Source organism: Canis aureus, chromosome 28, assembly GCF_053574225.1.
Source record: "Canis aureus isolate CA01 chromosome 28, VMU_Caureus_v.1.0, whole genome shotgun sequence".
NCBI classification, from domain to species: Eukaryota; Metazoa; Chordata; class Mammalia; order Carnivora; family Canidae; genus Canis; species Canis aureus.
Window position 1 is genome coordinate 22,092,267 of NC_135638.1, and position 139,294 is coordinate 22,231,560.

At 38.1% G+C, this 139,294-nt stretch overlaps 3 protein-coding genes, 1 long non-coding RNA gene and 2 pseudogenes across 20 annotated transcripts; 4 read left to right on the forward strand and 2 right to left on the reverse strand.

Moving 5' to 3' along the window:
* Nucleotides 1-11,744: 11,744 nt before the first annotated feature.
* Nucleotides 11,745-97,968, reverse strand: XKR9 (XK related 9). Of its 14 annotated transcripts, XM_077876626.1 has the most exons (9): nt 97,771-97,968; nt 94,945-95,129; nt 93,042-93,172; nt 53,173-53,257; nt 52,238-52,313; nt 41,347-41,390; nt 40,612-41,155; nt 20,254-20,471; nt 11,745-12,437 (listed from the first exon to the last, which is right to left on the reverse strand). In XM_077876626.1, the coding sequence occupies exons 7-9, from the start codon at nt 40,881-40,883 to the stop codon at nt 11,809-11,811; spliced, it is 1,119 nt and encodes a 372-aa protein (XP_077732752.1). In that variant the 5' UTR covers nt 40,884-41,155; nt 41,347-41,390; nt 52,238-52,313; nt 53,173-53,257; nt 93,042-93,172; nt 94,945-95,129; nt 97,771-97,968; the 3' UTR covers nt 11,745-11,808. The 14 variants fall into 14 exon arrangements, with proteins under 14 accessions (XP_077732752.1, XP_077732753.1, XP_077732754.1 ...); XM_077876627.1 differs by lacking the exon at nt 94,945-95,129; XM_077876628.1 differs by lacking the exons at nt 94,945-95,129; nt 97,771-97,968 and having other exon boundaries at nt 93,042-93,180.
* On the forward strand, nt 42,022-49,395 carry LOC144300147 (mitochondrial import inner membrane translocase subunit TIM14 pseudogene; annotated as a pseudogene).
* Nucleotides 57,379-83,582, forward strand: LACTB2 (lactamase beta 2). 2 transcript variants are annotated; one of them, XM_077876639.1, is made up of 7 exons: nt 57,379-57,564; nt 64,330-64,493; nt 69,397-69,523; nt 76,839-77,017; nt 79,354-79,502; nt 82,221-82,302; nt 82,978-83,582. In XM_077876639.1, exons 1-7 carry the CDS (start codon nt 57,443-57,445, stop codon nt 83,019-83,021), a joined length of 867 nt encoding a protein of 288 aa, XP_077732765.1. In that variant the 5' UTR covers nt 57,379-57,442; the 3' UTR covers nt 83,022-83,582. The 2 variants fall into 2 exon arrangements, with proteins under 2 accessions (XP_077732765.1, XP_077732766.1); XM_077876640.1 differs by lacking the exon at nt 57,379-57,564 and adding an exon at nt 57,854-57,876.
* LOC144300527 (uncharacterized) lies at nt 70,495-75,530 on the forward strand. The gene is made up of 2 exons (XR_013367193.1): nt 70,495-73,808; nt 73,997-75,530. It is a non-coding gene; the product is annotated as an uncharacterized LOC144300527 (long non-coding RNA).
* A 6,019-nt stretch (nt 97,969-103,987) lies between the features above and the next one.
* TRAM1 (translocation associated membrane protein 1) lies at nt 103,988-138,672 on the forward strand. 3 transcript variants are annotated; one of them, XM_077876601.1, is made up of 12 exons: nt 103,988-104,280; nt 113,172-113,235; nt 115,488-115,609; nt 115,734-115,850; nt 117,213-117,271; nt 118,834-118,918; nt 119,718-119,789; nt 126,771-126,841; nt 126,948-127,052; nt 129,125-129,268; nt 129,610-129,770; nt 137,093-138,672. In XM_077876601.1, the coding sequence occupies exons 1-12, from the start codon at nt 104,158-104,160 to the stop codon at nt 137,164-137,166; spliced, it is 1,197 nt and encodes a 398-aa protein (XP_077732727.1). In that variant the 5' UTR covers nt 103,988-104,157; the 3' UTR covers nt 137,167-138,672. The 3 variants fall into 3 exon arrangements, with proteins under 3 accessions (XP_077732727.1, XP_077732729.1, XP_077732728.1); XM_077876603.1 differs by lacking the exon at nt 115,488-115,609 and having other exon boundaries at nt 103,989-104,280; XM_077876602.1 differs by lacking the exon at nt 119,718-119,789 and having other exon boundaries at nt 103,990-104,280.
* Nucleotides 134,920-135,462, reverse strand: LOC144300118 (small ribosomal subunit protein eS8 pseudogene; annotated as a pseudogene).
* Nucleotides 138,673-139,294: the final 622 nt, after the last annotated feature.

Consider the following 139,294-nt stretch of genomic DNA (forward strand, 5'->3'; position numbering starts at 1 on the left):
AAAATCTTAAAAAAAAAAAGAAGGGGATTTCTTCAGCTTGATAAAGAGCATCTACAAAAAACCCACAGCTAACATAATTTATGGTAAGACTGAAAGTTTTCCCCCTAAGATGAGGAACAAGACAAAGATGTCTGTTCTCATGAGTTCTTTTAATTCAACATTGTACTGCAAGTTATAGCCAAGGGGATTAAATATGAAAAAGAAATAAAAGACATCCAAATTGAAAGGGAATGAGGAAAACCATCTCTACTTGCATGTGATTTGCCCTTATATATAGAAAATCCTAAGGTACCACTAAAAACTATTAGAACTAATAAATGAGTTTAACAAGTTTACAGGATACAAGGTCAATACACAAAAATCAATTATATTTCTATACAATCTGAAAATGAAATCAAAACAATGTTATTCACAATAGCATCAAGAAGAATAAAATACTTAGGAATAAATTTAACAAAAGCAGCGTAAAATTTAGCTATAAAACTTATTGAAAGAAATTAAAGATCTAAATAAATGGGAAAATATCCTACATTTCATGCACTGAAAGACTTAACACTGTTAAGGTACTATTACGCCCCAAACTAATTCATAGAGTCAACACAATTCGTATCAGAATCCCAGCCAATTTCTTTGTATAAATTAACAACTTGATTGGAAAATTTATATGAAATTGCTAAGGACCCAGAATAGTCAAATCAATCCTGAAAAAGAAGAAAAAGCTAAAAGGACTCACACATCCCAATTTCAAAACTTATTCCCAATTTCAGTTTACTACAAAGCAACCATAATCACCACAGTGTGGTCCTGGCACAAGGCTAGACATATAGACCAATAGAATAGAATTGACAGTCCAGAAATAACCCCATACCTCTGTGGCCAGCTGATTTTTAACAAGAATGCCAAGACAAGTCAATGGGGAAAGAACAGTCTTTTCAACAAATAATGCTGAGACAATTGAACAGCCGTATGCAAAAGAATGAAGTTTAATTCTTCCCACCATTCACAAAAATTAATTCAAAATGGGTTAAAGACCTAAATGTAAGAAAAAAACTATGAAACTCTTGGGAGAAAACATATGGACAAATATTCATGATCTTGGATTTGGCAAAATATTTTTAGATATGTCTGAAATATGAATAGCAAAAGAAAAATTGATAAATTATGCTTCATCAAAATAAAACTTTTTTGCTTCAAAGGACATCATCAAGAAAGTGAGAAAAACAACCCATATAATGGGAACATATATTTGTAAATCATATATTTGATAAGAGATTTGAATTTAGAATGTATAAAGAACACTCACAAGTCAGTAACAAAAAAGACAAATAATCCAACTAAAAAAATGAGCAAAGGTTCTGAATAGACATTTCTCAAAAAATATATACAAATGGCCAATAACAAGTTTATGAAAAGATGACTGACATCATTAGTCATCAGGGAAATACAAATCAAAACCATAAGGTACCATTTCTTACCCACTAGGTGGCTAGAATCTAAAACTCTGACAATAAGTGTTGGTGAAGATGAAAATTGGAACCCTAAACACTACTGATAGGAATATAAAACAGTACAACCACTTTGGTGAAGAATGGCAGTTCTTCAAACAATTAAACATAGGATTACCATAGGACCCAGCAATTCCATCTGTAGGTAGATATTCAAGGGAAATGAAAACATCTATCTACACAGGAACCTGTAAAACTATTTACAACAGCATTATTTATACTAGCCAAATAGTAGAAACAACACAAATGCTCATTAATGAACAGCCAGATAAAATATGATATATTCATACAATGGAATATTATTCTGCAATAAAATAAATGAAGTACTAATATATGCAACAAAAAAACTTTGAAAACAATATTAAGTGAAAGAAGACAGTCACAAAAGGCCAGATAATATAATTCCACTCATATATAAATATCCAGAATAGGGAAATCTATAGACAGAAAGTAGATTAGTGGTTGCCTAGGGCTGAGAGCAATACAAGAGAAGATGGGAGTGGACGGTTGTATTAGTGTACTCCAGAGAAACAAAATCAATAGAATAGAATATGTGTATATATAAAGAGATTTGTTTTAAGAAATTGACTCATGCAGAGACGCCTGAGTGGCTCAGTGGTCGGTCGAGTGTCCACCTTAAGCTTGGGTTGTGATCCCAGGATCCTAGGATAGAGTCCCACATTGAGCTCCCCACAGGGAGACTGCTTCTCCCTCTGCTGTGTCGCTATTTCTCTCTGTGTGTCTCTCTTGAGTGAATAAATAAAATCTTTAAAAAATAAATTAAATAAATAAAATATTTTCTTAAAAAAGGAAGGAAGAAAGGAAAAAAAGAAAGAAAAGAGAAAAAAAGAAAAGAAAAGAAATTGACTCATGCAATTGTGGAGGCTGTTGAGTCCAAAATCTGCGCTGTGGCTAACAGGCTGAAGATCCAGGATAAACCGATGATGTAGTTCAAATCTGAAGACCAGAAGTCCCCCCCTGCTTAGAGGAAATCAGTGTTTTGTTGTATTCAGGCCTTGAAACTGATTGGATAAGGCCCACCCATGTTATAGAGGACTATCTACTTTACTCAAAGTCCATATATTTAAATATTAATCTCATCCAAAAACATCTTCATAGAAACATCCATAATTGTGTTTCACTACATTTCTGGGCCCTGTGACCCAGCCAAGTCTTCACACAAACTAACCATCACAGGATTGATATATAAAGGTATAGGGTATCTTTTTGAAGTGAGGAAATGTTCTAAAACTGATTGTGGTGACGGTTGAACATGTCTGTGAATACACTAAAAAAACACTGAACTTTATATACTTTAATAGGTTAGTTATATGTGAATTATCCCTACATAAAGCTATTTTTTTTTCAAAAGACAGACTATCACAATAATCTTTATATCCTTGGAAAATGCAAACAAGTTATTTTATCCACAATTTTTTGAAAAGCACTTTTCATCCATAGACTACTACAAAAACACAAATCACTCTCTGGAGGTGATCAATCAATTAAGCAATAGGTATTTACCAAGCACAGTGCTGAACACATAGACAACCCTCAGAAGTAAACCCTGACAGATTGATTCACTGCTTCCAAAAGGAATCAGGTGATTTTCCTAGTACTCTGCGGAAGGAAATATATTCTATTCATTTTTCCAGGGAATCAGAAAAAGTAACATACTATGCTGCTATTGGAAACACTATGCAAATTCTCTGAGGGTCACAGAAATAGAATCCCTGACCTATGTAAGCTTATAGTCTACTTGGCAAGATATACTACTAAACAAGAAACAAAAACTATAAGTAAAACTAGTGTTTAATCTTAAAGCAACTATAGCTAAGAGATTCTGTGGCCCAGAAAAAAATAAGAGAAATCATACTTAACAACAATTATTTAATAAAGTCTTGCCATTCATATAAATGCACTGTGATAGGCATGATGGCTTCAAGGTTACTTTGTAGAGTTGGAGTGCTGGCCACAGGGGCCCTCAGGGCCAGTGGTCCCAATGCAGTCCCTGTGGTGCACCCTGTGGCATCTGGAGGTGGTGTTCCTACTGATGACGAGTAGGTGAATGGGCTGGAGAGAAAGGTCACAATGGCTGCACAGAAGGGACTAGACCCATATAATATGGTAGTCCCGAAGGCAGTTTCAGGCACCAAGGAAGTCCCTAATTTAGTCCCATCTATCACCAAAAGCAATAGTGGGCAGCTTCTGTGAAGAGGAGACAGTGCCATCACCTGGTCGTGGCTGCACAAAAGTGAGACCTAGCAATGCCCTAGCTGCGGAACCCATTACAAGCTGATGCCCTGCCAGTTAGCCAACTGAACATTTGCACTAACTTACTCAAACTGTGCTTTAAAGTTTCTTCTTTCCAATAAAGACCACTGACTCCTTCTCCCATTAAAAAAAAAAATACATGTACATATATACACACTACATGCACATATTCATTCATATTTCCAAAAGCCAGAAAGTGATTTGCAAATTAAGCCTTAATCCCAATCTCATTAATAACTAGTTTGGTATTTAGCAGTTTCTATAGACTATATTATCTACATATCAGGAACAGTACACGCAAGAAAAAAATAACGAAAAACTAAGATGTTATATGCAAAAAGGTTAAACTTCTTTGTGATATAATACCAGGTTTTTTATGTAAGTATTCCTATTTTATACATGCGGAAGCAATTTTACAAAGGTATAATGACCTCAAAATCAAGTTCAAAATACTGCATACTGGTAGAAGAACGTCAAAAACAGAAAATTTCAGCAACGGTCACAATCTATAAAACACTAACATATATGGTATTTCACTGATTTTTCACAATAGCCCAGGAAGACAGTTGTCATTGCATAATTCTCATTCTACATATACAGAAACAGACCTCGACTAAATGATTCATCGTGGTCACACAGGTAATAAGTGTTACGGCAGGGAATCAAACTCAGGTCTTTGGGCTTTCAAATCAAAATTTCTGCAACACAATGAAAACAATTGCTGGTAAAGCCAAGAAATAGGCCTACTCAGAAAGAGATCTATGACTCTACAGCTATTACCTATCAGAATTAATTTTTTAAAAGTAATAGCAGCCACAGTAAAGGCAATTTTCAAATTCTGTGCTAGGTCAGGCTAACAAAATATAACAACTCTGCAAACTACATCTTTTGATTTTTCTCTAATCCTGGTCTACCATCAAAGCAAAATAATCTAGGAGAAAAAAATTACAAACTCCCTACACCATGTGGATCTTTATGTTCTATAAATTGATGTTTAGTATAAACTTAATCTACTAAACTCATATTCTTAAAAGGTACTTAGGTCTCACTTTCATAAAATAAAAGGTGTGTCTTAGAACAATAAATAACACTTAAGAATAGAATTCTCTCCGTAACAAACTAAACCTATTATCAAAATGTAGTCACTTTGGGAAACCACAAATGGTTCCTGTTAACCTCAAAGACTACTAGGTATATGTGCAAATGTCCACTGAGAAAAGTTTAACTTTTAATTTATTGTGATCAAGAAATGGGTTTCATCCACAGTTAGAGTCGCATTATACACCTCTGACTCCCGCAATCACAAGGACAAGCTTTGATTTATATTACGATTGAGAATGAGCCTCAAGATATTGTACAGGAAATTAATGTTTGGCTTTGGTATTCTCATGGCTTGTACAAATACTGTAGTTGATAAACCAGTAGCCCATCCAATTTGTCCGTGGTTCCATTGCCCTCTAGTGGCTACTTTGAAACTATTTATTAACAGCATTACTTGCCTTTGAAAGTCAGCAAGGGATCTCAAAGCCTATAGCCTGACTAAACACCATCAGCAACATCTGGAAACTTCTTAGTCATAAAAATTTCAAGCCCCACCTAAGATCTAGTAAAAAAGAAACTCTGTGGATGGTGCCTAGCAATCCATTTTAATGTATCCTCCAGGTGATTCTAGATGCACAGGAACTTTGAGAACCACTAGTTTAAGGGAAGCATTTTATTCATATTTGAAGTAAATGTGAATGCAGAAAGGTACGTATGTGATGGTTAATTTTGCATGTTAACTTGACTGGACTAAGGAATGTCCAGATAGCTATTAAAACATTATTTCTTGATGTGTCTGTAAGGACGTTTCTTGAAGAGATTAACATTTGAATTGGTGAACGAGTAAGGCAAATGCCCTCCCTAACATGGGTATCATCCAATCTATTGGGCCTAAATAGAATAAAATGGCAGAGAGGGCAAATTTGCTCTTTCTCTACTTAAGCTAAGACATCCATCTTTTCCTGCCCTCAGACATTGGCACCTCTGGCTTTATACTTTCAGATTCAGATGAGTAATTACACCATTAGCCCCAAAATTCTCAACCGTCAGACTTGGACTGAATTACACCACTGACTTTCATGGTTATCCAGTTTGCAGAAAGCAGATCATGGGCCTTTTCAACCCTCATAACCAACCATGTGAGCCAATTCTTGTAATAAATCTCCTCTTACAGTTATCCTATTCTATTGTTCTGCTGGTTTTTTCCTCTGAAGAACCTTAACACAGTATATGTGAGTGTTCTAAGTATTGTTCATAATTTTATGTATCTATATCTATATCTTCTTGGAGTCTAAGAAGAGAGGTAAAATGATATAGATAGAGATATAATCTATTGGTTCTTTCCCTGAAGAACCTTAATACAGTATATGTGAATGTTCTTTTATGAGTATTACTCATAATTATTCCTATGCTTTTTCTGAACTTCAAAAGGCCTTTTTTTTCCTTAAAGATTTTATTTATGAGAGAGAGAGAGAGAGAGAGAGAGAGAGGCAGAGACACAGGCAGAGGGAGAAGCAGGCTCCATGCAGGGAGCCTGACATGGGACTCGATCCCGGGGCTCCAGGATCACGCCCTGAGCCCAAGGCAGGCATTAAACCACTGAGCCACTCAGGGATCTCCCTCAAAAGGCCTTTTATATGCACGCACAGGACACCCTAGAAAAAACTTATATTTACTTGGGAATATTTTAAAGTGCTATAAAGCCATGACTCAATGATACAGAAAACCACAGGATAAAATGAATAAAAGTAAATTCATTAGATATTAAAAGTTCATTCTAAGAGCTTGCTATCTAAATTCATTAGATATCACAAGTTCATTTTAAGAGCCTGCTGATCAGGATCTATTTTTTTCTTGTCTATAAAATCAGTGGTAGGGCAGCCTGGGTGGCTCAGCAGTTTAGCACTGCCTTCGGCCCAGGGCCTGTTCCTAAAGACCTGGGATCGAGTCCCACATCTGGCTCCCTGCATGGAGTCTGCTTCTCCCTCTGCCTGTCTCTGTCTCTCTCTCTCTCTCTCTCTCTCTCTCTCTCTCTCTCTCCCCCTCTCTGTGTCTCTCATAAATAAATGAAATCTTTAAAAAAATAAAAACTAAAATCAGTGGTAAACCGTTTGTTCACCAAACTAAGTATTCCATCCAGGTTTGTGTGAAGAATTCAATATTCAAGCTTTTAAATGGATGTATATTATTTTCTATCCATTTTTCCATTAAATTGCTACTTCCCACTACATGTATTATTAACTGAATTATCCAAACTATCAGCAACAGAACCTTAGTCACATCCTGAATTAAGGCCAAAAACTATTTAAGCCAGACTTTTTAAAAATTATGTTTTGGGTATTTCATAGTAATTTTTAAATCGTGTATAACTTTGTGTCAGCTCTAGGCTGCTGATGGTCACTTAATCTGTCCATCAGATAAAGACAGAATAGTTCTACAGAAAGTAAACTAGACTTGAGGCCAGAAAATATGAGATCTGATCTTTTGGCAAGTAACTTGCCAAAGTCTTGTTTTCCCAGCTAAAGAGTAGTATAAAAAAAAGTATCTGTATTACCAGGATTTTGTGAGGGTCAAGTAAGTAAGAATAATGGAAGATTAAATGTTAATTTAAAGGAATTTACATATCGTGTTTAAGCAATTACCCAGAAAGAATGGCATGTATTACAGAGTACTGAAATTGCTATTGATTAATAAAAAGATAGGTACATCTCCTACCACACAAAGCCTTTACAAATAACCACTATAAACTCTGGACAAATGAAAGCACTCGAGAGAAAAAACAGGCAGATATTGAAGATGTCCCTCAATATTTGTGAGAAAGAATGGTACTAAGTGAAGATAGACTCCAGTCAACATACTGAGTACAAAAACACAGAAAACTTACAGTTTTACTGGGTAAGGCCTAGAAGATAAAGCATGGAGTGACCACAGCAGCTGAAAAGTAAGGGTGAAAATCCTAGAAAAGAGAGCCAATAGAGTAGCCTTTCTTCCATATATATTAAATCTTCCTAATTCTCTGAATGGCCCTGAACTATATTTTTATATGAGGCAGAATCCAAGCAGCACACTGAAGGCTAAGCAAATAGACTTTTTTACAGTCAAAGCTCAAGTTAACTGTCTGCTAAAAGAAAAATATCTATATATTCTTCTCAAAAACAAACAGGATCAAGAGAAGTCTAAAATATACCATTCATAGAATCCAGGAAACAACAGAAAATCAGTACACATATGAAGAAATAGGAAAATGTGACCTGCACTCAAAAGATAAGGCAATCAGTAAAGACCAAACCTGAGATGACTCAGATAGTGAAATTAACACACAAGGATTTTAAAGCATCTATTATAGTTATTGTCAAGGATATATTGGAAAATATGCTCAAAATGAATAAAAAGCCTACAAGATCTTAACAGAAAAACAGAAACCATAAAAAAAACTAATGCAAATTCTGGAACATAAAAATAAAACCTCTGAAATTTTTAAAAGTCATTAGATAAGCTTAACAGTAGACTGAAGATAAAGGAAAAAGTAAATGTACATGAAGACAAATCCACTAAGAACAGAAAACAACTAAATTGGAAAAAAAAATGAACAGGCCCCTCAGAGATCTATGGGATAACATCAGTACACCTAACATATATGTAAATGGAGTCCAAGAAGAGAGGTAAAATGATAGTAAGAATATGTGAAGAAAAATGGCTGGAAACTCTCTAAATACAATGATGAGAGACTAACATTTACAGGTTCAAGAAGTCCAGAGATTCTCAATTAGGGGAAAAAAAAAAAAAAAACAGAAACAAAGAAAAACTACACCCATAAACAAAGAAGGCAAACTACTGCAAACAAAACACTAAAGGATTGTTGGTAAATTGAACACCAATAAAAAATTAATTTATTTAAAAAAAAAAACCACTAAAGGTAAAATCTAAAAACAACCAAAAAAGCAAATTATGCACAGGGTATGATGATTTCAATGATCACTAACGTCTCATCAGAAACAATGGAGGCCAGGGAAACGTAGGTGGCTCAGCAGTTGAGCATCTGCCTTTGGCTGAGGTCATGGTCCCGGTGTCCTGGGATTGAGTCGCATATCGGGCTCCCTGCATGGAGCCTGCTTCTCCCTCAGCCTATGTCTCTGCCTCTCTCTGTCTCTCTCATGAATAAATAAATAAAATCTTTTAAAAAAATCGAGGCCAGAAATTAGTGGAATGATCTTTAAAATGCATAAAGGGGGGAGAAAACAGTCAACCCAGAACTCTATATTCAGCAAAAATATCTTACAAGAATGAAGGAAAAATAAAGACATGTTCAGAAAAAAGAAAAAAAACACATTAACAAACCAAAACTATACAAAATGCTAAACATTCTCTATGCTGAAGGGAAATGATAACACATAAACATTTAAATCTTCAAAAAAGAATGAAGAGCACTTTCATTTCATGACTTAGTTTTTATCCTTTGAGACTCAAAGATTCTGATTAAAGTGCTAAGTGAGCCTAACTTCTTTTCTCATCTTCACTCTCTCAAACATATACACATACATACAGATAGGAAATATGCAATAAGTGGGGTTCATACATATGAGGATCTGATGCCCAAAGTAAACTATAGATTCCCTAGTTCCTGCAAGGTTTTTCCACACTGCCTAACTTTCTCAAAGTGTAGCACAGGAGGGACACAGGAGGGATCTTATTAAGTTTATATACTCTATAACCACTTCTGTTATTCAATACTTTTTTTTTAAAAGATTTTAGTTCCTTATTCACGAGAGACACAAAGAGAGAGGCAGAGACACAGGCAGAGGGAGAAGCAAGCTCCGTGCAGGAAGCCCAACATGGGACTCAATCCCAGGACCCTGGGATCATGCCCTGAGACACACTCAACCACTGAGCCACCCAGGCATCCCTCAATATTTTATTTACTATAAAATGAAAATCACAAACATAAAACATTTTGAAAGACAGCTTGTCAGTTTCGATAAATGCTTCCGTATGTAACCTTTTCAAGAAACAGAACTCTATTATACACTTGTTTTGTACCCACAACAGTACCTAGCAGATTGCTGTGCAGTTAGTGCTTAACATTTAGCTTTCAAATAGCTTTGATAGTTGCAATGTGTTGTATCCAGTAAGTTTACCCCTCATCCTGAAAGCTATATAGCAGTTTTACATTAAGTTATGACTAAATGTGGAATTGGAAATTTTTTCTCCTGGTATTAGAAAAGGCTATTGTTTGAGGACTCATTCATTAAGAGCCAATCAAAGAAAAGAAAGGGTAAGAAACTGAAAAAAGAAAGGAGAATTTGATGGAAGAAGCTTCATTATTTCCAGGAGTTCAGCCTAATCCGTTTGTCCTCCCTATTTACTCCTAGACCCAAAATTTACTGCTTAGTATAAGGAATAATGCAGAAAACTATTCATATATGATTTGGCTACTTAAAGTCCTTTCCCTATTTTTTAAATCAGGTTATTTTAGTTTTGTTATTTTTGAGCTATAGTTCTTTCTACATTCTGGATAATAATCTCTTATCAGATACAGACACTTCCCCAAAGAAGATATACAAATGGCTAACACCATTAGCATCATCGGTGATGCTTACCATCACTAGTAGAGAAATGCAAATCAAAACTATAATATCACCTCACACCCGTTAGCATAGCCACTATCAAAAATACAAAAAAAAAAAAAAAACTTTAAAATACAAAAAATTGCAAGTGTTGGTGAAGATGTGGAGAAACTGGAACCCTTGTGGGTGGAATTGTATTGGAATTGTAGTGTAGTGGAATTGTAAAATGGTGCAGCCACAGTCAAAAACAGTATGGAATTTTCTCAAAAGATTAACAGAGGGCAGCCCAGGTGGCTCAGTGGTTTAGTGCCACCTTCAGCCCAGGGCGTGATCCTGGAGACCCTGGATCAAGTCCCAATCCCTGCATGGAGCCTGCTTCTCCCTCTGCCTGTGTCTCTGCCTCTCTCTCTGTCTCTCTGTCTCTCATTAATAAATAAATAAAATCTTTTAAAAAAAAGATTAATAGAGTTTACTATATGATCCAGTAATCCTACTTTTGAGTATACAACCAAAAGAGATGAAAGCAAGACCTCAGAGAAATAATTGTAAACTCTTGTTCACAGTGGCATTATTCACAATAGCCAAGAGGCAGAGGTTTATCCAGTGATGGATAAACAGAAAAAAAGTGGCATATACCTACAAAGGAGTATTGCTCAGCCTTTTAAAAAGAACGAAACACTACCACATGTCACAAATGGATAAACCTAAAGGTAATATACTAAGTGAAATGAGCCAGTCACAAAAAGACAAATTCCCCTTATTTGAGGTATGTAAAGTAGTCAAATTTATAGAAACCCAAAACAGAAGTGTGGTTCCCAGAGGCTGGAGAGAGAGAAATGGGAAGTTGTTAAATGGGAAAAGAGTCTCAGTGTTGCAGGATGAAAAAGCTATAGAGATGCATAACAAGGTGAATGCTAGCTAATGCTATTAAACCGTACACTTAAAAATGGTAAACTTGATGTTTTGCTTTCTTCCTCTTTCCTTCTTTTTCCTTTTCCTCTACCAATCTTCCCCCAACTCAAAATATATGCACTGAAACAATAGAGGAAAGAAAAATGGGTGTTCTGCTCTTCTCCCTTTACAGTTCTCTACAACAAGCATTAGTTTTAGTTCAGAAACAATGAGGGAAGAATTGAAGGGAAGCTTGATTTCAGGCTTCTAATTTTGGAGAATCAGAACATTTCTTCCAGTTCAAGCTCAGGCTGACAAACTTACCAGGCTATAGGGAAATATATTGAAGTACCCAAGATCTTTAAAACCAATTTAGAAATTAATTTCAATAATAAAATATTACTATGCTCTCTCACATTCACAGTTAATGAAAACTGATCTGAAATTAAAGGCAAAAATAAGAAACACATCCACATAACATTTTCTTTAATAACCAATAAAACAAAAAATAAAACACATCTCACAAATGATAGCTATTCCATTAGAAAATACTTCATTCTACAATCTCTTTTAGTTGTTTTTCCATCAATTTCATCAGGTTTTGTTTCTTCGTTTCTGTTTGGGTGGAAAGTCCCATAATAAACAATAAGAAAAATAATTCCAAGGACAAGAGTAAGAGCTATAGTGATACTGATGGACATAAAATAGTCTGAATTAAAAATAGAGACTGGGGAAACCCAGAACACAACCAATATCCCCACTGTGGCCAGTACCCTTACAATATAGTAACAAAACATTGGACATTTGGTATTCTGTCCCTTAATATTAAAAAATGTAAAGGTAAGAATGAATCCAACAACAACCCTGTATAAGAATTCCATACTTATAGAAGCGCAAAACTGAGTTTGCTTTTTAAATGCCCACAATATCCCTAAAAACCAAAGAAATAACAACAGAAATAATGCAATCTTAACATCTAAGAATAGAAGAAGTACAATACTCAGCTTCCAAGATAATAATGTAAACAACTTATAAAAGAGGTATGTGAATTTGGGACAGAATCCATTAAGGAGATTTTTATCAGGCAAGGATTTTCTTAAAGCTACTTGATAAGCAACAGTCGACCAAGAAATAGCACAGCAAGAGACCAAGATGGCTGCATCTATAAAACAAAAAATAAAAAATAGATATATTATTATAGGAAACAGCAATGTTAAATTACTATATGTCATACATGCTTTAACTGTATATATATAAATGCCCACAAACATATCAGGTACTTTATATACTCATCTAATCCTTTGAAATAGATATTAATATTCCCATATTACATATAAAAGAATTGATGCTTAAAAAATATACAAATGACTTAAATCACATGGCTAGCAAGTTGCAGAAAGGTGAGATTTGAAGCTAAATCTGCCTGATTCCAAAGCTGGTGTAATTACATGCTATATCAGACTGCTTTATAAGATTTTAAATAAATTCGCTACATAAATTTTATTGACCAACTGTTATAATGGAATCTGCACACTCTGGAAGTTCTCTAAAAGACTATAGCTACAGTCCTAGTTTCTTCAGGTTTTTTGGCTTTGACCTTGAACATATACTTAAATCACCAAGAGATACCATAATGGGGGGTGGCAGTAGGAAGGGAGGGAAGGAGAGAGGGAGGTTAAACAGAAAACTTAATGTAAGTATAAGATATCAACAAGCTCAATTTCCCATTTAAGATGATGAATGAAATGAACAAATATATTCTAAAACTTATAAATTTCTATAGGCTTGATTTTTTTTTAATATTTTCTTTATTTGAGAGAGAGGAAGTACACACATTAGTGAAAGAGAGACCAGGGGCAGAGGGAGAAGGAAAAGCAGACCCCCTGCCGAGCAGGGAAACCCGGGCTCCATCCCAAAGGCAGCCACTTAACCTACTGAGCCACCCAGGCATGCCAGGCTTGACATCTTTAATCTTCACCCGATTTTTCCCCAACAAATAACGTAAGTTCATTACAACTTTGAAAAGGCATGCCATTAGCCCCATCAAAGCTGAGAACTTTTAACTTTTATAAAACTGAAAGTAAAGACATTAGAGAATTAGAAAGAATTTAAAGCAGAATACAAAATGCTATTCCTTCCCATTTAGCTTCACTGGAGATCTATATATTATGATGAAAAGGCAGACTTAAAATATGTTGATGTGTTGAAGAAGATTATGATGATTTTAAATGCCTTTGTCTACTTTACTGGTAATAGCATATTCCTTCTGAACCACACTGGACTTTTTTCTTTCTTCTTTGATTCAAATATTTTAATGAAAGCATTGCTGTCCCCTAATTGTCCTATGATACATTTTTTTCTAATTAGTTTTAACATCTACCAAACTACTGCATACACACAATTGAACACAAAACAAATTAAGAAATATATATAATTTTTTAAGATTTTATTTAGTTATTCATGAGAGAGAGAGACAGACAGAGAGAGAGAGAGAGAGGCAGACACAGGCAGAGGGAGAAGCAGGCTCCATGCAGGAAGCCTGATGCGGGACTCGATCCTGGGACTGTGGGATCACCCACTCAGCCAAAGGTAGATGCTCAACCACTGAGCCACCCAGGTGTCCCAAATATATATAATTTAAAAGTCAGTAAGCTCTACCCCTCCTCTCAGTCATAACCCCCAGAAGAAATCACTATCAACTCTACTAGCTTTTCTTCTGACATTTTATTTGTAAATAAAAAAATACACCTGTTCTATTTCTTACTTTATCTGCTTTAGACAGAGCTTATTGATTTTCTATTTGGAAAGAGGAAAATTTAGCATATACACACATAAATATACACCTTCTTTGCATTTTCCTCTCCTTCCATCTGCCCAACAGAGTAACATCACAATTTTTTATAAAAGTTAGTATTGGGTGTTTATCTTATAATTACATAAATATAGCTTTTTTTTTCCTGCCCAGCCAAGTATTACACTAATATACTTCCTTTCTTTTAAAACTGTTCACTGTTCCTTTGCTTGCTTAGTTTTTCATAACTCTATCAATATTTCTTGGGAAAATCTTCAAATTAATTAATTAGTAAAACACCCCTAGGGGGGATCCCTGGGTGGCTCAGCAGTTTAGCGCCTGCCTTTGGCCCAGGGTGCGATCCTGGAGTCCCAGGATCGAGTCCCGCGTCGGGTTCCGGGCATGGAGCCTGCTTCTCCCTCTGCCTGTGTCTCTGCCTCTCTCTCTCTCTCTCTCTCTCTCTCTATCATGAATAAATAAATGAAATCTTTAAAAAAAAAAAAACACCCCTATATACACATCTATTAGTTCTTTTTTTTTTTTTCTTTTTTTTTTAAGAATAGAACCCTACTAGTCTAAGGTGGCTGTTCTCAAGGTTTGCTTCCTGCCTTCCTAGAATGTCCCTTCAAGTCTCTTTGGTGTTGACTTCCTGTTTCCTGTTTTCATGTGTTTCTTGCTTTATTCTCATGTTTTGACCACGCATTCTCCAGATATTCCTGAGAGAAGTTGTACCTAAGCAAAAATGTTTGAGATCATGTCTGTTTCAAAATGTTTTTATTTACCCTCACATTGGATATACAGTTTTGTTAGAAATAGAACTGAAAGTTTAAAAACATGGGATGCCTGGGTGGCTCAGCCAGTTAAACATCTGACTTGATTTTGGTTCAGGTCATGATCTTAGGGTCCTAAAATCAAGCCTCTGTGCTCAGTGTGGCATCTGCTTGTCTTTCTCCCTCTGCTCCTCCCCCATATGCTCACTCTCTCAAATAAAGAAATAAAATTCTTTTAAAAATGGTAAAAATGTTTTCAGGGCACCTGGGTGGCTTGTTTAGTTGAGTGTCTGCCCTCCACTCAGGTCAGGGATCCTGGGATTGAGCCCTGTCTCTACTCCTACTTACTCTCTATTTTCCTTTGGTATATTGAAGTGGCTGTAGTCCTTCTGGAGATCTAGCTAAGCAGAAACTGAGTTGAGAATACACTTAGTTTAGGTTTAAGGAATATGTTCATAAGATCGGTTTGAATAGTTAAGATTAATAAATAACAAAGTTAGGATTCTCAGACAGTTTGCCTGATATTAACACTTCATTATATTGCCATCAACAGGCCTATGATTACTTAACATTAAGGGACAATGATCTAGCCTTATCCAGTTGACATTAGTTTGACACTATTTCCCATTTCTTACTAATCTACCTGCTCTAACATATTTGTCTGATCACTTAGCTAGCCTAAAATTACACTCTATCCAAAATGAATTTCTTGTCTTTAACAAACCACATCTTTACATATTTCTCTCAGTCTGTAATGACCTCATCAAAGTATGCATATAGATGATTTCTTTGAGTTGACATTACTGACACCAGTGAAGAAAACCGAACACTCCCAATATTTACTAATGAAACATCAAAAATAAACTAGTACTGTCAATTCAAATAGTATCTAAAAATAGTTACTTCATCCCAAAAAAATGTGATATACTCTGATCTTATAGCACATTACTAAAGAAACTGCCAGTGTTTTTCCCAAATTTAATAACAATCCAAAAAATAAACATGATATTAATAACTTGTGAAGTTGAAAGGAACTTTTCTAAGTTAAAATGATAAAAAACAAATTTCAAGCAACTATGCTAAAAAACAGATTGAGGAGCACCTGGGTGGCTTCGTCAAATTAAGTGTCTGACTTTGGCTCAGGTCATGATCTCAGGGTCCTGTGATTGGGCTCCACATTCAGTGCAGAGTCTGCTTGTCCCTCTCCTTCTGCTTCTCGCCTAACCCATGCTTTCTCTCTCAAATATTTTTTAATAAATAATAAAATTAAAATTAAAAACAGATTGAATTTTTCTATTCTCTCCACAAAATTATATAATAAAATTATCAAAAGTCAATTAAAGACTAAAAGTCACATGCAGCCAAAAAATTGAGGTATTAAAATAATAAAAGTATATTACTTTTCTTCCTCTTGTGAAATTTGTGGTATTTGTCAGCTTTATATCTGTAATTGACTGTGATTTATTTTATTTAAATGGTTACTTTCATACCTTTTATGAACTGAACTGTGTGTCCCCAAAATTCATATGATGAAGCTCTAACCCCCAATGTGACTGTTTTAAAATAGTGTCTTAAGGAGGTAATTAAGGTCAAATAAGGTCATAAGGGCAGAGCCCATGTCTGATAGGACTGGTATCCTTATAAAAACAGTAAGAGGCAAGAGATCTTTCTCCATACACAGAAGAAAGGCCATGTGAGGACACAGCAAGAAGGTGGCCATCTGCAACCCAAAGAGAGACCAACTCTGCTGGCACCTTGATCTTAGACTTCCAGTCTACAGAACTGTAAGAAAATCTATTTCTGACTGTTAAGCTGTATAAGCTGTATAATTCTATTACAGTACCCTATACAGACAAACAATATCTAATTTGTTTTCATATTATATTATTTTTCTTAAATGGGCCTGAGTGTTTTAGTTTTATACTTCAAAAAATCCAGATCCACCTTTGCTTTACCTTTTTTCTAGACTATACAAGGAATTTAAAAACACTTTAACTCCACTATCTTCTGCCTGACTAACATGTTATTGCTCTTATACTTTCCTTCTTTTTCTTAACCACATAGCATTACTTTTATTTTACACAATCTTCATTTAGATTTACTCACATATTTACTATTTTCTCTTTATTCCTTCTTGCATCTCAGAACACCTCTATTCTGTATGAAGTACAATCTTTGGAATTTCCTTTAGTAGTGATATGCTAAGGCATGGATTTCTATTTAGTTCTTGTGAGATGAAAGGCTTCCTGAATCTGTAGGTAGGTGACTCTCATCATATCTGAAATTTTTTTCAGCCATTAATTTTTTAAATATTACCTCTGTTCCATTTGTTCTCTCTTCTCCTTTACAGACTCTGCTCAGATGTATATTAGACCTTCTCATCCCACCTTCCGTGTCTCTTGATATCTCTTTCATATTTCCCATCTCTTTGTTCCTATAATCTGAATAATTTCTTCTGATCTAGCATTGAATCACTAATTGTCTATATAGTTATGTCTTATCTAAGTTTTTAATTCCAATTCTTGAATTTTTTTATTCTCATAAATTCTACTTTTCCTTTTCAAATACACAATTCATTTTTTATAGCTTCCTATTCCACATTTTCAAGTTTATCACTTACCTCTCTCAACACAATAAGAAACATATATTTTGCAACTGTTAATTTCCATTATCTAAGGCTTAAGCTAAAGACTTAAATTTTTTTCTATTTCTGCTGATTCTTACTCATGATGCTTTATATCTTTTGATGATATAAATTACTGTAAACCATGTTTCTTGGAAAACTATTTGTGAAGATTATTTGAGGCCTAAGAGAAAGTGAATTCCTCTAGGGAGAATTTATATTTGTGCCAGACGGCTAGGCTCACTATCACATATAGTTAAAGTGACCACTCTATATTCATAGCTTGGCTTTTATTAGTTTTGGGGGTTTTTGTTTTGTTTTGTTTTGGACTAGCCAAAGATGAGAATTTTGATTGCAAAATTGTTATATTGTTATGTTTCCCTGCTCTACTTAGCAGCAAGGCAATATTCCTTGCTGTCTATTCAAAGTAGATAATAAGGTACAGTAACTTCACACTTTTCCCTGAGGAGGGTACCTTTTGGCATACCAGTTTTACAGATCAAAATTTTCTACTAGATGTCCCTCCTTTATGAGGACTCTGAGTTTTGTCTTCAGTCCTCCACACACTGGAAGCTATCAAAATTTAACCTGCTATTAATTGGTTTGGTTTAAAAAAAAAAAAAAAAAAACCCTCCTGGTATAAATGTCTTCAGAGTCTTAACCCTGCTGTGTTACCATTTTCATATATTTTGGCCTACTGTATCAGACTGTTTTATGGTTTTATGAAGACTTTTGAAAATATCCAATTATTTTACATATTTTCAGAGGGTTAATTCAAGTAATTTAGCCTTTCAGTGGTAGAGTTTATTTGAATAATCTAAGTATCAGATACATAATCTGATTTTTTTTACATTTTGATTATTCTTCCTGATTGTCAAAACAATATGTGAGTACCGTAGAAAATCTAAAGTCAGAAAAGTGTAAAGATGAAATAAAATCATTCATAATCCTACTGCCCAGAAGCAGCCAAAGTTGACATTTTTGCATGTTTTGTTCCAGACATTCTTTAATTTCTCTGTATCTTTAAAAGAATGATAGAAAATTTCATAACCTTTTTTGACTAAATTTTATTTTAGAATTACTTTCCTGTATCATTAAAAGTAATCTATAGGGATGTCTGGGTGGCTCATTCCAGTAAGGGTCTGCCTTCAGCTAAGGTCATGATCCCAGAGTCCTAATATCAAGCCCCACCTCGGGCTCCCTGCTTCTCCCTCTTCCTCTGCTGCTCCCCCTGCTTGTGCTCACTCTCTCTTTGTGTCAAATAAATAAATAAAATCATTTTTAAAAAGTTATCGATAAATACTATTTCTAGTGGCTATATAATTTTTATATTACTAGTCTACAACTAGATTTATCATTTTTTGCTATTTTTAACTAACACCTCAACTTCTTACTTCAAGAAGAAACTGAAGGATGAGAACAGAACTATAAAATAACGATAGCTGTTACTGGATCCCATTGCTGGTCTGGATGCTGTATAGTACTTGGAGTCATTCAAAGATTTACCATAATATAGGCTGTAAGCTCTAAATGTTGAACTTCTAGCTTCAGGAATGTATGATATAGAACTTTTAAGTCCAAACCCACAAATTCTTTGCAACAAGGAAAAAAAGGTCTCATAAGTAGGTCCTCTTTGGTGTCTTACAAAGTAAAGGTAAAAATACTAGAAGGGCCTCAGTCTAGAGGTTTATAGGAAATTGGAAACAAGAAGACTGTTTGAGGGAATGAACTGATCTCACAGGTGACTCTAACATAAAGGGAACTCCAGGGAAGATGATAATCTGCTCCTCTGAGATGAATTCAAGTCTACAGAGAACCAGAGTCGTTAATAAAAACTGGGCTATTACTTGGCAAATAGTTTTTTTTAACATCTCAAATTAAATACCTAAAAACTTTTTTTTAATAGAAATACTAATTGTCCTTTAAAAATGAACATTTTACCCTAATGAGGAAATCTATAAAAGAGCAATTATTGGCCAACCTAAAAAATTTCCATTATTTTGTGGCATTTGCATTTTGACTTAATGATTCCAATTCTGGGAATTTACCCTATGGATATATTTCACAAATGCAAAATGATTCCTGCATAAGATTACTCATTGCAGCATTTTTTTAATAGTAAAATATTAGAAACAACCTAAATTAACAAATATGGGACTTGTTAAATAAATCATGGTATATCCATAATTTGCATGGTATATCCATAATTTGCAATTTTACTATGCAGATAATAAAAATGAATGAGGAAGCTCATTCTGTACTGATATGGATAGATCTCCGAGACATACCAATAAGTGCAAAAACAAAGATAGTTTTTATGTTACCATTTCTATAAAAAAGAGGAAAAAAATATAGGCTTTAAAATTTTTTTTCTGAAAGAATCCTTAAAAATTTGACAATAATAGTTTTCTTTCTGGACAAAGGAGGAATAGGAAGAAGAGAGAGGGAGACAAAACGTCTTCGTATACTTTTTGATATTTCCACAACGTACTTCTCAAAAAAAGAATTCTAAAAAGAAAAAGTATAAGAAATATTCTAAAATATGCCAGAGTTAAGTAGTTGATGGGTGCCTGGGTGGCTCAGTCAGTTAAGCATCCAACTCTTGATTTTAGCTCAGGTCATGATCAGGGTTGTGAGATCAAGTCCCCCATTGGGCTCTGCACTGGGCGTGGAATGTGCTTAAAGATTCTCTTTCTCCCTCTCCCTGTGCCCCTCCTCCCCACACACAAAAAAATTTTTAAACCAAAAAGATCTCAGTGCCTCCACTTAACATAGGGTGTTAGGAAAGACTTACACTGACTGAAATTTGCTTGACCAAGTTCCAGAAAGGTGTAGAGCTGCAAAACCAGTTGTGGGCAGCCTTCCAGGTAGGTCTCAAATAGCCTGAGCATACTCAAATCAGTCATTCTGTCTATAACTTCTTTATGTGAATCAATTTGTTCTTCTGTGAAGTTAGCAGTTTTGCTATTTTTGAAAGCGACATGATAACCATTTTTCAAGGCAAACCAATACCTGTAAACACAAACATTTATCTTCAGTAAACTATTCTCTGTAACATGTACATTAATATATATAATAATTTTGGGAAACGTAATGTGTTTAAGTACAGAATTTTCTGAGGTGTCTGGGTGGCTCAGTCAGTTAAACATCTGCCTTTGGCTCAGGTAATGATCCCAGGGTCCTGGGACTGAGCCCTGAATCAGGCACCCTGTTCAGTAGGGAGTCTGCTTCTTCCTCTGCCTCTGACCCTCCCCCCTGCTCGTGTTCTCACTCACTCGCACATGTTCTTTTTTATTCATTCTCAAATGAATTTTTAAAAAGCATAAAAAATAACTTTATAAACTTTAATTGGATGTTTAATAGCCAGTGTATGCTAGCACTGTTAAGTATATATGATCTCAATTCCTCTTCACATAATTATGTGAGATGAGTATGTATTGTTCCAATTTCATAGATGAGAAAACTAAGGATAAGAATGATAGAGGATTCACTAAAAGTAAAGGGCAGACCTAGACTCCAAACCTAGATTTTACAATTCCTAGTTTTAACCACTACTTTCTGAGAAACAAACTGCAATTTTAAATTCATGCAATTTATCTTAACTACAAGACAGATAACATGTTCTTACAATGTCAAAGTTGAAGATGAGACTGAATCTAGCAAACAACTGCTCAGTATCTACAAGGTGCTAGGCTCTTTGACTATCCATCCTAGAAAGTATGTAATTTCTCAAAGGCTTTTAAAACACCCTTGCTCAGGCTCTTATTTTAAAGAATTTTAAAATGAACATGAGTTACTGTCATACAAGTAAAACTAATAATAAACCATACTGAGACACTTATTTAGTAGAAATTTGGGGCAAGCAACAAGGCAACCAGGATCCTGGTCCAAAGATGATCAAAACTCTATATTCCTCAGTTTTCTCACATATAAAATAAGGGCAGTGATATATATCTTGTTTCAATCTGCCCCATCTGTCAATGTTTCCCATTTCAGTAAATGGTACTAACATTTACCATATTGCTCAGACCAAAAACATGGAAATAATTTCCAACTCCTTTTTTTCCTCCATACCCTAAAAATTTCCTCAGCAGGTTCTCTTGGTTCCTGGTTCTATCTTCAAATAGATCCAAATCTAAAAACATCACACATCGTCACTTCCACTGCCTCAATCCTAGTTTAAGCAGCCAACATCTCTGGTCTAGATTACTTCAATAGCCTCCTAACTGGTCTCCCATTTCTAATTCTGTTCCCTATGCATCCTATTCTGTGCATAGCATCCAGACTGAACCTGTTCAATGTAATTCAGATGTCACTCTGCTCAAAATGTTCTACTGATTTCCATCAAACTTAGCATAAAACCCAAAGTTCTTAACATATTTTACAAGGCTCTTCATAATCTGCCTCACATACACACTACCCCTACTACCTTTTCATCTTCTCATTTTTCTCACACTTCCAGAATACCAGAATATTCTTCTTGATGTTTCTCCCAACTTAAAAGGCCTTTGTCATTGCTACCCCTCTGCCTGGAACTCTTGTGAGTCTGATGTGGGAGATGCTGATCCAGGAAGTTCTATACATGCATAGCACCATCTCCCATGAACACCCACCCATGAGAAGTCATGCCTGATCTCTACTTCTATAGAGATCACGAAGAGACTGAAAAAAATAGTAGGCTGCTGCTAAAAAGGGGGTGACTAAGGAAGAATTTCAGGGGGAATAGACTGCTCCAGCTGCTGAGTTTACTACTACTCAACCTGAAGTAGTAGACTGGACTCTTGTGAAGGCATGTAGCTGCCCTCTGTGCCTACTCAGCCGTTAGCTGCTGAAGACTGGAGCACTTAGCCTGCCACTGAAGACTGATCTTCAGCTCCCACTGCTCAGGCCACTGAATGGGTAGGAACAACCACTGAGTTGTCTTAAGTGGCTCTTCCACAAACTTTTTTTTTTTTTAAGATTTCATTTATTATTTTGAGAGAAGGAAAGAGAGAGTGACCACGAGCAGGGGGAAGGGGGGCAGGGAGCTTGATGCAGGACTTGATCCCAGGACCCTAGGATCATGACCTGAGATGAAGGCAGACATTTAACCAATTGAACCACCCAGGCACCCTCTTCCACAAACTCTTAAACAAAATGGAAATAAGCTGACAGAAATTTAAGAGTTTCTTTAAAAATGAAAATTTAAGGGGTGTCTGGGTGGCTCAGTTGGTTGAGCATCTAACTCTTGATTTCAGCTTGGATCATAATCTCAGGGTCCTGGGATCAAGCCTCTGGACTCCGACTCAGCACAGTGTCTACTTGTCCCTCTTCCTCCCTCTGTGCGCACACTCTCTCGCTCTCTCTCTCTCTCTCCTTCCCTCTAATCTTAAAAAAAAAAATAGAAAATTTAAAAAGAAACAAAATTTACAAATTTACTCCTTAATTCAAGTCTCTATTCAAATGCCACTTCCTCATAGAAGTCTTCCCAGATCACATCATCTAAAGTAGTACTACTGCATATTCTCTTTATCCTGTGTTTTTTTCATCGCCACTTGACATATTACTTACATCTTTACCTCCTGACAAAAATGAAATCTACATGAAAGCAGGGACTTTATTCTGTGCATTGCTATATCCTAATCAACTAGAACAGCTGGTACATAGTAGGTTCTCAGAAAATATTTACTGAATGATAAATAAATAAAAGCTTATGTTTTTTTCCATAAAGATAAAAAGAGAGTACATAGGAAAGAGCTTTGAAAAGTTGGAAGTAAATCACAAATATAAGATATTCCTATTGTAAACAAGATGTAGACATATATGGGTATACAAAGATTCATTATGTGGCAAATAGCAGTATATATTTCAGGAAGTGAGTGGGGGGATGGGGTAATTTGGATGATGTGATGAGCATTGGGTGTTACATGCAACCGATGAATCACTAAGTTCTACCCCTGAAACTAATAATATAGTAAATGTTAACTACGTTGAATTTAAATTTAAAAACATTTTAAGTAGTATATTTTTATCACAGTTTTAAATAACATGGTCTATTATATTCAGTGTGGGCTAGACGCCAAGGCAAAAAGTCTACAAAAATGACAAAGGTGTGATCTCCGCCTTTAATGATCTTATGACTTATTAGGAAGGTCAAGACTGTAAACTAGTAGCCGCAATATGAGGCAAAAGAAATAACTACTCAATAGGAGTGTAATTACTGTGTTGTAAAAGTACAGAAGAAAAAAATAATTATCACTCCTAGGATTTATAGGTGAGATTTACAAGGAAAGTTGTGTTTCAGTCTTTTCTATTTGGCAAAACAGGAAGTTCCCATACATATATTATATAATACTATTATGTAACAGATGTGGTTCCTGTTCTTAAAGTAGATTATAAATCGATAGGATAGATACTATCCTATTGAATAGGATTGAAAAACTTGAAATTTTCACAAACATTAACAGGTGCATACCCACAGGATAGAGTGGGAGAGGTAGGAAAGCACAGTGACTAAGAGTATAGATTCTAATAAAGCCAGAATGCCTGAGTTCAAAGCCCAGCTCCATTCACTTCCTCAGTTAATCATCTCTGTTCCTGAGTTTCCCCATCTGAAAAATGGAAGCATTCATCATACCAACCTCACTGAATTGTGGTGAGGATTAAAAAGTTAATACATGTAAAATGCTTAGGGCAGCCCAGGTGGCTCAGCGGTTTAGTGCCGCCTTCAGTCCAGGGCATGATCCTGGAGACCCGGGATCGAGTCCCACGTCAGGCTCCCTGCATGGAGTCTGCTTCTCCTTCTACCTGTGTCTCTGCCCCCCTCTCTCTCTCTCTCTCTCTCTCTCTCTCTCTGTCTCAATCTCTCTCTCTGTCTCTATGAATAAATTTTTAAAATCTTTAAAAAAAAATATGCTTAGACCGGCACCTGGCACATTAATTAATGTGACTGTTAAACAAGAACAACAACAAAAAAAGAGCTGCTGGGGATCCCTGGGTGGCTCAGCAGTTTAGCACCTGCCTTTGGCCCAGGGCATGATCCTGGAGACCCGGAATCAAGTCCCACATCAGGCTCCCTGCATGGAGCCTGCTTCTCCCTCTATCTCTGCTTCTGTGTGTGTGTCTCTCTCATGAATAAATAAATAAAATCTTAATAAATAAATAAATAAAACCGAGCTGTTTATAGACATGCACATTAACATTTCCAGTGACTTCTGTGGAGCAATTTTCCCAATTCTGTAGCAATTAATGGAAAATCTACACAAAGTCATGCTTATCTAAGGATGATTTCATTGAAAAGGGGAGTATGAGTACAATTTTTTTAGTCAGTAAGATATTGTTTCAGTTTTATGGGACAAATGATGAAGAAGCGAAAGGGGGGGGAAGGGAACTTTTTTGTCATATTTTGTCACAAAATATTCTTTTATTTGAGATAAAAAGGCACCAGCTTCCACTATTGGTGCATTACTTTATATCAGGCTAATCCTCCTACTGATAACAGTGAAAAATTCTAGACAAAATATAAAAGAAAGCAAAACACAGAAGAGAAACCAAAAGTAGGAAGAAACAAAAGGGCATTCAATTTCCATTTCCTGGAAGAAAGGGCATCATACTGTATGAGATACACATTTATCTGGCTTTTCCTCTTGAAGACATTCCATAGCCCAAAGGTCACAAAACAGATACAGCTCAAGCAGAAAATCAAAATATTACTAGCCCAAAGAATCAAAGGACTGAGTTTGAATCTGCCAGAACAGTCAGAAATTAAGGGGAAAGAATCCCAGAAAAGAAGCCACAAAGAACCCCAAAATCTACATATACTCTCCTCAGATCCATGGTTGACTCTACTAAGTCTGGGTGGGATGAGACTCTAAGGAACTGAGGAAAAATGGCCAAAAAGAACCTGAGCAAAGATTTCAGCAGCTAACACAAGTAGGAGTCTAGACTTTGACAAGTTAGAGGGGCTTGGTAGATACTTCAAGCATTCCACCGAAACCCCAAAAGTTTTGGAGTTTGTTCGTTTGTTTTTTTTTTTTACTCTTTAGAAGTAAAGACCGTATTTCAGGTCTAAGAGATTTTTCCTTGAACTAAGGACAAAATCAAAATACACCTTCCCTAACAAAACCTAAACCAAGCCTCTGTGACACAACAAGGTAATCTGTCAATAATGTAATATCTGCTTTCTCCTTCAGTGGAAGATGTAAGAAACCAGTCTCTACAAAGTGTCAATCACAATGTCCACTACACAATAAAAAATAATTTGACATGCAAATAAACAGGGAAATGTGACTTATACAGAGGAAAATAGTTAACAGAGAATATCATTTAATAGAAACATACCCACAAATGGATAGAGGACATCTTAGATAACTAAGATGTTGAAATCAGCAAACTAAAGCACAGAATGAAAAAATTGGGAGAAAATTTAACAGAATCTCGATCACACAGGTATACACAGGTCCCAAAAGAAAAAGAGAGAGATGATGGGGCAGAAAAAAAACTTACTTGACAAAATACTAGCAAAAAATATTTCTAAATTTGATCAAAAACAACATACAGATACAAGACGTTCGAAGAACCCAAAAAGTAAAACAAAAACAAAACCATACATAGGCCCATCATACTCAAATTGCTGAAAATCAAGAATAAAAAGAAAATCTCAAAAACAGAGAAAAAGGATACATTCCATCCTGGGAAACAATTAAGAATGTTAACTGACTTCTCATCAGAAACAACAAAAACCAGAATACAACTCTATCAGTAGTCATACAAAATGTAAATAGATTATTAAACACTTCAACTGAATGATACTGTCCAACTGTTTTTAAAAAATCAAGATTCACCTTTGGTGATTTGCAAGAGACTCTCTTTAAACTGTTTTTGATAAGATAAGAGATAAGAAGGGTCATATCGGGATCCCTGGATGGCTCAGAGGTTTAGCGTCTGCCTAAAACAGACGCGGTGTGATCCCAGGGCATGATCCTGCAGTTCCAGGATCGAGTCCCACATTGGGCTCCCTGCATGGAGCCTGCTTCTCTCTCTGCCTATGTCTCTGCCTCTCTCTGTGTCTCTCATGAATAAATAAATAAAATCTTTAAACACACACACATACAGAAACACAAAAAAGAAGGGTCATATCATGATGATAAGAATCAATTCTTTATGAAAACATCTCTATGTACCTAATAATGAAGCTTTAAGATACCTAAAGCAAAAACTGTCAAAAAATAAAAGAAAAAAGGCAAATCCATAAACTTAGTTGAGGATTTTAACACTCGTCTCTCAGTAATTGAAAGAAAAAGGTGGCCAAAAAATATATACATATCAGTAAGGATATAGAAAATTTTAATAACATTATCAACTTATTTGTCCTAATTTACAGGTATAGAGCACTCCATTCAACAATGGCAAATTATAAATTCTTTTACCAACGCACATGGCATGTTCACCAAGTTAAGACTATATGCTGCACCTTAGAACAACCTCAATAGATTTAAGAAGACTGTAATCATACAAAGTATGTTCCCTGACCAAAACAAAATTAAATGAGAGATCACCAACAATAAGATATCTAGGAAAATCCCCCAAATACTTAGAGTTTGCAATAAAAGGTCCAGACCCTAAAGTTTCATAAATATTGCAACCTAGGAAATTTGAACATTACTAAAGGACCTCTCTCTAAAGAGTTTCAGATAGAAAATAAATAAGAAAAAGGGTTCAACTGTTTAATGCCCATTTAAGAAACTCTAAGAAGAAGGAAGTAGGGATCAGTTGGAGGAGACTCACCTCCCATTTTACTGTTCTATATAATTTGAACATTTTTTACAATGTATTTAAAAGGAGGAAAAATAACATCCATATTTTAAATAATTCAAATGTCTTTCATATATCCATCAAAAGGAAAGTCTCCTTTGGCAAAAAAAAAAAAAAAAAGGTTTTATCACAAGCCATACATAAAATGGAAATGCAAAAGTGTCATCTAATTTATATTCTGGAAAATGAAATGTTCTTCTCTACAGACCTCTGAGCAGTAACAGCATACTTAGTAACAACAGGCACTTATATCTAATAAATAATTCATGTTGATACTACTTGTCTTTCATCTACCAATACAAACTCAATTTAGCTATCCTATAGGGAAATAAATCCATAATTTAGTATATCTCAAGTTTTTCTTGGTTTTGCACAATCCCTAAGATAATTTGGCCCATTTTTACTGTCTTAAGTTTTGCTTATTTCTTGCTATTTCAGTATTCTGACACTTCCTACACTAAAATACAAAATAAAGAAAGACAAAAAGAAGGAAGCATCTCTGTTTATCTAGCTAGCATTTTTTATTTTATTTATTTATTCATAGAGACAGAGAGAGAGAGAGAAAGGCAGAGACACAGGAAGAGGGAGAAGCAGGCTCCTTGCAGGGAGCCCGATGTGGTACTCAATCCCGGGTCTCCAGGATCACGCCCTGGACTGAAGGTGGCGCTAAACCACTGAGCCACCCGGGCTGCCATAGCTAGCATTTTTCACTAATAGCCATCCTAATTCAATTTTTCCTTTTTCCTTTTAATTATTTGAACAGACAAAATATTCACATAACACAAAAATCAAAAAGTTCTTTACTGAAAAAACTTCATCCCACTCCTACGACCCAAATCCCCAGTTTTCACCCTCCTCTATGACAGGAATTCACTGTTACTAGTTTCATGTATATCCTTCTAGGGCTTGTGCATACGCAAGCAAATGCAAGTATATAAGCCTTTCACCACCTTCTTTTTTTTTTTAATTTTTATTTATTTATGATAGTCACACAGAGAGAGAGAGAGAGAGAGGCAGACACAGGCAGAGGGAGAAGCAGGCTCCAGGCACTGGGAGCCCGACGTGGGATTCGATCCCGGGTCTCCAGGATCGCGCCCCGGGCCAAAGGCAGGCGCTAAACTGCTGCGCCACCCAGGGATCCCTCACCACCTTCTTTTACACAGATTGTAGTATATCATACCTGATGTCTGCACCTTTCTTTTCACTTAAAAATACATCTTAGTCTCCTCAACAAATGATGTGGAGAAAACTGAACAGCAACATGCAAAAGAACAAACTTTCTCACACCATATGCAAAAATAAATTTTAAATGGATTAAAGACATAAACATGAGACAGGAATCCAACAAATTTCTAGAGGAAAACACAGGCAGTAAACTCTTTGACATCAGCCAAAGCAACTTCTTTCTAGATAGGTCTCCAGAGGCAAGGGAAACAAAAACAAACTACTGGATAGGTCTCCAGAGGCAAGGGAAACAAAAACAAACTACTAGCAAATCAAAACAAAAAGATTCAAAAAAACAAAAAAACAAACAAACAAAAAAAGCTTCTGCACAATGAAGGAAACAAAACAAAAAGGTAGCCTATGAAATGGGAGAAGATATTTGCAAATAACATATCCAATAAAGGGTTAGTACCAAAAATATATAAAGAACTTATCAAACTCAACACCCCAAAAACAAATAATCCAGTTAAAAAATGGGCAGAAGACACGAATAGACATTTTCACAAAGACGACATCCAGATGCCTAAGAGACACATGAAAGATGCTCTATATCCCTTAAAATCAGGGAAATCAAAGCTACCATAAGATATCACCTCACTCCAGTCAGAATGGCTAAAATTAATATGACAGGAATCAGGTGTTGGTGAGGATTTGGAGAAAGGGAAACCCTCTTACGCTGTTGGTGGGAATGCAAACAGGTGCAGCCACTCTGGAAAACAGTATGGAAGTTCCCCAAAAAGCTAAAAATGGAACTACCCTACAACCCAGCAATTCCACTACTAAGTATTTACCCAAAGGTTATAAAAATACTGATTCGAAGGGACACATGCACCCTGTTTATATCAGCATTATCGACAATAGCCAAATTATGAAAAGAACCCAAACGTCCATCAACTGATGAACGGATAAAGAAGATGTGGTGGCTGTGGATATATATATATATGTATGTATGTATTACTATATAATATATACGAAAACTCATATATATGAACATTACTCAGTCATAAGAATGAAATCTTGCCATTTGCAACAACATGGATAGAGCTAGAGAGTATTATGCTAAATGAAGTAAGTCAGAGGAAGACGAATACCATATGATTTCACTCATATGTGGAATTTAATAAATAAAACACATGAACATAGGGAGGGGGGAAAAAAGCAAACTAAGAAGTAGACTTTTTTAAGATTTTTTTTATTTGAGACAGAGAGAGAACAAGCAAGAGGAAAGACAGAGAAACAGACTCCCCGCAGGGAGCCTGACATGGGGCACATGGTCCCAGGACCCTGAGATCATGACCTGAGCTGAAGGCAGCCACTTAACCAACTAAGCCACCCAAGCACCCCATATTAGATTCTTAAGTATAGAGAACAAACTGATGGTTACTGAAGGGAGGTGGGCAAGAAAGATGGGTTAAACTAGTGATGAGTATTAAGGAAAGCATTGGTGATGAGCACCAGGAGTTGTATGTGAGTGATGAATCACTAAATTCTACACCTGAAACTAATATTATACTGTATGTTAACTGGCTGAAATTTAAATAAAAACTTGGACAGAAAAGAAAATACATCTTGGAGATCTATTTCAGTACATAAAGTATTTAAAATTCCTTATAATAGCTATGCAGTAGACCATTGCCTTAGATATACCCTAAACTCTACCAGCAGACATTTAAACTGTTTCCATTGGGATCTCTGGGTGGCTCAGCGGTTTAGTGCCTGCCTGGAGTCCCGGGATCGAGTCCCATATCAGGTTCCCTGCATGGAGCCTGCTTCTCCCTCTGCCTGTGTCTCTGCCTCTCTCTCTCTCTGTGTCTCTCAGGAATAAATAAATAAAATCTTTTTAAAAAATTCCCCTATTCTTTAAAAAAATAAATAAATAAATAAATTGTTTCCATTTTTTCACTTTTACAAAAAAATACTATGACTGAAAAATTGTATGCATATGTCATTTTACATGTATGCAAGTGTGGTAAATTCCCAAAGAGGAACCTCTGGCCTGAAGGTATATGCATTTGAAATATAATCAAACTGCACTCCATAGAGATTGTACCAATCCATATTCCCATCAACAAAGTATGAGAGTAGCTGATTTCCCATGCCTTCCCAGAGCGTATATTATCACTTGGATTTTTGCCAATCTGATAAATGACAACATATCAATGAATTTTTAATCAGCATTTTCTAAAATTATGAAGGTTTACCTTCTTTCACACAATTTGAGCCACGTGCATTTCAATTTTTATGCACTATCTTACTCTTTTCCCATTTTTCTATTGAAAATTCCCATTTTTTATTCTATTTCTAATACATGTTTCTTTTACTGTTGACTTCAGAGGCTCTTTAAATATTAGAAGACTATAGGGATGCCTGGGTGGCTCAGTGGTTGAGCATCTGCCTCTGGCTCAGGTCGTGATCCCGGGGTCCTGGAATCGAGTGCCGCATCAGGCTCCCCGGAGGGAGCCTGCCTTTCCCTCTGCCTGTGTCTCTGCCTCTCTCTCTGTGCCTCTCATGAATAAATAAAATCTGTAAAAATAAAAAAAAAATTAGAAGACTAGCCCTTTGTCTGTTATAAGTTGCAAATGTTTTTCCGTTAATATTGCTTTGCTTTTGTTTTTACTTGGGGAATTTCTGCTTTTGTTTACTGACATGCATTTTTATACATGTATTTATTGACAAACCTATAATTTTTATAGTTTGTGGGTTTTGAATTATGGTTGGAAAGTCTTTCCTGATTCCAAGGTTATAAAGGAATCCTCTCATGTTTTCTTATAGTACTTTTTTTTTTGTTTTTTACATTAAATATTTGATTCAATTGGAATTTATCCTGATGTTTAATATCTTACCTAGAAGTATAATCCATAACATGCAATCTTAAATTATCCCCAACTCTAAAGTTAATCAAAACTTTATTGTTCTTATGTTGTATATACTTGGTATTACATATTTTTTTAAGATTTTTATTTATTTACTCATAGAGACAGAGAGAGAGAGAGAGGCAGAGACACAGGCAGAGGGAGAAGCAGGCATCATACAGAGAGCCTGACAGGGGACTCGATCCAGGGTCTCCAGGATCACACCCTGGGCTGCAGGCAGCGCTAAACCGCTGCGCCACTGGGGCTGCCCACTTGGTATTACATATTGTTTTACAATATCACTTCTATCATACATTGTTTTACAACATTACTTCTATTCTGGTGCATTTCTACAATCTGTGGTCTTTATATGGCATATAGACAAAAAATTCTTTCATCATTGTAGTTTGGATTTAGAGGGGATGGGTAGGGCTACTCTGGAAACAAAACTCTTCCAATTTATCCTTTCAGATATTCTGTCTAGGGGGAATTAGAACACATATTTTGTCACATTAAAGACTGGAAGGCTGAAGACATAAACCACAACATTTTTAAGTTTTCTCAATACCCAACTCTGTTTCTATCATGCTACTTTTTTTTTTAAAGACTTTATTTATTTATTCATGAGAGGCACACAGAGAAGGGGGGTGGCAGAGACACAGGTAGAGGGAGAAGCAGGCTCCATGCAGGGAGCCTAACATGGGACTCGATCTCGGTTCTCCAGGATCACACCCTGGGCTGAAGGCAGCACTAAACCGCTGAGCCACCCGGGCTGCCCTCTATCAAGCTACTTCTAAAGATTTCACCATCACAGAATAGGCTAAACCCTTTTCAAGATTATGTGCCACGCCAGAGTATGGGCTAATAAGCCTGACTTCCATATGAAGGTCCAATTAAAATTTACATTGGCATTTTCCCCCCCTGAATTGCTACCCAGTTGTTCCAAGCAAAAAATTAGTAAGAATGTAGAATCTCTATATGACACTATCAATTATGTTTACTAAATTTTTTTTAATTTTTATTTATTTGTGATAGTCACAGAGAGAGAGAGAGGCAGAGACACAGGCAGAGGGAGAAGCAGGCTCCATGCACCGGAAGCCCGACGTGGGATTCGATCCCGGGTCTCCAGGATCGCGACCTGGGCCAAAGGCAGGTGCCAAACCACTGCGCCACCCAGGGATCCCTGTTTACTAAATTTCATTTATAGAATACTATAACCAACAACCACAAAGCACATATATTTCAATTACACATAAAATTATAAAAATGGAGCATATGCTGGACAATAAAACAAACCAAAATATATTACAAAAGACTGAAATGTTAAAAGTACATTAACTGATCATAAAAGAATTAATTAGAAATCAATATTAAAATATCTACAAAATGGGACGCCTGGGTGGCTCAGCAGTTAAGCGTCTGCCTTCGGCTCAGCATGTGATCCTGGAATCCTGGGATCAAGTCCCACATCTGGCTCCCTGCTTCTCCCTCTGCCTATGTCTGTCTGTCTGTCTGTCTGTCTGTCTGTCTCTGTGCCTCTAAGGAATGAATAAGTAAGATCTTTTTAAAAATTAAATTTAAAAAAAATCTACAAAAGACCTGAATACCTGAAAAATTTTTTAAATACAGCCTAATATTTGGGTATAGAATTAAATCACAAGGAAAGCAAAGCAAAAAACAAAAACAAAAGAAAAGAAAAAATTTTTGAAATGATTAATAATAAAAACACAACATACCAAAATGTCTGGAATATAGCTAATTCAAGAGTTTGGAAAATTTTTATAGATTAAATGCTTTTATTAGAAAATGAAGGATTAATAGTAATAATACAGGTTTCCACAGAAATGAACTAAAAAAAGAAAACCAAAGCCCTAAGTATACAGAAAGAAGAAAATTATAAAGATAAAAGCAAATTCAATGAAAAAATAAAGGACAAGGAATAGAAAAAAATTAACAAACACAGAATTTGGTTCTTTGAAAAGACATAAGAAATTGATAAACCTCAAACAAGACTGCTTAAGAGTGGGTAGGAGAAAGAGGGTTAGAGAACACAGAATATATAGATAGCAAGCAAGCATATAAAAAGATGTTCTACATTATATGTCATTAGGGAAATGTAAATTAAAATGAGATACCACTACACACCTGTACAAGTGATCAAAATCCAGAATACTAACATCAAATGCTGACAAGGATGTGGAGCAATAGGAACTTTCAATCACTGCTGGTGGGAGTATAAAATGATATGCCACTTTGGGAGACAGTTGGGCATTTTCTTGTCAAATTAAACACACTCTGACATGATCCAGCAATCATGCTCCTTGGTATTTATCAAATTAGTGAAGACTTATGTCCACATAAAACCTATACATGGGTATTCACAGTGACTTTATCCAAAATTACAAACCTTGGAAACAAGGTATCTTTCAGTAGGTTGTGAATGGATAAATAACTTGTGATACATCCACACAAAGGAATATCATTTAGTGCTAAAAGAAATGAACTATCATCCCATGAAAAGACACAGAAGAATGTAAAGGCTTATTACTGAGAGAAGCCAATATGAAAAAGCTACAATATTCTGATTCTAACTGTAAAATGTTTTGGGAAAGACAAGAATGCAGAGACAGTAAAAAGATCAATAGTTGCCAAGGGTTAGGGAGGCAGTAGGGAAATAGAAAAAGCCCAGATTTTTAGGACAGTGAAACTATTACATATGATACTATACAGCAGATATATGTCATTACACATTTGTCAAAACCCTCAAAACATACAACCCCAAGAATAAACTCTGATGTAAACTATGTACTTTGGGTGATAATAATGTGTCGATATAAGTTCATCAATTTTAACAAATCTACCATTCCAGTGAAAAATGTTGCTAGTATAGAAAGCTGTTGTGGTGAGGGAACAGTTAGGGATATATGAGAACTATACTTTCTGCTCAATTTTTCTGTGAACCTAAAACTGCTCTAAAAAATAAAGTCTACCTAAAAGGGGGAGAAAGCATATATGACTTCAAGAAGTATTATAAAACTATAGCAATCAAAACAGTATGGTTTTTCTTTCCAAATGACATGCTTATCTATGTAAAAAAAAAAAATCCTAAGGAGTTTACAAAAAAAGCTACTGGAACTAGCACATTTCTACAAAAAAGCTACTAGAATTAAGCAAGCCTATCAAAGTCATAGGATAAAAGATCAATAAAAAAACAAGTACAAATGAAGAATAAAAATCATGATCATCTCAAAAGATGCAGAAAAAGCATTTGACAAAGTACAACATCCATTCATGATAAAAACTCTAACAAATAGGGCATAGAGGGAACATATCTAAACATAATGAAAAATAAATGTAACAAACCCAAAGCTAACATCGTATTCAATGGTGAAAACTGAGAGCTTTTCCTCTAAAATCAAGAATACAAGATGTCCACTCTCATCACTTTTATCCAATAAATTATTAGAAGTCCTAGCCACAGAAATCAGACAAGAAATAAAGAGCACCTAGATTGGTAAGAAAAAAGTAAAACTGTAACTATTTGCAGATGACATGATGCTGTATATAAAAACCCTAAAGACCACCAAAAAACTGTTAGAACCAACACTAATGAATTCAATTGTATCTTGCAATAAAGTTGCAAGATACGAAACCAACATACAGAAATGTGTTGCATTTCTACACACTAACAACAAACTAGCCAAAAGAGTATTAAAAAACAATCCCATTTATGATTGTATCAAAAAGAATAAAATACCTAGGAATAAATTTAGCCAAGGAGGTGAATCTAACCTGTACTCTATAAACTGTAAGACACTGAATAAAGCACAACTAAATGGAAAGACAGTCCATGCTTGTGGACTGGAAAAACAAATACTCTTAAAATGTCCATATTACCCAAGCAATCTAAAGATTCAATGCAAGTCCTATCAAAATATCCACATAAATAATCCTAAAATTTATATGAAATTTTGAAGAGCCAAAGCAACCTTAAGAAAGAACAAAGCTGGAGGTACACAATCCCAGGTTTTGAAAAAAAAGTAGAACAGATCAGTGAAACTAGGAGCTGATTCTTTGAAAGAATTAACAAAATTGATAAATGCCTAGCCAGACTTATCAAAATAAAAGATAAAGTAACAAAATAAATAAAATTACAAATGAAAGAGGAGAGATCACAACTAACACCACAGAAATACAATTATAAGAGAATTTTATGAGAAATTATATGCCAACAAATTGGGCAATCTGGAAAAATGGATAAATTCCTAGAAACATATAAACTACCAAAACTAAAACAGGAAGAAATAGAAAATTTAAACAGACCCATAACCAGTAAAGAAATCAAAATCTTCCAACAAACAAGAGTCTAGGGCTGGATGAGACTTCCCAGGGGAATTCTACCAAACATATAAAGAAAAATTAATACCTATTCTTCTCAAACTGTCCCAAAAGATAGAAATGGAAGGAAAACTTCCAAACTCATTCTCTGAGGCCAGCATTACTTTGATTCCAAGACCAAAGACCCCACTAAAAAGGAGAATTACGGGCCAATATCCCTGATGAACATGGATTCAAAAATTCTCAACAAGATACAGCTAATTGAATCCAACACTACATTAAAAGGATTTTCACCACAATTAAGGGGGATTTATTCCTGGGCTGCAAGGGTAGTTCAAAATTCACAAATCAATGTGACACACCACATTGATAAAAGAAAGGATAAGAACCATATGACCCCTCTCTCAATAGATGCAGAAAAAAACATCTGACAAAATACAGCATCCTTTCTCAAAAAAAAAAAAAAAAAACCCTCAAGAAAGTAGGGATAGAAGAAATATACCTCAATAGCATAAAAGCCATATATGAAAGACCCACACCTAGTATCATCCTCAATGGGGAAAAACAGAGCTTTTCCCCTAAGGTCAGGAACATGACAGGGATGTCCAATCTCACCACTTGTTGTTCAACATTGTACTAGAAGTCCTAGCCTCAGTCACCAGACAGTAAAAAGAAATAAAAGGCACTCAAGTCAGCAAGAAGTAAAACTTTCACTCTTTACAGATGACATGATACTCTATGTAGAAAACCCAAAAGACTCCACCAAAAAGTTGCTAGAACGGATAGAAGAATTCAGCAAAGTTGCAGGATATAAAACCAATGCAAAGAAGTCTGTTGCATTTCTATTAACACCAGTAATGAAGCAGTAAAAAGAGAAATCAAAGAATTGATCAATTTACAAAAACCATAAGACACCCAAGAATAAACCTAACCAAAGTAGTAAAAGATCTATACACTGAAAACTATAGAATACTTATGAAAGAAATTGAAGGTGACAAAAAGAAATGGAAAAACATTCTATGTTCATGGACTGAAAGAAAAAATATTGTTAAAATGTCTATACTACCAAAAGCAATCTACATATTCAATGCAATACTAATCAAAATAACACCAGCATTTTTCACAGAATCAGAACTAAGAATCCTAAAATTTGTATGGAACCACAAAAGACCCCAAATAGCTAAAGTAACATTGAAAAAGAAAAGTGGGAACCATCACAATCCCAGACATCCAGCTGTATTACAAAGTTGTAATCATCAAGACAGTATGCTACTGACATACAAACAGACACATGGATCAATGGAACAGAATAAAGAACCCAGAAGTGGACCCACAACTATATGGCCAACTAATCTTCAACAAAGCAAGAAAGAATGTCCAATAGAAAAAAGACAGACTCTTCAACAAATAGTGTTGGGAAAACTGGACAGTTACATGTAGAAGAATGAAACTGGACCACTTTCTTATACCATACACAAAAATAAATTCAAAATGGATGAAAGACCAAATCGAAGACAGGAAACCATCAAAATCCATGAGGAAAAAACAGGCAGAAACCTCTTTGATCTTGACTTCAGCAACTTCTTACTAGACGCATCTCTGGAGCCAAGGGAAACTAAAGCAAAAATGAACTACTGAGACCTCATCAAGATAAAAAGCTTCTGCACGGTGGAGGAAACAATCGACAAAACTAAAAGGCAACCAATAAAGTAAGAGAAGAGATTTGCAAATGATATATCTGATAAAAGGCCAATATCTAGGGCAGCCCAGGTGGCTCAGCGGTTTAGCGCCGCCTTCAGCCCAGGGCCTGATCCTGGAGACCCAGAATCGAGTCCCACGTCAGTCTCCCTGCATGAAGCCTGCTTCTCCCTCTGCCTGTGTCTCTGTGTGTGTGTGTGTGTCATGAATAAATAAATAATTTTTTTAAAAGGCCAATATCTAGAATCTATGAAGAATTCATCAAAATCAACATCCAAAAAAAAATAATAATCCAGTTAAGAAATGGGCAGAAGACATGAACAAACATTTCTCCAAAGAAGACATGCAAATGGCTAATAGACACATGAAAGAAAAAATGTTTAACATCACTTATCATTAGGGAAATACAAATCAAAACCATAATGAGATACCACCTCACACAGGTCAAAATGGCTAAAATGAACAACTCAGGAAGCAAGAGATGTTGGCAAAGATGAGGAGAAAGAGAATCTTTTCACTGCTGATAGCAATGCAAACTGGTGCAGCGACTCTGGAAAATAGTATAGAGGTTCCTCAAAAAGCTAAAAATAGAACTACCCTACAACCCAGCAATTGCACTACTGGGTATTTATCCAAAGGACACAAAAATGCTGATTCAAAGGGATACATGCACCACAATGTTTATAGCAGCACTATCAACAATAGCCAAAATATGGAAAGAGCCCAAATGTCCATTGACTGATGAATGGATAAACGGGATATAGTGCCTATATATACATATACATACAATGGAATATTACTCAGCCATCAAAAAGAATGAAATTTTGCCATTTGCAGTAACATGATGGAACTAGAATGTATCATGCTAAGCAAAATAAATCAGAGAAAGATAAGTACCATATGATTTCACTCATATATAAAATTTAAGAAACCAAACAGATGAATAGGGGGAAAGAAAGGAAAAATAAGATAAAAAGAGAGAAGGAGGCAAACCATAAGTAACCCTTAACTATAGAGAACAAACTGAGGGTTGCTGGAGGGAAGGTGGGTGAGGGAATGAGTTAAATGGCTGATGAGTATTAGGAGGACATTTTTTGTGAGCACTAGATGTTATATGTAAGTGATGAATCACTAAATTCTACTCCTGAACCCAATACTACACTACATGTTAACTAACTTGAATTTAAATTTAAAAAAACAAGGTAAAATAAAAATTTAAAAATAAAATAAAATTCAATGGTTGAATGTAATACATTTTGACCAGAGTGAAAGAAAGTATTAGTAAAATTTTTTTTAAAAGAGAGTTATGTAAAACTTTCACAGAATGTACCACAGAGAGTCAAAGAATAAACATTCAAAACATCTACATGTATGTCAGATAGTGTGAGATCTGGGGCACCTGGGTGGCTCAGTCAGTTAAGTGTCTGCCTTTGGCTCAGGTCAGGATCCCAGGTCCTGGGATGGAGCCCCACATTAGGCTTCCTGCTCAGCAGGGAGCCTGCTTCTTCCTCTCCCTCTGCCTGCCACACTCCCCCTGCTTGTGCGCTCTGTCAAATAAATAATTAAAAAAAAAAAAGACAGCATGAAATCTAACATTGTTTGCTTAGAGTCACAGAAGAAAATGTAGTAAACATTAGAAAAGATAAGGGCTCAGAACTGTGCAGAACTGATGGAAGATAATAATCCACAGAATTAAGAAGACCAGCAAATCCCAAGCAAGAAAAACAAATCTACACCTAGATATATTATAAACTTTAGAGACTCAAAAGAGAAAAATCATAAAAGCAGCCAGAGTGGGGGAAAAAAAAGATAAAATACTTTTAAAAGAACAGCAGTAAGACTGATATCTAATTTCTAAAGAGCAATACTGGAAACCAAGAGAATATAATATACAGAGACAAAATAACTACTCATCAGAATTCTATAGCCACCAAAATATCTCTCAAGAAAATGGTGGTTAAAATAGCCCAAATTCAAAATCTAGCTGTAACAAAACAATATACTATCCACTTAATATTCGTCTTTATTTTTCTCTTTACCTATAATATATATATTTATTTTTCTCTTTACCTATGATATATATATTGCTTTAAACAGAACTAAATGCCTTAAGAATAATGAAAAGGTCAAATGAAATTAGACACACGGAAAATCATAGAATTTCTCAGGACCTATTTAGATTCCTAGCTTCTTTAACTATAAAATAAAGTTTTGAACAAGATGATTCCTAAGGTTTAGTTTTGCATGATTCTGTACCTAATTAACCACATGGCTACTGCATTATCACAGTAAAGATTTCATTTCGTTTAATCAGTGGTTTAAGTAACAAAAAATTAAGTGCTCTACCAGAGTTGCAAGTGATAAACTATATTTACATAATCAGGCTTGGAATATAAAAGATAAAGGATTCGTAAAACAGAAAAGAATCGTTTCTCCCCCATTAAAAGTGAGTACATATCAGAAAAACAACTTAATTGGAAGGGGCACCTGCACCCCAATGTTCATAGCAGCAATGTCCACAGTAGCCAAACTATGGAAAGAGCTCAGAGTCTATCAACAGATGAATGGATAAAGATGTGTTTTTATTTATTTATATATATATATATACACACACACACATATATATAATATGTGTGTTATGTATACGTTACATATATATATACATACATATTTACATACACACACACATACAAGGATGTGGGGGAGGCCAGGAGACTCCACACTGAGCCCAAGCACTATGCAGGACTTGATCCCACAACCCCGAGATCATGACCTAAGCTGAAATCAAGAGTTGGATGCTTAACTAACTGAGTCACCCAGATGCCCCAAGGTAAATTAAAACATTCTATCAATGAACCTGGAGGGCAGCCCCTGTGGCTCAATGGTTTAGCGCCTCCTTCAGCCCAGGGCGTGATCCTGGGGTCCCGGGGTCGAGTCCCGCGTCGGGCTCCCTGCGTGGAGCCTGCTTCTCCCTCTGTCTGTGTCTCTGCCTCTCTCTCTCTCTCTCTCTCTCTCTCTGTGTGTGTTCTCTCATGAATAAATAAATAAAATCTTAAAAAAAAAAAAAGAACCTGGAAAATTCTAACAGTACAGCAATGACTCATATAAACACTGATAGTGAGGAGCAAGTAACCTTTGTGCTACATGCAAAGAGGGGAACTTTGTACATTTTCCCTCACAAACACAGAAAGGTACTTTCTGTTCGGATAAAAGAAAAATAGTGTTAATGATCAAAAGTATGTGCTTACCTTGTAAAAACTCCTCCTTGCAAGCAATGAAGTAGAAGAAAACAACACTGACTTTCTTGGCCTGCTTTCTTTAAATCAGCCTTGAACCAAGAATAACTAAAACACTGCACCACAAGTGTTCCAAAAAGCATAAAGCTTACTGTTAAAATACCAAAAACATTTTGTCCTTCATAGAAAAACCTCACAGATACCCAGATGTCCACAATTAAATCAGTTATATAGATTACAATGCCAAGAACTGACAACATAAAAGTCAGTTTAGTATATTTCATTATGAATCACTATAGCTCTTGGTTATCTACTTTCTTCTCTCATACAAAAAAAACAAAGAAAAAGAGTATTAGTGCATCCGTAGTATTGCACTGAATTTTAATTTCTACTCCCTAAATTTACTCAGAAGAAAGAATAAATATTATGAAATTGGAACACTAAAACCAAAGTGACTGATTTTAATTTTCTGTTCTAAATCTCCTATCCAGGTCCAATCTTACAAGCTTTATTCAATCTTCTGTTTTTCAATGATCTTTACTGCAGATGACAACACCTAAAATGAAACATATATATGAGATTCTAAAAATCTTGAGTATAATATTAAAAACCATAGGCCATGACTTTATCAAACTTATACTTTTTCTAAAAATAATACCACTAAATATAGTTTTTATAATAGCTTTGGGAAAGTAAAGCCTCAGAAACATACTTATTAGTTGAAAACTTCCTTTGAGATGCACTTACCTTTTAAAAACCATAATCTACTAAGATATTTATCACAGGTCCATCTGTAGTGGCAAAAAGGTAGAAACAATCTGTGTCAACATAAGGAATTGGTAAATAATAGTAGATTCACAAAATATTACAAAACTACCAAAAAATATTTAACAAAGGTATAATACCTATGAAAATTCTTAATATAGTTTTTTAATCTTAATTCCAGCTAGGTAATATACAGTGTAATATTAGTTTCCAGTGTACAATATAGTGATTCAACACTCCCATAAACAGCCAATACTCATCACTAGTGCACTCTTTAATCCCCTTTACCTATTTCCACCCACCCACCTCCCTCTCCTAACCATCAGCGTGTTCTCTGTAATTAACTTTTTTTTTAAAGATTTCATTTATTTATTCATTCATAAGAGACAGAGAGAGAGAAGCAGAGACATAACAGGTTCCATGCAGGGAGCCCGATGCAGGACCCGATCCCGGGGCCCCAGGATCATGCCCTGAGCCAAAGGCAGACGCTCAACTGCTGAGCCACCCAGACGTCCCTGTAATTAACTTAATACAGTTTTGAGTCCTCATCTAAGAATTGAGCTTAGGAAAATAAGCTACATACTCTTTGAAAAACCTTTATAACAGTAAAAAGTTGAAAACTACCTAAATGACAAATGAGACCTAGTTCAATAAATCATGGTACACTATAGAAAGGAATACACCACACAAAAAAGAATGAAGAATGAAGCAGCTTTGTATAAATTGATTTCAGAAGATCTCCAAGTGAAAAAACCAAGTGCCAAAGGGTAAATATAGCATTTATGGGTTTTCAATTATATACGGAAAGAGAGAAAGAAATTAGGAATAGAAAGCAAATGCAACTTCAATACTTTAGTTAATTATTCTTTTATATTGTTGAATTTTTTACAAAATAACATGTACCCATATATGAGTTATATAACCTCTTAAAATAAAAACAATAATGCTACTTTTAAAGAATTTCAATGACTGGACAAAATGTTAATATTTACTTAACACTATGTGCCAAGCATTAAACTAAATCTTTTTTTTTTTTTTTTTTTTTTAAGGAAGAAGGCGATATTTATTTTTTCAAACTCTATTCCACCCAACTACCATAAACTCGGTTATTCTGAAGGCTCCTTGTTTCACTTTTTTTTTTTTTTTTTTTATTGGTGTTCAATTTACTAACATACAGAATAACCCCCAGTGCCCGTCACCCATTCACTCCCACCCCCCGCCCTCCTCCCCTTCTACCACCCCTAGTTCGTTTCCCAGAGTTAGCAGTCTTTACGTTCTGTCTCCCTTTCTGATATTTCCCACACATTTCTTCCCCCTTCCCTTCTTTTCCCTTTCACTATTATTTATATTCCCCAAATGAATGAGAACATATAATGTTTGTCCTTCTCCGACTGACTTACTTCACTCAGCATAATACCCTCCAGTTCCATCCACGTTGAAGCAAATGGTGGGTATTTGTCATTTCTAATAGCTGAGTAATATTCCATTGTATACATAAACCACATCTTCTTTATCCATTCATCTTTCTTTGGACACTGAGGCTCCTTCCACAGTTTGGCTATCGTGGCCATTGCTGCTAGAAACATCGGGGTGCAGGTGTCCCGGCGTTTCATTGCATTTGTATCTTTGGGGTAAATCCCCAACAGTGCAATTGCTGGGTCGTAGGGCAGGTATATTTTTAACTGTTTGAGGAACCTCCACACAGTTTTCCAGAGTGGCTGCACCAGTTCACATTCCCACCAACAGTGTAAGAGGGTTCCCTTTTCTCCACATCCTCTCCAACATTTGTTGTTTCCTGCCTTGTTAATTTTCCCCATTCTCACTGGTGTGAGGTGGTATCTCATTGTGGTTTTGATTTGTATTTCCCTGATGGCAAGTGATGCAGAGCATTTTCTCATATGCATGTTGGCCATGTCTATGTCTTCCTCTGTGAGATTTCTGTTCATGTCTTTTGCCCATTTCATGATTGGATTGTTTGTTTCTTTGGTGTTGAGTTTAATAAGTTCTTTATAGATCTTGGAAACTAGCCCTTTATCTGATATGTCATTTGCAAATATCTTCTCCCATTCTGTAGGTTGTCTTTGAGTTTTGTTGACTGTATCCTTTGCTGTGCAAAAGCTTCTTATCTTGATGAAGTCCCAATAGTTCATTTTTGCTTTTGTTTCTTTTGCCTTCGTGGATGTATCTTGCAAGAAGTTACTATGGCCGAGTTCAAAAAGGGTGTTGCCTGTGTTCTTCTCTAGGATTTTGATGGAATCTTGTCTCACATTTAGATCTTTCATCCATTTTGAGTTTATCTTTGTGTATGGTGAAAGAGAGTGGTCTAGTTTCATTCTTCTGCATGTGGATGTCCAATTTTCCCAGCACCATTTATTGAAGAGACTGTCTTTCTTCCAATGGATAGTCTTTCCTCCTTTATCGAATATTAGTTGCCCATAAAGTTCAGGGTCCACTTCTGGATTCTCTATTCTGTTCCACTGATCTATGTGTCTGTTTTTGTGCCAGTACCACACTGTCTTGATGACCACAGCTTTGTAATACAACCTGAAATCTGGCATTGTGATGCCCCCAGATATGGTTTTCTTTTTTAAAATTCCCCTGGCTATTCGGGGTCTTTTCTGATTCCACACAAATCTTAAAATAATTTGTTCTAACTCTCTGAAGAAAGTCCATGGTATTTTGATAGGGATTGCATTAAACGTGTATATTGCCCTGGGTAACATTGACATTTTCACAATATTAATTCTGCCAATCCATGAGCATGGAATATTTTTCCATCTCTTTGTGTCTTCCTCAATTTCTTTCAGAAGTGTTCTATAGTTTTGAGGGTATAGATCCTTTACATCTTTGGTGAGGTTTATTCCTAGGTATCTTATGCTTTTGGGTGCAATTGTAAATGGGATTGACTCCTTAATTTCTCTTTCTTCAGTCTCATTGTTAGTGTATAGAAATGCCACTGACTTCTGGGCATTGATTTTGTATCCTGCCACGCTACCGAATTGCTGTATGAGTTCTAGCAATCTTGGGGTGGAGACTTTTGGGTTTTCTAGGTAGAGTATCATGTCATCGGCGAAGAGGGAGAGTTTGACTTCTTCTTTGCCAATTTGAATGCCTTTAATGTCTTTTTGTTGTCTGATTGCTGAGGCTAGGACTTCCAGTACTATGTTGAATAGCAGTGGTGAGAGTGGACATCCCTGTCTTGTTCCTGATCTTAGGGGAAAGGCTCCCAGTGCTTCCCCATTGAGAATGATATTTGCTGTGGGCTTTTCATAGATGGCTTTTAAGATGTCGAGGAATGTTCCCTCTATCCCTACACTCTGAAGAGTTTTGATCAGGAATGGATGCTGTATTTTGTCAAATGCTTTCTCTGCATCTAATGAGAGGATCATATGGTTCTTGGTTTTTCTCTTGCTGATATGATGAATCACATTGATTGTTTTACGGGTGTTGAACCAGCCTTGTGTCCCAGGGATAAATCCTACTTGGTCATGGTGAATAATTTTCTTAATGTACTGTTGGATCCTATTGGCCAGTATCTTGTTGAGAATTTTTGCATCCATGTTCATCAGGGATATTGGTCTGTAATTCTCCTTTTTGGCGGGGTCTTTGTCTGGCTTTGGAATTAAGGTGATGCTGGCTTCATAGAACGAATTTGGAAGTACTCCATCTCTTTCTATCTTTCCAAACAGCTTTAGGAGAATAGGTATGATTTCTTCTTTAAACGTTTGATAAAATTCTCCTGGGAAGCCATCTGGCCCTGGACTCTTGTGTCTTGGGAGGTTTTTGATGACTGCTTCAATTTCCTCCCTGGTTATTGGCCTGTTCAGGTTTTCTATTTCTTCCTGTTCCAGTTTTGGTAGTTTGTGGCTTTCCAGGAATGCGTCCATTTCTTCTAGATTGCCTAATTTATTGGCGTATAGCTGTTCATAATATGTTTTTAAAATCGTTTGTATTTCCTTGGTGTTGGTAGTGATCTCTCCTTTCTCATTCATGATTTTATTAATTTGAGTCTTCTCTCTCTTCTTTTTAATAAGGCTGGCTAATGGTTTATCTATCTTATTAATTCTTTCAAAGAACCAACTCCTGGTTCTGTTGATCTGTTCCACAGTTCTTCTGGTCTCGATTTCGTTGAGTTCTGCTCGAATCTTTATTAACTCCCTTCTTCTCTTGGGTGTAGGATCTATTTGCTGTTTTTTCTCTAGCTCCTTTATGTGTAAGGTTAGCTTTTGTATTTGAGTTCTTTCCAGTTTTTGAATGGATGCTTGTATTGCGATGTATTTCCCCCTTAGGACTGCTTTTGCTGCATCCCAAAGATTTTGAACGGTTGTATCTTCATTCTCATTAGTTTCCATGAATCTTTTTAATTCTTCCTTAATTTCTTGGTTGACCCTTTTATCTTTTAGCAGGATGGTCCTTAACCTCCATGTGTTTGAGGTCCTTCCAAACTTCTTGTTGTGATTTAGTTCTAATTTCAAGGCACTATGGTCCGAGAATATGCAGGGGACAATCCCAATCTTTTGGTATCGGTTCAGACCCGATTTGTGACCCAATATGTGGTCTATTCTGGAGAAAGTTCCATGTGCGCTTGAGAAGAATGTGTATTCAGTTGAATTTGGATGTAAAGTTCTGTAGATATCTGTGAAATCCATCTGGTCCAGTGTATCATTTAAAGCTTTCGTTTCTTTGGAGATGTTTTGCTTAGAAGACCTATCGAGTATAGAAAGAGCTAGATTGAAGTCACCAAGTATAAGTGTATTATTATCTAAGTATTTCTTCACTTTGGTTAATAATTGATTTATATATTTGGCAGCTCCCACATTCGGAGCATATATATTGAGGATTGTTAAGTCCTCTTGTTGAATAGATCCTTTAAGTATGATATAGTGTCCCTCTTCATCTCTCACTACAGTCTTTGGGGTAAATTTTAGTTTATCTGATATAAGGATGGCTACCCCTGCTTTCTTTTGAGGACCATTCGAATGGTAAATGGTTCTCCAACCTTTTATTTTCAGGCTGTAGGTGTCCTTCTGTCTAAAATGAGTCTCTTGTAGACAGCAAATAGATGGGTCCTGCTTTTTTATCCAGTCTGAAACCCTGCGCCTTTTGATGGGGTCATTAAGCCCGTTCACATTCAGAGTTACTATTGAGAGATATGAGTTTAGTGTCATCATGATATCTATTCAGTCTTTGTATTTGTGGACTGTTCCACTGAACTTCTTCTTAAAGGGGAATTTTAAGAGGCCCCCTTAAAATTTCTTGCAGAGCTGGTTTGGAGGTCACATATTCTTTTAGTTGCTGCCTGTCTTGGAAGCTCTTTATCTCTCCTTCCATTTTGGATGAGAGCCTTGCTGGATAAAGTATTCTTGGTTGCATGTTCTTCTCATTTAGGACCCTGAATATATCCTGCCAGCCCTTTCTGGCCTGCCAGGTCTCTGTGGAGAGGTCTGCTGTTACCCTAATACTCCTCCCCATAAAAGTCAGGGATTTCTTGTCTCTTGCTGCTTTAAGGATCTTCTCTTTATCTTTGGAATTTGCAAGCTTCACAATTAAATGTCGAGGTGTTGAACGGTTTTTATTGATTTTAGGGGGGGATCTCTCTATTTCCTGGATCTGAATGCCTGTTTCCCTTCCCAGATTAGGAAAGTTTTCAGCTAGAATTTGTTCAAATACATATTCTGGCCCTCTGTCCCTTTCGGCGCCCTCGGGAACCCCAATTAAACGTAGGTTTTTCTTTCTCAGGCTGTCGTTTATTTCCCTTAATCTATCTTCATGGTCTTTTAATTGTTTGTCTCTTTTTTCCTCAGTTTCCCTCTTTGCTATCAACTTGTCTTCTAGGTCACTCACTCGTTCTTCCACCTCGTTAACCCTCGTCGTTAGGACTTCTAGTTTGGATTGCATCTCATTCAATTGATTTTTAATTTCTGCCTGATTAGCTCTAAATTCTGCAGTCATGAAGTCTCTTGAGTCCTTTATACTTTTTTCTAGAGCCACCAGTAGCTGTATAATAGTGCTTCTGAATTGGCTTTCTGACATTGAATTGTAATCCAGATTTTGTAACTCTGTGGGAGAGAGGACTGTTTCTGATTCTTTCTTTTGAGGTGAGGTTTTCCTTCTAGTCATTTTGCTCAGTGCAGAGTGGCCAAAAGCAAGTTGTATTGGGAAAAAGAGAAAAAGAGAGGAGAGAAAGAAGGAAAGAAAAGAGAAAGAGAAAAAAAAGGGAAGAAAAAGAAAAAAAAAACGAAAAAAAAAAGGGGGGGAAGAAAAAGAGAAAGAAAAAGGAGAAAAAAAGGGGGTGGGGGAAGGATACAAATCAAAAAGCAAAATAAAACAAAAACAAACAAACAAAAAAAGAACCACCGGGGAGTATCTTCTGATTCTGTGTACTTTAAGTCCCTTGGCTTCTCCTGGAAGTTGTCCGTCTAGCTGGTGTTCTGGGGGAGGGGCCTGTTGTGCTGATTTTCAGGTGTTAGCAGTTGGGGGAGCTGCTGTGCCCCCTCCTGGTGCAGGGCTCAGTGGGGGTTGTTTACCCGTGAGGCCGCAGGAGGAACAGCCCCAGTGGCGGGGCAGCTCTGGAAACCTGGATTCAGCCCCCGCAGGAACTCCGGAGCTCTCCGTCTGCAGGGCCTGGAGGCTCCGGGGCGGGGCCGCTGATCTGCTCAGCTGGGGCAGGAGCGTCCTTGCTGTCCTGGGCCCTCCCGGCCTCTGCCTGTCCCGGGGGAGGCCGGATCCTGGGCTGTGTCCCGGCGCCCTGTGCTCCGGAGCCTGCGCTGGTGGATTCGCGCTCCCGGGCCGCGCAGCCCCCTCCGCGGAGCCGCCGCCCGAGCCCCTCCGAGCTGCTCCTGGAACCGCGCAGCCCCCTCTGCACGGAGCCTCTTCCTCTGCCCGAGCCCCTCCGAGCTGCTCCCGGGGCCGCGCGGCCCCCTCCGCGGAGCCGCCGCCCGAGCCCCCCGAGCTGCTCCGGGTCCCGCCGGGTCCCGCCGGGTCCCGCCGTGCGCGCTGCAGCCCTTAGGGAGCTCGGCGCACTCTCCTGGGCGCGCAGTTGCTGTTACTGTCCCAGGGAGCCGGAGGGCATCCTCGCCCTACTGGTTCCTGCTCCCACTCCCCACAAGCCCCTTTCCGCCCGGGAAGGTCGGTGCAGCTCCTGCTCCTCCGGGACGGGGCTCTCCTGTCCTGGGGACACTCGCCCCGGCCTCAGCCCGGCTCCTCGCGGGGCCCCTCCCCCTTGGAGGCCTTTGTTCCTTTATTTCTTTTTCCCCGTCTTCCTACCTTGATAGAAGCGCGAATTCTTCTCACTGTAGCATTCCAGCTGGTCTCTCTTTAAATCTCAGGCCGAATTCATAGATTTTCAGGATGATTTGAAGGTTTTCTAGGTAGTTTGGTGGCGACAGGTGATTTGGAGACCCTACTCTTCCGCCATCTTGCTCCTCCCCCCCTAAACTAAATCTTATACATAAAATACCCCCATTTAGATCTTACATCAAATTTAGGAAATAGGTATTACTATTATGACCCCAATTTTATAAATGTGGGCTAAATATAATCTACAGATTTGTCTGACTTAGCAGCTGCTCCTGTATTTCCTGGGGTGCTCTTTTTGGACCCTTTGTACCTGCCCATGGTGCTTTCTGGTAGAGGCATGGAATTGGCAGCTGCAGTCTCTGAGCTGAGATAAACCTCTTGGTGGAGGCAGGGGAGCCAAGCCAGAGTCATATGCAGTACAGTGGTAGCAAATGGGCTGACCATTACTGCTGCAGGATTTGCAGGCTGTTATGTTCTGCAAGCCATAAAGCATATTGAGCCTCAAGCAGTCTTTCAAAGTCTACCAAAATCTGCCTTCAGTGGCAGCTATCAGAGAGGTGGGTTTGATTCCAAAATGCCAAAACAAGAGGCACCATTATAGCAGGTGTAAGCTCTACTGCCAATAAAGGAAAAATAAGAGCCACTCTTCTACAAATTACGCTCCTAAACAAGGGAGGATCTCCTTACATTGCAGCTAAAATCAACAAAGCTAAAGATTTACTACAAGGTTGAACTAAAAAATGAAGTAAATGTGCAATGAGTTTTACATTCTTATTAGTTTATGTTTAGGAGTGCCAGTTATTTATAATAAAACATCCCAAAGCTAAAAAAAAAAAAAAAGTTTGATTCAACAATGTTTTCTTTAATTTTCCTAATTGCTAGTATTTCTTTTTTTTTTTTTTAAAGATTTTATTTATTTATTCATGATAGTCACAGAGAGAGAGAGAGGCAGAGACACAGGCAGAGGGAGAAGCAGGCTCCATGCAGGGAGCCCGACGTGGGATTCGATCCCGAGTCTCCAGGATCGCGCCCTGGGCCAAAGGCAGGCGCCAAACCACTGCGCCACCCAGGGATCACCTAATTGCTAGTATTTCATATAAAAATCCAGATTTTTAACTAGTATCAAAAAACTGAAAGATTTACTACACTAGACTAACATTCCCTCATGAGCAGTAGATGCCTCCTAAATGCGGCATGCTCTCTCAAGTTCACCACAGTAGCCAGCTACCCCACCTCAGTCATTTCAGCAGCTGGGTCTCAATGCTAATATACTAGCTATGTGTCCTCAAACATGTTCTTTTACCTCCCTATGCCTTATTTTCTTTCACCTAAAATATGGAAATAATAATGGCATATACTTCATAGGGTTGTCTAAGAAAGATAATACTAAGAAAGATAAGAAGGCTAAGAAAGATAATACATATAAACCTCTAAAAAGTACCTGGCAAACAGTCAATAAATGTTAATTACCATTATTACCTTCCCTGCCTGCCTGATCCTATGAACATCTGAATTTGCAATCTTTGACTTCACTTTAAAAAATGTTAAGGGGGATCCCTGGGTGGCTCAGTGGTTTAGCGCCTGCCTTTGGCCCAGGGTGCAATCCTGGAGTCCCGGGTGCAATCGGGCTCCCGGCATGAAGCCTGCTTCTACCTCCTCCTGTGTCTCTGCCTCCCTCTCTCTATGTCTAAAATAAATAAATAAATAGATAGATAGATAGATAAATAAATAAATAACTTTAAAAAAAAATGTTAAGTAAATGGGGCAGCCCGGGTGGCTCAGCGGGTTAGCGCCACCTTCAGCCCAGGGTGTGATCCTGGAGACCTGGGATCGAATCTCATGTCAGGCTCCCTTCATGAAGCCTGCTTCTCCCTCTATGTCTCTGCCTTTCTCTCTGTGTCTCTCATGAATAAATAAATAAAATCTTTTAAAAAAATGTTAAGTAAAAAAATACTATAGTATGATTGCAAAGCTTTAAAAATCCAAAGGAAATATGATTGGAGGAATACAAAAATGTTAATATAAGTTTTATCTGGGGAATTAATGGTATTACAGATGAATTTTTTCCTCTTCTTCTTTTCTATTTATATGAACTGAACTGTTTCCCTCCAAAGTTCTTATGTTGAAGTACTAACCACCAATGTGACTGTATTTAGAGGCCTCTAAGGAGGTAATTGAGATGAAAAGGAGTAATAAGGACAGGGCCCTAATTCAATAGGACTGGTGTCCTTATAAAAAGAAGCGACAACAGAGATTTATATCCCCCACACCCCACTTCCATACACAAAGAGAAAAGGCCACATGAAGATGCAGCTAGAAGGCAGTCATGTGCAACCCAAAAAGAGAGGCCTTGCAAGAAACCAACCCAGCTGGCACCTTGATATTGGACTTTTAGTCTCCAGAACTGTGAAAAAACAAATTTCCGTTGTTTAAGTCACATAGTTTGCGGTTACTCTATTATGGCAGCCCAAGTAGACTAACACCCTACATGTTCTATAAAGAACATTTATTACTTTAAAAACCAGGAGGGGGGATCCCTGGGTGGCGCAGTGGTTTAGCACCTGCCTTTGGCCCAGGGCGCGATCCTGGAGACCCGGGATCGAATCCCACGTCAGGCTCCCGGTGCATGGAGCCTGCTTCTCCCGCTGCCTGTGTCTCTGCCTCTCTCTCTCTCTCTCTCTCTCTCTCTCTCTGTGACTATCATAAATAAATAAAAATTAAAAAAATTAAAAAAAAATAAATAAATAAAAACCAGGAGGGGACAGTGTTACTAAAAACACAACCTAATATTTACAGTGTTCTTGGCATTCTACCACTTATAAGAATTTTGTTTAAAAGTTTTCAAAATAATATTAAAATGTATTTCACTCTTCTTACAGAAAAAAGAAAAATCACTATCACTATTTTTCCTGACAATAATGCTGTGGCCAACATGAAGAAAAAAATTATTTTAAAAATCTGAGTTTTCCCAATCTAGCAGGCCATGAATTTCCATGCAGCATGTTTCTTAAAATGAAAGCCATCATGCCCAAAATAAGCATGGAGTTTAGGAGGATGAGATTTAATTAGAAGGTTCTGTTCAATAAACTAAATACTTACTAGGAGTCTACCATGTGCTGTTTTAGGCTTTGGGATATATCAAATGACAAAAGAGATTTTTTTAAATCGCTGCCCTTATAGAACTTACATCCTAACAGAAAAAGATAGTCACAATAAAAATAAGCAAATTAAATATCATATTGGAAGGTGATATGTGCTACGGAAAAACACGACCCTAGGAGTTGGAAGTAAGAGACAGGCACATTATGAGCTGCAATTTTAATTAGAATGGTCAGGATGAGAGCACCTGGGTGGCTTAGTTAAGTGTCCAACCTTTGATCTCAGCTCAGGTCTTAAATGGTCAGGACAGTGCTCACTGAGAAGGTGGCATTTAAGTAATGAAATTAGCCAGGCGGGTATCATGTGGAAAAGCTTTCCAGATGGAAAGAACAGCTAGTTCAAAAATCTAATGTGATTTCAAATATGTCCTCCAGAAAAAAATAAAAGTTCCATAAAATACTGGCAACTTCCTTACCATGGTTATACTGGATGTGTATCCAAGTCCTGTTCTAACAGCATTCTTTAAAATGTAACTTTTTAAGCTTCACTCTCTAGGGAGGAAAAAGAACATCACATACGTAATGGAGGAATAGACAATAATAACACTAGCTATCATTGCTGACTGTTTACTATGTGCGAAGTGTTTTACGTACATTTTATTTAATCCTCACAATCTCTATGAGAAGGGCATTATTGGCCAGAACACTAATGCTTAAAGATGCTGGGTATTTAGATGAGTTACCTCTAATAAGTAAACTGATTTTAAACATAATTTCCTTAACATCACAGACTATAATATCTAAGCACTTCATGTGTACATTTCTTAACCACTCTCCCCACAAAGAGAGTTTCCTTCACCTGGTAGGCATACGGAAAACACTAGTTTTGAAATAAATTTTATAAGACAGGAAAAATAATTTCTAAGAAGCTTAGAAATTCCATTAGCAAAACATCAGATTCAACAGATGAATGTGATGTGGCAACCTCTCTATACCTAATTTAGTCAGAACATAATGCCAACTAGAAATAAAACTACACAGCAAAGAAAATAAACATAGCAGTTCTCTTTAAGAAAGACAACTCCTTCAATAACACAGTTATATAAACTTATATGAGGGATAGTCCATCTCTATCCCTATGGTTAATCACCATTCCAATTATCACCTTAGGAGAAATAATACCATCTACAAAATTTGACTCTATAGAGAATTTGTGACACTTGCTGACTTCATAGGAGAGTTTAATCCAATTTCATTCAGAGGTCAACCCAGCTATGTGGCTAACTGGCTGCCAGCCAGAATATATAACCTTTGCCCACTGTACATGTAATACAGCCGACATCTGAAGAAGTAAAGACTAGCAAACTTTAGTTTGTCAATCAAATTGAACACACATAAAATACAGACTTACCTGTCATATAAAAAAGAAAAGTCTTCTTTAACTCAAAGTCTCTCCTGGAAAATCTTCATCCTGGGAATCTTTTGTTTCTTCTTCACTGAAAACAAGTACCATTAAAGGGCATGTAAACCTTTGAGAATGAATACTAAAATGAAACTGAAATCACCTGTTAGTCATATGTAAGATTTCCTCCTCTAGTGATAAGAGAGTTTTATCATTGAAACTACAGTACACCCCTTTATAACTAACACATTGAGAGAAGGGATAATAGCTCCTCATACAACTTGACTAGGTTACAAGGTTTTACTGTATACAAAATTTAAGTTTTCAGGACACCTGGGTGGCTCAGTGGTTGAGTGTCTGAGTGCTCAGGTCATGATCCCGGGGTCCTGGGATCAAGTTCCAGGTTCCTCGAAGGGAGACTGCCTCTCCCTCTGCCTCTTTCTCTGGGTCTCTCATCAATAAATATTTTTTAAAAAACAAAATTTAAGTTTTAAGAAAATACAATTTGCCTCACAGCATATCCAAGTAAATAGTAAGTGAAAAGGAAGGAGATTCTTACATTTGAAGTACTCTGATAAAGAATCTACAAACAATTTTTAACATAATCCTACCTTTTTCAAATTGTATACCTTCTTAAGCCCTATGCCCCAAGAACATAGGATTGTTGGTTTCTGTTTCCAAAATACTGCAGTTGTTCTACTTCCAAGCCTTTTCTCAAGATTATTTACTGCTTAGAATGCCCTTCCTACCTCCATCTGATCAAGTTCTATCAGTCCTTTAAGAATCAACTTAAAACCCCACTACCTTTAAGCTTTCCCAGGTCTTCCCAATTAATTTATTCTCCCCTTCCTCCTCGCCATCCTTTCACTTCAGTTATACTTCTCTAGGATGTACTCACAGATTATAAGCCTCCAGAAACCCAATTATCATTTTAGCACCCCACCCCATATGTCTACAATAATACTGTGCATGTTGCAGGCAGATGATAAATGATTGTAAATGTAACTGAACAGAATATAAAAGCTTTGGTCGTATTTCCTGGGGAGAAGCTTAAACTTCAGGTCACATTACTTAGACATACCCACAAAGACAATTTTGCAGCAGCAGCCTAGATTTCTCTTCTGAGCTCAACCCATATACCCAAATGTCTATAGATTTCTTTATCAGGATATCCCACAGTCATCCCAATTTCAATTCGTCTAAACCAAGTTCACTACCCAACCTCTACTCCTCTTCTTCTGCTGGTGTCTGCATATATGACTCAAATGAAGCAACTTAAATTTTAAATCATTTGTTGGGTCCATTTGGCAGATGAAGAGCTTGGCAATGAATTAAAAGAAATAGAGATGGAAGCCACAAGGGAAATTCTAGTTTAAAACAAAAAGTCAAGGGATAAAAGAATGCAACTACCCACAAGTCCCAGAAATTACTGTTCCACCCTCTTCTCCAAGGTTTGTTGACTTTCTAGCACGAGGTTTTATAATTTTTTTTTTAACTCATGATAGACATAGAGAGAAAGAGAGGCAGAGACACAGGCAGAGGGAAAAGCAGGCTCCATGCAGGAAGCCCAATGCGGGACTCAATCCCAGAACTCCAGGGATTAATGGCGAGCCACCCAGGGATCCCCTAGCACGAGGTTTTTTAAAAAGGAAAATGGAGGGATCCCTGGGTGGCGCAGCGGTTTGGCGCCTGCCTTTGGCCCAGGGCACGATCCTGGAGACCTGGGATCGAGTCCCACGTCGTGCTCCCGGTGCATGGAGCCTGTTTCTCCCTCTGCCTGTGTCTCAGCTTCTCTCTCTCTGTGTGTGACTATCATAAAATTAAAAAAAAATTAAAAAAATATTTAAAAAAGGAAAATGGAGCTTCCTGACTGAATAGCCATTAAGTGATGGCTACACATAAATAAAATTGAGCTGAAAACGCCTGATGTGAGGGATTTTGACGGTTCTTCCAAACATTTTTTTTAAAGGGCATATTGCTTGCCTTCCTATTACAAAGGGGATAATTTACATGATTATTTCAGCAAAGATTTTTGAAACACTTTTCCATTAAAAGTACATCTTTGAGACACAAGGCAAAGAAATTTGTCACAAATAATCCAGGTGTGTCTTTCAAGAAATCTGGATTAAACCAATGATTTGTGGGCAGCCTAGGTGGCTTAGTGGTTTAGCACTGCCTTCAGCCCAGAGCGTGATCCTGGAGACCTGGGATTGAGTCCCACATTGGATTCCCTAATGGAGCCTGCTTCTCCCTCTGCCTGTGTCTCTGCCTCTCTCTCTCTCATGAATAAATAAAATCTTTATTAAAAAAACAAACAAAACCTAGCCTTTTCTCGAAGATGGCGCCGAAGACAAAGAAGGAAGCCCCTCAGCGGTTTGGCGCCTGCCTTTGGCCCAGGGCGCGATCCTGGAGTCCCGGGATCGAGTCCCGCGTCGGGCTCCCGGTGCATGGAGCCTGCTTCTCCCTCTGCCTGTGTCTCTGCCTCTCTGTCTCTCACTGTGTGCCTATCATAAAAAAAAACAAAAAAGAAGGAAGCCCCTGCCCCTCCCAAAGCCGAAGCCAAAGCCTTTGAAAGCTAAGAAAGTAGTTCTGAAAGGCGTGCACAGTCACAAAAAAAGAAGATCCCTACATCACCTACATTCCGACGACGACCCAAGGCCCTGCGTCTACGAAGGCAGCCCAAATATCCTCGAAAGAGCACCCCCAGGAGAAACAAGCTTGATCACTATGCCATCAGCAAGTTCCCCCTGACTACTGAGAAGAAAATAGAAGACAACACACTTGTGTTCATTGTGGATGTCAAGGCCAATAAGCACCAAACAGGCTGTGAAGAAGCTCTATGACATGGATGCGGCCAAGGTCAACACCTTGATCAGGCCTGATGGAGAAAAGAAAGTATATGTTCAACTGGCTCCTGACTATGATGCTTTGGATGTTGCCAACAAAATTGGGATCATCTAAGCTGAGTCCAGCCAGCTATAAATCTAAATTTTTTCGCCATTAAAAAAAAAAAAAAACTAACGATTTGTAAAATACTGTACAAATTGTATTTTCTTTAGAAACATCTGCAAAGGGCAGCCCTGGTGGCCCTGGTTTAGCACCACCTTCAGCCTGGGGTGTGATCCTGAGAGTGTCTGGATCGAGTCCCGCGTTGGGCTCCCTGCATGGGGCCTGCTTCTCCCTCTGCCTGTGTCTCTGCCTCTCTCTCTCTCTGTCTGTCTGTCATGAATAAATAAAATCTTAAAAAAAAAAATCTGCAGAAAAAAAAAGTTAAAATACGTTTCCTAAGTTTTAGAAAGCGCAAGCATCTATCAATTTCTCATTTTGAAAAAGACGGCGGGCTGCGGCGGGGGATACATGCCAGATCTCTCTGGAGGTTGTGCTTACGTACAATGATCATAATTCAAAGAAACGGGTCGTAGGATCTGTGCATTTCCTCCTAGGTAAAAACTGTAACTCGATTTCTTTTTTTTTTTAATAGGGAGCGGTAGTTAGTAGCGAGAAAGTCCTCGCGGAGAAAACGCCTCAGGGCCGACCTAGGCGTCTGCACAGGAGCCGCACGCGGCGGGAGCCGCAAGCTCCTCGAGTCTGACGCGCTGGGGGCAAATGCGGGGGCCAGGGCTGGGGACGAGCCTTCCGACGGCGGGGGCGGGGGCGGGGGGCCACAGCTGTCACTGGGCAGGTCTCCCAGTCTCCGTTTTCTCATCTGTAAGGCAGACCCCAAAAATAGCGCCTTCCTCTTCGTGTTGTCGTGAGGATTAAACGAGACGGCGTTAGCCCGGCGGTAAACACTGAGGAAACACGAGCTGCCGCCGTGACAGGGGGCGCACAGCGTTCTGCCCCCGCCCCCGCCCACGCCCCGCCCACGCCCCGCCGCTGCCCGAAAATAACAAGCCACCCGCCCCAGGGTCTCGCGTCCCGCAGCGCCCCCCACACCTGCCTGCCCTGTGCTCCGCCACAAGACTCCCCGGGTCAAAAGGTCTCTCGTCCACCGGGATGACCTGGCCACAGACTCCCGTGAAGGCGCCAGGCTCCGTGACACGCGGCAGCGCTCGGCCGGCGGGACGCAGCCTCGCCTCAAGACGCCTCGCGCCACGCGCCACGCGCCCTCGCCCGCCTCCCGCCTCCGCCTGCGGAGCCCCGGCGGCGTCACGTGACGCCCGGCCCCGCCCCCCGCCCCGCTCGCGCTGCGTCGGGCCGCCCGCTGGCCCCGCCCCGTCTCCACCCCCCGCCGCGGCCCCGCGGCCAGTTCGGCGCTCGGCTTGCGGCGGGCGTCGGCATGTCTGCGGTCCTGCAGCGCATCGAGCGGCTGTCCGGCCGGGTGGTGCGCGTCCTGGGCTGTAACCCGGGGCCCATGACCCTGCAGGGCACCAACACCTACTTGGTAGGGGTCGGCACCAGGTAAACGGCCCTGTTCCTCTCCGACCAACCCCTCGGCCTGCGCGGCGCGGAGCGGGCGCGGGCACGGCTGCCGGCCGGGGGCGGAGGGGGCGGGCGTCCTCTGCAGCGGGCGGCTCGGCTCCAGCCCCGGCCGCGCTGCCCCACCCGGGACCCCTCCTAAAGCACCGCGATGCCAGAGGGTAACCTCTCTAACTTAAAAAATGGCTAATGAGGGAGACATCATGAAGAAGGAGGGGAAAAAAAAGAAAAAAAAAAAAGAAACCCTTCCTGTTTTTGAAACCCAGTTGACTTTGCTTGATGTGGAATGCCAGGGTGAGTGTCTAAGCTGTTGGGAAATTAGGATCGCCTGGAGTTAAGAATCCGGGAGGGCATGTGACTTTGCTCACCTTGTGACTTCCGCTAGTGTTTTGCTCAGAATGTAGCTTAACACTTCCCAAAAGCGGTGAACTGTGCGGAGGCCTTTTTCTTAACTCAGCAGCAGAGGGCAGGATTTTCTTGTTTCCAGATTGCTCGAGTCTGTGAAAGAGCCCCTTAGCGACTCGGGAAAGAGGAGCCAAACTAACTGATTTGGGTTTTTGTGACTATAGTATAGCCCCATTTATTTTGCAGGTGGGGTAGCCTTTCTGAATTTTTCTCTTGTTCACCCGCATTGTTTTAGTGAATTATGCAGAAGTGGGGAGATGTGGTGCGCTGCCCGAGTGTGCATCAGTTTTTACATGCATGGTCTTTACTTAGTACAAGGTAAAAGTAAGATACAGTTCCCCCTTGAGCATAAAATTTAGTTGTGTATTACAAGATGTGTTAATATAATTGATTTCTGAAGACAGTTTAATAATGATTTGAGTTTCCATTTGAAGTATCTGCTGCCTTTTACTAGTCACAGATTTTTAGGTGGAGCAAGATGAAGGGACTGGAAGTACTGAAGTCAGACAAGCAAAAGTTAGGTTCAGAATAAACAAGGCAGGGTCAAGTAGGTACAGGAGCTTTAGGCTGCCTCCAGAATCTAGGAGGATTGAGAATTCAGAAAAAAATACCTTAGGTCTAGGGTAAGAGTCTGTCTTGGCTGGGACTCCCTCACCCCAAGAAGTCCACAGGCATTCTCTTTTCTCTTTGGTGTGTCATGTTGAGGTAGTGCTAATCAGTACGTATTCTAAAAATTAAACGTACTCAAAATTACCCTAAGAAGTCTCTTTGGAGGCGCTGTGTTAGAGATTGTGTGCTATCTCATAATAAGTGAGGTGCAGCCTGCTTTTCTTCCAGCAATGAAGCAGATGGCTGGTTCTGTTTGAAAACCAGATGAAGAAGTTGGCTTGCATTTAGGGGCCATGTTGTATGAAAAATACATACTGTATCTTTAAACACTGGAACCACATTCAGTATAGCAAAGTGGTTATGCTAAGACACAAAGAACCTGAAAGTGACTGAGGGAAGACATTCATGGTCTCCCACTTTACACCACTTACACTGCCACTCACATAAACTCGTGGGGTAGAATGGCCAGTGGAATCACTCATATATGATATAGATAGGACGAATCCATATAGTTGAGCTAGAATAAGTTAATGTGTAGATGATGTAACTCTACTGTATAAAGTAGAAGTCAGGTGGCAAGAGATGAATATTAATTGGGTCCAAGTAAGAGGTTCAGATGTTGGTATCTCCCCGTTCTTTTTTTTTTTTTTTTTTTTTTTTTATTGGTGTTCAATTTACTAACATACAGAATAACCCCCAGTGCCCCTCACCCATTCACTCCCACCCCCCGCCCTCCTCCCCTTCCAACACCCCTAGTTCGTTTCCCAGAGTTAGCAGTCTTTACGTTCTGTCTCCCTTTCTGATATTTCCCACACATTTCTTCTCCCTTCCCTTATATTCCCTTTCACTATTATTTATATTCCCCAAATGAATGAGAACATATAATGTTTGTCCTTCTCCGACTGACTTACTTCACTCAGCATAATACCTGGCAGGGTATCTCCCCGTTCTGCACAAAACCAGTTCTAAGATCATTTGATTTGCTAACATCACGTTCTCCTGGTTTCCTCTTACCTCTCTAAACTGTTCTTTCACAATCTCCTTTATAGAATCAGCCTCTTTACCAGATCTTTAAGTGTTTGAGTTCCTAAAGATATAATCGTAGTCTCTCCTCTTCTCATGCTATATTCCCTACTGAGGTGATCTGGTCTACTTCTTTGGCATCACCTATTTTCTATTCATTAGTAGCTCCCAACTTTATGGCTCCAGTCTAGATAAAAAGTTCAAACTTGATCTTCAGGCTAGGAGAGCCCACTGCTTTTCCTAAATCTCTACTTGATGACACAGCCACTTGAAACTCCGTGTTTCACAAACTGAACTCAGGGGATTCTCCACTAAACCTGGTCCTCTTCCTGTCATCCATATCTTGGTAAACAGAACAATCCCCACATTTGATCAAGGCAGATGCTTCTTGCCATTTCTTTGTGTCCTGTACACACCTCCATGCCACTTTGAAGATCTATTTCCACTGCTTTTTTTTTTTTTTAAGATTTTATTTATTTATTCCAGAGAGAGAGAGGCAGAGACACAGGCAAAAGGAGAAGCAGGCTCCATGCAGGGAGCCCGACATGGGACTCGATCCCGGTTCTCCAGGATCACACCCTGAGCTGAAGGCGGCACTAAACTGCTGAGCCACCCGGGCTGCCCTATTTCCACTGCTTTTACCCCATCCACACCAGTATAACTCTTGCTTAGGCTTTTATAAAGCCTAACTGATTTCTCTGGAACTATTTTTGCCCCTCTTCTATTCATTCTCCCCCATTTAGTAGGAATAATATTCTAAAAATGAAAATTCTTAGGCCTTGCATATTCCAGCCTCCACTTGTCTCATCAACCTCATCTCCAGCCTCTCTCCCCTCCTAGCCAGATGAGTTGTATGCATTCAGCCTCATGGCTCTCATGCATGCTTTCCTCTGTGTCTCCCGCTTACCCCACTCTTCTTTACCCGACTAACTTCACTCATCCTGTAGAGTTCAGGTAGAATATAATTTCCTCAAGGGAGCTGTCCCGACCCCTTAGACTGTATTAGGTTAGTATAATACATGTGTTAGTACTCCATACTTTTCGTGGTCCCTTTCTCAGTGATAATAAAATGATTTTTTGTGTAAGAAGCTTCATGTCTCTCCTCACTCTCCACTATAAATTTAATGAAAGTTTATTTCTATATCCCCAGTTCCTAGCACAAATTTTTGTACCCAGTACAAGTAGTAGAGTAAATATTTACCAATGAATGTTTATATTTTCTCTTCATCTCCAGTACTGTGATTCTAAGATTTCTGATAACTAGAGTTTCAACTGGTCTTCCTTCATTCTGATCAGCCTGTGTATGCCAGTGAATTTCCCTAAAGTATTACTACTAAACCTAGTATGATGCCTAGTTATGTAGGTACTCGGTAATAGTTGAATAGGTAAATAATAGCCAGATCTTCTGAAGAGTATTTCCATGTTCCTCCTCTGTTCAAGAACCTCTAAAAGCTGTAATTTTAACCTTTACTATCAAAATTGTAACTCACTTGAGGGCAAATAGTTTACTTCTTTTAATAGGAAAAAGTCTGATGCAGTAGAGTTAAGACTCTGTACTCTGATTACCTAAATCCGAATCCTAGCTTATAACTTTAGACAAGACAGTTGATTCTCTAGGCTTCAGATTCCTCATCTGTGCAATGAAGGTTGAATAGCGCCCACCTCAAAGGATGTTACAAGGATTCAGTAATATTTAAATGAAAAGTCATATCAAAAGCACTTAAAAAAAAAAGGCACTTCAATTCTAGCATATGGAAAGTGTACCATAATGTTAGCTATTATCACATCTTCCCTCATAGCATCCAGACAATACTGGGTTTGTGATAGGTGCCCAGAAAATACCTAATAATTTGCATCTTACAACGTATGTAACACAGTATCTTATACGTGGTAATCACTGGTTAGAATTTGAACTGAACTTTTTCAGTATATATTTATTGAGTGCTTATTTTGTGCCAGCACTGTTCTAGACACTGGGAGTACATCAGCAAACAATAGTTCATTCATAGTACTCAGACTTGATTTTGTCATCTCTTTTCTTCCTCCTCTACCAAAATCAGGAGTTCTTAATCTGAAGTCTAGGGTCCACCAAAGGATATAATTCAGGGAGTCTGACCTTAGCTGGGGGAAAAATTATACCTTTATTAACCTCAAACTGAAAATTACCCTTTGTTCAATTATGAATATGGGCAACAAACTACAGTAGTAATAGCAGTACCTGTGATTTTTTTTCTCATATTTTCATCACATTTTGCAATCATAGTAAAGATCTCAAAATAGTATATATATTCATCACCATTTAGAAATGATCATTCTAAATTTTGGTGCCGCCCTTGTTACTTCATATGGTAATAAAGAAGCATATATAATACTATAGAATAATTTTTTAATTTTAATAACTGTATTTCAGCTAATTGATTTATTTTGTAATCTTACATGTTTTATTTTATACATTCCAAAACATTATTCTGTCTATGGGTTTTACCACACTGCCTGCCAAAGGGTCCCAAGACATTAAAAAGGTTAAGGACTCATTACCTAAATTTGTCCATCAAAACCTACTGAAGTAGGTTCATATCTAAAGAAAATGGGCATTGCACTTAGATGTGAATTTAAATATATCCTGTGCTAGAGTTCGTGACGCTGGGCAAGTTACTAAATTTCATCTATGTCTAACTTGTCAAGACCTCAGTCTCTTCATCTGTACAATGAGAGTAAAATCTCAGGATTGTTTTAATGATTAAGATAAAAATAAAGCCACTACTTTATGTATTCATCCAATAAACATTTATTATCAAGTATGTGCCACTGTCTAGGTTCTGGCAAAACCAGACCAGGTTCCTGCCCTCGTGGAGCTTAAATTTGTAGGTTGTGGGAGGGTGTGGAGATAGGCAGTAAGTAAAACATATAAATATATGTCACATGGTAATAGTGCTATGAAAAAGCAAGGGAAGATGGCTGGCAATGTCATCAAAATTCACCGTGACCCAAACCAAGTCTGTCTCAAATTTGCTACCTCCAGTGTTTATAGCCTTGGTTAATGACACATCAGTCATCTCACATAGAAACGTCAAAATCGCCAGTTTTTCCCCTTCCCTTCCACATCCAGTTGCCTGGAAAAAAATCCTACTGATCATGCCTCCTAAATGTTTTTTAACCATCTCTTACATATAGAACCTCCTAATGCATTCATGGGCCAGTATATCCATCTAGTTTCCCTGTTTCCAGAAGGGACAGTTATAACTCTGTGTACTTGTGAAGTAGAGCCACTGCTCTATGGAATGTAGGTGTAGATAATAGCCTGTGGAGTATAAGGCCACTGTTCTCACCCCCACTCTCTCTGAGAGGACAATTTATTTTTATTGGCTGTGCATCTCAGGGAATAGAGTGAAGGAAACAAACTATCCGATATAAAATAGCCATCCAGATACCATTTGAACTTCTGCAGAATGCTAGTATCTGTCACTGTTACTATTTGTTTTCATTGCTCCCTCTTCCTGCTTTTCACTAGAAGGTAAAAAGGATTTTTTATCTTGCAAGAAAGACATGGCACATAGTAGGTAATTCATACAGTTATTAACGTATTAATGAGTAAGTGAGTGAGACTTTTCATAAGACCAGTCTCTCCAGGATCCCTGAGTGGCGCAGCAGTTTAGCGCCTGCCTTTGGCCCAGGACGCGATCCTGGAGACCCGGGATCGAATCCCACCCACATCGGGCTCCCGGTGCATGGAGCCTGCTTCTCCCTCTGCCTATGTCTCTGCCTGCCTCTCTCTCTCTCTCTGTGTGTGTGTGACTATCATAAATTTAAAAAAAAAAAAAAGACCAGTCTCTCCCCCAACCTGAATTAAGGAGGTATTACTGTGAAGCAGCATGGATTTTCATAAATGAAAAATTTATGAGTTGGTCTTGAGGAGGAAGATGTCACCCTTATTTCTTTAATTCAGGAAAAATTTATAGAGAAAGGCCATCATTCCATAACATAGTGAAGAAGGGCAAACCGTATAAAGAAGGGTCAGAACCACAAACAGAAAAATATAACTAATAGGGTTATCTAGGTAAAGAAATAAAGCAACTCAGACATTTCCCCATGCTTCCCTACTCTTCATTTTCCTGTGGACGGAAGCTTATGTAAAACTTCAGTGATAAGTTTTGTATGTAGTGCATAAGACTAGGTTTCTTTATGGATATCATTGAATCTAATTCTTTCATATCTATGAGACATTTGAGTATGTGGTAAAAGATCTCAAAGGCAGAGTGGATAAAAGCACATATTCTGGAGCCCGAATACCCAAGTTTGAATGCTAGTCTTACCATTTATTTGCAGAGTAACCTTGAGCAAGTTACTTAATTTCTGGATATAGTAATGAAATACCTACTTTAAATAATTGCTATGAAGAATTCAGTTGTTAAAATACGTAAAATCCCCGGAATGGTGCCATATTTAAGTGCGATGTAAGTACTCGATATTATCGTGCCTTGAACTTGCCGATTTCAGATTTACATTTAGCTATAAGGTTTTTTCAAAGAACTTTTCTTACCGTGAGATTACTGTAGCTAAGGTGAAATATCATATAGACCGTTTCCAAATAAGTTAAAGCCAAGCAATATATGCAGTTTCTTAAGTATAATATGAATTATCTGTGGGAGAAATAATGCCAATATTAACTTTGTGTTCCAATTGTGTGATTATCGTCCATTTAATTTTCAGGAGAATCCTCATTGACACTGGAGAACCAGCAATTGCAGAATATATCAGCTGTTTAAAGCAGGCCCTGACTGAATTTAACACAACAATCCAGGAAATCATAGTGACTCATTGGCACCATGATCATACTGGAGGCATAGGAGATATTTGTAAAAGCATCAATAATGGTAAACAGAAAACATTAAGCTCTTTGAGGAAAACTATATTTTCAGAATAATTTGTGTTACAGAACCAAGTAAGCTAGTCAGTAGTTTACTGAATACTTTATATACTTTAATGTGGTACTTTTAGAAATATACTTTTGATGCTGTCCCCAACTTTAACAAAAGAGGAAAGGAACAGTCCTATTTTCTATTTCAAATCACTTATCCCTCTTATTTTTCCCCTTTGTCCAGTGATGGATGTCAGTTTTAATTTTGTCTGTAGTAATAGTGACAATTACTGCTTCAGATCTAATAATAACTAACCACTGTTGAGCATTTACTATGTGCCAGGCACTGTGCTAAACACTTTACATGGGTCCTATGAGGCAGCTGCTGTTATTGTCCACGCTCTAAACATAATCTCAGGTCTCCCATAACTTTAAGGCAATTACTATAATATACTAAAGTGCTGGCAAAATATCATTGTATTGACAATTCTCTGTCCTTGAAACCAGTACGGACACTTCACCATCTCTCTATTCCATCTCACCATCACACACATAGATTGATTCATTCCTTCCTCCCTTTAACAAATTAAGTGACTACTATATCCAAGCACTGTTCTTGGCACAAGGGATTGTGACGGTGCACAAAATGAAGACTCTGCTCTCATGAAGCTTGCATTCTAGGAGAGAAGGTAAATGGTAAATAAATAATAGGTCAGATGGTGATAGGTCCTATGAAGAAAAAGCTCTGTGAAGAAAAAGGGGAGAGAAATTGGTGGAAGGGCAAATTGGTTTCCCTCTTCTCTCCTTTCTTACATCCTAGAGGATGGTATGCCACAGGAAATCATCTTTCAGTTGACTTTTCCGCACCTTTTTTTTTTTTTAGATTTTATTTATTTATTCATAGAGACAGAGAGAAGCAGAGACACAGGCAGAGGGAGAAGCAGGCACCATGCAGGAGCCTGACGTGGGACTTGATCCCCAGTCTCCAGAATCACACCCTGGGCTGCAGGCGACGCTAAACCGCTATGCCACCAGGGCTGCCCTTCCACACCTTTCTCTTGTCTACCTACCCATTAAATTTTGTGAATTAAAAAACTGCCCTGAAGGTTCTTGACTAGCTTTGGCAACTCTTTTAGCATGAGGGTCAATTTGAAAATTTGAAATGTTTATAGCCTACTTTTTCTTCCTCATAAATCAACTTTACTGAGCCTAAATTTACATACATAAAATGTACCCTGTTTGATAAACAACTTTGTGACTAATCTAGTCAATATAAAGAACACTCTCATGAACCCAAAAAGAGGTCTCCTGGTGCCTCTCTGCAATGACTCCCCTTCCAACAACCACTGATCGCCTTCATTTCACTATAGATCAAGTTTGCCTGTTCTAAAATGCCGTATAATGGGAGCATATAGAATCACTGTCTAGCTTCTTTCACACAGCATCCAGTTTTTGAGATTCACCTATGTTTCAGTATCAATAGTTCCTTTATTGCCAAACGGTAATCCATGGTAGGATTACACCAGGGTTTATCTGTTCACCTGTTACTGGACATTTCACCTGTTTCTTTAAATTAAAAATTTAGGGGTGCCTGGATGGCTCTGTTAGTTAAGCATCCAGCTCTTGATTTCAGCTCAGGTCATGAGATTGATTGATTCTCTTGATTTCAGACTCTCAAGGAGTCTGCTTGAGATTCTGTCCTCCCCTCTTTGCCCTTCCCCCTGCTCAGTGCTCTCTTCCTCTCTCCCTCTCCCTCTCCCTTTCTCCCTCTCTCCCTTCCCCCACCCCCTTCCTCCTCCCTCCCTCTCCCTTTCTTTCCCTCTCCCCACCAAATCAATAAAATCTTTCTTGAAAAATTTAAATCGTTTTAGGTTCCATACAAAATAATGAATATGTGTATAATAGATTACTTATTAGGTTGATATAAAGAAAATCAAGAAATTAGACCTGCTCTGTAGCCACTAGGATTTTAATACTTTGAGAAGTAGCTTGTTGACTTTCATTCTGAACTTTATTGAAGCTAGACTAGCTACATACAGACCTGGAGTTGCTCAGCACTGAAATTATACAGAGATATCTTTCAGAATTTCCCCTTAGGAGTCCTGTGTATTTCTTCATACTCTAAATCCTTTATCACTAGCATTCTTGTTCCATTTTGTTTCATTATTTTCTTTACTCCGTATCATTTTACTACTTTAGTTATTATTAGTATGGCAGAAATTTTTTCACCTGCTTTATGATGCTAACAACCTGTGATTTTACAGACCACATCAAAATTATGAATGCCATTTTCAAGGTTTCTGTAAGATACAGCAACTTGCTTTCAGAATTTTAAGATGTAATCAGAGTACAATTTCGGAACTTGCAGTGGCTGGCCAGAAGCCAGAATTTTACTAGACATGAGAACTGTATTGCCCCAGGTTGCCCCCGTGTTTTGGGTTTTTTTTTTTTTTTTGAGTAAATCTTATAAAATATATTTTGTGATCTGATGGTTGTTATTTTGCAGCTGAAGTTGGGTCTTTGCCGTGTACTTTTCCTCCTGGTACTAGGAATCAAATGTTTGCTTCTAATGCCATTCAATTAGATTATTTTTATTAGAAAGTATTATAAAAACATTACAGGTTTGTATTAGCTTCAGTAATTAGCATTAACTGATGTTTTAACTCATTATCCAGACCTTTAACAAAAGACCAAGGGTTTCCTCCTGTTAAAATAATCATATGATAGAAACAAAGTAGATAAAGGTTGCCAGGAGCTGGTAGGAGGAGAGAATAGGGAGTGACTGCAGTTGGGTAAAGGGTTTCTTTGAGGGGTTTTGAAAGCATTATAAAATTAGATAGTGATGATAGTTACACAGCTCCTTGAACATACTTTAAAAACACTGAATTGTACACTTTGAAAAGGTGAATTTTATACTAAGTTATGTCTCCATAGCTTCTATTAAATATAATGATTATATGATGGCTTTCAGCATACCCATCTCCATCCTACCTATACACATTGTTATTGTGAGTAGGATATGTGTTTTCATATTTGCACCTAACTTTAAAAACTGGCACAGTTATAGTATGACATTTGTTATTTTGAGATAATGGTGAGGTTTTTGGAAGATTGTGTGCCAAAAGTCTCATAACTTAGAAATATAATACTGCTACTTCTTTACTGAAAGATAAAATTATTCAGATTAAAAATAAATACATACCAAAAAACCTCCCCATCTCACTCCAGAATGAAGACAGCCTTATTATATAATGCCAGTTCCCAGAATAGCATATTATTTTTTGCTTCAGCCTCCAAGATACAAAATAATGGAGTTTGGGGCTGGAGAGAGAAGGTCTAGTCTCAGTTGTTTTATTTTTATTGTATTTGCAGTATTTCTGTCTCCTTTATCTTCCATACTACCCTGATTTCTGTGCCTTGTCAATTTTTCTCTGAATGTCTTTTTTCCCATGTTGCTGTCACATTAGTTCTAATATTCACATCCTCCCAACTGGGTAGTTATAGTCATCCCCTCCTGGTCTTTCTGATCTCTTGCCCTCCAGTGTCCCACCTAGCGCTGCCATATAGATCAACCAATTAACACTATTTCATCTTTTTTCTAAAGAGTGTACAGTGGTGCACATATGGTAGAGTTTAAATTCCTCTATTTTGTGAAAAATTTAAGGCCCTCCATGATATGAGTTCATCTGATCCCACTTTATCTCCAGTTCTCAGCCAGTATTTGCATTAGACAAGTTGGTAGCATATATTGTTGCACATATGCCAAGCTCATTGTCATTTCTATGCTTTTCCTAATGCAGTTTCCCTTACTTACAAATCATTCTCTGTACCTTTTCCCAAACTACTCATCCTGTAAGCCACACTCAAGTTTTTTCATTTTTGTGAATTTTTCCTAATTGTTTTCCTTTCCCTAAACTACTATTGCTTTTATGGACTAAATTGCTTATTTAGTATCTATTAAGTGGTACTGAGTATAGTTCTTTAATTCTTGTTTGTAAGTTTTATTTCCCCAACTGTGATAGTTTTTAAGCACTTTAATATCACAGTGCTTGTATTAGCTATATGTAGTATGCTGGTTAGATAAGTGGCACCCAGCTATTGATTGGTTAATTGATTTTCTTTGTGTCAGTGAGAGGTAGGATGGGCTAAATTTATTTTAATGGGCTAAACTAGCCCTGGGTTTGGGGCTCCTTTCAGCATTCACAGAAAGAACATTATGCTCTCATCCTTGTATTACTAAGTACTGCCATGATGCCATGACTTCTTTTACTATACACTAAGATCTAGACAGAAAAACGTTCCCCAGTTCTGTATTACTGCCTCTTCAACATCCATCTTGATATCAAAGCTAGCTGAGATTATGAAGAACTACTTTCAAACTTTTGTATAAAATTAGAGTGACTAGAAAACCATGAAAGCTTTTATGTAGACCTAGAAGTGTATGAGAGAATAAAAAGCTCTTTTATTGAGGTAGAAAAAATAATTCAAATTCCAGAGATAGACTGCTATAACCCATCCCATTTTCTCTCGTCTCTTAATGTTAACATCTTTTTGCAGTCATTCATAGTGTTAGCTCTATGAAAGTTGATCTCTTTTTGTTGTTTCCATGGAAGAATTTAAAGAGAGCATACTCTTAATGAAATCAGATATTAAATATGAAATGACAGAAGTGCAAAATTGAACAAAGAGGAAAACTGCAGACTTAGAGGAACAAAATCATGAATCAAGTAACAATTTACAAAGCAATGATTCTTAAAGAAGAAGGAAAATAAAAATGGCTGGAATAAATTAATGGGGTAGAGAAAGAGTTTAGGACATTACTGCAAAAACCAAATACAGGAAAAAGGAGAGAAAGTTGATCTCTTAAAAGGCTGAATTATTTAAAGTATGACAATATATTTTACATGTTTTGTTACTAGATACTGCATATTGCATTAAAAAACTCCCACGGAATCCTTGGAAAGAAGAAATTATAGGAGATGGAACGCAACAATATGTTTATCTGCAAGATGGAGATGTGATTAAAACTGAGGGTGCCACTCTCAGGTCAGTAAATGTCCCTTAGCCAAGGAGGAAGAGGGAGGTTATGTATATGTTTGTATAAGTCAAAAGGGAATAAAGGAAGATTTCTGCATATTTGGTTATATGTGTGAGGAATATCTCAAGAGGTATATAAAAAGTTTGATAACATGGTTACTCCGGGAAGAAGAACCAGGTTGCCTGAGAAATAGTATTAAAGAAAGACTTTTCACTCTGTCTACTCTTTTTACAGGACTTGTTTGCATTATATGATTACCATTTTTTAATAAAATTTAAATTAAAAAATAGATTAGCATTTTCTGTTAGGATGGTTTAGGGCTCTACTCATCAATTAAATTCAGGACTTTCTCATGTTCTCAATTCCAAAAGATGACCCATACCTAAAGTAAATAGATTTTAGGCCAGACCCATAATTTCCCATGACCTAAGTGAGGAAGAAAGGTTGTTTCAAACTCAGTAATTTTAAACTGAACTACTTACGGTTCTTCTCTGTCCCCCACAATGTTTTTTTTAAGATTTTATTTATTTATTTGAGAGAGAGAACAACTGAGATAGCACAAGTGAAGAGGAGAGAGAGAAGCAGACTCCTCACTGAGCAGGGAGCCTGATGCAGGACTCTATTGGAATAGAGAATAGTTCATTCTCAGCATGTGTAGCTAGACATGAGTAAAGATAAGAGCATGAGAAACTGTTAGTACGCATACCTCAGTTCAGACCTTTAGGGAATGATGAAATTTTTAAAAAAATACATTTCACTCAGTTGCACTTAGTCGTATGTCTTGCATGCTTAGTCTAAAGACTGTAGCAAAAAGAAAAAAAAAAAAAGAAAAATTAGATTTTACATATCTTTGCAGGTATGACAGCCCTGCAGAAGAACCAACTGAAAAAAAAAAATTCTCAGGCTTTACAGCAAGCAAACTTCACTATGATTTTTACAATTCTGATTCTGTATCCCGGGGGGGGGGGGGGGGGGGGGGGAGGGGGTTCCAGTCACTTCTTTAGGATGGGTTTATTATGTTGTACATATATTCCAATGTGTCTGTGTGAATCTTTGTCTTTTTTGGGGGAGTGCGGAGGGCGGTCCTTTTTTTAGATATTGTTCCTAAAAAGGAATAAATGCATACACCTGTTTGTCAAAAAAAAAAAAAATTCTAGGGCCCTAGGATCATGACCTGAGCTGAAGGCAGATGCTTAACCAACTGAGCCACCCAGGTGCCCATTATCCCCCACAATCTATTTGCTTTCTGACTTCAGAACACCTACTGCTCTTAGCATTTAAGATTTTATTTTTTCTCCTACAACAGAAGCTGCTTCCGCTTCACCTTTATCACTACCCTTTCCCCACCCACCAATCTAATTGTGTTAGATTTTACCTTAAAAATATTGGTCCATGCTGTCCCTTTTTCTTCATGTTTGCTACCACTACTTAATACTCCTGTCTCCAGGCTCCCCTTTCCAATCTACCCTTCATACCCCATGTCACTTGAAACCTTAAATAACTCTCGTTGCATACAAGAGCATGTTTTTTCTCCTTACCATGTCACTGGCCCCAAACCACTTTTCTGATCTAAGATCCCATGACTCCCCATGCAAACACAACTAGCCATATCTAAATACCTGGATGCATTATGTATGTTCATGCCTTCGCCTTGACCAGGTAGGCATCACAGCTGTCCCCCTCCATGTCTCCCTGATAAATTCTTACCTATTCATTCTTCAGACTTCAGCTCACATGTTACTTAGCTCAAGAACCCTTTCCAGACAGAAATAACTGCTCTCTCCTCTAATTTTCTTATAACTATTATTATTTGACTATAGCACTTACTAAGTTGCATTATAATTCTTCTGTGTGTAAATAGGTGTCTCCATAAAAGGTAATCAACCCCTTGTTCAGAGTATTAGTTAATGCCAGTTGCTGTTGCAAACCAATCTCAAAATGTATAATGGTTCATACATGAAATAAGTTTTCTTCCCAGTCACATAACGTCCAGAAAAGGTTCCTGATTATCAAGTGGCCCCCCTGCAAATAATGTTTCAGACACCTTTCATCTTGTGATTCCACCATCCTCAATAGTTGGTTTCAAGTTCCCCTTGCTCACCTCGGTCAGTCCAGTAGGTGGTACAGAAGAAGCATGGAAGAGATCTTTCATGGGAGGCTGTCACAGATCAGACCTTCTGTTGCATTGGCTGTAAATTCAGTCATGGGCTACCCCTGACCTCAGGGAGCCTGGGAAATAAAGTCTAACTTCATGCCCAGGAAAAAGAGGAAGGAGATTTGATAAGCTAGCTATTCTCTGATACAAGGCAGGTGCCAGATTGATTTTCAGATCCTTAGTCCCTGGCACATAGAAGACACCGAATATTTATCCAACATGTAAATATCTACAAAGAGGGGAGTAGATTAACAGATGACTGAGAAAAAGAAGAACTGGGTATCCATGCCCCTTTCAAGCCAGTGTCCCCTTTTTCCTAATATGCCATTGATTTACAAATTTAATTTACAAACCACCTAATTTCTAGGCAACTTTCTTAAAATGCTCTTGTTAGAAATTTGATAGCATCTCCTATAACTTGTTCATGATACCAAAAGATAGTAAATACTACATTACTAATTCTTCAGAGAATATTCTTGACAGTACTGAATTTCCCCCATCACACATTAAAGGTCTATCTCAAAGACTTGGGAATCACAGTGCTGGTTTATTAGTTATCACAGTATATGGATATTAGATCCATACCCAATTTGTAGATTAATAACATTTGGGCCCTGGTAGTTAATTACTACCCATCTGCCATAAACAGACCATATATTTTAAGCTTTTTTAAATTGTATTTTATTTATTTATTTGAAAGACAAAGCACAGAAGGGTGGGGGGTGGGGAGGCAGAGGGAAAGAGAGAAGCACTCATCAGGGAGCCTGACATGGGGGTCAGTGACCTGAGCCAAAGGCAGATATTTAACTGACTAAGCTACCAGGCACCTCTATTTTAAGCTTTTTATTAAAATACACAGAAAAGTGTGCATATCATCCATATTCAGTGTGAATTATTACAAACTGAACAAACCATACAAGCAGCATTCAGATCAAGAAACAACATCGGGGTGCCTGGGGGGCTCAGTCAGTTAAGTATCCGACTTTTGGTTTCAGCTCAGGTCACGATCTCAGGGCTGTAAGGTCGAGGTCCATGCTGAGAGTGGAATCTACTTAAGGCTCTCTCCCTCTACTCCAACCCTCCCCCCTTTGTTTCTCTCTTTCTCTAAAATAAATAAATGTCTTTTTAAAAATGACTTAGTAAATAACCTTTTCACAATAACAAATTCTAATTATACTAGAAATCTGAATAAAACAGTTTACTGATCACCATGCTTTCCAATTTCCATGTTTATAAAGTCAGTAAAACCCAGTTGTTTTAAATATCAACAAGAAGATCCATCATTAAGCAAGTTTGATAAACAGAAGGTTAAAATCTACTTAAGTCCTCAAGTATTTGATGTCCAGTTGATCTGGTATATCTGCCAGTTTGGGTGGGGGGTGGGGGGAATATAGTAGATACAGGGACAATACCCACCAAGAACCCTGTAGTAAAAATGAAAGCAGGTTTTTCAGTAGGATTTGCTTCTGAATATAACCAAGAATTTTCTGGTGACCTAAGTTCAATTTCTCAAAGAAAAAGTCAGTCTGACAGCTTTTGTTGACTGTTCTAAATCTTCTAAGAGGGCCATCTTTATAAAGTCTACTCTATCACAGAAGTGGCAGACCTAGATAAATGTGCCACCTGATGAATGGGAAGGCCACAGCTGCAGTTCCTCTGATCTTTAGCAAAGCACCTCTGATGTCATCTCCTTTTTTCCTCCCGCCTATGTGAAGTGAATTTTAACACAGTTTTTATGCAGATTAAAGCATTAGCTACCCAGGTGACTGGAGAATTAGAATTTCTGATCCCCTAATTTAAGAAATCTATTGCCTTGGTTATCAAAGAAAACCATTACTGAGTTCTGGAGTAGGGAGTTGGGGGGTGGAGGGAAGCACAAATAAAGGATACACTGCAAGCACATCAATGGATGAGATAGTCTGCAGACTCTGAGAAAGAATGGTTCTCCAAATGAGTTTTTGTAGATTAAAAAAGATTGGGGTTCTGTTTGTAAAGGCATCGTATGTGTGATTGTTCATAAGACTGTCCATAACATGTAAGACATACCTTACACCCACATATTTTTGTAGTTGTAGAAATATGCCTCCTGGAATTATTTTCATGTAACATTGAGTACTTTCATTAATAGGTTGCAACAGGTTTTTTTTTTTTTTTTTTTATGATAGTCACAGAGAGAGAGAGAGAGAGGCAGAGACACAGGCAGAGGGAGAAGCAGGCTCCATACACCGGGAGCCTGATGTGGGATTCGATCCTGGGTCTCCAGGATCGCGCCCTGGGCCAAAGGCAGGCGCTAAACCGCTGCGCCACCCAGGGATCCCTACAACAGGTTTAATCAGACAAAAAAGAGGTGTTTCCATATCACATTTTACTTTCCCTGTCCCAGACCTGGAGCCAGCCATGTCTGCAAGAAACCCTGGTTTCTTTGAGGGGGAAATGGTGTTTCAGTTCCATCCAGAACTATCAGGTGTGCACATTACTATTGGGCCTTTTACAAAGCTAGGAAAGTATCATTACTTCTGGGCCTTTTATAGAACCAGGAAAAAAAAATGAAATGATGAATTCATAATGATTCCTCAATTCAGATGAGAAAAAACCCAAAACCTTAATTCCCTCATTCATATATATTTTTTCCTTATCCCACTATAAAAACCTTGGTTCTCAAAATCAATTTATTGTTTATACTATTATACAGTAAACACAAAATAGTTTCAGAAATACAGCAACCAATAATGCTGCCAACAATAAACCTATTAAGTAAAGTTCAAAATATCTTAACACTTATTATAATCTTAAGAGACATTCTATTAAGGGAGATGTAATCTTAGTATTTAAAAATTTTTTGAATGAATATTAGCATGGCTATGTTATCTATCTGGTGTATGGCTTATAAGGTTCATTTCTTGGTATTCAATGATAACATTTTCTTTCATCTTTTTATTTAGTTTCATGTTTACGATATATATTTGCATAGCTTAAAAATGAAAACTAATAAAGTTACTATCAGAGAAGTTTTGCTTGCATCTCTTTCCTATATTTCACCTGCCTACCCCTCTAGACAGCTTTATTCATTAGTTTTTATTTATCCTTCCTTTTTGCAAAAATAAGGAAATATATACATATACATTTTTATTTCCCCAATTTTCTTATACAAAAGAGCAACTATAAACATTCCTTCACACTTTGTTTTGTTTTTAAAAGAAAAGCACTTGTTAGCGTTTAATGAACCTCCCTCCATATGGCTTCAGGACAACCCACACACATACCCATAGATTTTCTGCTCAGCTATTCTACTGCCCTGTCTTCACGATGACAGGCTGTTTGGGAAGCCCGATCACACCACATCAATGATAAGAGCAGCTCCAGTCTCGTTTTTGACAGCATTTACCCATGTCTGCTCACTGGCCAGGGCTCACCATTTATCAAGGTTGACATTGGGGTAGAAGCTCTGGTTCCTCTTTTAAGTGGTAATACCTCATACCAACTTTTCCAAAGAAACCTGGATGGTCCTTGTTGAAGTTGATCCTGTGGTGTTGCATGCCACCAGCATTACCCCAGCAGCCTGCATGTTTCCAGTGCTGTGGCCATGGCTCATGTGACCCCAAAGTTTCCAGGTCTCCCTCAAATTGGATGGCTGTATGGAAAAGGTGGTGGTGATAAGGCCAAAGGAAAGTGGGGCAGGGGGAATACTTGCCTGACTGCAAAGGGTCTATAAGTCTAGGGTCATCAAGGATCTGCTTTGTAGCACATTCAGCAAATTTGACATTGGGGACTGGTCCTAATGTCATGAGGCCTCATCAGGGTAGCATTTGGTGGTGTGTCTCAGGAGGTCCAAACCCCAGGCCAAACACGAGACCTGAGGTTCTAGGGCCCATACCGATACCCTGCCCTGAAGCCCACCTTATGTGGCCTGAAAGACTGGACAAAGGACAGGGGGAAGTAGTTGGGGTACAAAAAAAGTACATCTCATGGCCTGCTCCAACAACAAAGCAGAGGCATGAAAAGAACATGCTTTGTTTTTTTATCACTTGACAGTATATCCTGCAAATTACTCTGTATCCGTTCTTAGAGATAGTCATCTTTTTTTTTTTTTTTTTGATGGCTGCTGCATCATATTCCATGGTATGGATGTACCACAATATGTCCATAGTGTCCAATGGATGGGCTTCCGTGTCGTTCCTAATATGTTGTTCTTCTAAATAATGTAATGAATAGCTTGTATATTTTTTTTGTATTTGTGAAGGTGTATTTTCAGGGTAAATTTCTAGCAGTGGGATCAGTGCGTTAAAGGGTTATGTAATTTTGCTAGAAAATGCCAAATTCCCTTCCATATGTGCTATACCATTTTGCTCTCCCAACAGCAACTTATGAAAGTACTTTTTTCTCAATCTTTTTTTTTTTTTTTTTTATGATAATCATAGAGAGAAAGAGAGAGGCAGAGACACAGGCAGAGGGAGAAGCAGGCTCCATGCACCGGGAGCCCGACGTGGGATTTGATCCCAGGTCTCCAGGATTGCACCCTGGGCCAAAGGCAGGCGCCAAACCGCTGCGCCACCCAGAGATCCCCTTTTTTCTCAATCTTGCCACAAAGTATATTGTAAAATAAACATGTATGCAAAGAATATTGAAAAAAATGTATTTAAATAATAAAAGCACTGTCTCTGAGTAGTGGGATGATTGTGAATTCATAACTCCAAGTATCTTCCTTTCTGTTCTTAAAAAATATTGTATCTGTGCATGTTTATTATTTATAAAATTAAAAAAAAAAAAAAGGACCCCTGGGTGGCTCAGTGGCTAAGCATCTGCCTTTGGCTCAGGTCGTGAAATCAGGGTCCTGGGACCGAGTCCCACATCACTCCCCAATGGGGAGCCAGCTTCTCCCTCTGCCTATGTCTCTGCTTCTCTCTCTGTGCCTCTCTTGAATAAAAAAAATAAAATCTAAAGAAAAAATAAGAAAAAGGTGAGAAAGTATTGATTTTACACTTCAGAGTGGGAAATCTGATTTAAAGAAGAGAATTTTTCTGGTGATAATTTTCAGTGGGCCACAAGAGAAAAAGGAGCTTTTACTGGCTTGACATTTATTTGTGTTATCCAGAGATAAGGCTGGAAAGTAATTTATTCTAAGCCTAAGAGTTAAAATTGTTACTATTTCTTCGTTTTCTTTTAACTAGAGTTATACACACACCTGGCCACACTGATGATCATATGGCTCTACATTTAGAAGAGGAGAATGCTATCTTTTCTGGAGATTGCATCCTAGGGGAAGGAACAACTATATTTGAAGACCTCTATGATTATATGAACTCCCTGAAAGTGCTGTTGAAAGTCAAAGCTGATATTATATATCCAGGTGGGTAGTTACTTAAATCTAGCAAAACATTTGTGTGAAATGATGAAGAATGTTCATTTTGGTTTCTGTGGGTATATTCTTTATGTTTTCGAGGCTTGAAAAGATAACCCATAAAGTGCTTCTTTAAATTATATCCCTAAGACTTATCTAGCCATGCAATCAGAAAGGCTGAGAGTTAGGGGTGCCTGGGTGGCTCAGTCAGTTGGGCGACTGACTCTTGACTTCAGCTCAGGTCATGATCTCAGGGTCATGTGCTCAAGCCCCACATTGGGCTCTGCACTCAGCAGGGAATTTGCTCAAGTTTCCCTCCCTCGTCCTCTGCCCCTCCCCCCACTCATGATTTCTCTTTCTCTCTCTCTCTCTCAAGCAAATAAAATATTTTTAAAAGGCTGAGAGTATAGTAATACTTCATGAAGATAAAGGGTTATTGTCTAACATTTATACAGCTATCAATAAAACTTTAAACAGAGGAAATAAATTTACATGGGAATCAGTGTTTTCATTCCACAAGTTATCTTCACTTTCGTTAATTTGATTTCTGTAATGGGCCACATTTTAGCCATGAACTCCAAGTGTTAGTTTCTTTAATTCATATTACTGAAATATCAGTAGCTTCCATGTCAGCTCTAAAACTGTATATTAATTTCACTTCTCCAGAAAAGGAAACCTGTTTTAGTATCTCAGCTGTCACGTACTGCTCTGCAATATGAATCTCCCTTGCAGCCTAAAAGTGGAAAATGATAATAAGACTCAACAAGAGGGCCCAGAAGGAAAAAGAAACTAGGTTACCTAATTTTTTAAGTCTTTCTAACTTGTTCCTAACCAGAGCCATGGAAAGATCTGTAAATACAGTGTCTTCAGTACCCTTATATTCCCTCATGAGCTTCCACTGCTGAGGGGATAGGAAACATAGTGGAGCTGGGCATTTGGATTAATACTATGACACAAGAGGAATGGAAGCTGGCAGCTGTTTTTAAATAGAAGAGAGTACATGTTTGACGCACTCACATTGAATGAAGCAAAGCTAATGAGAGGCTGCCTAGTAAAGGTTCTCAGAGTATTTCCTTTAATGAATCCAGTGAACTGGCTTATTAGCACAGCAGGAGCTTATATGTAAATCATGTTCTGTAGCCCCAGTTACCATATATTAAAGCCTGCTCCCTGTCTGGTACTGTGCCGGGACCTTTACAGTGTTGTCCTCACAAAAACCCAGTAAAGCAGGTAGTGGTATCTCCACTGCACAGCTGAAGAAACTAGCTCAGGAATTTGGACTTTCATGACCTCATACTAGTAAATAGTCAATATTCTAACCAAAGCCTAATGCTCTTTACAGGATAACAGGTTAGTCTGCTTCTAGATATTTTGTGCTCAAATATTTAAAATCTCCCTCTTGCAGACTTGCGTCATATATTAATTTGCACTGTCTTAAAGAGCAACCAAATTTTAATATAGCTTAATCTAGGTTGTCAGCAGTTCTGAATCACTAGCCTATACATAAGATTCTTAAAGTTCTGCTGTGATTCTTGTGAATTTTTAAGAGATCTTGGTCACTTACATGAAGCTACTTTTTACATTCTCCTTTTCAATCTTTTTTTTTTAATTTCTTTTTTTTTTATTTTTATTTATGATACTCACAGAGAGAGAGAGAGAGAGGGGCAGAGACATAGGCAGAGGGAGAAGCAGGCTCCATGCACCGGGAGCCTGACGTGGGATTCAATCCCGGGTCTCCAGGATCGCGCCCTGGGCCAAAGGCAGGCGCTAAACCACTGCGCCACCCAGGGATCCCCCCTTTTCAATCTTTTATAAGTAAATGTGGCATAGTGGCTAAGAGCATAGAGTGATTAAAAGCCCTCAAGTCAGAACTCCAGTTCCATCCCTTCTTCACCATGTAACTGTGGGCAAGTTATTTGCCAACCCCCCTGCCAATACCTCAGCTTCTGCTATAAAGAGGGGAAAATAATAATGCCTACCTCATTACTTTCTTAGAATAATACATATTAAGCATTTAGAGCAGTGCCTGGCAAATAATGAACACTCTGTAAGTATTACCTGTCATTACTTTTGCAGTTACTATTTTTATTGTTCAATTTTTATTTTTTATGTTTAATGTATTTAACATTTCAGACGGATTCTATTTGATATGATTCTCTGTGTTCTGGCATTGTATGTAATTTTTAAATCCCTTATATACCTATATGGTTTTCCAAATCACATTTATTATGTACTTAGTATGCTTCTTCAATATATCATATGAATATTTTTAATAGAAAAAATTAACTTAAGTTGTATTTGTTATTTTTTATCTGGTTGAAATAATTTTTATAATTCTAATTCAGGACATGGCCCAGTAATCCATAATGCTGAAGCTAAAATTCTAGAATACATTTCTCACAGAAATACCCGAGAACAGCAAATTCTTACGTTATTTCGTGATAATTTTGAAAAATCATTTACAGCAATGGAGCTTGTAAAAAGCATTTACAAGGTAATTTTCATTTATCTTATTTGTACATAACAACACTTTTATTAGAATAATATTTATAATAGACTATAGATATGGTAAATTTAGCACATTCCAGAACAGAATAAATCTGTTAATTTTATTTAGTGCTGCTTGTATAAAATCGAGATCAGCAATCTCAACTTTCTAGAACACAGAAGTTAAATAAAAACGGACCTGGAGAATCAAAAAGAAACATTCCAAGCTATCATTAAGCTTTATATACTTCATCATGTAGAAGAGAATGTTACCAACGTCCTGATGATTGATTTTTGTAATGATTTATGTATTATTTGGCCATTTGACTATTATTATTATTATCGGTATCCTAGCCCATAGCCAGTAAGAAGGGTGATCTGCTAGAGACATACTGGGATAACAGCAGTGAGAAGTAATAGCAGTGCCTACAAGGGAGAAGGAGGAGAAAGTACATGTAAAAGAACATGAGTAGAATAACTGAGTATACAAAGAAAACATGCTCTCAGTTCAGTGGCCCCTGGGCCCAGCATATATAACAATACAAAGTGGCAATCAATTAGTATAATTTAGTTTTTCAGTAACTGTTTATTAGATATCTGCTGTATGGATAGTATAGAGGTTAAGAATGCAGACTCTAGAATAAGATCACCTGGGTTTAAAAATTCTCTCTACCAGGGCACCCAGCTGGCTCAGGCATAAGAGTGTGTGACTCTTGATCTCAGGGTTGTGAGTTCAAGCCCCATGTTGGGTATAGAGATTACTGAAAAGTAAATAAATAAATGTTAAAAAAAAAAAAACTTCCCATTACTACAACCCATAAGGTAGCCATAAGGTACGTGAGAGTGTAAAGATGAGCTTGAAAAGTACCTGGGCCAATTATATTTAGTAAAGAACTAAAGTTTATCAAAAAATGATCATATACTCAGTGTGCTTTAAAAGGAAGGGATGAATGATTAAAATAGCTGAAGATAAAAAAAGTGCCAAAGGGATAATATAAATATTTCAATTCTGTGAAAGAGTTCATTTCCTCATAACACTAGAGTAGTATAGCCACACTGGACTATACGTTGGTACATGGGATTTTTTTCCCCTAATTTAAGTACAGACAGCAGAACTCTCAAATCTCCCAGATGAGTCATCAAGCAATTGCCCATACCTAAAAAAATGCTGGTTCTGCATTCAGAGGTATATTCACTGTATTCACTGTATACATGTGTCAAGTACCTCTCACATACAAGAATAGCATAGTTATTACAGAGAGATTTATTCTTTCAACATTTACTGGATGCCTTTCCTGTGCAACACAGTAGACTAGGTACTGAGATTCAAAGATGACTACAGATCCCTGACCTCAAAAGACTCATTGTTTAGTGAAGACAGACATGTTCAACATATGCTTATAATACTGCTCATTTTTTGAGTACCTTATTGTGTGCTAGATGTTCTACTCATTAGTTTACACTTATAAAAGTCCTTAATTCTTAGGCCTCAAATTTTCAATACATAAAGATACTATTATTCCAATTTAATAGACTTAAAAAAAAAAAAAATGACTCAGAGAGTGTGATGAGCTAAGTAACTTCCAAAAGCACACAACTAGCAGATATCACATATCAAAAGTGAGATGTCAGATACTCAAATCTTGTTTTCTCTATCATAGCAGGCTTCCTCTAAGACCTCTACACAGTATTATCAGAGCATAAGAGAAAGGGAAATAAATTTCACCTGATCGAAGATTCAGGGTATCAAGGCTTGTCTGGAAAAGCTTTAAAAACTTAATCATTTAGTTGAGTTTTGAAGAAGTAGTAAGCATTTTCCAAGCCAGAGTACAAGAGAAGTGATTCTAGAAGGAAAGACATTCTCTTCGAGTAATAAAAAAAGTATTGTATTTGTTTGAAAGCCCACAAAAAAACTGCATATGACTGGAGCACAGAATGCATATGCAGATAGGCAGGAAAGACAGGCATGATCAGATAAGATCATGGAAGCTTTGACTTCCATGCTAAAGAATATGGACTTTAGCCAATAACCTGGGCATGACCACTCAAGGATCTTAGACAGAGTAGTCACATAATTAGATCTAGAAGATCACAATGGTGGATATAGTATATGGTACTGGAGGTTAAGGGAGAATTTGGGGTTGGAAGTTTGTATTTGGGAAATATTAATGTGTGATGTTGCTGTGCCAAGTTGGTTGAGTAGGAAGTGAGTCAACAATATACCTCAATGTAAGTAAACAAGAATGTTTAAGAGAAGTTTAAGGAATTTCCAGATAAAAGCTAAATGATGAGAGAGATAGGATAACCAAAAGAAATGTACAAAGAAAAAAAAAAAAAGAAATGTACAAAGATATTATTATGTAATAAACCATAGGGCCATCAGTCCATAGCATCATCAAAACTATCTAAAAAAATGTTTACAGTTATTTATTCATTGATTCATAAAATATGTAGTTCCTACTATGCCATTGTGCTAATAAGCACTGAGTACACTAAACAAAACCAACACTGTTACTGTCTTTACGGACCTTATAGTCTATTTTATGTGTAAGTATGTAGATAAAAATATAGTGGTCTAAAGCAAGACACATACAAGGTGAAATAATTTTGATTATCCCTACATAAAAAATTAAAGTTTTCCTTTTGTTGCATTTTTTAATTGTTTCAACCAGAGTAACTCATTCTTTTTTAAAAAAGAAATGTTTCACTCTCATTTTTCTTTTAGAATGTTCCTGACAATTTACATAAAATGGCTGAACATAATGTCTTGCTTCATTTGAAAAAATTAGAAAAAGAAGGAAAAATATGTAAGTATACTTCCAAATTTCAATTATTTTATTACCAGCATTTAAAATGCTTTTTTTTTTTTTTTTTTTTTTTTAAACAAACAAACTAGTTTGCTTTTAGGAAAAATAACACCCACCAGAGTCCTTCCTTGAACTTCACTGTAAGATGGAGAAACAAGCATTAGAAAGGGTTAGTAGTAAAAGGCCAGTGGACCACAAATTGGAAGCTAAAGCTCCCACAGGAATTAGAATTTTGCTTAGGGGTTGCAGTTCTTACCCACCAGAACTACAATCAAAGGCATGTAATGGGAAGATAGCTCCTCTTCCCCTGACCACAAGACCACAAAGAATTTCACATGCAGAAGGATTGGGAACAGGCAAACGTTTTAGCAATAGTAAAGGTAGTAAACTCAAAAATATTAAAGCAGTAATTCTATAAGCATTTGATAGTGTTAGATTAATTCATCAAATTAACAATCTTTATAGAAGTTTAATCCTTAAAATCAAGAAGCTCAAAACTTGAATTTTGTGTAGAAGTTTCAGCATTGCTTTTATATGTACAAAAAACTACCAGTTTTATATTAAGCAACAAAATTATTTTAGAAATGAATGCTTTTTCTAACCACAAAATAACTTAAAATCCATTAAATTTCTTACCTGATGTTAAATTTTTACTCTCTAATTTTCTTTCCACAGTTAGCAACACGGATCCCGACAAGAAATGGAAAGCTAATCTTTAGTTTCAGATTAATGAATGCTTTTGTTGGTTTGTTTTGTTTTTAGTGAATGATATGTTTTAACTATTAATTATTTACAGGGAATATAGAGCAAAGAACATTGAAAATAACCCTAGATATACTTTAAAATAATGTCATGTTTCTTGTCAAATATATATTACACTTTACATGTATAATGTAGGTTACTTATCTAAGTCTTACAACATTTTACCAAAAATTCAGAATCCAACAGTTTATGCACGTTCAACAGACTTATGGCTACTTTAAAAATAATAAAATTTATGTAAGTTAAACTGGATATTATTCTTGGAGACTACTTATCTATTACAAATGGCCATTTGTATTTTCTCCAGCTGCTTCAGTTAACAGCACAGATTTCTATGTAATCCTTCTTTATATCTGTAGATAACAGCTTTGTTTTCATGTTTCTACCAATTATATTATGATTCTGTTTTAGTTCCATAGCTCTGTATCCTGTATATTTTCTTATAATGGTATCTCACAAATGATTTGTGCACATCAACTTATGGTAAATGAAAAATATTAAATTTCTAGTTAAAAGCATTATGTAATAATTATTTCTGTAATCCATTAGTACACCTAACTTACTTTTCAAGTTTAGATTTTAGTGTATAAAAGTCATTAGTATATATATATATATATATATATATATATATATATATATATGAATTAACAGTCATTAGTATATATATGAATTATATACCAAAAAAATTTTTAATTAGAGGATTTATAAGACGGCATTTTTAATACAAGTAGTATTCTTAAATAGTGATTAGGTTCTCAGGGTAGCCCAGCAATGCTTATTTAACTTGAAAGATTGCCAAAGTATATTATTAAAATGAGCTCAGAATCTGGAGAATGTCCTTTTTTTAATCTTTACTAAAGGTTAAACTTTAAAAAATTTTTTGAACTTTCTTTCACATCCTCACCTCTTCCTATCCCTTTTCCCAAGGTCCCTAACATTTTCATACCATCATTAACACTTGTTTTCATGCCTCAGAGACTTGTGTTCCTGAAACCACTTCATATTACAAAATAAATTAAACTCAACAACAACAAAAATAACTCCATTCAAAAATAGGCAAAGGACTTAAATATACATTTCTCCTAGTAATATATACAGATGGCCAATAAGCACATGAAAATATGCTCAGTGTCACTAATCACTAGGGAAGTGCAAATTAAAACCACAATGAGATACCACTTCGTGCCCATTAGGATGGCTTTATCAGAAAAATATTAATAAAATAAAAGTGTTGGGGAGGATATGGAAAAATTGGAACCCTTGTGCATTACTGGTGGGAATGTAAAATGGTACAGCTGCTATGGAAAATACTATGGTGGTTCCTTCAAAATTCAACATAGAATTACCATATATCCAGCAATTCCACTTCTGATATATACCCAAAAGAATTGAAAACTCGGACTGGAACAGACATTTGCACACCTAGGTTCATGGTAGTGTTATTTATAAGATAGCCAAAGGTGAAAACAACCCAAGTGTCCATTGAAGGATGAATGGATAAATAAAATGGTGTCTATACAGACAATGGAATATTATTCAGTCTTAAAAAGGAAGGAGATTCTGATACATGCTACAATATGGATGAAACTTGAAGACATTATTCTAAGTGATATAAGCCAGTACAAAAGGACAAATACTATATAATTCTCCTTATTTTAAGTACATAGACAAAAAGTAAAATGGTGGATGCCAGGGACTGGGATAGAGGGAGAAATGGGGAGTTAGTGTTTAGCAGGCAAGGAATTTCAGTTTGGGAAAATGAAAAAAGTTCTGGAAATGGATAGTGGTCATGATTACACATAAAACAATGTGAATGTACTTAATGCCACTGAACAGTATACTTAAAAATAGTTAAAGTTGTAAATTTAAAAATAACCATAAGTATTTTCCCCAACACCGCCACCAAAAACCAAAAAAATCAGTATTTCCCTAAGTATAGCATTTATCAGCAAAATTTAGACAAGAAATCTGATTATGTATGTAAGTGTTTAATTACTCTTAACTTGCATCTCCTCCATTCTTTCCTATCTCTGAATAAAACACCAGTTGATTAAACCATAGAATTTGATATGCCCCCATCCCTCATTTCCTATCCAGTTCTTCACCAAGTACTTACTGTTCCAACTCTAGAATTTATCTCTATCGTTTACTCCACCAATACTTCTTAGTCCTTAAGCCATCATCCTCTCTTGCATGGACAACTGCAATAGCCCGTAACTCTGGTCGCCCTGCTTCTGTTCTTGGAAGGAGTTAGAGGACAGGGATGAGGAGGGCACTCTGAACTGAAGAAATCTGCACAAAGCCATGTAATTGTTGCCTTTTTAAAGTACCATGGCACAACTGTAAGTGGGTCTATTGGAGGAGGGATGATAATGGGAGGCCCTTAGATTTTCTGTTTTTTTAACGAGTCTAGGCAACTGACCTTTAACAAAAAACAATGCATTCATTAAGTATCTGCTTTGTGCTGGGTACTGCATCAGGCACTGGGGACCCAAAAGGGAACAAAACAGTATCTCTACTCTAAAAGAAGCTTATATTCTAATTGTGGAGATGCACAGTCAAAATACAAAGTACCATTAAATTTGACTGGGGTTATAGAAGGCTTAGAGGAGCCTGATCTCAGTCTCCAAAGATGAGTAAGTGATATCCAGGTAAAGAAGTTAGGGATGCTTAGGACATGAGAAGAATTGTTCCAGTTAGAAAAAAAAAACAGTATATGCACATAAACAAGAGATATGGTAGAGTGTCACATGGTTGGGGAATAAGTTATATAGCTAGACAGTATAATGTGGGTTGAGGTCATAGAAATAAGGGAACAGAGAAATTTCACATGAACCAATAGACTGTCATGCAGCCGTGCTTCACACAGGCTGGAGTATGCATAATTTAGGGATTAGAAAGGTAAGCAGTCCAGAGCAGTTTTAGTAGTATTTTGTTGCCTCTTTCAAAACAAGAGTTTGTTCCCAACCATTATGGTGATTTCATTCTTTGTTTCTATCATATCAGCCAATTACTTTACCCTCCATTCAGTATACCCAGTAGTTTTGGATTACTCAGAGCTTCTGCTTGCACAGTTTCTGTTCACTCAAGAGTTCACAATACAACCCCAAACCTCTCATTTCTATTTCTCTTTTTTTGGTGGGTCAGAGACCCTGGCTTCTTTACCTGGCAAGGGACATAGCTACAGGCAGCTCTGGGCTCATGATACTAACCACTCCATAACCAGCAGGCAAAACTGGTTCTTTCAGCTTCCGTTTGAAAAATCCTAGGGGAAGGACTCAATGACTTAACACTGGCTCATTACCCAGTCCTTAGGCCAGTCTCTGTGATCTACAGAACATGATGTACTATATTTGGCCCAGCTTTAGTCACATGCCTACCCCTGTGGCCAGAGTGGATGAGGTCTGTTCTGCGATAAAAAAGAGTCACAAGAATATTCTGGAGCAATATTGACTCCTTACTGAATAGCTTTCCTTTCCTTCCAATGTATATAAAAGTTCACTACAGTAGCTCACAGAATGACTGGACCAACTCTATGCAAACTGAATCTTTTCTGTATATTTCTGTGAGATATTTTTGAGTGTTTTTAAGTTATTTGGGAGTGTTTTCATACTTGCAGATTGTTACTTCAAGAAAAAGTAAAGTTGGCTAGTAGCAGGGAAGCTAAAATCCTGAAGAAAATGAGAAAAGACTCAAGTGCAGGTGTTTCTTAATCCTGCCAATACTATACATTAGTGTCCCTTCCCTTGCAGGTCCCTCTGTGCTGACCAGAGTGTGGGTCAGCATGAAACTTGCTACCAACTTCCAGGAATTGTTGGAGCAGGAAAATGTACCATAATCAGTCCTTTTCCCAAAATCACCGGGGGGGGGAGGGCGGGGGGGGACTTGAAAGGATACTTTGCTTTGATAGAAAAATATTTCAGTATTTAAAATATTGATTGTGGGCAGCCCTGGTGGCACAGCGGTTTAGCGCCGCCTGCAGCCGGGTATGATCCTGGAGACCCGGGATCGAGTTCCACATCAGGCTTCCTGTATGGAGCCTGCTTCTCCCTCTGCCTGTGTCTCTGCCCCTCTCTCCCTCTGTCTCTATGAATAAATAAAATATTTTTTAAAAATAATAAATAAAATAAATAAAATAAAATATTGATTGTGAAAGTCTTAGTTCCAGCCTCCTTGGTGCTGGGGCTTCTGAAACATTTGGAATTAAAATGGAGAACAGATGTGAGATAGATATGTATATTTATTTATGTATGCAGAAAATATATCTGGAAAGATACCAAAACTATAAGAAAGCTTGATCAAGGATAGAATATCACTAGGACAAAGGTGTTACAGCAGCAAAAAAAAAAAAAGTCAATAGTATTAAATGAAGACTCTTATTTTATGTGCTGTTTATGCTTATTTTACCCATTATTGGATTATATAACACTAAATTCTCAACAATATTATATGATTATTGCATATTACCATTTTATCCTGAAAGCTTGCTCATAAATGCTAAAATCCTGAATCCTCAACAAATCCACATTAAAATCCATTAACATTATAGGCAGTTTCAAAAAACATTAAGCATTTTTCTTTGAAAATGTAATTCTATTTAGTACTATTTGTGGCAGATTTACCACATGTTTATTGCTACTCCTTTCTAAGACCCAATTAAAAAAAATACATACTAAGTATACAGAGTTATAGATATAAAAAAAAATAGAGAAATAGAGAAGACAGTACAATAGGGGATTGCACAGATTCTAACCAAATTTTGGAAGACTGCAGATAGAGCCAGGGTAGTGATAAACTATAGCCTAAAATTGCTGTAGGAGGGATGAAAGCCAATTCACCCTAACAACCCCTTGAAAAGTTAGGACTTAGAAGCACCAGGTGCTACAGAAGATGGGGGCAGTGCTCTGTTCTAAAAGTGGGATTGTTGAAAGCTTATATGTGCAACATACCCGAGTGCTACACAGCCAGGCAACTGCTACCCCAAAAAAGAAACTAAAGTCTATTCTTGGAAGCGAAAGGCAGGAAAAAAATTAAGTGAAAGGACAGTAAACTTCCAGTCTCCTTTCCTTCCTTACCTGTTCCCAGAACAGTGGCTTCCAAGTAGATGAATGCTAGGTAGGAGATTGGCAATTTCATCCCCAGAGAAAGTGAATGATACAGACAACAACAAAAAAAAACCTTTACGTACATTTATATTATGTCAGTTCTACAACAACGTCCGCATCTCCCTACGTGAAGCCTACTATTTGACAAACCCTCCCATATACCTACCCACACATATATAGTTTCCAATCAATATCTCTTAATATAAACAAATCCAAAGTTCATCAAAATGAAAAAAATAAGAATAGGGAGAAAAGTCAGTGTAAGAAAAAATATTTTAATTACTAGGATTCTTAGGTGACATAAGGTATTATAATTTATAAAACCAGAATAGGATACTATGAAAAACAGCTCTAAAGCCTTAGGAAGTGAAAATTATAACCAAAATAAAGATAAATTTTGGGAAACAAAGTTGAGAAAGTCTTTGGAAAACAAAACAAAACAAAAATAGAAAACAGAAGGGAAACATAGAAGACTTTGGGAGGAAACCAGAAGGTAATAGGGGTTCCAGAAAAAAAAAAAAACTGAAAATAGCAGCAAACCTGGGTGGCTCAGTGTTTGAGTGTCTACCTTCTGCTTAAGATATGATCCCGGAGTCCTGAGATTGAGTCTTGCCTTAGGCTCCCCAGAGGAAGCCTGCTTCTCCCTTGCCTATATCTCTGCCTCTCTCTCTGCGCATCTCTCATGAATGAATAAATAAAATCTTTTTTAAAAAATCTGAGAGAGGGCAGCCCTGTTGGCGCAGTGGTTTAGCGCCGCCTGCAGCCTGGGGCGTGATCCTGGAGACCTGGGATCGAGTCCCACGTCAGGCTCCCTGCATGGAGCCTGCTTCTCCCTCTGCCTGTGTCCCTGCCTCTCTCTTTCTGTGTCCCTATGAATAAATAAAAAATCTTTTTAAAAAATAAATAGATAGGGATCCCTGGGTGGCGCAGCGGTTTGGCGCCTGCCTTTGGCCCAGGGCGCGATCCTGGAGACCCGGAATCGAATCCCACATCGGGCTCCCGGTGCATGGAGCCTGCTTCTCCCTCTGCCTGTGTCTCTGCCTCTCTCTCTCTCTCTGTGACTATCATGAATAAATAAAATCTTTAAAAAAATAAAATAAATAAAAAAATAAATAGATAAAAATAAAAATCTGAGAGAGTAAATTATTTGTCCTAGAAGTTTATAACCAACCAACCAATCATGTGAACGCAAGGTCTCAAAAAGTATATCTGCCATGCACTTCTAAGGAACTGCCGGATAAGGTACTCCAGAAGAACAAGAAAAAGAAAGACACACAATTAAAACAGTTAATCCAACATAGAAAAATGTCAAAAGTGAGTTCTAAGACAGAGGTGTGCCCAAAACCTGCTCTCAATTGGAGTAAGAGGAAGTGGGGGCTCAGAGCGAGCTCTCCAGAGGGGAAAAGGGAACTGACTGGTTATCTGTGATGTTTGAGCCTTTGGGAGGAAAAAACTGGTAGTGATACGACAGCTCTAGGTGAACAACTGAAATAATGATCAGTTAGAAGAAAACTATACTGTGGAGGGAAAAGGAGGCAATCATTGGATTCCAAAAAACCAAAGCTACGCTAGGAAGGAATGATTAGAGAATAGTATCTGTCACTGCAATTTTTCATAGACAATAATGTAAACACTAGGAATTATGTTCTAGAATAATAAGAGGAAAAGAAACAGGGGATTGAGAATGCTAAATCACCTCAGATAACAAAAAGTCAATAAAGTCTAAAATTGACTCATCAGAAAATAGAAAAATAAGCATTTTACTAATGCCAGAAAAAGCATCTCAGAAACAAAAAGAAATTGGGAGATGGTTTTCCTGTTAGTACTATTTAATATTTAAATTAAGTAAATGGTTTGATATAAACTAAACATTTTTTTTTAATTTTTATTTATTTATGATAGTCACACAGAGAGAAAGAGGGAGGCAGAGACACAGGCAGAGGGAGAAGCAGGCTCCATGCACCGGGAGCCTGATGTGGGATTCGATCCCGGGTCTCCAGGATCGCGCCCTGGGCCAAAGGCAGGCGCCAAACCGCTGCGCCACCCAGGGATCCCAAACTAAACATTTTTTTAAACTAATGTCAAAATACTGATACTATGCAATGGGTGAGTTCCAACTCTTTTGGTCCAATGGAGCAAACACTTTTGTCACAGAATTTTCTCCTGCAAAAATGATCGGGCATTGGAAGCAATGAGAGATACGTGCTTATTTGCAGTTCTCTTAGCCCGAAGAATAAGAATCTTCAAGTTCATGTTCCTTAGTGGATACAAATCTCAAACATAAAGTTTTCCCTAAGAGGAAATCCTGCACTGAGTATCCTGGAGAACCTGGAGAATTAAGATGAACTGGAGTCAAAGGAGGTTGTCTGTGGCCTTTAAAGTCTCACCGCAGTATGAAAACCATCTAAAGATAACTAGACCCGAGGTCACCCGAATCCAGCAGAGTGCTATTTATAGCTGTATGGTAGATCCCAACTTTGTATTCCAGTCATAATATAGTACAGAATTAAAGATCTAGCATAGTTCGAGTTTCTCCTATTGAGATCTAAACTGAATTTTGGATTCAGTAACTAGCCAATGTAAAAAGGAAAAGACTCTGCCTCTCTCAGAGACCTCAGCTAACCCTTTCTCTATGGTCAGTTAAGTTACCCATGACAAAATCTGCAGGAAAGCTAACATATGACAGAGCCTCTCACTTATGTTTGCTAGTGTTTTTAAGAGCTGTGGGGTGGCTCATGACCCCAAAGAAGCACTCTCCTGAAGAAAATATTTTTCCAAATTGGAGGCTTCCAAATCTAAGTTAGGCTGCAACAAGCAGGCTATAACATGTATATGACCTTATTTTGTGCATGAATATACTTAATACCATGATATCTTTGGTACTTATGTTGGAAGAAGGTGCATCTCTACCAAAAGACCAATTAGTGTTCCCATGTTTGTTGCTATGATTCCATGAGATTTTAATCCATTCTGTATCCATTTCCTCCTTTAAGAGTGAGATTGACAGCTAATCTTGAGTCATAATGAGGCAACCTATGCTTTTCACATTTTCCCAAGGGCTGAAGAATTTTCACTAACAGAAGCTCTCTGGTTTTGTACCACAGAAGTCTTCCCAGCAGATTTTGTGGAAAAAAATAATCCAGACTCCTTCCTCTAAATCAGTTTTCAGAAAAATGTAAAAATGTCTGTCACAAATGGTACATCTCAAGATTTTATATCTAAACCTGAAACTCCCAGGAGCACCATTAGCCATCCATCCTCTCAACACATAATGTACTCTTGGACAACTTGCGTTCCTATCAACTGGGACACTTGAATATTTCAAATGCACATTTCTGGGCCCTACTCAGATTTACTGAATCAGAATTTCTAAAGAGGACCAAGGAATACAATTTTTTCTCTCAACTCAGATTATTCTTTTCCTACATCAACAGAATTCTAATTAGTATTGTGTTGTTTGTGTTTATTTGTCAAAGGTTAGCATGAGATATACACAAAATCTCAGGTGTCTTTTTAATGCTATTGAGAACATTGTCTATTTTATTAGTCAATGTTCTTTGGTATCCATGGAACAAAACCCCTTTCAGATTTCAGAACTAGATAAAAGGTTTTCTCTCCTGTGAACTGGTATGTTTCCTTTATTAGACTAGTTTTTGTCCAATTTGGCTGACCATCTAAATCACCTGGGGAAATTTTTAAACATACACAGCTTCCCAAATTCCATGTAAGACCCATTCATGAGAATCTCCAGGAGAGAGAGGATCCATGGGATACTAATAATTGACCATGTTCAAAAACTGTGCATGGGATGATGTCTATAGATAATTCACCATGATCACTTTTTCCCTTGACTTCCTGGAACCTAGTCTTGAATCCATTTTTCTTGGAATACAGTTCCTTTTTTTTTTTTAATATTTATTTATTTATTTATTTATTTGAGAGAGAGAGAAAGAGAGAAAGAGGCAGAGACACAGGCAGAGAGAGAAGCAGGCTCCATGCAGGGAGCCCAATGTGGGACTCCATCCCGGGTCTCCAGGATCACACCCTAGGCTGAAGGCAGTGCTAAACCACTGAGCCACCTGGGCTGCCCACAGTTCCTTTTTTTTAAAGACTTATTTATTTATTTATTTATTTAAGAAGGGAGAAGAGGCAGAGGGAGAGAGAGAATCCCATAAAGACTCCTGGTGAGAGCCCAACTTGCTCTATCTCACAACTCTGAGATCATGACCTGAGCTGAAATCAGGAGTCAGAGGCTTAACCAACTGAGGCACCAGGCACCCCAGAATTGAGTTCATTAATATAATTATTCTCCTTTTCTTTCTCCCATTTTATTACTTGTCTCAGTACTTTTTTAATGAATTTCAACTTCAGAGGAAATAGTTTATAATAACATTGTCCTTTGGACCAGCACATTCCTTGCAAGAGCATTTAAGCCTAAAATAAATCAGTTATTAGGATTATAGAATTTAAAAATTTCATCATTCAGTCCAGGTTTTATGGAGGCTTCACAGGAAATTACTGTTTGAAAAACACTCTGAAAATCATTGTTATTAAATGCCATATACATAATTAAGCTCCCAATCCCCTTTCAGCCTATTGCTGTGGGTACTCCCAAGACTAAATAACATTGTTCTTCTTTTATTTACCACCTCAAAGATCTAATCCATTTTAGTGGTGTTAACTATTATCATGCTGAACAATTTCCAGATGTATGCTTGAGCTTGAATCATTCACCAAAGCCCCAGGCCTAAATCCTTTGCTAACTGCAGAAACTCTTCATTTGGCTGTCTCCCAAAGACCACACATCAATGTGTAGAAACTCAATGCAATCCACAGTTTCACATTCCTGATTACTATCCTCTCCCAACTTACCCTTTGGGTAAATAGCATCACCATTCTTCCACACCTCAAGCTGAATTAGTCCTTGGTCACCCAGGTCTATTAATTCTCACTCCACTTAGCAGAGCAGTATTTGTGCTGTAATTTGAAGATGTAGATGCAATCTGAAAACCAAAGAAAATGCCAGTGGTTATGAGTGATACTCAGAAGGAGTGAAAAATTGCCTAGGGAATAAAAGTGACTTGTTTCACAGGGACAAAACTAAACATTTGCCACAGTCTCAGGGACAGAGCCCTTTCTCTTTCCCCATGCTCAGTGCTTATGCCTCAAACCAAAATAAACGACTAACTGATTTCCCCCTATATAACCTATTCTTGTTTCTATTCATCGTGGTAATGGTCGTACTGGTAATGGTTTAGAAATAGTATTTGTCCAGGGATCCCTGAGTGGCTCAGCAGTTTAGCGCCTGCCTTCGGCCCAGGGCGTGATCCTGGAGTCCTGGGAGAGTCCCACATCGGGCTCCCTGCATGGAACCTGCTTCTCCCTCTGCCTGTGTCTCTGCCTCTCTCTCTGTGTCTCTCATGAATAAATAAAATCTTTAAAAAAATAGTATTTGTACAATCAATTCTTCATCTATAGAAAACAAATGATAACAGTACCTAACTCAATTAGTTGTTACGAGTATTAATTATCCATAGTGTTTAGCACAGTGGTTGGTACCCAATAAATATTAGTTTCTATTATTTTGTTGTTATTGTTAACAGAATATTCACTTATTATTTCACTTTGATTTATACCAATTAAGCTCCACAAAACAATTTATTCTCTAGTAAAATCTTGCATAAGATTATGATCTTTTTTAATTTTTATTTATTTATGATAGTCACACAGAGAGAGAGAGAGGCAGAGACACAGACAGAGGGAGAAGCAGGCTCCATGCACCGGGAGCCCGACGTGGGATTCGATCCCGGGTCTCCAGGATCGCGCCCTGGGCCAAAGGCAGGCGCTAAACCGCAGCGCCACCCAGGGATCCCAGATTATGATATTTTATAAAGTAAAATACACATTCTTCATCTTGGGAATTAAAATCTAATGGTTGTAAAATCTTAAGCTATTTTGCTGAACCTCTGTTTCCTTATTTTAAGTAGGAAGAACATTGGGTTCTAGGTTGAAATGAGGTTAGAATTAATGTACATCAACAGCACCTGGGAAGCTGCAACAAATTACATACTTTTTGGTTGTTCTCATCTGTGCTGTAAGTTTTGTCTTAGAGCACAAAGGCTGATTAAAATAAGGAAACAGGTCCAAAGGATCCTTGGCTACCACCCCAGGACCTTGATTCTACTAGGCACCAAGCCATCAACCATTTTTGATGGCTACAAGATATCAACTCAGTTCAACTAGTCACAAATTCCCTGAAGCAGAAGGCCTTCTAATGTTAGAGACCCCTTAGGAAAGCATTTTGCACAGTAAGATGCTTTCATTAGTTCATTCTCAAGTGAGAGTGACCTACTAGGTGGCCTCCCTGGCAGATGTAATTGCCCAATTATTTTATGAAGAATCCCCCAAGTCTGCTGCTATGATTTGCATGTGACACTCTCCCCAGGAACCGCTTACCTACTACCATCTTCCTGTCTGTTCCTGAGAACTAGGACCCTCCTAAAAGCATAACAAATTCCAAACTAAGACCCTCTCTTCTGTGTCTGCCAAAGACACCCCCAGAATCCTCAGCCATTGCCTCAAACACAAGTCACTCCATCCTCCCTTACTCTCATTCACTCATATTCATGCTGCTGCTGGATTTTTCTCCCCTGATCTAATCACTTCCTGCTGTTCCTCTACCCCCAGAACTTATACACCATGTTCCCTGGAGTTCCTGTGGTGGTTCATTCTTATTTGTCCAACACCCCTTCTTCCACACCAGTAATAAACTCACCCTCGCCACAGGGAAAAGCACGTGACCAAAATGAGTGACCAAAAATTGACCCAGAAGTGATCATGCTCCCAAGCCAGATGAGTCTAGGTATCTCTTTGGGATTATTCTGACAGAACTTCCAAGTGGCCATGTTCTCTGCCATGTAAATACAGTCCATTTACCTTGTAAGGGAAGAATGAAGCAAGCTGAAACAAAAGACAGGAAAAAAAGGAGATATGCTGAGCATCCCTATGATGTCAAATGCCTGGTTCTAGTATCTTTCTTTTTTTAAGATTTTTATTTATTCCTGAAAGACACACAGAGAGAGGCAGAGACACAGGCAGAAAGAGAAGAAGGCTCCCGGCACACAGAGAGAAAGACACACAGAGAGAGGCAGAGACACAGGCAGAAAGAGAAGAAGGCTCCCGGCATGGAGCCTGATGTGGGATTCGCTCCCAGGACCTTGGAATCACGACCTGAGCCAAAGGCAGATGCTCAACTACTGAGTCATCCAGGTGCCCCTGGTTCTAGTTTCTAAGATCCACAGTGCACTCCAGTTCCCGAAGCTTTTTTTTTTTTCACTCTGTTAACTTTTAGCCCAATATATCTTCTTTTCAGTCACTTGCAACTGAGAGAATCATGACTAACATAATCCATTCCATTACAAACAAACTCCCCTACATCCTCAACTGTTACACCAAACATTCCCTTCACCAATTGCTATGACTCTATCATAGCCCTCCCTTCAAACTACCAATTTCCTTCAGCTCTCTTAGGTGCGGCTGACAATCCCCTCCCTTTCCAAACCATTACAGTGCCACCCTACTCCTGAGAAACCCCTGCTCCTTCAGCCATCTTTCCCTCCACCCTTACTGCCATTAGTCTCCTCATTCATTCATTCATTCATCCAGAAAAGGATTCTGGCTCCCAGTCTTCCTTGCTCCTCTCCTAATCTCATCACCCATGTGGGAGAACCTCCATTCATGGCCATGACTGCTCTGTCTCTACTGACCTCTTCTCCTTCCTTTCAGTGTGAAAACCGGTGTCCCCTTCTATGTAAATGTAATCCTCTACTTATGTTCTGGTAGATCCCAAACCACAGAGACCTCAGTCCATCATTCCCACCTCTTCCCATCTCTCCAGTGTCTTCAGCCTCTCCCTCTCATCCTTCCCTCTTGTCATCTAAACATGCGCAGTTGTCACATCATTCAAAAGCAAATGCAAGGGGCACCTGGGTGGCTCAGACAGTTATGTGTCTGCCTTTGGCTCAGGTCACGATTTCAGGGTCTTAGAATGGAGCCCGGGATCCCTGGGTGGCGCAGTGGTTTGGCGCCTGCCTTTGGCCCAGGGCGCGATCCTGGAGACCCGGGATCGAATCCCACGTCGGGCTCCTGGTGCATGGAGCCTGCTTCTCCCTCTGCCTGTGTCTCTGCCTCTCTCTCTCTCTCCTCTGTGACTATCATGAATAAATAAATAAAATCTTTAAAAAAAAAAAAAAAAAAAAAAAAAAAAAAAAGAATGGAGCCCAGCATTGGGATCCCTGCTCAATGGGAAGTCTGCTTCTCCCTGTCCCTCTGCTCCTCCCTGGGCTTGTGGGCTTGTGCGTGTGTTCTCTCTCTCTCTCAAATAAATAAAATCTTAAAAAAAAAAAGCAAACACAAAACCTAATCGACTCATTTTTTCCTCTTTAGTTACATATTCTGCTCTCTCTTCCTCTTCAAAGTTAAACTTATTGGAAGCATTTACATTCTCATTTCCATATCTTCACTTTGCACCCCTCTCTGAAACTGATCTCTCTTCTACCAGAGCAGCTTTGATTCAGGCCCTTGATGTGTTAAACAAAGCAAGGTTAAATAAAGTGAAATAAGCTATAGGCTAAAGGAGAGAAAGTCATCTGAAACTAATGATGTATTATATGTTGGTTAATTGAATTTAAATTAAAAAAATAACAAAAGAGAGAAAGTCTACACTGAGTCCCTCAAGCTTCTAGAGTCAGAAGATCACAGTTCTAGCCCTGGTGGCACACAGGAATAGTCTAGGTGGGTCACAGACTTTCATAACCATTACCAGCCAGCTCTCCCTCAATGGCCATATCCTCCAGGTGGATGTGTATCTCTTGCCAGGCTTCCCTACTAGCAGCAACACTGCATTATAAATTTGGCTTACAGTTTCCAGAGCAGTAAAATTTATACTCAAGGAAATTACATAATCTCCAACTATTAATGGAGTGAATTTGCTTCCTCATAGAAATATAATTTCTTGGGATGCCTCGGTGGCTCAGCGGTTGAGAGTCTGCCTTTGATTCAGGGCATGATCCCGGAGTCCTGGGATCGAGTCCCACATCGGGCTTCCTGCATGGAGCCTGCTTTCTCCTTTGCCTATGTTTCTGCCTCTCTCTGTGTGTCTCTCATGAATAAATAAATAAAATCTTTTAAGAAAAAAAAATAAGGCAGCCTGGGTGGCTCATCGGTTTAGCACCGCCTTCGGCCCAGGGCATAATCCTGGAGACTGGGGATCGAGTCCCACGTTGGGCTCCCTATATGGAGCCTGTGCCTTGTCTCTGCCTCTCTCTTTCTCTCTGTCTCTCATGAATAAATAAAATCTTTAAAAATATATAAATAAATAATTTCTTCCGTACAATATGAATGGAATTTTATATTTTAAAAACTTACTGTAAATGATGTAACAATGGCATGTAAACAGATCAATGACCTGCTTTCAAAAAAAGAAATGTGCTGTGTTTCTATCAGGACAGAATTATCCCCTGGAATGGATTAGGTTGATACTCATTGCTCTCTAGAAGTTGAGCATCTTCCTGGGAAGTGAAGCTCCTGGAGGAGTACTTACATGAAATAAGAATGAGTTTAGCAGGGCACCTGGGTGGCTCAGTCGGTTAAGCATCTGCCTTCAGATCAGATCATGATCCCAGAGCTCTGGGACTGAGTCTTGCATCGGGCTCCCGGCTCAGCAGGAAGTCTGCATCTACTGGTCCCTCTGCCCCTCCACACTGCTTGTGCACAGGCTCTCTCTCTCTCTCTCGCAAACAAATCTCTAAAAAAAAAAAAAAATGAGTTTAGCAAACAAATTACTAGCCTTGTGATTTGGGGCAAATTACTTAACCTCTCTCAGCCTCAGTTTCCCCATTTTTAAATTATAATTGTAACACCTATTTCATAAGGTTTTTGTGAAGACTAAATGCTACAACCTGTGTGAAAGCAAAATACCGGTAGGATGTGGTAGGCATGCGGTGCGCATGCAACAAATAGCTCCTCACTCTTCATCCTTTTGGCATCTAGGAGAGGTTGAAATATCACAGTCCCATTTTCGTTCTCACTTTTATCAGGCACCTTCTTGCATTTTACTCTCACATCATCTCACAAGTTTTTCATCCTCATATAGGTCTTAGATGGCCAACTAGAGATAACCCCTTCTAGGGCAAAGATACTCTTTCTGTTTCTTTCATATTTCTAACTAGAGCAACCCTGTGCCAAAGATTTTATAATCTGCCTTTTGTCCTTTTCTAAATCATTGAACATATCCTGAGTATCCCAAGATTTGAGGGCCAAAGCTACATTTGCCAAAAAGTCACTTATCCAGAATGTGGTTACTGTACACCATGCAGTACTGCAATCAGCACTGTGCTGAACACACGATGGCCTCCAGGGTGGGACATACCTGAGCACCCAGTGTGTTTAAAAGAAGCCTCCAGAGCCCCAAGGACCTTGGTAAGACCACTTTCCCCACTACCATGACCCACCCTGAGAGGATTCAATGGCAGTCACCCCTTCTTATCAATCCTAAAAAGGAAGTTAAAATTAGAAGAGATTCCCTGCTTCCCCTTAAAAGACCATCAGGATAATTCCACTATGAATTAGAACATTTTCTACCTTGGTACCCTCTAGAAGCAAACCTCCAGTGTCATCCACTGTCTCCAACTTCTCTTCCCCAAATGACTCTATTCATCCCTTTAATGACTTCAACTAAAAGCCACCCTCCTGGCCTCTCAACCCTTCTACTTTACCCCCTAGGGCCCCAGCTGTGTCATCTGCCAAATCCTCCACACCTTCTACCACTTACTGAATATCTTCTTCACCTTCATACTAAGAAACCTGGCTACAGCTCTAACTGAAAACTGAAACCTGCTTTCCTTCATGCCTTGTCAAGAGGTGGCTGTTTCTTCCCTCCCACTCCTTACATACCACAGAGCCCAGGGGTGGAGTGGGTGTTTTTCATGAGCCTTATGGTTGATGACAGTTTTCCTCCCTTGCTGAAAAACGCCAGCTCTTTTGGAAGCCCATGCCCTCCAAATATACCACCCACTATCCCCCTGTGGCAATCAGCTACTAAACTCTGACTCCTCTTCATTTATGTCAGACGTTAGCACCTGGCTCATTCCCTGGCTCCCTTCCCATCCTATCCCTTCAGTCATTCTTGGTGACTGAACTTCCATGTAAAGTGTGGCACCCTAGCCTTAAACTATTAAGCTTAACTCCTCACTTCTGCTGCATTCCTCCTCCATCCACCACAGCACACCCTCCCTTCATCGTGCCCTTACCATTTCATGGCCAATGACTGCACAACTCACTCTCAGCATCTCACTCCCCTACCCCTTCCTTCTCAACAAATGAGTCTCACTCTAACTATCCTCAACCCCATGGGCACCCCCCCATTCAGAGGCCCTAGCACTGTTTCTCTGTCCTCTGCATCTGTCAGAGAACTGGCAAGAAATAGATGGCATGTTCAGAAGGATTTAGCTGGAGAGTGTTTAATGAAGGGCCTGTTCACAGAGAAGTGGGCAGGTGGGGGGAACAAAGTTCCCAATGATTAGGAATGTGGGAAGCCATGACCACCAACAGCCTGAAGAGCCCAGGAAGAGCTGGAACAGTGAGAAAAAGGCTATCTGAAAGGGGCTATGACCACAGGAAAACACAGCCACTGCCAGAAGAAGTAAGGCAAGGAGGAATCAAGGAACAATAAATCCCCAAAACTCTCCTCTGACTTTTGGCTAGTGCCTTCCCTTGGCCAAACTCAATGAGAAGTCAGAGGGCAAGGGAGCCTCAGGGGTGCAGTCTGCAGAGGTTTGCCTTTTACAGCAGAAAAGGGTGGATTGTAGGCTGGAGGGTAATAGAGGATTAGAGCACAACCACCCCTCACAGCATTCACTCCATTAGCCCTGCCCTCATCTGCATATATCCTCAACATCCTTGCCCCTCTGTCATACTGGCTTGGCAAAACCCAGCTCTCTGCCTCCTCTTCCCCTGGATCCAAGCATGGGGTGTGACTGGAGACAAGTCTCAATTAGAATTTATGTCCCCAAGTCTCAAGGAGGCTCTGCTGTTTGATTATGTTCCCCCAATCCATTCACCCTCCCACAGTTTTACACCATCCTCTCTTCAAACTCCATTGTACTATACCCACTCCTGATTATTTCAGTTCATATTTTACTGAGAAAACAGATGCAATCAGAAGATGTACAAAATACAACTGAATTATCATAGACTTAAATGTAAAAGCTAAAACTATTAAGTTCCTAGAAAAAAATGCAGGAGTAAATCACTGTCTTCTTGCATTAAGCAATGATTTCTTAGGACATAAAGGAAAAGTGATAAAAGAGAACAGATAAATTGGGCTTCATCAAAATTAAAAACTTTTGTGCTTCAAAGGACACCATCAAGAAAACAGAAAGACAAATAGACTGAGAGAAAATACTTTCCAATCATGTATCTGATAAGGGACATGTATCTGGAATATATTTTAAAAACTCCTAACTCAATAAATTTTTTAGAAAAATAATCCAACATATATAAGCAAAGGATTTGAAGAGACATTTCTCCAAAAATATACAAATGGTTGGTGATCACATGAAAAGACTACTAATCAACAGCATTAGTAGGGAAATGCAAGTCTAAGACACAATAAGACACATAACTCATTGGGATGGAGCAAAGTAAACAAACAGAAAATAACAAATGCTGGCAAGGATGAGTAGAAACTGGAATCCTCGGACATTGCTAGTGGGATTGTAAAATGGTGCAGCCCCTTTGAAAATCAGTCTGACAATTCCTCAAAAAGTAAAACATAAAGTTGCCATATGACCAGCAATTCTAGATATATACCCAAAAGAATTGAAAACAAGAGTCCATATAAAACTTACACACTAAGGCTCACAGCAGCATTGCTCACGATCATCAAAAGGTGGAAATAAACTGAATGCCTATCAACTGATAAATGGATAAATAAGGTGTGATATATCCATATGATGGATATTATTTTTGCACATAAAAAGGAACGAAATACTGATTCATGCTATAATATGGATGAACATCAAAACCCTCACTTATCTCAAGTGAAAGAAACCAGTCACAAAAGTCCACAATTCTATATATATGAAATGCCAGAACAGGCAAATCTAGAGAGACAGAAAGATCAGTGGTTGCCAAGGGCTGCCAAGCCTGCGAGGGAAAATGGAGAGTGAGTGGTAATGCGCACAGGATTTTTTGGAGGATGATAAAAATGCTCTAAAGTTAGAATATGGGGATAGCTGTGCAACTTTGTTAATGTACTAAAAACAACCAAACTGTACACTTGAAATGGGTGAACTCGGGATCCCTGGGTGGCGCAGCAGTTTGGCGCCTGCCTTTGGCCCAGGGCGCGATCCTGGAGACCCGGGATCGAATCCCACATCGGGCTCCCGGTGCATGGAGCCTGCTTCTCCCTCTGCCTATGTCTCTGCTCTCTCTCTCTATCTCTGTGTGACTATCATAAATAAATAAAAATTTAAAAAAAAAAAGAAATGGGTGAACTCTGTGATATAAATTATAAAAAATTTAAAATTTTAACTTCCAATTTTAAAATTTGTTTTTTTAAAAAAAATACGGTTGAATCCCAAGAGACAGAATGCCTAGATCAGTCATAGAAGTCAGCAACGGTTTCAAGAAAATCACGCATGAATGAGACTTGAAGGAACAGTGGGAGTGCGCTGGGTGTATGCAGAGGACAGGAGAAAACATTCCAGACAGAAGGAGCAGCAGGCATAAAACTGTCGGGAGCATGGGAAGAGAGCGTGATCTACAATATATAGTATGTGGAGTTGGAAATGTTGCACTAAGAGATTGGGTTTGAGCCTGTCTGGGTAGGCAGGGGCCAAATCATGAAGAGCTATTTAGTTCTGCTAGCCTTCCATGAAGGAAAAAGGAAAGCCACAAAAAATGTTGAACCTGTTAGATGCATCATTCTGATGTAAAAACTGAAAGGTGATTTGGAGGTAAGTGAAACTAGTAATCATTTGACCAGAAAGGAGAAGAGTAAGAGCGAATATGTAGAAAGCCCTAACTCTCTACTAAGCACTTTCCTGGAATCATCTCATGTAATTTGCATCGCACTTAATTACAATCGTCTCCTCTTTATAGATGACAGCTGCGTGGCTTGGTCCCCTGCCTCCTTCAGGTCTTCAGGTAAATGTAACTTCTCCATGTTTTCCCTATTCCCTTTGCTTTATTTTTCTCCAGGACCCTCATCTCAATTTAACGTTTCACTTTTGGTTTTTTTTTTTTTTTACTATTATTCATGAGAGACACACACAGAGAGAGAGAGAGAGAGAGAGAGAGAGAGAGAGAGAGAGAGAGGCAGAGACACAAGCAGGCTCCGTGCAGGGAGCACGACGTGGGACTCGATCCCGGGTCTCCAGGATCACGCCCCGGTCTGAAGGCGGCGCTAAGCCGCGGAGCCACCGGGGCTGCCCAACATGTTTCACTTTTTAAACCCTGTTTAAAGATCCTCTCCCTTCTCTAGAATGAAAGCTCCTAAGAACAGGCTAATTTGACATTTTTGTTCAGTTCGGTATCCCCAATGCCTAGCATATGGGTAGACGCTCAATATTCTTTGAATAAATGAAGAGATAAATAAAGAAGGAAATCGAGTCTCATTAGAGGTCAAGTAACTTGTCCACCGTCATTCAGGGTAATAAGCGACAGAAGTCTGACTCAAAAACCCATCGTCTTAAACCACTCTGCAGTTCGGCGGAGTCGTAAAATCGTAGGCAAAATGCAAGTCCCTCCCCGAGGCTGTCAGTGGTAAGGCGGGGGGGGGGGGGGAGGGGGGTTAAAATTACCCTAGTGTGATGATAGTTCGGAAGTGGAAGGATGCTGGAAGGTATCAGTCCAGAATGACTGGTTTCTAGGTTTGGCAAATGGGTAAACAGTGGTGCAATTTAAGAGAAGGAATACAAAGCAGTCTTGGTCTAGGCAGAAAGATGAGAGAGGAAGATCTGTCTCGTCCACAAACCGTTTTCTTTTCTTTTTTTTTTTTTTTTTAACAAGCTCTCTAGATTACTAAGAAGTGTTGTTAATAAGTATCAAGCAAGTAAACCCAAACTAATCCTGGCTGTCTTCGGTGAGACGCAGGGAGGGATGGGGATGGATGGATGAGGCTGAGCAGGAAGTGTAGGAAGTGTTTTTGTGTGTGTGTGTGTGTTTTCCAGAAAGTAGTTCAAGCTTTAAACAGATAGTTTTGGTGTTTGTTTTCTAGGGTTGTTTTGTTGCTGTTGTTTTTTAAGTCCCCAAGAGTGTTTAACCCTGAAGTTGACTTTTGAGATGCCAAACCTGAAGAATGCACCTTGCCCTTGTGTAGTTAGGCTGCAGCCATAGGTTTGGGTTCCCTCGATGGCGCTTCTGGCTCACCAGGGACACCCCGGCTCAGCGTGGCCAGGAGGGCGCGAGGGGACGCCCGGGGCCACGCACGCCACAGCACGCGGCCCCCCGCGGCCCCCACCTGTTAACTACGCGCAGGAAGCTCGCGCCTCAAACGACTCCCAACCTCCACGGCGGAGCCCAGGAGCCGAGCTGCCGAGCGGAGCGGTGGGCGCGCCGCTGCGATTCCCCACCCAGGCCGGGCCGTGGGCCGACGGCCTCCGGTCCCCAGGGGGCGCTGTGGGCTCGCAGGGGCGACCCCGGCACGAGCGAGCGCCGTCTCCCTGGTGCGCATGCTCACCCCCGCTGTGGGCTTGCCTCTCTTTTTTTTTTTTTCCCCTTTTTTTTTTTTTTTTTTTTTTCCGGGCGGCCCCGGCGGCTGCGTACTGGCTGTGGGATGGGAAGTGAAGCCCCAGCGAGCGGCAGCGGCGGGGCGGTGAGGAGCAGCCAGGGGGAGGCGGCGGCGGCGGCGGCGGCAGCCAGTCTGTGAGCAGCTGGAGAGCGGCGCCGGGGACGAGCACCTGCAGGCACGGGCGGCGGCCTCGCCATGGCGATTCGCAAGAAGAGCACCAAGAGCCCCCCGGTCCTGAGCCACGAATTCATCCTGCAGAATCACGCGGACATCGTCTCCTGTGTGGCGATGGTCTTCCTGCTGGGGCTCATGTTCGAGGTGAGTCCGCCCCGCGCCTCAACCGCCCGCCCGCCCGCCCGCCCGCGCCTCCCCCGGCTGCCGGCCTCGGCGCCTCGGCCCGGGACGGGGGGAGGTGCGGGCCTGCCCTGCCCTGCCCGGCCCTGCCCTGCCCTGCCCGGCCCCGCCGCGCCCCGCGCCCCGCGCCCCCGGGATGCCGAGCCCCGGCAGGCCTGGCCGCCCCCCGGGCCGCCGCGCACACCCCGCCCCCGCCCCCGGCCGGTCCGCGGCCCCTCACGTCGGCCGCGCCGCGCAGTTCCTGGTTCCCGCGAAGGGTTACGTGGCAGCCGGCGAGGGGCCGGCGGCGGCGGGGGCGGCCCCGGAGCTGACGAGCTGACGAGCTGACGAGCTGGCTGCGGGCGGGCGGGCGCCGAGTGCGTGGGGCCGGCGAGGGCTGGAGACCCGAGCAGGCCGGGCCTCGCGGGCGGGCGGGCGGGCGGGGGTCCCCGGAGGCCCCGGCTGGGATGCGCGCGGGGCACACGCCGCGGGCGCCCGCTCCCTCCGTGCAGGGCGGTGGCCGCGGGCCGCGGGCGGTCGCCACGAGTCCGGCGCGCCCGATTGTCTGCACTCTTCTCCCCCACCGGCGCTACCGCCACTTCGCGAACTTTTCTTTTTTTTTTTTTTTCTTTTTTTTCCTTTTTTGCCGTGCTCTCGCGTTTCCCGTGAAGCCACAGGGTCTGAGCCGTGAATCCAGCTTCTCAACAGCCGTGCCAAGAAGCTTGAGCGATTCTCTTTTCGTTCCGACAAGTAGGAGACGATGGAAATATGTCAGGAGTGTGTAAATTCTCTTCCCACAGATCTCGTATTTTGATGACTTCTTTCACAGCTGTTGAATGTGGGTGATAAACTTTGCAAGGTGAACGTGTACGGAGCATCCTACGGGTTTTCTTTCCCTCGCTCCTCGGTACACACGCCCCATTCCTGATCTTTTCCTTTTTAATGTTTCTGTGTATAGACGCTGTGCCCCCATCAGATACACTAATTATTTTTTTAAGATTTATTTATTTATTTACTCATGATAGACGCAGAGAAAGAAAGAGGCAGAGACACAGGCAGAGGGAGAAGCAGGCTCCATGCAGGGAGCCCGACGCGGGACTCGATCCTGGGACTCCAGGATCGCGCCCTGGGCCAGAGGCAGGCGCTAAAACCGCTGAGCCACCCAGGGATCCCCTACACTAATTATTTTACTTATGTATTCCTTGTCTCCCTCCTCCTGGGATGTAACTTCAGTGAGGCCAGAGGCTTTGAAGTTTTATTACTCTGTTTGTAGTGCCCAGAATAGCACCTGGTACATAGTAGGTGCTTAAAAAAACATTTGTTGGATGAGTTGGGTTAAAAATTCTTTTTTTTTTGGGGGGGGGGGGGTTAAAAATTCTTAAGAAAAACCAGTAGAATGCGGCAGCCAGTGACAGCCGAATACGTTTTTTAATGAATAAAATGAGTAGAATTTTTTTTGGGGGGGGGTGGCTGTATTAACTACGTATTCCTGATTTTTCTTTTTTTTATTGGAGTTCAATTTGCCAACATATGGCATAACACCCAGTGCTCATCCCGCCAAGTGCCCCCCCCCCTCAGTGCCGGTCACCCAGTCACCCCAACCCCCCCACCCACCTCCCTTTCCTTGCCAACATATGGCATAACACCCAGTGCTCATCCCGACAAGTGCCCCCCTCAGTGCCCGTCACCCTGTCACCCCAACCCCCCCGCCCACCTCCCTTTCCACTACCCCTTGTTCATTTCCCAAAGTTAGGTGTCTCATGTTCTGTCACCCTCACTGATATTTTCACTCATTTTCTCTCCCTTTATTCCCTTTCACTAATTTTTATATAACGAATAGAATTTTTAACTGGAGTCCCTGTGGGTTTTATAAATGTTATTAGGTAGTATAACATTTTAGTTTGCTTTGTTTCTCTTCTAATAGGCTTTTCTGGATCTAGACAGATGCTTTTAATTCCTGGCAGTGTCATTTATTCCACTTAATCCACTGCTAACGAGGTAGTAGATATGGTCGAAAAGAAGGTAGAAAAGAACTAACAAATGTCCCACGTTTTTTAGGCTGGCCCTGAGCTACTTACCTATTGGGTGACCCAAGTCTAAGCCTCAGTTTTTCAATGTAAGGAAATAACAGCACCTGTAGTATTCTCACAGCCGTTGTCGTGTTACAAGGATCAGATAATATGGTGTGACTGCATCTGATGACTGTTTAAAGTACTCTATGACTGTATGATATGAAGAATACAATTCTAAACATTTGGACTCACTTTTTGAATTTTGTATTTATATGTACTTTCTGTTTTGATATTAGAAGTAATACCTGTATATGTACAGCCTATTTAACAGTTTTGTAAAACTTGTTATAACCCATCTCCACATGGTAAGAATTCCTGACTTTAAAAATATAATTTAAGAATAATATAACCTGCAGGGTATATTTGCAATGTTTTGAATGAAATGGAATGTAAATCAGAAATCCTGATACTTAGAAATGGTGTAACTTTACTTTTATGTAAAAGATTTCACAATCTCTTAGCATATTTCTAGGGAAGTTCGCCATCTATACCTTGCCTCACCTGTCAACGATTTTTTTTTTTTAAGATTTTATTTTATTTGTTTAATTGGGGGTGGGAGGCAGCAGCGGGGAGGAGCACGCAGACTCTCCACTGAGCGAGGAGCCAGCCATTGGGCTCGGTCTCCCAACCCTGAGGTCTTGACCTGAGCCAAAATCAAGACTGAAATACTTATTCGACAGAGCCACCCAGGCGCTCCATGTCAGTTATGTTTTTTAATAGCAAGTGGATTTTTGCCTCTACGTAAATCTGTAAAATTTATAAATCTAAATAGACCTAACAGAGATCTAAATAGAAGTTTATAGTTCAAAAGAGAATGTTAAAGTAATACACAGAAGAGGGAAGTTTGTGCAAGTTGTACATTTCTCTTACCATATGTTGAAGTTTTAGGATTTGAATTCATGCTATCTACATATTGGAAAAACCTGACAAAATTAATTTTATTTAGTTTTTTAAAATAATTGTTACTGAATCTCAAAAGTGATACAACTATAGAATTAGAGTATTTGTGTTAGAATAATAGAGAAGTTGATTTTTTTGCAGTAGAACCTGTTAAACCTTTTGTGTAAATATATTGAGAAAATGTGAGCAGATTTACCAAGAAATTGACAAAGCAGTAACGGATACTGTATTACTAGCCAAAATGAAAAATCAATATAAATATACTGTAGAAGCATTAGATGCTATAGCTAAAGGGATCCATATTCACGTTAGGGCTCTGCAGCTTGCACACTGGGTAACCTCGGGCAGATTTAACTTCTCAGAACTTGGGTCCTTTCTGTAAAACAGAGCTCATTTTGTTACCCTGAGAATTAAATTAACTAATAATGTGTATCATGACTTTAGTTCCATGCTTGGTTTGCAGGAGCCATGCCATGAATAGTAGCTATTACTATTCATTAGATATTTTATCAAAGTTGAAAATAGAAGACAGCATTTTTATGTGAGAGAAGAGTCCTATCAGGTTAGCTTCTAAAGAGATTATGTGTAAAAAGGTTGATAAGGAAGTAGTCTGTTTTGAAGAAATCTAAGTTTAATTTCCCGGAAACTTCATGTTATCAAGAATTGCTTGTTAATTTTGAAATCATGGTTTTAGTACAGTCAGTATCTGTCCACATAATGCAAATCATGGTCTTTAGTTAATGGCTCCATATTTGAGTTGGGAAAACTCGAGCATTTGGAAAATAGAGGGGTGTTTGGGAATCCAACTGAGGATAAGAGGAGTGAGGAGTTACGGGTTTCAAGAGGAATATTTTTTACTAGAAAGGAGCTTCTCTGCAGGAATCTAGGTGGCTTGTGCCATGCAGGTTTGTGGAAACATTCACAATTATAGCTATCTTGCAACCGTTTCGGAGGCTTGTTATGTTTAAGGATGACTTGCCTTAATGCCAACATTTTCTTCCTGTCTCATTTTTTAAGGGCTTAATTTTATTTAAGCTTACGCTCATGGGGAAGTGGAATGTGATACTCAAAAATCATCTTTATCTTCCAGGTGTACAGTCAGTATAGTAAATCACACCTTCGTCTAAAAAGTACAGAATAATTTTAACAAAAAAACATAAAGCCCAAGCTAGTGACCTCTTGATTAAGAAAACATGAGCGTATTCATACATGCAACACAGAAATAGGGAATTCCTTAGAGTTTGTGGATCCTGTTTAAGATGTATCTAAGTTTCATTCTTTTCTTATAAATGGATCTTTTTTATTTAACTTTTATTTATTTATGATAGTCACACACAGAGAGAGAGAGAGGCAGAGACACAGGCAGAGGGAGAAGCAGGCTCCATGCACCGGGAGCCCGATGTGGGATTCGATCCCCGGTCTCCAGGATCGCGCCCTGGGCCAAAGGCAGGCGCTAAACCGCTGTGCCACCCAGGGATCCCCCTTTTCTTATAAATGGAAAGCAGTGATACACAGGCCCAAAACTGTCATAAACTCAGTTATTTTTACTTCTGAGTGTATTAATATATTTCTGCAGCATATTTTATTCCAAACTAATTTGTCTTACCATTAATTGATTATAATATTAGTTTAAAGCAGTGCTGGCTGAGGTGTGGGGCTTAGGAGGCCTGGAAATGGCTAGTAGCATGATTTTTCTATAAAACTTTAGGGGTGTGTAGTTTGTATTTTTCCTCTTGCTTTACTTAATGCCACATGCTAAAGTAGCTGGAGGCCAGATTTTAATTTTATTTGGAAGCCTACCATAAAAAGATAATCTAATTTTTGTTGCTTTTGGTATTTGATATTTATCTTTGAAAAGTTTTACTTGTCATTTGTAAAGGACTCCTGAGAAGTTTTCTTAGCTATGGTAGCGGCAACCTCATATTCCAAAATAGAAATAGATACGTGGAGTAAGTATGTACATGTTGATATATGTGAAATCTAAATAAAAGTGAAATTAGTGAAAATTTTCATGATCAAAAAATGAAATTTAGTAATTAACTTTATTAAAAAATAATCACATGAAAGCAGTGTTGCCCTGGAAACTCATGCCATCATTCTGCTCTAGTGCATTCATGTGGATGACCCAAATGGTAATACCAGAAGCCTTGCTGGCTTTTTCTATTCAAGACCTTTACATATCTATGACAGTTAAGCAACTCACTTTTGTGGCCATTCCATGGACTTCATCACGTAGGCTTGCCTTGTTTCCAGATTCTAAATTCCAGTATAGCAGAACTCAGCCACAGTCTACATTTTGTTAGACCTTCATTCTACTGCTCATATGCCAACTCTCCATCTAGTCTAAGCTTTTATGGTACCTTGACCCTCTCTGCTTTACTTTCTTCCTGCACACTTGACTTGTCCACACTCACCCCCGGCCCTCAGCTCCCTTTCGCTCTTGATCTGTTTACCGTATTAGCCCTGCAAATACCCAGCCATCGATCCAGTCTGCCCTCTGCCTTTCTGAGTTTCTCCATTCATGGATTGCTAAGGGATGCCAGAGAAAGTCATACACTTGTGCTGATAGATTATATTACAAATCAAAGGTTTCTAAACTCAGACATCAGTAACACCCAGTGATCTTTTTTACTTTTCCCAGGCCAGCTCCTTTCCCTATAGGAATCACATAAATACTCATCATTCTAGCCCCTAATTATGCTTAACAGATGGCACTGCTTTTTTTTTTTTACACACCCCCCCCCAACACAGGGAAAATAAGAGTTTATTAGATGTGAATTTCTTCACTTTTCCTGCCTTTTGAACTGTCTCATCCATTACTTACTATCTTCTTCTCCATCCAAGAAGAAAACCTCGAGATTAACTTCTGGCTCAATCCTTACATTTCATTCCCTACCAGATCTTTCTATTATCCCCTTATACGTTTAATTTCCTCCTTTTCCCTGGCACCTTCCAGATTTCCCCCACTTAGGTTCAGTCTCTCTCATCATAAAAGCAACATAAATCTTGACCTGACAACTATCGCTAGATACACTTTGTTTCTCCTGTGTTCTTCAGTCTACTATGGTAAGGTTTTTGTTCTCACTGCTTCATTGGAATCACTCAAGCCATCACTGTTGATGGCTTCTTAAACCATCCTGGTCCATTGTATTCTTTTTCTTTCACTTCTCTTTGAAACATTTCCCCCTTGGCGGTGGGGCATCAAGCTATCTTCATTCTCTTTCTGCCTCTCATCATTCCTTCTTATTTTGCCACCAGGTTTTTCTCTGCCCACTCCACGATTCTAATGTTGTCCTACTTCTCTACAAACACTGTGCACTCTCTGTAGATGATTTATTTTTTTTTTTTAATTTTTTTATTTATTTATGACAGTCACACACACACACACACAGAGAGAGAGAGAGAGAGAGAGGCAGAGACACAGGCAGAGGGAGAAGCAGGCTCCATGCACCAGGAGCCCGATGTGGGATTCGATCCCGGGTCTCCAGGATCGCGCCCTGGGCCAAAGGCAGGCGCCAAACCGCTGCGCCACCCAGGGATCCCCCACTCTCTGTAGATGATTTATATGTCCCCACAGCTTCAACTACCTACTGTAAACAAGGGTCTCACTGCAGAGTTCGAGGTTTAGGCTGATCTGCCTATTGCATATCTCACAGAAATCTAAGTTTATCTAAAACGCAGTATTTTCTCTTTGCTCCAAAAGCTGCTACTCCTCCGGTATTCAGAGTATTACTTTTCACCTAGTTGTTCGAGCTATACATATCCATACGTAATCTTCAACTCTTGCCTTTTGCTCCCCAAGCCTTATCCTGCCTCAGAAGTTCTGTCTCTATCCCACTGCCACTGACTCAGTTCAGGCCTTACTATCTTTTGTGTGGTCTCTTGCAGAAGTCTTATGTTTGACTTGTGTACTTACTCCAGTTTATATTTTATCTAGTATGTATTTAACAATATTGATCAGTCACCTAACATAGGTCAGGCCCCATGCTGGGCTCTAACCATACTGTGAAGAAATAGGCATGGTCCCAACTCTTAATGGAGCTTACTTTCTGATGAGTGTGACAGAAATTAGTAATACTATCACACCAAGAGTATGTGTTTGGAAAGAAAGGAACCTTCTTTGAGATAATCTAACAAAGGAAGTGACCTTCTCTAAGACAGGGAAGGAAGGCTTCCTTGAAAAGATGTGTTGGACTGGAATCCGAAGGGGGGAGGGACAAGGTTTCAGATAGAGCTGTGTGTGCAGACCCTGTGCCAGGAGGAATGCTGGAGGCAGTGGTCTGAGGTAAAGCCAGAGGGGAAGGGTCAGGGATTATTATATGGGCCACATTATACATTTTGTTCTTGGAGGGGTCTGGAGGGTCCCAGTCAGTTGAGCATCTGACTCTTAATTTTGTTTGGCTCAGGTCATGATCTCAGAGTTGTGGGATTGTCTCTTCTTCTTCCTCTCCCTCTGCCCCTCCCCCTGCTCATCCTCTAAATAAATGAATAATAAATCTTTTTTTAAAGAGATTTTGTTCATTATCCTAGAAAGAATGGAAATCCAGTGAAGAATTTTCAGGGTGGAGGTGGGGGATGGAGGGGCATGGGGAAAGGTGTTAACATGGTCAGAAGATGATTCTGGTTGCAGCGTGGAGATTGGATTTGAGGGAGCTTGAGAGACCACTTAGTTATATCCATGATCCTCCCAAAAAGCACAAATGAACTTCCCCCATCTCCTGATTCTCCAGTTGTGCCAAAATAAAATCTAAACTATTTAGTCCAACAAACAAGGCCCTTTCTAGCAATTGACAGTTTTCTAGCCTTTTCTACCACTTACTAATGTGTATCCGTGTCGGGCCTCATGTTTGCTAATATTTAACCTTTGCACTTTCTGTTCTTCTACCTAGACTGCCCTCTTCATCCCCCTTTGTGAGCCTAAGGAACTTCTATTTTCCTTTTTTCTTTTTTTTTTTTTAAGATTTTATTTATTTATTTGAGAGAAAGAGAGCATGCATGATCAGGGGGAGGAGCAGAGGGAGAAGCAGGCTCCCTGCTGAGCAGGAGCCAGGCTCAGGGCTCTATCCCAGGACCACAGGATCCTGACCTGTGCCAAAGGCACTTAACCAACTGAGCCACCCAGGTGCCTCGAACTTCTGTTTTACAAGAGACAGTTCACACCACGTCCTCTGAGAAGCCTTTCCAGAACCCCACCCCAGGAAGATAAAAACAAAACAACAAAAAAAAATTTGTTTATCCTGAATACTGATTGTATAGTATTATAACAATTTGTTTACCTGTCTTCCTGACCCACCTGAGCTGCAAGTGGTCAGCGGTTGTATCATTCGTCTTTGTTATCCTTCCTTGTCTAGCACATTATCTCGTGCCTATAAATATTGAGTAAGCATTCCATTTTTCTGTTCTGACCACTTTTACCAATAATCAGGTCAGTTAAATATTTATTGACCACTTAACTATCCCGGATGTGTGGGAGATAAACACACACACACCACAGACCCCACCTTTGATCCATTTTTGTGGTAGTAAGTGTGTTTTTCTTTATTAATTTACATTTCAGGCTTTTTTGATAGGGACTTTGTTTATGGTACAGGTCTAGGGTAGAGAATCATTGTCAGATCCCTATTTACAGAAACTATAGAATGTCTCTTTTGAAATCTTGAAGTTAAGAATAACACAAACCTCGTCTAAACTGCAGCATTCTCGTGAATTATGTCAACTCCCAAGCTCAACCCCGTGGTGATTAGGAATTCCAATTGGGCTGTCACAGTGCCACAAGGACCAGGGTGCCCTTGGTTCTTAGATTTAAGGGCAGAACTCATAATGTTTTCCTCCCCTGATCTGCTACTCTGGAGAAGGTCACATATTGACTTGATCTTTTTTTTTTTTTTCTTTTTTTCTTTCTAGATAACAGCGAAAGCCTCTATCATTTTTGTTACTCTTCAGTACAATGTTACCCTCCCTGCAACAGGTAGGTAGTTTTCTTTCAGAATTTTCTATTTAAGTGGAAGGGTTTACTTGAACAAACTAGGAAATTACCATGAATACTAAATTCTTTAATTTTCATAGATTTCATTCATGATTGGAGTGAATGTTATTTTAATGATTTTGTAATGCAAGAAATGATGTTTTGTTGGCTTCACTCTATAGATTATGTGAAAATCAAATTTATTTATTTATTTATTTATTTATTTAAAAGATTTTATTTATTAGAAACAGAGAGAGAGAGAGAGAGAGAGAGAGAGGGGCACAGACACAGGCAGAGGGAGAAGCAGACTCCGTGCAGGGAGCCCAACATGGGACTCGATCCCGGGTCTCCAGGATTACAACCTGGGCTGAAGGCAGCACTAAACCGCTGAGCCACCGGGGCTGCCGTGAAAAATCAAATTTAATCTGTTTAACACTTACTGGCTATTTTGTAAATGGACTTGACTTTCCATTGGAGGACTTTTTTTTTTTTCCTTTCCCTCTGATCTTTTTCATAAGAAAATTCTAAGAATAGATATTATATATTTGTCCAAAGTGTTATCATTCAGTCACGGTTTCTAAAGGTACAATGTTTAGGTTCAGTTTTTCTGATCTGTGAGTTATGTTTTGGACCTAAAGTAACAATCCTTTTAAGTCTATTTTATTTTCGTGTTTTTGTTGTACTCTACCTCTAAATGTCAGTAAGCTCCAGGAATTATAATAGCATCCAAACTGCACTTTCAGGCTTTATTTTTTGAAGTTTTTCTTTTCTTTTCTCTTTTCTTTTCTTTTCTTTTCTTTTCTTTTTTTTCTTTTCTTTCTTTTCTTCTTTCTTTCTTTCTTTCTTTCTTTCTTTCTTTCTTTCTTTCTTTCTTTCACTTTTTTAATTTAATGGGAGCTCCACTCTCATCGTGGAGCTTGAACTCATGATCCTGAGATCAAGTATCACATGCTCTATCAACTAAGCCACCCAGGTGCCCCTAAAAGTTTTATTTCTAAATTATGCAATGTGAAAGTCAAGTTACTGGAAGTTGCTTGTAGTTGAATACAGTGATATACAATTAACCAGCATGGGTGAGAGTATTTGGTTAATAAAATATTAACATATTCAGACAAGTATTTGACTCTATATTTAGAATTTAAGATTAATTATTTAACATTGAATTGGGTCTAATTCAGTTATATAGTTGCATAAATGTATTTGACCCTTAAATAATGCAGAGGTTAGGGGCATCAACCCCTGTGCAATCAAAAATCCACATACAATTTTTTGAGTTCCCAAAAACTTAACTACTAATAGCCTGTTGTTTACCAGAAGAATCCTTACCAATAACATAGTCAATTAACACATACTTTATATGTTATGTGTGGTATATACTGCATTCTTAAAGTCAACTAAAGAAAAGAAACTTATTTTAGAAAAAAGAAAATATTAAAATTTAAGGGCAAGAATGTACATTGACAGTACTGTATTTCTTGAAAAAAATCTAAAGGTAATTGGACCCACACAGTTAAAACCCGGGTTGTTCAAGGGTCAACCATATTTGGTTTAGTGACTTAGATATCAGATCATTCAAAATGACAAAGTTGTTTTGAAATTTGAATATGCCAGAGAAGAGTAATGCTTTTTTCCCCAAATAGTTTCCATAAACATAAAGCTTGAGAACAACTTAACAGCAATTCACAAGTATTTGATTCAGATTTGTTTTGAAAGATAGAATAATTTCAAGGATCAAAAACAATTTTAAGTAGCAGTTGCCTCTGTCTATAGTGCTTATAGGTCAAAACTCCATTCAAATAGAAGTTAAATCAGTTTTTCTATCAGAATCATAATGAAGTGTCTAGTTGAAAAGAGGTAGAAAATTTCAAAAATTCTTTGAAAAGACAGAAAAGTAGGCTAAGTATAACTTTGATGTAACCTAATCTCTGCCTGGAATAATATCAACTTTAGAGTCTTCCCAAGGATCTGAGTATGGCCTCCCCTTCCCTGTTTTTTGGTCTTTAATGGCTGTAACTAACATGTGTCAAGTCTTTTGTAAGTAATTTCTGAGGCCTTAGATTTCTGGATAGTCTTCAATTTTCATTGTTCTAAGACTTAAGATGTCCAAGAGCAAATCACCTATAATGTTTCTATAGAACTTATTTATTAGGTTAGTCTTTTCTTGTTTGTTTCCATAACTATGTTGTATTTAGTGCTGTTTTTATAATCTTACGTATATTTTTGTGTATGTGTGTTCTGTCCTTTTTGGCCTTCAGAAGAACAAGCTACTGAATCAACATCCCTTTATTACTATGGTATCAAAGATTTGGCTACAGTTTTCTTCTACATGCTAGTGGCGATAATTATTCATGCCATAATTCAAGAGTATGTGTTGGATGTAAGTATACAATCTTAGAAATCTATACTTTATAAAATACTAGCTCTCCATACTTAACGGTAGTCACATATTGAATATGCTTTATAATATATTCTTAATTACTTACGGTTGTTTTTATTTTTAGAAAATTAACAGGCGAATGCATTTCTCCAAAACGAAACACAGCAAGTTTAATGAATCTGGTCAGCTTAGTGCATTCTACCTTTTTTCTTGTATTTGGGGCACATTCATTCTAATATCTGTAAGTATACACTATGCTTAAATTTTCATTTCACAAAGTATTTATGTTACATACCCAGAACAGAAAATGATGTCCTATTATTAATGCTTATAAGCAAATCCTGAACCGTAGAAAATCCCTCCTCTATTCCTACTCTTATCTAAGATTAGGAATTCTCCCATTGAACTAGTATAAATCAATTTTCAATGATAAGTCTCTTTGCATTAGTTTTTATGCGGCAGAAATTCTAAACTGTGTTTAATGTTTCAGAAAGTCTTACTCTTTTTTAGTCAGTCTGAATGTTGTTTTTATATCTTGTAGTCATTTGCAGGTATCTCTGTATTAGCAAAAAGAGTAAGAAGTCAGTGATAACTTTTACTGGGTTGTTTGAGTTGTAATGTTTGTAGTCATTTCTTCTTTTAAAAACAGTCCAAGTAGTGTGGAAGCAACTTAAAATATTGTGTTAACTTTTCAGTTAAAGTTATCAAAACCTTTAAGTATATAATTCTAACTAGTGAGGGGAGAGATAATATTTACATTAGTATTATTACTAACAATCTCTGAAATTTATATGCACTCTAGAGTTTACATATTTTTTACTTTGTTAGGACACAATCATTTTTAATTGCCATGTTAGAGATGAATAAACAGGCAACGCGTACAATATTAATGTTGGAAATAGACTAAAACTTAATCTTTCTAGGGCTCATTGCACTTTATGCCGCTGCTTTAATGATACTTTATAAATATATGTAATTTCCACTTAAAATCTATCGTATAATTTTCTTTAAACATAGAAGTGTTGCATTTCAGTAGGAAAATATTCTTATTAAAACTAACTCACTTGAGAGGTTGTTTTTTTTTTTTTTAATGTTTGTACATGTGCAATAATTCTCACTGAATAGATCTGGTTATCTAAGAAAAAGATTTAGGTTAGTGTGTGGACATCACCCTATAAAACTTGGCAGCACTTTGATCCTCCATCTCCTGTCAGGTGCTGCGTCTTTCCCAAAACCCTTCTGTGATCGCCCAAGACAAAATTCTCCCATAGCTGTTGTTACCACTGTTATGTACCATTACTGTTTTTTGGTTGTTTTATGTTTGTTCGCATACATGTATTTTTTACCCTACTGGATTGAAAGAATTTTGAGGCCAGGAATTATGCTTATTTGACTATATCTTTCATAGCGATTTTCACTTTGCTAAAATAAGCAATTCAACTGAATCAAAAATAATTAAAACAACTAAAAAGTTTAACTTCAGTGGGCTCTTTGGAGCCCAATCTGGGAAATTATAGATGTGCAAGAAATGCAAATAGTGTCTTATTCTCCAAAAAAGTTTGCATTATACTCAATAGGCTAATTTTCATATCTTCTTTCTTAGGAAAACTACATCTCAGACCCAACTATCTTGTGGAGGGCTTACCCCCATAACCTGATGACGTAAGTCATTTTAGCAGGCTTTTCTTAGTTAAGGACCATGGTCATGTCACTTTTAAGCAGAACCATTCTTGTCATTCTCCTTAGGGCTTTGGCAAATTCATACCATAGGTGTGTCATTGGCAGTCCCTCTGCCATAAGAAAAAAAATTCCTGTGCACTTTTTTCATGTATATGATAATATTTCCATGTTCATTAGCTTGAAAAAACTGATTTTAACAATAATCTTAATTTAGTTATATTTTCCTTTCTCCTCATCCTTTCTTCTCATCAGTTCTCCATCTTCTCTGTACTTTTTCTCCTTTTCTATGCCTCAGTCTCTTTTTACTCCTTTCATTTCTTATTCTCTTACACTGTTAACTTCAAGATGGCGATTGTCTCTTTATCTTCTATCCCCCAAGGTTTCTGTACAGTCCTGTAAAAACAGCTCAGTGTTGCAAAGACATTTAGCTAAATGACTCATTTTTCAAGCCCAGCTCTAGCACAACTATTCCATATTATTTTTCCTTGCTACTTTAGCCTATATTGTTGTTTGCTTTCCTGAATTTGTCATTTTGGTGCATAATATTTTAGGTAATACTTATGCATTGTCTTGAATGTGCTATAATTGTTTCATTTATGTAAGTCTTACATTGTGCTCATGCCCACAAGACTGTGTACTTTGACTGCAGTAGGAACTCTATATTATATATCCTTCATTGTGCCAGGCTGTATGTAGGTGTTTATCACCTAGACAGCATTCAGTAAATGCATTGCTATGTGAGAATTGGAAAAAAGATATGAAGGGAATAACATGACCATGCATACCTTTGTTTTAAGTCCAGCAGTAATAGCCATGCTGAGTCATTCTGACTTTTAAAAATGAGCTTTTATGCAGTAGGGTTATAAACATATTTATATGGGACTATTGCCCCTCTCCTCCAAAAAATTTGTTTGGCTTTGTGTTTTCTATTCTAGAAGTCTGGAGAAGAGGGTGAAGGTAGAACAAAGAGAAAATGGGAGGACTGGAGGGGTATAATGTCAAAAGACTATTGATTTTACCCAAGTAGAGTTACCATATTTCCCTAAGAAAAAGCCAGGGGTGGGGGGGGGTTTGCAGTTGGGATTATACTAATTTCAGGTGATCGTTCATCTATGCACCTTCACTTTTGTGTCCCTCTTTTTGTTTCCTTTTGATGAAACCTTAAAAGTCTGTGAGGTGACTCCCCCAAAGTCATGTTCTTACGTTTTCAGTAGCTAACATGACATACTAATCAGTATTAATTTACTAGTAAACAAGGTGGTCTGGTTGCTCCCAGCCGGCATGCAGGTCATCAGCGTTCTGCAGATAATATCTTTGCATCTGCTGTTTAATCCAGAGGAATCAACTGGTGGTGAGAATATTCTTAGGGATGCAGGGAAGTGGCTGCTGGGGAGCCGTGAAAGGTGCACAGAGTACTGCACGGAGACCTAAAATGATAACACGAAGGTGGCTACTCAGTACATCCTGATTTCCAGTGCTTGTTTTTACTTTATTCTTTAAAAATACTATGCTTTAAAACCATATTTTTTTGCTTTCTTGTGCAGATTTCAAATGAAGTTTTTCTACATAGCCCAGTTGGCTTACTGGTTCCATGCTTTTCCTGAACTCTACTTCCAGAAAACCAAAAAAGTAAGCTGGGATTTGTCATTTTAAAAGTTGTCTTGTCATTTTTTTTCCATTTTTTTGAAAAGTCCCTAAAACTAACCATTTCCTCACATCTCTAACCTTCTTTCCTTCCCACCTCAACTCTTCCCTCATTACTCTCCCACTTGCCCTCTTTCCAAAAAACTAAATATATTCCTCACATATTTCTTGAAAAAAACCCTTTGTCATATTTTAACTTAGACTGAAATATTTTACATTTGACATGTTAATTGCTTATCTTAAAATTGTATTAGTGGTAATTGAAAATAAAATTTTTAAAAAATGAAAATAAAATTTAAACAAATTTTGAAATGTAATAGTAGTTTTTATATTATTTTTTTTTAGTATAATCTTTTTTTAAATTTTTGTTTATTTATTTATGATAGTCACACAGAGAGAGAGCGAGAGAGAGGCAGAGACACAGGCAGAGGGAGAAGCAGGCTCCATGCACCGGGAGCCTGATGTGGGATTCGATCCCGGGTCTCCAGGATCGCGCCCTGGGCCAAAGGCAGGCACCAAACCGCTGCGCCACCCAGGGATCCCCTAGTTTTTATATTATTGAAATACTAGTTTTATATTCTTGATATTCTTAGGAGTTTCACAAATGAGACAAAAGGATAAATTATTCTGCAACTAACAATTCTGTGTGTTCAGGCCCAGTAAAAAATTCAGTATTAAGTGAAGTGAGCCATAGTTAAATACTCAGTAGCGAAGCCTTTCCTAAAATGAGTGGAACATTCTTTTTTAGCATGTGAGAAAAGCGTTTTTTGTTTTATTTGAACAGGTAACTACCGGAGCAGTGCAATATCCTCCTTTCTACTTTACCTGCAGTAGTTTTTCTAAAGTCAGAATTTGGGTAATTGCCAAGTAAACTTTAGTTCCTTTATTTAACTCTTTCCTCTCTCAAACCTGTACCACCTCCCTGTTGTTTTATTTTATTTTTTAAGTATTTATTTATTCATGAGAGACACACAGAGAGAGAAGCAGAGACACAGGCAGAGGGACAAGCAGGCTCCATGCAGGGATCCCGCCTGCCATGGGACTCTATCCCGGGTCTCCAGGATCATGCCCTGGGCCCAAGGTGGCGCTAAACCGCTGAGCCACTCGGGCTGCTCTCCCTGTTGCTTTAAACTAAAATACAGCAGCTCACCTGTGCTCTGTGTGGGTTTCTCTGGTTTGTACCACCTCCTCCGTGCTCCCTTTTCCCTCTCTTCTCTCCGTGGGCTTCATTCACACTGATATTCTCTAACTTTATGATCCCAGCACATCAGTTCTTTTTCTGGGAATACCTTTAAATTAATCAAGCACTCTTACTCCGTTTTTCAAAGAAAGATTATATCTAAAATCCCCATACAGGGGATCCCTGGGTGGCGCAGCGGTTTGGCGCCTGCCTTTGGCCCAGGGCGCGATCCTGGAGACCCGGGATCGAATCCCATGTCGGGCTCCCGGTGCATGGAGCCTGCTTCTCCCTCTGCCTGTGTCTCTGCCTCGCTCTCTCTCTCTCTCTGTGTGTGTGACTATCATAAATAAATAAAAATTTAAAAAAATAAAATAAAAATAAAATAAAATCCCCATACAGGAATACAGATAAAACAACTTTGGTCCTGAGTTAACAACTATTGAAGCTGGTTATGGCTACATGAGTATTCTTTATACTCTCTATTTATTAGATATAAATTTACATTTTTCCACATTTAAAGCTCCCTTACTTTGAGAAGCTTCTCAGGATAGAAGTATAATGTGACGAGTTCATCTCTGCCTTCTGCAAATTCCCACCTATTTCTATATGTATTGTAAATAGTTACTCCGTGAGTATAGGTACCTAATTTATTGCTGCTTTGTGTCTGTGTTTTTTGTGTCCTATGTGTCTGTCATCTTTATGTTATCTGCTATGATCAGAAGACAGCACCAAATTAGAGTTCATGTACTATGGTTTGAAAGTTCTTTTTATGTTGATTTCTTTTTCAAGTGGAATGTTTTTCTAGTTAAGGTGATTATAAGGATTATGATGAAGATCCATAAAACCTTTGGCTTAGAACTGTGTTAAGATTCTTAGGTTCAGGGATCCCTGGGTGGCGCAGCGGTTTGGCGCCTGCCTTTGGCCCAGGGCGCGATCCTGGAGACCCGGGATCGAATCCCACATCGGGCTCCCTGCATGGAGCCTGCTTCTCCCTCTGCCTATGTCTCTGCCTCTCTCTCTCTCTCTCTCTGTGTGACTATCATGAATAAATAAATAAAATCTTTAAAAAAAAAAAAAAAAAAAAGATTCTTAGGTTCACAGTCTCCAGAAGCCCTTCCATATTCAGTAAGCAGCTAATGTGAACCACCATTGTCCTACAACTGCACTGTCCAAAACAGAAGCCACTAGCCTCATTTAAAGTAATTACAATTAAAAAAAAAAAACAGAAAGTTCTGTTGGGCAGTATTACTGAGAACATCATAGTTTCTTAATGTGCCATAACTCAAATATTTAAAGCTTTTCTTCATGTACATACTTGTATAAGCCTAGACAGTACCTCTGGGCTCATTATTAATCTTTATGTCTCTGTCTTATTCATTGACCATGTAAATAAAGAAGGACATCTCAAAGTAATTGTTCATTTTAGTTTTCAAAGTTCTTTCCTTATCAATTCCTGCCAGATGGCATTTCTCCAGAAATGCAATCTAATTTTTATGGAATAATTTGCATAACTTAGAACTTAACTGAAACTATTTTTAACACCTACATATGACAGTCGAAAGTAACTGTTTCAAGTAATTAACATAATTTGAAAGTAACAGCTGCATATGTGTTAAACAGTTTCTTAAAATTTACTCTATGAAAATTATTTTTGGAGGAACTCTTTACTGGAAGAAACTAGTACAGTGATTGTTTTGAACTGATTCTACAGAAAAATGAAGAAAGAAAGGAACACTATTGTTAGTAGCAGTTCAAGAGGTGTGTTAGTCACAAACTAGTTTCTTTGAAGGAGAATATTCTAAATACATACAAATGTATGCCTCAATATAAACATTACTCCATTTTGCCAATAAGAAGATTCACAATGTAATTTCTTAGCCAACTTGCATATATGGGGTTTCGAGGAAGTCTCAATGAAATAGCCAAACACTTAATTCTGATATTCAATTTTCTTAGTTTAATTATACATGCATATAATTGCATATCATCTGAAGTTTTTAAAATTAGAAATAATGGTTTTTCTTCTTCCTACTTCATGAAAGTTATATTCATACTTTCCACATGCAACTTTGTTGTTCATATCTGTCATTCATCTCTAGAGCCACTTTTGAATCCTCTAACTCCATTTTTCCAAGTATATCACCTTCCCTCTACTGATTACTCTGTAGACCCTCTATAAGGACTTAGAAATCACATTGATTGAGGTTTTTAAGGCTGTGTATCTTACCCAAACATGTATTTCTTATTCAGAATAATCGATATGGATCCCTATTATGTAAGAGTTTTTAAAAAGATTTAAATTTGAGATGGCTCCATCTGTGGTTTAGGGGAAAATCTTTGCCATATATTTGGGCATATTTGTGATACTCCATTTAAAGTCCAGTTTTTTTAGTACAGTGTAATTAAGAAACGCATTTTCTTATAAGAATAGAAGTTTACTAAAGTATATGACTCACCTTTTTAATAAAAAGATGTTGGAATAACAACTGAAAATGTCACTTGGATTTATTTATCATTTTAGAACTTATTTTGATTTAATGTACTATATTTACTAGATTTTCTATGAAAATGACAGAATTTTAAATCATCATTCCATGATTTCATTCTTATATTAATTATTTAAACATCATTAAGAATCTAAGACTTTGAAGGGAGCCTGGGTGGCTCAGTCAGTTAAGTGTCTGCTTTTTTTTTTTTTTTTTTTTTTAATTTTTATTTATTTATGATAGTCACACAGAGAGAGAGAGAGGCAGAGACACAAGCAGAGGGAGAAGCAGGCTCCATGCACCGGGAGCCCGACGTGGGATTCGATCCCGGGTCTCCAGGATCGCGCCCTGGGCCAAAGGCAGGCGCCAAACCGCTGCGCCACCCAGGGGTCCCAAGTGTCTGCTTTTGGCTCACATCAGGATCCGAGGGTCCTGGGATGGAACCCTGCATTGGGCTCCTTGCTCAGTGGGGAGCCTGCTTCTCCCTCTCCCTCCACTTCCCTCTCCCTCTGCCTGCTGCTCCCCCTGCTTATGCTCTTTCTGTGTCAAGTATTTCATCAAAGTTTTATATTCTTTTTTTTTTTAAGATTTTATTTATTTATCTGAGGGTATATGCATGAGCAGGTTGAGGGAGAGGAGCAAGCAGACTCACTGCTAAGTGTGGAGCCTGATGTGGGGCTCGATCTCACAAACTTGAGATCATAACCTCAGCCAAAACCAAGAATCTGCTGCTTAACTGATTTAGCCACCCAGGTGCCCCTAAAATTTGATAAAGCCTTTCTAATAACACATTTTTATTATGTATTTTTTCCATTCAAGTATACAAGAAGTTTGTTAATCTTTATTTTTTATTTATTTTTGAGAGAGAGAGAGCATGGAGGGGTGGTAAAGAGGGACAAGCAGCATGCAGAGCCCTATGTGGGGTCGATATCCTGACACTGAGATTATGACCTGAGCCGAAACCAAGAGTCGGATGCTTAACTGACTGAAACCACCCAGATGCCCCAAGCAAGCTTTTGAAGTAGTTTCTAAAGCTTTCCAAAGTACAAAGTATTAAGAAATATCTTTCTAAATAATATTCCCTTCAGTTATATACAAATCAACCAATGTCTCTAAAGCAATGTTTGTACACTCAAAGCCTCACTCAAGAAAAAGTAAAAATAAATGAATGACAGGGAGGAATATAGTACTACAGGGAGTGATGGAGCTTATTGTGAACTGGAGAACACACTCTACATTAAAGGCGTTCCCATATTCTTTTAAGATTACAGAGGTAATGGGGATGATATAGCATAATTTTTTAAATGAGAAATTTTATCTAAATTTCATTTAGGAAATGGCTGTAATGGCACCCCTGTTCTAAACCAGACTCATGACATTCTCTAATCCTCGTGGGGTTACACCCGCACAGGCAAGATGCTTATGTGTCAGAGGCCAACAACAACTTCCCTAGCACCATGGTCTCCAGTTACACATTTCCCTTGGGAATGAGAAACAGAGGCAGCTGGGTGAAACTTGGCTATCTGAATTCACTGACCATATCAGATCCCAGTTCCGGAGTCAGCATGCCATTCAAGAGCAGTGGTCATTCTTTTTAAATCTAGTGTCTAGGTAAATAAAAAAGAGGCTGGGAGAAAGCTGTTTTTGGTTTCTCAAGACATTTTCACACATCATCCTACAATTTTATTGTATAAATAAACATTTTCTATCAGGAACCAGAAATGAGGTTTTGCTTATTTATTTGTTTAAAGATTAATGAACTGCAGGTCACCTGGGTGGCTTAACTCAGTTAAGTGTCCCACTCTTGGTTTTGGATCTCAGGGTTCAGGGATCAAGCCCCTCATCAGGCTATGTGCTCAGTGCAGAGTCTGCTTGAGATTCTCTCCTCCCTCTTTTCTTCCCCTCACTCGCATGCATACTCTCTCTTCTGGAATAAATAAAATATTTTAAAAAGCCATTTCTAGGTATTTGATGGTTATGAAAATAGAAGCTGGCGATGAGGGATGCCTGGGTGGCTCAGCGGTTGAGCGTCTCACTCAGGGCATGATCCTGGAGTCCCAGGATCGAGTCCCACATCAGGCTCCCTGCATGGAGCCTGCTTCTCCCTCTGTTTGTGCCTCTGCCTCTCTCTCTCTCTCTTTCTCTCTCTCTCTGTCTCTGTCTCTCATGAATAAATAAAATCTTAAAAAAAAAAAAAAAAGTTGGTGATGTTATTTTACTCTTCATTACTGACTCAGTTGATTGTCAACAAGAGCAAGGCTAAAATGCAGAGTTGAACCTGAAGTTAAAAAAGAAACTTCAACATCACTTTCCCTAATTAGATTGAGATTTAAGAACAAAAAGATACAAGAGAAGCAGAATAGTTTTCAGAAATGTAGATTGTAATTTATAATAGTGTTTTTAGATTTGTCAGAAAGGGAAGAAATAGGCAGCTTAGGTTCTCTACTAAGTGATGTATTTTTAAAATTTGTTTTTTTCCTTTAAAATTAATTTTTTAATCCCCCCCAGGAAGTTATATTCTGTAAAAGTTTTTCCAGCAGTTATTCCAGCAAATTGGCTACATTGACTTAAACAAGTTTTTATGTAATAAAATGAGTTTAGTGTTGAGTCAGCAATTAAGAAACTATGAAGCTTTTGTTATAAGTATCAAGAGTCCCTTAGTCTCTTTTTTCCTCAGAAGTGTGGAACATAGATTAACACATCTGAAGGAATATGGTAGTATTTCCTATAACATTCATTTACATGCTACTTTAATTTAAGATACTTTATTTAAAATTATAGTTAAAAGTATTTTGTTGTGGACTAAAATCATGTTGTACATTATGAATGATATAAACACCACACTTTGGGAAACCTGTATATCATGTGTATATAGTGACACGTGTATTCATAGCATATGAAATTACATTTATAACATTGTAGATGACCTGTTCTGAAATGATGGTAAGAACAGAAAAAGGTTCCCGTATGGTTGAACTTCAGCATGTTAGTCTTCACTCTGTTCTCCCTCTCTCCTTTTTTTTTTTTTTTTAAGATATTTATTTGAAAGAGCACATGAGCTGGGGGGAGGGGCAGTGGAAGAGGGAGAAGCAGACCGCCCAATGCAGGGCTTGATCCCAGGACCCCAAGATCATGACCTGAGATGAAGGCAGCCTCTTAACCAACTGAACCATCCAGGTGCCCTCTCATTTTGTAAGGAGAAATATTTCATTGGAAGTTTGAAAATTATGTGGAGAGAATCTTAAGACAGCTAATTTTCAAAGATCCTTTCTCTCCCAATTGGAAGACAGCTATAAACTGGTATCATATCTTAGGTTTTTTTCCCCTGAGAGTCCCAAAACAGTACCATATATAGTACTATTCAACTGTTTTATGTTTTACCTTTCTAATACTTGATCTTTGTACCATTCTTACTAGAGAAGAATTTTCTTTTTTTTTTTTTAAAGCTTTATTTATTCATGAGAGATAACAGAAAGAGAGAGCGGCAGAGACACAGGTAGAGGGAGAAGTAGGCTCTTCACAGGAGCCTGATGCGGGGCTCGATCCCAGATCCTGGGATCACCACCTGAGCCCGAGGCAGCCCCCCAATCACTGAGCCATCCGGGCATCCTGAGAATAATTTTAAATTTCAAAACTATAATTATAAAATCTCTACTCTTTCTCTGAAGATTTGGAGAAGTAACTCTATAGAAAAGTAGAAGTAGTAGAGGGCCAATAGAGACCTGTACTCAGCTGTACTAGATTCCAGAGATGAGTTTAGTGACGTTCCAAAGGAATGCATTTCAGTCCACTTGATATCAACCCTCTGTTTAAAAATTGGAATTAGCAGCTGTAGTACACGAATAGTACTAACCAGGCTTAATATAGCCTTATACTATATATGTCAGGCTACTATAACTATGTCCCTTATATACATGGAACACAGCAAAAACCAGAGCAGAAATGAGATGTATACGCATTTCATAAATGAACAAGTTTATTGAGTTTAACACTCAGTTTTTACAAACATTTGTGACTGTAACTCAAGATGAAAAATAAGGTTTTACATCATAATCTAATGTATATATGTGTGTGTGAAATCGGTAATAAAATTTTCATGAAACAGCACAATGTGCTGTACACGGAAGTGTTTCAGCCTGTTTTAATCTATAATGCATCTCTCTATTTACAGGAAGATATTCCTCGTCAGCTTGTCTACATTGGTCTTTACCTCTTTCACATTGCCGGGGCTTATCTTTTAAAGTGAGTTGGGCTTTTGCTTAGATGTATAAATGGACTGGGTAGATATTGTGTCAGTCTATGTTAATTGATAATTAACCTTTACATTTTAAATATGTTCCTTTAACAGCTTGAATCATCTAGGACTTGTTCTTCTGGTGCTACATTATTTTGTTGAATTTCTCTTCCATATTTCCCGCCTGTTTTATTTTAGTGATGAAAAGTATCAGAAAGGGTAAGTTGTTTAGCCATTCTCTTTGTTGTATAATTAAAATCAGTGTCTGTGTTGCCAAGGACTGTGCTATTGCCAAGGTCTATGCTGGGGGCAATTATATCATTCTGTGAGCTGTTAGTAGTAGCTTTAAATTTTTTTTTTAAGATTGTATTTATTTGAGAGAGAGAACATGAGCAGAGGGGAAGGGCAGAGGGAAAGGGAGAAACCGACCCCCTGATGAGCATGGAGCCTGATGTGGGATTAGATCCCAGGACTATGAGATCATGACTTGAGCCAAAGGAAGATGCTCAGCTGAGCCACACAGGTGTCCCTTTTAGTAGTAGCTTTATTTTTTTAAAAAAAAGATTTTAGGGATCCCTGGGTGGCGCAGCGGTTTGGCGCCTGCCTTTGGCCCAGGGCGCGATCCTGGAGACCCGGGATCAAATCCCACGTCGGGCTCCCGGTACATGGAGCCTGCTTCTCCCTCTGCCTGTGTCTCTGCCTCTCTCTCTCTCTCACTGTGTGCCTATCATAAATAAATAAAAAAAAAAAATTAAAAAAAATAAAAATAAAAATAAAAATAAAAAAAGATTTTATCTATTCATGAGAGACACACAGAGAGAGGCAGAGACATAGGCAGAGGGAGAAGTAGGCTCCCTGCAGGGAGCCTGATGCAGGACTTAATCCCAGGACCCCAGGATCACAACCTGAGCCAAAGGCAGATGCTCAACCGCTGAGCCACCTAGGTACCCAGTAGTAGCTTTAATTTAATGTGAAACAACTTCACAATTCAGGTGGGTATTTTAATCTCTAAATTGGAGTCTCATCTTAGGTAGAGATATGTTACATTGGAACATGTACTTTTAAAGTTTTTTTTGGGTTTACTGTTCTATTATAATTGTCCTTTTGTTTAATGCCTGTTTTTATTTTGGAGGAAAAGTAATAGGGAAGTGACTAGAAGAATAGGGAAAGAAAAAAACAAAATAATATAATAGATTATATAGTCCAAAAGATGCTAAAATATTTCTGTGGGAAAACTGGACTGAAAACAGAATTGGGGGACGCCTATCAGCAGTTCAGCACCGCCTTCTTGGCCCAGGCGTGATCCTGGAGTCCCAGGATCGAGTCCCACATCAGGCTTCCCAGATGGAGCCTGCTTCTCTCTCTGCGTATGTCTCTGCCTCTTTCTCTGTGTCTCTCCTGAATAAATAAATAAAAATATTTTAAAAAGACAACAACAACAGAATTGGAGCCGTATGACTTGTAAAAAAAAGAAAGAAAGAAAAAAGGTAAAACAAGGTGTATTAAGTAGGAATTGGGTGTCCTGTTCACATGACAGCTTTTGTTTTGGCCAGCATTTTTCAAAATTGTTCTATATACCAGTAGCTTTGAGGATCATTAATGATGGTTTTTTGGGGGGGGGTTTAGGTTTTTATTTATTTATTGGGGATCCCCGGGTGGCTCAGAGGTTTAGCACCTGCCCAGGGCGTGATCCTGGAGTCCCCATCGAGTCCCACATCGGGCTCCCTGCATGGAGCCTGCTTCTCTCTCTCTCTGTCTCTCATGAATAAATAAATAAAATCTTAAAAAAAAAAAAAAAAAAAAAGATGAGCCAGAGGCTCAATCACTTAGCCACCCAGGCACCCCAATAGTTATATTTTAAAAAGGAGATTGGGGATGCCTGGATGACTCAGTTGGTTAACCATCTGTCTTCACTCAGGTCATGATCCCAGTGGGGAGCCCACTTCTCTCTCTCCCTGCCATTCCCAATTGCTTGTGCACATGCACGCTCTCTCACTGTCAAATAAATAAATAAAATCTTTAAAAAAATAATAGAATAAAAATAAAACCGATCAGCTAAACAAAAAATCAATTATTTCTTTACTTGATATTCTAAAATCTTATATAAGCTATGTTATGTATCTCCAAGAATGTGATATATAGCATATCCCAAACATTATACTTCAGGATCTTTTTTGCAGTACAATAAGAAATGTTTTAATACGCATTTACTTATTAGGAATCTGATCCTGTTAGAATCTTTTCATATCATTACAATTTAATCAATTTGATTTGGGACATTTTTCTTCCAGGTTTTCTCTGTGGGCAGTTCTGTTTGTTTTGGGAAGACTTCTGACTTTAATTCTTTCAGTACTCACTGTTGGCTTTGGCCTTGCAAGAGCAGAGAATCAGAAACTGGATTTCAGTGCTGGGAACTTCAATGTGTTAGCTGTAAGGTACAGTCAATTTAACATTTTTCTCACTTTTTACTCCTATATAATATATATTATCCATTTATGATGTAAATCAACTTTAAAAAATAAACAAATATGGGGGGAACACTGTCATTGGATTTCAAACCTGCTGCAGTAGCATATGTCTCAGATGAAATACTAAAGGATCTCTTTGAATTTAGAAATTAACCATTAATGAAATCATTGTTTATTAATGTAATCGTATCACCAGTGGGAATTTAGCACCAAGTTAATACTATCAATGCGAGATAGAATACCCATTCAATGGCATTGCTCTAATATACTCTAATTTTTTTTTTGTTTTTTAACCTATTTATTCTCAGAATTGCTGTCCTGGCATCCATTTGCATTACCCAAGCATTCATGATGTGGAAGTTCATTAATTTTCAGCTTCGGAGGTGGAGGGAACATTCTACTTTTCAGGCACCAGTTGTGAAGAAGAAACCAACAGTGACTAAAGGCAGGTCTTCTAGAAAAGGAACAGGTTTGTATTCAGTAAGCAGCGGAAAAGCTGAAATAGAAAACATTTTTTAAAAAATGTTATGGGGCCTTATTCTAAACTTAATTTAAAATAATCAAAATTTAAAAATTAAAAAATTTTTATTAGAGCAATGAGCAGGGGGAGGAGCAGAGGGAGAGGGACAAGCAGACTCTGTGCTGAGTGCAGAGCCCAGCAAGGATTCAGTCTCCAAACCCTGAGGTCATGACCTGAGCTGAAACCAAGAGTCAGAAGCTTAACCGGCTGAGCCACCCAGCTACCCCTAAAATCTTATAAAGAAAATGTTACTCTGTTTTTAGCAAAATCAGAGGCAACACAAACTTATCCCATTTGACAGATGGTTGATTCCCTGGAGTCAGTTATTCCCCAAAAGCTGTCCCCAAAATTCTTTCTCCTAAGCTTTCCATTAGACCAATATATATTGGCCATTTTAGTAGTGAATAACTAACCTAGCAAGAAGTAGTTTGTGCTTTCAAGCATCTTACTCATATTTAAAAAACAAAACCTCTTTTTAGCCCCTTCCCATCTGCCTTTAGTCCCAAGTAGAGCAGCTTTTTCTGTAACTTGATTGCTTGATCCTTCATTTCTGAACCTGCATCTAACCTCTTTTCTGTCTTGCTTTTAATTGAAAATACTTTGACATTGCAGTAATTTTTTCACCTTGTAGTTGGTGTTATACTTGAAATTGTAAAACAGAAGTTCCAGTTTTAAAAAATATATCAACTCTGATTTGCTCCTTAAAAGTCTTCATATTTGATAGTTTATGTCCTCTAGCCTTATCCTACTCAAGCTTGTCTCAGCAGTTCTTGGGCCTTTGCTCATTTCATATAAATTTTAGTACATCTTGGTCAATTTCCACCTTCCCCCCATCCCCCAAAAAATCATGCTGGGATTTTAGATTGGAATTACATCGAATCTGTAGATCATTTCAAGGAGAATTGAGCACTTTAGCCTATGAATATGGCATATATTTGCATTTGCCTAGATTAACTACTTTCAGTGATAATAACCACTTTGTTGGGATCTAAATCACATACCATACCATAAAGTTCACCGTTTAAAGTACATGTTTCAGTTTATTTATTTTCTGTCTCTGTGGATTGGCCTTTTCTGGACATGACATACATATATTGTGATCCTTTGTGACTGGTTTCTTTCACTTAGCATGTACTTAAGTTTTATTCACGTTGTAGTAAATACCAATAGTTTATTCCTGTTTATATCCAAATACTTTTTCCATTGTGTAAATATACCAGATTATCTTTATCCACTTATTAGTTGATGGGTATTTGGGTTCCCACTCTTTAGCTAATATGAATAATGCTGCTGTAAACATTTATGTACAGGTTTTTGTTTGAACACCTGTTTTTGCTCTCTTGAGTATATACCTAGGAACAGTATGGTATGGCTAGGTCAAATGGTAACTGTATATTTAACATTTGCTGGGGAGCTGCTAAACTGATACCAAAGTGGCTGCACCATTTTATATTCATTGTTTTTGCATATGATATCCAGTTGTCCCCTGCAGCATTTGTTGAAAAGACTAACCTTTCTCTATTGAGTTACCCTGATATTCTCATTGAAAATAAGTTGATCAGCTACTTACAGAGCGAATAAATAACTTGTTTTCAATGGGGAGAGGAATCAGTTGATCAAAAAGTAGGAATTTATTTTTGGACTCTCAGTTCTATTCTGTTAATCTGTATGCCTATTCTTATGCCAGTACCACATGGTCTTGATTACTGTTGCTTTCTAGTTGGTATTGAAATCAGGAAGTGTGAGTCCTCCATTTTGTTAGGTTTCTTCATGCTTTGGTTATTCTGGGTCCCTTGCACTTCCGCATGAATTTTAGGATCAGCTTGTCAATTTCTCCAAAAGCCAGCTGGGCTTTTCATATGGATTACTTTGAATCTGTCAAGAATCATAAATGTCCTTCCATTTATTTGGATTCTCCTTTTCATTTCTTTTAGTTACATTTTATAGTTATCAGTGTATAAGTCTTGTACTTCTTTTTATTCCTAAGTATTCTTTTTTTGACGATATTCTAAATAGAATTATCTTTCTTAATTTCATTTTTGTATTGTTTATTGCCAATATATAGAAACACAATTGATTTTTCCATATTGATCTTTTGTCCTGCAACATTGCTGAACTTTTTATTTTTATTATTTAGTACTGGGTTTTTTTTAGTGGATTCCTTTGCATTTTCATGTCATCTGCAGATAGAAATAGTTTTACTTCCTCCTGTTTAATCTGGATGATTTTTATTTCATATTCTTGACAAATTGCCTTAGCTAGAGTCTCCAAAACAGTGTTAAGTAGAAGTGGTAAGCGCAAACATCCTCATCTTCCCCTGATATTAGGAAAGCATCCTTTTACCATTAATGATGTTACCTGTGGGTTTTCGTGAGTGCCTTTATCAGCTTAAGGAAGTTCCCTTCTATTTCTAGTTTGTTAGTGTTTTTATCATGAGAGGATATTAGATTTTGTCACTTGCACTTTCTGCATCTCCTGAGATCATCAAATAGTTCTTGTCCTACATATTATTGATATCATGTATTACTATTAGTTGATTTTTGAACATTAAGCCAACAATGTATTCCTGGGATAAATCCCATTTGGTCATGGTATATAATTCTCTTTAGATGTTGTTTGATTTGGTTTGCTAGTATTTTATTGAGCATTTTTATATCTGTATTCATAATGGATATTGATGTGTATTTTTTTGTAATACATTTATTTTCAAATGTAAAACCAGTCTTGCATTTCTGGCATAAATTCAAGTTGCTGATGATAATACATCATTTTTAGTAGATTGGTGTTTTCAGTATTTTGTTGTAATTTTTACACTTGTGTTCATATAAAAACTCGGCCTCCATTTAGCCTGTTTTTGTTTTTGCTGTATTCTCATCAGATCTTGGTATCAGGGTTATGGTGACTTTATAAAAAGTATTGAGCAGTTTTATCCTTTGTGTGATGTCAGCATTATTTCTTACCTAAATGTTTAGAAGAATCTACCAGTGAAGCTACTTAGAATCTTCTCTAGGGTAGGATATTTACCTATAGATTTACATTCTTTAATAGATAAGATTATTCAGATTTTTATTCTTTATTGTGTCTCTTCTGAAATGTGTTTTTCAAGGAATTTGTCCATTTCATCTAACTTCGCAAGTGTATTGGTAAAATTATTCATACTGCCCTCTTACTAATTTGTGTAGAACAGTGATACTTTATTTCATGTGTTGGTAATTTATGCCCTTCTGTCTCTCTTTGCCATCAGCCAAGAACTAACATTTATGGGCTTTTTTTCATTGATTTTCTTAGTCATATCATTGATTTCTGTTCCTATTTCCCTTTTTTTGGTCTTGATTTGCTGTTTTGTTATTTGTGGTTTACTGTCTTGAGATGGATCTTTACATCATTGATTTTCTGCCCATCTCATGAATTACTTGCAATTAAAGACAAACTTTCCCTTTCAGCAGTGCTTTAATTGAATTTCACAAATTCTGGTATGTCTTTTTCATTATCATTCAGTTCAGGATATTACAATTCCAATTTGATTTCTTCTTTGACCCATACATCATGTATTAATGCATTGTTTAATTTACAACTACGTGGGCATTTTCTAGTTTTCTTTTTGTTCCTGAATTATTTCAATTCTTTGGAATTTGTTGAGACTTTCATTATGGCTCAGCCAGGTGTTCAGTTTTGGTAAATATTCTGTTTAGACTTCTAAAGTATGTGTTTTCTGGGCAGCCCTGGTGGCGCAGCGGTTTAGCGCTGCCTGCAGCCCAGGGCGTGATCCTGGAGACCCTGGATCGAGTCCCACATCAGGCTCTCTGCATGGAGCCTGCTTCTCCCTCTGCCGGTGTCTCTGCCTCTCTCTCTCTCTCTCTCTCTCTCTCTCTCTGAATAAATAAATAATATATTTTTTTTTAGTATGTGTTTTCTGAATCTGCTGGGTATTATGCTGTATATCAGGTCAGATTTGTTAGTTGTATTATTCAATCTTTTATATCTTTACTGATTTGGTAGATGGAGTTCTGTTTGTTCAATCAGTTATTGCAGGAGATACCACATTTCCTTGTAGCTTATATAAGTTTTTGCTTTAAATATTTTGAACATGTATTATAGGTACATCTAAATCTAGGGTTACAAATTCCTGTTGAATTTGTCCTTTTCTCTTATGGAAAGTCCATCTTCATCTCTAGTAAATGTCTGAATTTAGCTACACCAACTTTTTTTTTGGTAAAATGTTAAGATGTATCTTTTCTGTATTTCTCTACTTTAAACCTTTCTTTGTCTTCAAATGTAAATTGCATTTCTTTTAAGTAGTATATAATTGGATTTAATTGTTTTCATCCAATCTAATAATTATTGTCTTTGTTTTTTGGCAGTTATACTATGATGTGCCTGAGTATGATTTTCTTTGTATTTATCCTATTCTCTGTCATGTAGAGCTTCCTGAATCTTGGCTTGGCTTCTTTCATCATTTTGGAAAATTCTTGACCATAATTTCTTCATATATTCTTTGCCACATTCTCTCTCTCCTTCTGGGACTCCAACATATGTGTTAAACTCTTATACCTGTCTTATATCTTTTCATGCCTTCTGCATTTTTCATCCCTTCTTTCTAAATTTCAATCTAAGTATTTTTTCTGGTTCACTGATTTCTTTTGTTATGCCTAATCTGCTATTAAATTTATTTATTAAGTCTGTATTTTCAGTTACTATATTTTCCAGTTCTAGGATTAAAGATTTTAGTTATCTTGTGAAATTCTCCATCTGTTCATTTATTTATATTACTCATTGTTCTTTTAATGTCCCTGTTTGATAACTCCAGATATAGATCACCTGAGGATCTTTTTCTTTTCTTTTCCTTCCTTTTCTTTTCCTTTCCTTTTTTTTATTTATTTATTTATTTATTTATTTATTTATTTATTTATTTATGATAGTCACAGAGAGAGAGAGGCAGAGACACAGGCAGAGGGAGAAGCAGGCTCCATGCACCAGGAGCCCGATGTGGGATTCGATCCCGGGTCTCCAGGATCGCGCCCTGGGCCAAAGGCAGGCACCAAACCACTGCGCCACCCAGGGATCCCCTTTCCTTTCTTTTCAACAGTAAACACCTTCATTATATGAGTCGGAGAGAGGAGGGAGGAGGATTTATTGCTTTCTGGACCTTGATTTTTGTCAAATAGAACTCTAGCTTCTTGCCCTCTAGCACATAGCCATCTGCTCAGCCACACTACACTGGCCTGGTCTTCAAACAGTGCACACAAGAAGCCTGCCCTGATGGAACTGCACCTCCAAAAAACTGTTGATTTTGGCATTCTTTTTTCTTTCGTTATATTTCTTCTGAATTTTCTTTGATTCTTTTTTGTTTAAAATCTCTTCCTCCTTAGGAGTCAACTTAGCCCCCTTCTTGCAGCCCAGAGATAGTACATAGTGGGACGCATACCACAATACTGTGTGCTGTAATGAGAACAGTACAATTCCTTATCAGGGTCTTGGTGTGGACTAATTCATTGTTGGATGCTTTGTAGACAATATCTGATAATTCCTTTCTGGTACTTATAACACTCAGCCCTCAAGAGAAGTTCCCCACATCCAGCCTCAAGGCAGGGTATTTCTTCTTGCCTCCCCAGATTGGGCCTGTGTGTATGTGGTAGAGCATCCTAGCTCATACATGTGCTTCTTGTAGTAGAGCTTTCTCTTGCCCCTCATCTTGCAGGGCTTGTACCACTTGTCTCAATAGATGCTCATCACTTGGTGCTGCTGAAAAGAGCAAAGATCTATTCCTGATAGATTTCTTTCTTAGCTTTTAGTCATTTGGTCTTGCTTTCTGGCATACCTGGTAATTTTTAATTGAATACTGGACATTTAATGTAAAAATGTATATAGGTCCTAGTGACTTTATAGAGGCTCTGGATTGAATATGGGTAGATCCTTCTGTCCTGTCAAAGCTTATCTATTTCTAGTTTGCCCTCATTCCTAGAAAGTCAACCGTTAGTACAGTCTGTCTTCTCTGACTGTAGATTCAAATTTTTTTCTTCCTGTCTTTATGAAACTAATCAGTACTCTGTTTAGCTTTGTACTTGCATAGGAGTTGCTTTCTGTTTAATTTCTCTGAGTCTTGCTTCATGCGTGCACATTCAAGTAATTGGCAAATACCTTATGGGAGAATACACAGCAGCCTTGGGTTGTTTTTTTCTCTTCAAACAGCCATTTTTGTATTCCAACTTCGATGAATATTTTTGAAGGCAAGATTAGTCTGACATTAGCTATAAATCAATCAATTGATCAATAGATTGGTATCTCCATAATAACTTGAAGAAGGCAGCCATATAACACTCCTAAACATAAGAGTTATCCTAAACACTGACTTTATTATGTCTTGTAAGGAAACATATCCCCAAAAACTTTGTTTCCAAATGAGAAAAGAGTGTTTATTGCTACCAAAAGCACTGCTCTTAAGACTACTATTTTAAAATTCTTATAATTGTTTTTTAGAGTATTCTGTCTTCCACTTTTTTCTGCTTTCAGTAGTAATGCTTTATTTTTAATTGAGATGTAATTAATATATTGCTGTTGTTGTTTTTAATTTACTACTAGGGATCCCTGGGTGGCTCAGCAGTTTAGCATCTGCCTTCAGCCCAGGGCATGATCCTAGAATCCCAGGATTGAGTCCCGCGTCAGGCTCCCTGCATGGAGCCCGCTTCTCCCTCTGCCTGTGTCTCTGCCTCTCTCTCAATCTGTCATAAATAAATAAATAAATAAATAAATAAATAAATAAATAAGTAAGTAAGTAAGTAAGTAAGTAAGTAAGTAAGTAAGTAAGTAAAGTAAGTAAGTAAGTAAGTAAATTTCCTTCCTTCCTTCCTTCCGCCCGCACCTGGGTGGCTCAGTCGGTTAAGCACCTGACTCTTGGTTTCAGCTCAGGTCATGATCTCATGGTTGTGAGATTGAGCCCCACATTGGGCTCTGTGCTCAGTGCAGAGTCTGCCTCAGATTCTTTCTCCCTCTGTCCTGCCTATGTCCCCCTCCCCCCATCTCAAATAAATAAATAAATAAAATCTTTAAAAATTTGCTACTTTTAGTTCATTGTGTTTAACGTGTTACCAGATTTTATGATTGGTTAAATACTGGTAAGGATTAATTACTGCTAAATAAGTTTTACCTAAGGGTATTCAGATATTTATTAGATTTTTAAACTTACTTTTCTGAAGGTACTTTTATGTATAAAGATGATATTAATTTGGATTTCTTTATTAAAAACAGTAACACTGATTCTTTTCTCTTTTCAGAAAATGGTGTAAATGGAACAGTAACTTCAAATGGAGCTGACTCTCCCCGTAATAGAAAAGAGAAATCTTCATAATGAATTATAATCTAATTGATTAATGTCCCCAAAGAAATCTGCTTTTTACTATATCTTTCAGCACTAGAGATTTTTTCTGTCCTTGAAAATACAGTTTGTGCTCTTTGATTCTTGCTATTGTACTGTTGTTTCATGCATTTTTTTAAAGGGCATTTGAGGGAAGGATGATTACTATGAGTGAGAAAAATATTTTAGCTTAGACTAAGCTACCTGCCTTCAAAATAGTTTAGGGACCACCACCATATTCTATTTTGTTTTTTATCTTTGAATGTTTTTCTAATGATTTGGAGAGATAACTATTTACAAAAATTCTACATAACAGTGATAAAATTTCTTGCTCTCACCAATTTTTTGTATTAGCAAGATGGCCTCTTCCAGCAAGGTCATATTTTTTAAGTTATCTTTCAGGGTAAAATGGAAATACTATACAGTTGGAAGTCAAACTTTAATATGTTTTCAGTGTTCTCTAATTTTTAGGAATTTTTGTAGTCTTTACACCTGGGAAAAAAGATTTGTAAATTCACTATAATAATTGTGTGCTTTATTTTATAGGTAATGGTTGTTAATGTTACATCCCCATTTTAAAAAACAACCACAACATACTATTGGTTACAATGTGTGGAGAGTTATTGCCATATATATTGAATCAAAAATATATGAACATAAAAGTACCTGTGAAGTAAAATCCTTTCTTGAGCATTTTCAACACTTGTAAACTGAAAATCAGAAAATTAAATATTTACTATAAAGAAGCAAATACGACTATAGCCCTTTTTGATATGTTTATTAATAATGATTCTTAATGGGGCTTATAAGGTCGATATGCACAGCATCTTAGAAAAATATTGTTTAACCTGCAAACCCTTTTTAAAAATAATGCCTACTTAATTTATATCTATAAAAGAATGTCGGGTAATTATATTTGGAAACATTTACTGCACTAATCTTAAAGAAATTGAAAATTCAGTTGGATAAATAGTCTTACAAAAGACAGTGCTTTATGTTATAACTATAGCTTTGGTCCCATCTTTAATTGAGAAGCATTTATCTGTATAAAACATATTTTTGGATAAATATATATATATATATTTGTATCTCTACAGAAAGGCTCTAAAAAACATTTGAGTAAAACATTTGGTTCCCTTTTCTATAATTATCCTTAAAAATTCTTACAGCTATATTTGGTTTTTTTGTTGTCTTCACAGTACCTATACTGCTCCTTTTGGTGTTCACATCTTGTTCTCCATTTCTCACTTTTGTCACCAGCTCATGTTTGTGCCATTTTTAGTATAAAAGTTGCAGGCTTGTTAGGTCTGCAGTTTAATAAGTTGCCATGCTGCTAGAAAGTTGTGCTTTCTATTTCCAGCTGTTTACTTCCTGGAAAAAGTAGTAGCTCTCTGTAGCATCATGGAGTTTCAGTGGAACCAAATTTTTGCCAATAAAAACTGGCATTATATTGAACTATACATTGAGAAATCAAACAAAATAAAATTTTTACTTTCACAAGCTGTATCCTGGACGTTTTCTTATTGTTGGCAAGTTTTTATGCTGTTTAAGATTTAATCTCATTAAAATGTACCATGTTTAAAGAGCATACTCTTGATAGACCTTGAGAACAGCCTTTCCCGGGACGCCTGGGTGGCTCAGTGGTTGAGCATCTGCCTTTGGCTCGGGGTGTGACCCCGGAGTCCCGGGATCAAGTCCCACATCAGGCTCCCTGCATGGAGCCTGCTTCTCCCTCTGCCTGTGTCTCTACCTCTCTCTCTCTCTGTGTCTCTCATGAATAAATAAATGAAATCTTTAAAAAAAAAAAATAAAGAACAGCCTTTCCAAAAAAAAGTATTCTGCAAAAAAAAGAGGATTAGTTTCATGCTATTGAGGGAAAAATGGTTAGTAACCAAATTCAGAGACTACTGAGTTAAAGGTGTTTCTTTACTACAGGACTTTTCAACCCTTTATATGTAAATATGCTTCATGATGCACCAAGAATGTTTGCAGTGGGGATATAACATGCAATGAATGTGTCTCAACTTTCTGGGCTGGGGAAACTTCTTTCTATGGAATTACCTAACAGCATTGTGTTCTATTCCATACACTATAGGTTTAGGAAAAGAAAAACTCTTTTATA

Coding starts and splice junctions, on each gene's coding strand:
- XKR9 (XM_077876627.1), bottom strand. CDS start 40,883: ATGAAATATACTAAACTGACTTTTATGTTGTCAGTTCTTGGCATTGTA. Junction 20,472..40,611: donor CAAGGAGGAGTTTTTACAAG/GTAAGCACATAC, acceptor TTGTGTTTACAG/GTATTGGTTTGCCTTGAAAA. Junction 12,438..20,253: donor TCAAGCAAATTTCAGTCAGT/GTAAGTCTTTCC, acceptor TTTGTTTTATAG/ATGCAGCCATCTTGGTCTCT.
- TRAM1 (XM_077876601.1), top strand. CDS start 104,158: ATGGCGATTCGCAAGAAGAGCACCAAGAGCCCCCCGGTCCTGAGCCAC. Junction 118,919..119,717: donor ACTTCCAGAAAACCAAAAAA/GTAAGCTGGGAT, acceptor TTATTTGAACAG/GTAACTACCGGAGCAGTGCA. Junction 129,771..137,092: donor GTCTTCTAGAAAAGGAACAG/GTTTGTATTCAG, acceptor TTCTCTTTTCAG/AAAATGGTGTAAATGGAACA.
- LACTB2 (XM_077876639.1), top strand. CDS start 57,443: ATGTCTGCGGTCCTGCAGCGCATCGAGCGGCTGTCCGGCCGGGTGGTG. Junction 79,503..82,220: donor TTGTAAAAAGCATTTACAAG/GTAATTTTCATT, acceptor TTTTTCTTTTAG/AATGTTCCTGACAATTTACA. Junction 82,303..82,977: donor AGAAAAAGAAGGAAAAATAT/GTAAGTATACTT, acceptor TTCTTTCCACAG/TTAGCAACACGGATCCCGAC.